At 52.0% G+C, this 109,859-nt stretch overlaps 4 protein-coding genes across 7 annotated transcripts; 2 read left to right on the forward strand and 2 right to left on the reverse strand.

Annotated features, from left to right (window-relative positions):
- The first annotated feature begins 428 nt into the window (after nt 1-428).
- MVD (mevalonate diphosphate decarboxylase) lies at nt 429-11,343 on the forward strand. Of its 2 annotated transcripts, none has more exons than XM_063111296.1 (10): nt 429-567; nt 4,625-4,695; nt 5,292-5,406; nt 5,702-5,848; nt 6,955-7,154; nt 7,518-7,592; nt 7,716-7,934; nt 8,254-8,402; nt 9,619-9,727; nt 10,606-11,343. In XM_063111296.1, the coding sequence occupies exons 1-10, from the start codon at nt 498-500 to the stop codon at nt 10,684-10,686; spliced, it is 1,236 nt and encodes a 411-aa protein (XP_062967366.1). In that variant the 5' UTR covers nt 429-497; the 3' UTR covers nt 10,687-11,343. The 2 variants fall into 2 exon arrangements, with proteins under 2 accessions (XP_062967366.1, XP_062967367.1); XM_063111297.1 differs by having other exon boundaries at nt 8,287-8,402.
- Nucleotides 11,344-12,475: 1,132 nt separating this feature from the next.
- On the forward strand, nt 12,476-20,737 carry LOC134388633 (cytochrome b-245 light chain). Its single transcript, XM_063111831.1, has 6 exons — nt 12,476-12,593; nt 18,456-18,525; nt 18,730-18,804; nt 19,088-19,171; nt 19,821-19,902; nt 20,427-20,737. The coding sequence occupies exons 1-6, from the start codon at nt 12,536-12,538 to the stop codon at nt 20,634-20,636; spliced, it is 579 nt and encodes a 192-aa protein (XP_062967901.1). The 5' UTR covers nt 12,476-12,535; the 3' UTR covers nt 20,637-20,737.
- Nucleotides 20,738-22,962: 2,225 nt separating this feature from the next.
- Nucleotides 22,963-27,234, reverse strand: IL17C (interleukin 17C). The gene is made up of 5 exons (XM_063110090.1): nt 27,222-27,234; nt 25,955-26,151; nt 24,244-24,324; nt 23,593-23,921; nt 22,963-23,200 (listed from the first exon to the last, which is right to left on the reverse strand). Exons 1-5 carry the CDS (start codon nt 27,232-27,234, stop codon nt 22,963-22,965), a joined length of 858 nt encoding a protein of 285 aa, XP_062966160.1.
- A 1,442-nt stretch (nt 27,235-28,676) lies between these two features.
- ZC3H18 (zinc finger CCCH-type containing 18) lies at nt 28,677-90,241 on the reverse strand. 3 transcript variants are annotated; one of them, XM_063111988.1, is made up of 19 exons: nt 90,081-90,241; nt 82,925-83,541; nt 74,337-74,421; nt 73,449-73,520; nt 64,370-64,518; nt 63,944-64,036; nt 62,806-62,963; nt 55,896-56,013; nt 54,233-54,495; nt 40,147-40,338; nt 39,181-39,306; nt 36,201-36,302; nt 34,438-34,581; nt 33,829-33,894; nt 32,523-32,683; nt 32,175-32,374; nt 31,441-31,537; nt 30,056-30,152; nt 28,677-29,401 (listed from the first exon to the last, which is right to left on the reverse strand). In XM_063111988.1, exons 2-19 carry the CDS (start codon nt 83,525-83,527, stop codon nt 29,200-29,202), a joined length of 2,928 nt encoding a protein of 975 aa, XP_062968058.1. In that variant the 5' UTR covers nt 83,528-83,541; nt 90,081-90,241; the 3' UTR covers nt 28,677-29,199. The 3 variants fall into 3 exon arrangements, with proteins under 3 accessions (XP_062968058.1, XP_062968056.1, XP_062968057.1); XM_063111986.1 differs by lacking the exon at nt 90,081-90,241 and adding an exon at nt 88,891-89,148; XM_063111987.1 differs by lacking the exons at nt 73,449-73,520; nt 90,081-90,241 and adding an exon at nt 88,891-89,146.
- Between the last annotated feature and the right edge of the window lie 19,618 nt (nt 90,242-109,859).

Below are 109,859 nucleotides of genomic sequence, written 5' to 3' on the forward strand. Positions count from 1 at the left end.
AGTTCACCACAGAAACCAAGGTCCATGGGGGCCTGCGAGCCGCTCCAACCCTGAGGACGGCGCCACCCTCGCTCCTCCCTCGGCATCCCCCGCTCTGCCGCCCCAGCAGCCCGGGATGGGCGTGGGGCGATGGGGTACTCCCCGGCCGCGAGGCCCTACGGCCCCTCGTCAGGCCGCCGCCCCGCGCCTGCGCAGACCCGCCCGCACACAACTGGCGCCTGCGCACACGCCGCCCCACGCCTGCGCAGACCAGCCCGCGTACATCCGGCGCTGGCCCGGCAGCGAGCGGGGGCGGGCTCAGTGTCTGCAGCCCATCGTCCGATCCCGCCCATTGGGTGAGAGCGGCAGCGCGGGCCTGGCCCGCCGCTGACTGGGCGACCCGCGAGCAGCCGGGGCCGCGCGGGCCAATCGCGTGGCAGCGCGTGAGGCGGCGGAGCTCGCTGAGACGGGTCAGGGTCGCTGGCGGCTGAGTGACTGGGGACGCCGACGGTTCGGCCATGGCCTCGGAGAAGCCGCTGGTGGCCGTCACCTGCACCGCCCCGGTCAACATCGCGGTCATCAAGTACTGTGAGTGCCGGGCCAGCGCCCGCTCCTCTGCGGGGGCCAGGGGCGGGGGTCGCGAGAGCAGTGGACGGGGACGGCGGGGCTCGGGGGAGCAGGGCCGGAGATGGGCCGGGGGTGGGGGAAGGGGCTTCCGGGACTGGAGGGCTGGGGGCGGGGTCGGGGGCAGGGCCCCCGGTGCTGGCGTTGCTGGGTCGGTGGTCTCGGGGCCGGGGGCGGGGTCGGGGTTGGGTCGCGGGGTTGACGTCAGGGGCTCGGGGCTGGCGTCGCGGGGCCGGGGTCGGAGGCAGGGCCCCTGGTGCTGGCGTCGCTGGGTCGGTGGTCGCGGGGCGGTGGCCCGGGCGGGCGTCCCGGTCGGGCGTCCCGGTCGTACGCCCCGGTCGTACGCGGAGCGCGGGGCCTGGCGCTGCGCCGTGGCGCTCCGTACCACAGGTGCACGCTGGCCCGCGCGCGCCCACCGCGGCGTCCGCCCGGCTGCCGGCTCGGCGTGCTTGGGGCGTGACCGCTGCGAACGAGCGCAGAGGTCCCGGGCAGACGCCCAGTAGCGCGGGGTCGGGCCCTGCGCGTACTTGTCTTCTCTTAAGGACCTGCCGAACTGTTTCCAGGGCGGCCGCCGCATTTTACGGGCCCCAGCAGTGTTGTTGATCCAGGTTTTCCATGTCCTCCCCAGCACGGGGTGTTGTCACTGTGTTTTATTTTAGCCATTCTGATAGGCTTGTGGTAGTAGCTCATTGTGATTTTAATTTTCATTTCCTTAATGGCCAGTGATGTGGCCTATCTTTCCATGTGCTTATTTGCTATCCCAGCACGGATATCCATTTGAGTAAATTGTCTTCTCATGTCCTTTGTCCACGTTCTGATTGAATTTGCTTTTTTTACTATTCAGTTTTGAGAGTTCGTTATATATTCTAGGTCTAGTCTTTGTTGGATATGTGGTTTGCAATTATTTTTTCCCATTCTGTAGTTTATCGTTTCATCATTGTAGCAAAGTCAGAGTCAATGTTTACAATCTTAATGAAGTCCAACTTGTGCTTTTGAGGTCAAGTCTAAGACCTCTGCTTAGCCTTGCATCCTGAAGATATATTCTCCTGTGTTCGTTTTCTGAGTTGTATAGTTTTACATTTGTGTGTGTGTGTGTTATTTTAACTTCTCATTGTACATTGTAGTTAATTTTCGTGACCCTTTACCCATTCCTCTTTACCCCCAACCTCTCTCCCCTCACCCCCCTACATCATATCTGTTCACTTGTCTTAACAAGTTCAAGGACTTGTTGTGATTGTTGTGTCTTCTTCCCCTCTCACCCTTTATTTGTTAGTTTTACATTTTACAATTAAGTCTGTGATCCATTTTGAGTTATTTTTTGCATAAAGCATGCAACTTGGGTTGAAGTTCTCTCTCTTTTTTTTTTTTTTTTGGCCTATAGATATTCTTTGCATTTCCATATAACTTTTACAGTAGTCATGTCCATGTCTACAAGTCTTAGGTAAAACCTCCATGTCAGTTTGGGAAGAATTGACAATCTTTATTATGTTGAGTCTTCCTATCTATGAACATGGTATGTCTCAGTTTACTTATTTTCTTTGACTTCTTTCATCAGCGTTCTGTGGTTTTCAGCATACAAATCTGTACATGTTTTGTTAGATTTATACTTAAGTTTTTTTGGTTTTTGTTTTCTTTTTTGTGTGTGTGTGTGATGGTAAATGGCACTGTATTTGTAACTGCAGTGTCCACACATTCACTGCTGGGATGTGGAAGAACAGTGGATCTTTTGTGTGTTAATCTGTGTCTTGTAACCTTGCTGAACTCACTTTTTAGTTCTAGGAGTTTTTTGTTGGTTCCTTGAGATTTTCTATTTAGACATGCTTTCTGCAAATAGGTGTGATTTTTTTTTTTTTTCTTTCCTTTCAATATATGCCTTATTTCCTTTCTCGCCTTACTGCCTGGCTAGGGTTCCAGGACTGTGTCCCGCAGGAGTGGTGAGAGAGGTATGCCTGCCCTGTTCCTGATGAGGGTGTTCAGTCTTTCACCCTAGGTAGGACATTTTTTTGTAGATATTCTTTAAACCATCCTAGGCAGGTTTTTTGTAGATATTCTTTACCAAGTTGAACAAGTTCCCCTAACGTATTTTTCTGAGCGGAAAAAATTTTTACATTGTGAATAGCTGTTAAATTTTGTAAAATGCTTTTTCTGTATATGTTGATATGATAGTGTGATTTTTCTTCTTCAGCCTGCTGCCGTGGTGGGTGACACTGACTGGGTTTGAAAATTGTATGTTTCAGTTCACTGATTTTTCCCTCTGTCCTTCCATTCTGCTGTTGAGCTCATCCACTGAGCTTATTTCAGTTGCATTTTTCAGTTCCAAAATTTCTGTTTGATTCTTTATATCTTTTCTGAGAGTTTCTGTTTCATTTGTTTCAAGCATGGTTGCAACAGCTCATTGAAGCATTTTTATCATAGCTGCTTTGAAATCTTTGCCAGATGATCCTAACATCTCTCACATCTCGGATTTGGCAGCTAATGTTTGTCTTTTTCATTCAATTGAGACCTTCCTTCTCTGTATGACCAGTGACTTTTGGCTGAAACCTGAATGTTTTCATGTTATATTCTGAGACTCTTGAGTCTTATTTAGACCTTCTGTTTGGGCTGTGTTTTGACACCACTCTGGTGAGGAGGGGGTGCTGCCTCATGACTTCTGGGCAGAGACAGAAGTCCAGGCTCCCCTCGACTGATACTGTGGTGGATGTGGCCTCGTCACTGCTGGGCCCTGGTAAGTTCCTGAATGTCCACTAGGCCTCCTCTGCCAACAGCAGCAGGGCCAGGAGGGGTACCTCGTCACCACCAAGTAGGATGGAGGTCCAGGCTCCCCACGGGGTCTCCACTGACTCTGTGGGGAGATGAAAGTCTCTACACTTTTGGGGAGGGAAAGAGGGCACCCCATCCCAGCCCGGCAAGGGTGGGAGGGAGTCTAGGCACAGGTTGGCCTTTGTTGATGGCATGGGGTGGGCTCTGTGGTGTTTGGAACGGAGCCGTGGTTGTGTAAATGCCTTCTGCCTTGCTGGGCTGCCCCTTCATTGGTCCTCTGGCTCAGGAGAGCAGGCTCTGGTTGGGCTTTGTCTTCTCCTATTGGCGATTCTGGCTTCCTCAGCCGGAGGTCTGGGACACGGGAGGCAGAAAACATTCCAGGGAGCTCACCACTGTGCCGTTCTTTGGGCTGTTGGCTGGTCTGCTTTCTCTCACCTTTGGGAGTCGTCTTGTGCTTGTTTTGCATGTGGCATCCAGGGTTTTTAGTTGTGCTTGGTGGGCAGGATAGGGAAAGTACATCTACTCCATCTTCCTGGAATCAGAAGTCTGCCCCTTAGAGCCACTTTGACTCAAAGGAGAACCGCTCAGTGGTGTATGAAGGTCCTTTGTGAATTGCGAAACCTGGTTCACCTGCCCGTTATTAGTGCTTGTTATCTCCCATGACCATCTGCCATCTCCAGAGATCTCACCTCACACAAAAGTGAGCAGGTTGTGTGTGCTTACTAAAGATGTTTTGAAACAAAAACTTTTCAGATAAAGAGCCATGTAGTGCTTCCCAGCGAAAATGCATCATTTTGGGCTTTGCAGAAGATTGGCTTCATTTGCTTGAATGCAGGAGGGAAGTACCAGGCAGAAGTGGCGATTCTGAGTGTCTCTGGAGAGTGTGAACACTGAGATTGGAGGAGTTTCAGGAACTGGGCTTCTTCTGTTGTTGAGGAGAAGACAAAGAGCTACACAGTCAGAGTGCTCGGCACCTAGCAGACGCAGGGGTGATACGTGGAGAGAATGAAAGATAAAACAGAAGCAGGGAGGCTGGCCTCCAGCTCTGCTCTGGGAACTGAGCTCAGTGAGGTGGGGCAATCTAGGAGGTCTTCCTGATGGTGGAGGCACAGCAGGAGGAGGACTTAGACTGTGCAATGAGAGAGCAGTATCGAGGCATATGAGGTGCTGTGGGAGGGGTGGGGCAACTATGGGGAGCATCAGTCGGAAGGGTGGGCCAGGAAACCCATTGGCCTGGCAAAGCTTTGTTTGTCCATTCCAGGGGGGAAGCGAGATGAGGAGCTGATCCTGCCCATCAACTCCTCGCTGAGTGTCACTTTGCACCAGGATCAGGTGAGTGTTCACCGAAGATAAACACCAAAGTGAATATTTACAAAGCTTTTGTTTAATGAGTAGTAGCTTTTACCTGAAGGATAGGATGAGTTGGCTTAGGAAGGCATCCCCAGCAAATGCACAGTGTCTATTCCAGTTCCCAGTGTTAGGAGTGCTCAGCACACACACACATGCGTCCCAGGTCTCTTTCACCCATGCACACATGCACCCCAGGTCTCATCACACCCATGTGAACTCACACATGTGCCCCGGGGTCTCATCATGTACCTGTGTGTACACATTCACAATGCTGGGGTCGCTTTTGGGAATCTGTGTCCCTTCATTGAGGACATGCTGATGCCCATGGTTCTGCTATGGGAGGTGGAAGTGTGGGCTGCTCTCTGTGTAGCAGAGACCAGGTCTGGATGCCCAGCCTGCTTCCCCACCGCCTGACCCAGGGTCTGCCTTGACCTCCCTGCCTTCCAGCAAGGCTGTCCCTCCTAAGTGGGCAGCCCCGAGGGTTGAGGGTGGGCAGGGCCTCCTCAGCAGAAAGGGATGCATGGCTGGCATCAGTCCCCAGCACTGGCCCTTGAGATGGCCTGTGTTTTCTTTCCAAGTTAAAAACCACCACGACAGTTGCCATTAGCAAGGACTTCGCTGAGGACCGGATCTGGGTGAATGGCCGAGAGGAGAATGTGGGGCAGCCGCGCCTTCAGGCTTGTCTGAGGGAGAGTGAGTGGGGGTCCACATGGGCCCTGTCCCTGCTGACACACACATGGGCTTGGGGCGTACCCTCCCGTCTGACTTCTGAGTTTTCAGGGTTATGGAAACACCTCTGAGTATTGGCTGGGTTGGGGTCTGGGGCTTTCCTGCGAAGAAGGTCTGCCTGAGCATTTTGGGGGGCAGAGGCCTGGTTTTCAGCTGTGGCCCACCGTTTCCTGACCCATGGGCAGGTGAGATGCCAGGAGCAGGTCAGGGCCTGTCTGCCCATGCTGGGGTCCAGATGCTGTCTGCCCTCTCCCCGCAGTCCGCCGCCTGGCCCGGAAGCGGAGGAATACACAAGATGGTGACTCGCTCCCCTTCAGCCTAAGCCACAAGGTGCACGTCGCCTCGGTGAACAACTTTCCCACGGCCGCCGGCCTGGCCTCCTCAGCAGCGGGCTATGCCTGTCTAGGTGGGTGCCCACAGAGAGGCCCCCTGGGGCCTGTGCTGTGGCAGTGGGAGACACTTGGTGCTCTGGCAGAGTTCAGGGAGCCCATCACTGGGTGTACCTGACTGAGCCCCCTCTGCCACATCAGGCCTCCACATCTCTTTTGAGTCATTCTGTCTCTTCCCAGAACACACATGTGAACATTAAAATCTTCTGGTTGCTGTAGTGCAGGGCCCTCTAGGTTTTAGGTGACAGAAACCTTTTCAAACTGGATGAAGCCTAAAATAGAGATGATTTCTTGGCTCACATAACTGAGAATTAGAGGGGGGGTGCAGCTGGCTTCGGGCATGGCTGGATCCAGGCTTCCAGGAGCATCATTAGAAATCCATCTCTCTGCATCTAAATCTCAGCTCCACTTTCCTCTGTGTTGAGTCACTCTCCAGCAGGCTGTTCCCACTTGGTGGCAAAGCTGGTCACCACTGTGGTGAGCTCATGCTTACTGGCCCAGCTGGGTTCATGTGCTAGTCCGTGCCCCCCACCCTGGTGACCAGAAGAGTGGGTGAGCCAGGCCTGGAGGTGGGGTTGCCTCTCTGCAATATGTGGACTGAGAGGGGAGGAGGCCCCAGTGCTAGGCAGGCAAAAGCCCTCAGGGACTCTGCTCTGTCTCCTGTCATCAGACCTTGGCCAGGCCCAGCCCGCTGCTCCCTCCCCAGTGCTGCCAGCCACCCAAGCCTCGGTCCTGTCCTAAATGACCTTCCAAGCTCCTTTTCACCTCTCAGAGCCCAACTAGGGTGTCACTCCTCAGAAAAACTTTCCCAGCCCCTTGGCTGCTGCGCCCAGCCTCCTGGCCTGACTGACTATTGGTTGTATGTATGTCTGGCAGCGGCTCCTTGGGCCCACGGCTGCTCCAGGGCCTGCCTTTGAGGTGCTGAGTGAATGCAGGAATGGTGGGAGAGAAGGATGGGGAGCCCGTAGTGCTGGTGGCCCACAAGTTTGGTCATCTCAGAATTCCCAATTTCCCGTGGGACGGGGACCTTCTGGGCAGAGCGCGCTGGTGTTGAACACAGCCTGGGCCATCCCCCAGCCTGTCTCTGAGTCCTACTCCTTCCCTTCTCTCCCTGTGCCTGCAGCCTACACTCTGGCCCAGGTCTATGGGGTTGAGAGTGACCTCTCAGAAGTGGCTCGCCGGGGCTCGGGAAGTGCCTGCCGGAGCCTGTATGGGGGCTTTGTGGAGTGGCAGATGGGGGAGCAGGCCGATGGGAAGGACAGTGTCGCCCGGCAGGTGGCCCACGAGTTGCACTGGCCTGAACTCCGAGTCCTCATCCTTGTGGTGAGTGGCCTGGAGGCAGGGAGCGTGTGGGAGTGGGTGGCTCGCTGTCCGGTGGTCAGGGCCTGCCAAGAGCAAGAGGGAGGGAGGCGTCTAGTCCAGGCTTCACTTGGCTCCTGGAGTCAGTGGTGAAGAGACAGACTCCAAGCTGAGTGTTCAGAGCGGCTCCCATGTGGGGGTTGAGGGGAGCAGGGTAGGGGCTCCCTTTCTGGGATCTGGAAGATGCCAGTGCCAGGCCCACATTGCATCTGCCATGGCCAGGAGGCCATGCACCTCTGGCTGCCAGCACTGGCTGAGGGGTGGGGCTAGGGGCTGCAGCGCACAGCACCCCTGGGGACATAGCCTAGGACTGTCTCCCTGGTGCAGGTGAGTGCCGAGAAGAAGCTGACGAGCAGCACGGTGGGCATGCAGACCAGTGTGGAGACCAGTCCCCTGCTCAGGGTAAGGCGCTGAGGGTGGGATGGGCTGCTCCCTCAAGGTGACCTGCGTGTCATGCCCTTGTTCTCTGTGCACGCCCCTCTGCCCTCGCACCTGGGCCTCAGACTTGGAGCGTGTGCTTTGCAGTTCCGGGCCACGTCGGTGGTGCCGGCACGCATGGCAGAGATGATGCGCTGCATTGAAGAGCGGGACTTCCAGGGCTTCGCCCAGCTGACCATGAAGGACAGCAACCAGTTCCATGCCACCTGCCTTGACACCTTCCCGCCCATCTCCTACCTGAACGACACCTCCAGGCGCATCATCCAGCTGGTGCACTGCTTTAACACCCACCATGGGCGCACCAAGGTGACTGGGGCCTGGGCTCTGCCAGTTCTGAAACCCGGGGGTGTTGTGCGGGCCACAAGCTACAGCTCCAGTCGGGCTTTGCCCTGCAGTGTACAAGGCTCGCTGGTGGTTCCAGTTCCTTCCACCTCATTTTGTCTCTTGGTTGACACGTTGATTGCGTGACACCCTTGGGTCACAGCCTCACCCACCTCTTCCTGAGTTCACGGGCAGAGGTGACGTTGTTCCACTCCAGCATAGCCCCGAGGGCGCTGACTCAGCTCTGGGAGACTGAGTCCCCCAGCAGATCAGGGGATCTGAGGGCCTCTATGTGAACAGCCAGGGTGACTGCTGCGGTGACCGCTGTGGGTTCCAGGTTGCATACACGTTTGATGCGGGCCCCAATGCTGTGATCTTCACCCTGGATGACACTGTGGCTGAGTTCGTGGCTGCCGTGAGGCACAGCTTCCCCCCCGAAGCAAATGGAGACAAGTGAGTGCAGCCCTCCTCTCCTTGTTGGGAGACAGTGCCGGGAGCACCCTCCCACGAACAGACAAACACGGTGGCATCTAAAGGCCATGGTGCTGAGCTGGGGAGTCTCAGCAGGAGGTGTTGATCTCGTATGCAGGGACCATGGGGAGTGTCACCACGGTGCTGTCCCATCTTCCCTCCGTGGTCACAGAGCAGCCTGATGTGCATGTGTGAATGGTGCCTGTGGCCCCAGCAGCTTGGACGCCCCGTGTGCCCTAACCCCCTCAAATGGTTGCTTGTTTTCTTTTTTATTGGGAAATATGGCCTGCATTCTGATGTTTTAAAGAAAAGGATTCAAATAAGGCCCTGATTTCCTTCTTATTGAAACCAGTTAGAGCATGTTAGGGTATCTGAGATTGTCACTGTTTCTGCCCTGGAGTGTGCTACGGGGTAGGGTCCAACTGCCCTGTCCTGACATCGCAGACCCCTGCTCACCCCCTTCTTGGCACACAGCACAGGCCAGCCCCGTGATGGTGATGGAGTGCTTGGTTTCTTCATTCCGGTGGTTGGAATGTGAAGGGACACCTCCCAGCTAGAGGCATCTGGGGAGGCAAGTGTGTGGGGACGTTTCATATGTCCATAAATGGGGGCAGGAATGACTTCAGAGGTCAGAAGCCGAGGATATGCACCTGCACCGTGTGGGACAGGTCCTCAGCCGCACACAGCAGGACTGCCCCGGGGCTGCGGTGCACATCAGCGGGAGTGTCGCCTCACAGCGCTTGTGGCTGGATGGCTAGTTGGCAGGTTTTTGCTGTTCTGAGGATCACAGAACTCATGGCCTTGAGTTGAGGCACTCCTTGAGCTGTGTTCCCCACTGGGCTTAGAATAGCTGTGGGCCAGGAGCAAACCCAAACCTCCTGAAGAAGGTCTTCTGAGACCCTCCCCTCAGAGTGACCCCAGCCCAGGTATGTGTAATGTACACGTTACAGAAATTGCTGTAGCCGTTCTACAGTGTGCAGTTAAGTGGCATTTATACACAGTGGTGTGCAGCCAGCACTTCTACTTCCACGCTTTTTCACACCCCTGCAAGAAACCCACCCCCATCAGCAGCCACCGGCTGTGCCCCTCACCCCGGCCCTTGGCAAGCACTGACCTACCTGCCATCTCTGGGTATGCCCATTCTGGACATTTCACATCCATGAAGCCATGCGAGGTACCCCACCCTGTTTTTCCACAGGTTTCTGAAGGGGCTGCAGGTGAGGCCTGCCCCCCTTTCAGATGAGCTTAAAGCTGTGCTGGCTGTGGAGCCGACCCCCGGCAGTGTCAGATACATCATTGCCACCCAGGTGAGGCTGGGGCCCAGCCCTGAGCCCCAGTGAGGCGGGGTGCACTGCAGGTGTCTCCTCTCCCACTAGAGGGGCCTGTGCAGCCCACAGGCCTTGCAGGCTCAGCCGGCTTCCTCACCGCCTCCCTCCCCATCGGGAAGCTGAGCGCTAGTGCTGCCAGCACCGCACGGAAGCAGTGGTGGTGCCGTCTTTCAGTTCTTAAAGCACTGGGCGTGCTCTAGCTTCCTTCACTTGCTCTTAGAGGGGATGTTCCAGGGCTACATGTGACACAGGGCAGAGGGTGGTGGGCAGGGCTGGGGGTGTGCAGGGGAGGCGGACATAGGCTCACAGGGAGATAGGTAGCTGAAGGGCACCCTCTCACTGGCCCTGGTGGCTCCTGGGGTGGGTGCTGTGGGTCCTTGGGGATTTGTTGGGTGCAGCCTCTGCCCTCAGGGCTCATGGCTACCATGAGCTGACCAGGATCTCCGCTTCCTGTCCTGACACTGCTCACAGTGCCAATCCCAAGTCCAAGTGGCCATGCCCACCAAGCCACAGCCTCCGCCTCCCGCTCCTAGGGCCACATGTGAGGGCTGCCTGTGCCCATCACTCTTGTGTCTTGCTGTCCACCCAAGTCTGGGCGATAGAGGCAGGGACTGGGGGCTGGCCTGGGAGCACGGGGCTCAAGGCTGGCAGAGGGTGCTGGCTGAAGGGCTGGGCTTCACCATCAGGTGATTTAGCTTCTGACCTGGACTTACCTGGAAGGGGAGCAGAGTATACCTGCCCCTCCCATGTCTAACCTACCCTACTGAAGATGCCCCAGCCCCCCAAAGACACTGCAGTGGCAGGGCAGGTGCACTGCTGTCACCCTGTGACCTAACACTGACTTCTCTGCTTCTCAGGTGGGGCCAGGACCTCAAATCCTGGACGACCCCAACGTTCACCTCCTGGGCCCTGACGGCCTGCCGAAGCCAGATGCTTGATGTTAGCAGGATCCCCACAACCACCTGGAGAAGGGGCCGCCTTTCTGGTACTAGGGATGCAGTGTGGCAGCTGGCCCTGCTCGTTGGGACTTGTGGGTGGCAGCATGGCTCTGGGCCTGGCTGGGCAGTATGTTGTGACTGCCTGCAGCTGCCTAGGTGGGCCGGAGTGGATCCCCCACCGAGTGCCTTACCTCTCCCCAGCCTGCACTTACCACCTTGTGGGGAGGGGAGTCGGGATTGGGGTATAAGAGCTGGGCGACCAAGCCCATTGGGTGTGGAGCTGCAGGCATGTTCCCAGGCTGGAGGGTTCCCTGACCCCGATCTCTGGCCCACTCCCAGTGCTCCAAAACAGGAGCTTGATGGGGAGTCAGTGACCCTTGAGTGTCTGGGAACGGCCGCTGTGCAGGGAGGGGCCTCTCTGCGGCCTCAGAGACCTCTACCAAGTTCTTGGAGGCGGGCAGCTGCCAACAGCGCCTGTGCTGAGACCTCGAACTCAGGCCACAGGTGTAGATGAAGTGGTTCTTTATAAAAAGACCTACGGCATCTCCCAGTGAGGGAAGGTGGTGGCTGAGTCCAGCCAGAGGTGGGGACCATGTGGTGTGGGCACACCACTCGAGAGCCGCAGCCCTGTTAATTAAATGGGAATAAACCCAGTGTCACCAACTCCCTGCCTCCTGTGTTTTGTTTCCTAAGCCAGCATCTTGGACCCTGCCCAGGAGTCAGTGCACTGGAAATACCTAGACAGACAGCAGCACTCACTGGGAAGGACTGGGCAGAGCCTTTCCCCAGAGCTCCCCCAAGTGACACGCTGCCTTCTAGACTCAGCCACCCAGGCCCTGATCTGGAGCCTGCAGGAGCAGATCCCATGTCCACATGAGTTTTCCTGGTGGGGCTCTATTCTCTGCACCCTCCCACCTAGCCTCCTTTCCTCAACTCTGAACTCCAGCACCTGTGCCCCAACATGGGTCAAGTGCCTGGGACATGGCCATTGCTGTGGGGCATGTTCTGGCCAGGGGCATGCTGGGTGTTCCCACTTTCGCACATCCTGCCCCCCTCCCTTGAGTTAGGCATGTGACTTCATGAGGGAGGGAGGGAGGCCCACAGTCCCTGACCCACGCCATACCCAGACAGCCCAGGATCAGGAGCGGGAAACTGTCCCCTGCCAGATGTTAGAGGAGCTGCTCCTGTCCTTAGGAACACCATGGATGTCCACAGGGCACACTGGGCCGCGCAGGGTGCTCCCAGCTCAGGCAGCTGTGTGGGATGGCCTTGTGGGGTGCAGTCAAGGCTCTGGAGGTCCGTCGGGCCCGTTTAGAAAGCCGACCTTCCAAACTTCTGTTTAGAGGCCTGTCGACACCGCTGGACCCTCGGTCAGAAGCTCGGGTGGTGACTGGTCCCCCGAGGACGAAGAGGCACTGGTCAGATAGTCTTGAGCAGCCCAGGAATGCGAGGTCCTGGTGGGCACACCCCCTCCCGCAGAGCCGGGGGTGCTGGAAGGAGGAAGTGAAAGCGGGGAGGGGCGCGGTCGCCACCGTCCATGGGGTCGGGGCCTGGGTGGGAGCGCCAGGCAGGGCCAGGCCCCGTCGGGTCTGATGGAGAGTGTGGGGGGCAGAAGGCTCCCGTGACCACCCACCTTACAGCTGGGGCGTGCGCCCGTCAGGCAAGTCACCTGGGGAGCCGGGGTCAAGGTCGGGGCGAGCTGGGTCGGGGAGAGCTGGACCGGGGCGGGGCGGGGCCGGGCTCTGGGCGGGGCCGGGCTCCGGGGGGGGGGGGGGGGGGGGACGGGGCCGGGCCAGCGCGGGCTGTGGCGCCAGAACGCAGGGGCCGCAGTGAGTGCCCGGCAGCCACCATGGGGCAGATCGAGTGGGCTATGTGGGCCAACGAGCAGGCGCTGGCGTCCGGCCTGAGTGAGTGCGCAGCCCGCGGGGCTGGTAGGGGCTGGCAGGGCCTGGGGCGGGGCGGGGCGAGACCCCGGACTGCGGCCCGGCAGTGGGGGCTGGAGCCTGGGTGGGAACCTCAAGACTTTAGCCGGGACCTCGGCTGCAGGGCGGCGAGTTGGGGGCCCAAGGCAGGCTGCGTCTGGGGGCCGGACAGAGACTGCGGGGCGCGGGGGTGGGGTTCAGAGACCCCCGCGGCCGTGCCGCCGTGTTCTGCCGCTGTAGACCCGTTTGGATCACCGGGCCTTCGCCTTCCCCTGCGCCCCCAGCCCCACCCCGAGCTGTGCCCCCTGAACTTCCCCACCCACCGTCCGGACGGACCTCCGCGGAGGAGGAAGTTGCAGCCCAGGGGCGGAGGCGTTTCGGCCTGGTGGTTTCCGGGGAGTCGCCGCCCTGCCCGGTTGGGAAAACCCGGCTGGATGACCCATCCCCGCAGCCCCCTCCTTCCCTGGAGTGGGGGGCTCCTCTCCCCCGGACCCAGTCGAGCTAGGCTCGCTTCCCCGACGTCCCGGGCTGGGGAGATGGGCTCCTCTCATGGGGGGACAGTCCTCTCCATCTGTGGGCCATCCCCCAGCCTGCACAGGAGGTCTAGAATTTCACAAGGTGGCTGGAAACCACCCAGAGCGACAGCCCTGCCCAGACGCTTTTCTTTGGGGGCAGGATGGCACGGCCCCCAAGTCACCCTGCCATGCAGCTGCTCAGGGGCCCTGGTGAGGGGCAGTGGGTCTTTGTCCCTGCACTGTTATTTGGGAGCAGAATCCTCTCAGAACCAGGGTGGGGGAAGTATGGGGCTCAGGAGGGGTGAGGCTGGGCCCCTCCACCCCAGGAAGGACTTGCAGCCAGTGGATTGGAGGGACTGGGGGTGACAAGGAGGGTCCCAGCCACTGCCACTCACCTGGGGCCCTGTAAGTGCCCTGCCCCACCCCCACCCTACCTCCAACACCCACCTGGGTCAGCTGTGGACAGTGAGCAGAAAGGGTGAGGGGTGGGAGTAGAGAAAGAGGAAATCTCTGACCCGCACTTTATTTGGGGTAGGAGGCTCTGCAGCTGGGGCCCTGCAGTTTGTGTCCTGGTGGGTCACCTCCCTTTCCGAGTCTGAGTGGCTGAGAGCTGGGCGGGTCAGTTTAGACAGTTCTCCCACCTCTCCCCAGAGGTGACCCATGGGACCGTCACCCTGTCTGCCACATGGGCTATGCCCTACCAGCCTGGCATCCTCTTTCCTCCCAAAACTCCCCAAGCTCCCTCCAGGAAGCAGAGGGTGACAGAGGGCACCCAGCTGGGACCTAGGAGACCTGGACTCTGGTCCTCATCGGTTGAGGCAGTGACTGTCTGGTGCCCTGTCTGTCGCATGCCCACTGTGTGCAGGTTTTACAGTCCTTGCCTCGGCTAAGTCCACAGCGCCGCAAGGCAGGTACTGTTCTCACGTCCAGTTTAAGTCAGTTCAGTGGAAGCGAAGAGAAGTTGCAGCTGTGGCTCAGTTTCCCACATTAAATGAGACGGCTTGTGGAAGGTCTCCCAGTGCCGTCTGCTGACTTTCCTTTGTGCCTTCATAAGCTACAGCCATCTGGGATTGCGTGGTCCTGTTTGGGACCTACTAGCATTGCATCCAGGAGTCTTCTTTATTATCACAGAAAATCCCAATGAATCAGACCCCCTCCCCGCTATGCTCAAAACCATCCCATGGCTTCCTGTTGCAAAGAATAAAAGCCAGATTCTGCTGCTCTGGCCCCTGCCCACCCTAGGCCCCTGTCGATACTCCCCACTCCACAGCACAGGCTTCCTTTCTGCTGCTGGAGCTCCTGCGCATGCCCCAGGGCCTTTGCAGAAGCCATTTCTTCAGCAAACCATCTATGGCTGGTTCCTCCATTCATTTCTCAACTAGGAGGTCACGTGCTGGGAGATGTGTTTCCGGAGCATCCACCCTAAAGTACCCCGGTGACTGTCACATTCCCCTGTTCTAGTCCCCACCATCTGTTCGTTTCTGCCTCCTCTCATGAGACCACAAACCCCAGGAGAGCAGAGCCTTGTCTGTCTTGTCCCCCGCTGAGTCCCTGGCACCTGCAAAGAGTTCCTGCACATAACATGTGCACTATAAATGTGTGTGGGATGCTGGCATGAGTCCTCAGGCCTCCCTGGTGGAGCCACTGGTGTCTTGGCCTCCTCCTGCTGACAGCAGGCAGCAGAACTGAGGTGCAAGACAGAGACATGACACCCCCAAAGACGAGCAGACAGCATGCTGGGTGAGTGCATGAGGAACCCGACCTTCCCTCCTCCAACACACACAAACCAAGTGCTGATGCGCACACTGAAAAGTTAATATACAGCTGAGCTCAAAACCCAAGATGAGAGATCTGCAGGGAACAAACAGTGAGGTTTCAAGGTAGTGAGCAAAGGCTGAAGTCTACAGACACTCAGGAGAATGAGACCCAGCTTTCACCCAGTGGGATTTCAGGGTCTCTCTGTGTTAAAGGAGCTGAAACTGAACTACATGCGTGAAGCTGGTGTTGGGAGGTGCTGCCTGTATAGAAGCCAGACTGGAAACCATTCCCTCCAGCCACCAAAGGAGCAAGGAAGCTGGTTACCTGCTACCGGAGCTCTGGATGAAAAAAGTCATGCACAAGAAAAACTCAGGAAACCCAGGCCTGTGATGTGCAGGGTGTGAGGACTGGCTTTACCTTACCTTTGTGGTAAAGGACCACTGATCAAGAAATTGAGATAAACTAGATTCAGGACTGAAGAAAACCATAGGCCCCCAGCAGACGTAAATGCGAAACTGTTGTGTAAGAGCATTTCCTCCATCAGCACACGTGGACGCCACAGGGAGACACGCTGCTGGGCACGAGCTCTCGAGCACACTTACGGATTGAGGAAGTGAGCCATTGAGGGACAATCAGCAGACACCACAGTCAGGAGGGTGCCCATCCTCAGAAGCAGATCTCCCAGCAACATTTGAAAGAGACTCAAGAATAAGCATGTTTAAAGTGTTCACAGAGATGAAGGAATGGAAACTTATGTAGCTAAAACAGGACAATGCAAAAAGTGAATTAATGTAGAATGTCAACAAATAAAAAATATAGAAAGTCATTAAAGGGTAACAGATGGGAGCGCTGGCTGGTTGGCTCAGATGGTTAGAGCGCAGCCTTGTAATACCAAGGCCAAGAGTTTGGATCCCTGTACCAGCCACGTGGAATGCAGCCCAAAGAGATAAAGAGGTGGGAATTATTAAACAGAAGTTGAGTTATGTACAATAGTTTGAGAAGACCTGGCATATGTATAATAGAAGTTCCAGAAAAGAGAATCGATAGAATGAAGGGAAGCAATATAGAAAGGATAATGGATGAGCATTTCCAAGAAATGAAGAAATCTCAGGTTGAAGGAGAAAACAAAGTCCTTTACATGACAAATGAAAGTGAGTCTCTTACTTGGACACATTGAAGTGAAATCACACATCATTAAAAAAATCTTAAAAGCTACCAGAGGAAAAATGGATTAGTACTAGACCACAGACTTATTATCAACAGTAATGGATGCCGGATGACAATGAAATCATATATCTTAGGTGCTGAGAGAAAAACATGTCTGTGTAGAATTCAGTATCCAGATGAACTGTCATTGAAGAATGAGGGCATTTTCAGATATAGGTAGAGTTGCTGCTAACAGACCCTCACTGAAATGATTACTAAAGGATGTACTTCAGCAAGAGGGAAACTGAATCCAGAAGAACTGGGATGCAAGAATGAAGATGCTGTAAATATTGTCTGTAAATAATCATAATGAGTAATTTGGGGGTGAGATTGGAGTTAAACATTTTAAAGTCCATATGTGACTCAGGAAGAGGGGATTTTAAAATAATTAACTTTAAATATTGTTGGGAACTTATTGTAAAATGTAAGAATAGCCTGATGTCTAGTTAGGAAAAAAAAATGTAAGGATAAATAGTGGGACAACTTGACATGATGTATCTCTTGATGTGATAAATATGAAATACCCAACACCAGCTTTGAGAATTCTTGCCTAAAATGTCTTTGAGTTCAGTCTAGCCTTCATGCTGCTTCCACTTCACAAAGAACCCAGAACTGAAGGACAAGGTGAACGGTGCCTTGATGAACAGCCAGACACATCCAGAGTGTGGGACACTCTGGAAGACATTAAAAAGTGCCATAAAAGGGCCGAGCCTGTGGCGCACTCGGGAGAGTGTGGCGCTGGGAGCGCAGCAACGCTCCCGCCGCGGGTTTGGATCCTATATAGGACTGGCCGGTGCACTCACTGGCTGAGTACTGGTCACGAAAAAGACAAAAAAAAAAAATAGTGCCATAAAAAGTAAAAAGGTAGGACATTGCCGTAGATTTAGAAAGATGAAAGACACATAACCAAATGCCAGAGACTTGATTAGGTCCTGGTTAAATGAAAAACATACATAGAAGATGTGTGTGGGGAAGTGTGCATGTGAACTAGGTGACATGAGTAAAGCACATGTGTGACGAAACATGCATGTGGAGGGGGATGGAGGAAGTGGCCGAAAGTTAAGTTTTGCATCTGAGCAGAGGATATGTGGACGCTCATTGTACTAAGCATCCAACTTCTGTTTGATGAAGATTTCACAGTGAGGGAGGGAGGGAACTGTTAAAATATAACCAGATATGTCACTTCCACACTTGTGTAGGAAAGGAAGGGTTAGACAAAGTTTGATCAAGTCTGCAGAAGGCAGGGGAAGCAACATAAACTCTCTTTAAAGAGAAAACACAAAATGAGAATAAGTTCAAATTATCTCCAATCACCATCAATAAAGTATGTTAATTCACAATCACATTGCTTTAAAAAAAAAAAAAAATCAGCTATATGAACTTATTCACGATAGCCCCAAACTGGAAGCCGCCAAAATGTCCCAAAGATAGAAGAATGGAAAGATAAACTGTGGTCAATTTATACAATAGAAAGCTACTCGAGGAAAGAAAGAAAGAAAAAGAAAGTTACTGATCCGTGCAGCACCACGGATGAGCATGAACCCTGGCTGCACAACGGAAGCCAGGCATGGGGCCAGGTCTGGACTGGACAGGGACAGAAGGGAACTTTGGGGACAGGGAAATCTTGATTCCCACGGGGTACACGTATGTAAAAAGCTTACACTCGCAGGTATGTAGTCATTATGCTGTAATAGTTACTAGGAATTCTGGAGGTGCACGGGGGTGATGGTCGCATGCTGTGGATTATGTAATGCCACTGAACTGCACGCTCGACATGGTCCATTTTACGTTATACATGTTTTACCACAATATGAAAAAGCAACTACTGGGGAGAAAAGATGCAGTTACACGTGCTTACACGAGGCCCCAGAAAGCAAGACCAATGGAGTTGGAGATGAACGATAGGACAGCGACAGAGACCAACCAGAAGGAAGGTGTGGTGGTGGCAGCGCCCGGCAAGGACTGACATGAAAGTGGGCCACGCAGACAGGGACAGAGAGGAGCCCATGGAATGCGACAGGGACGACCCACCGGGAAGATACAGAAATCCCCAACCAACAATTAGTGTTTCAATGTGCAAAGCAAAAACCCAAAATGACAAGGGGAGATCAGCAAGTGTCCAGCTGCTGAGTGGCCTCTGGGCCGGGCTGTCCCTCGGCAGCTCCCATGCACAGTGGTGCCCCAGGCATGGGGAAGGGTCCCTGACCTCTGCCCCTGCAGCTGCAGGGGACCGACGGCTGTGCGTGGAGGGCAGGTCTGCGGGGGGCCGGGCGACCCACCGTGGGCAGAGAGGGGGTGGCCGAGGCCCCAGGACCCCACCGGGGGGCGGGGGGCCCACACAGTGCTCCTAACTCCCTGTTGCCCACAGTCCTTGTCGCCGGGGGCATCGTGGCCACCGCCGGGCGCTTCACGCAGTGGTACTTTGGCGCCTACTCCATGTATCCTTCCTGTGCGGACCCGGGCCCACGGGGAGGGGGCGGGACAGCGGCTGAGTGGCCGAACCTGTTAACCTGCTGCAGCCCTGCGCGCTATGTCCCGGCTGTGTGTCCCTGGGCCGCGGCTGCACCTCTGTTTTCTCAACACAAGGGCCCAGGGTGGCCCTCCAGGCTGAGCTGGGCTGTTCCTTAACCGCAGCGCCTCAGCGCAGCAGGGGTGTTCGTCTGCCTGCTGGAGTACCCCCGGGGCAAGAGGAAGAAGGGCTCCACTATGGAGCGGTGGTAAGTCGCCTCCCCATCCTGCCCTGGGGTCCCTCCCGGCGCCGCGGGCCAGGACGGAGCTCACCGGGTAGGTGCTTGGCCGGTTGCCCTGCAGCAGCCTGGTTCCCTCGCTCCGAGGCTCGACCCATTCCTCCTCCCGGCAAGCCGAAGCTGGTGCCTGTCCAGCCGCTGCCAGCCCCTGGAGGAGAGAGGCCTGGGTGCCCTGGGATGGGGGTGGGGAAGGGGCAGTCCTGAGTACAGGCCCCGCCCCCACAGTCTGTCTTTCCCACCTCCCTACCTCTAGGGGACAGAAGTATATGACCGCTGTGGTGAAGCTGTTTGGGCCACTCACCAGGAATTACTACATCCGGGCCATCCTGCACCTCCTGTGAGTCCTCGCCCCCCTCTCCGCCCCAGGGATCAGGAGGGCCTTGGCATAGACCCCTTCCACTGGCCTGGCTGCCTGGACAGGAGAGCGCCGGCCAAGTCAAGCCCCTTCCTTGCCTGGATGTTTTTCCAAACAAAAACCCAGGTCCCAGGCTCTGGCAGAGGTACCCCAAACCTGTACCCATCATCTGTTGTGCAGAACAACTCACCCCAAACCTTTGCAGCTTAAGTGCACAGCAGTCATGTTTTGGGGTCGCCTGGGATCAGCTGGGTGGCTCTTGCTTGGGGCTCATAGGGAGGCTTGAGTGGAAGGTTCCCCGCACACGTGTCTGGTGGTCTTTGCTGGGAGGTGGTGGAAACACCTGTGCATGTAGCCACTCCGTGGCTGCCTGGCCTTCCTCTGCATGGTGGCTAAGGTCCAAGAGTTAGTGTCCCAAGAGTTGTCAAGGTACAGATTGAGGCAGAGGACAGCTCCAGGGGCCAAAACTTAAGCCCAACCTTTGGCAGAGCTGGCATCCCTGTGGCCTGGGGTCCGGGGGACAGCACATTTGCCGTCTGTCTTGTCCTGAGATCTTGTGGGGCTGGGGCTTCAGACCCCCTTTCTGACTATCCTCCTGTGTTTCCCATCCTCCTGCCCACCCCCTCCCCAGGCTGGCAGTGCCCGCGGGCTTCCTGCTTGCCACCATCCTGGGGACTGCCTGCTTGGCCATTGCGAGCGGCATCTACCTGCTGGTAAGTGGCGTCCTCTGTAGTCAGCCCACCCCCAATCCTTGACACCCTCAGCCAGGAGCTCTGCGTCTGAGCCCACGCGTTTGCATCTGTCCTGGGGGCGGCAGCAATCACTCGTCCCGTGTGTCCCGGGCCACTTCCCTTATTTTCTCATCGATCTGCGCTGCTGCCCTGCCAGGTGGGAAGTGGGGTCTCCACTTCACAGACAAAGAAGGGGAAGGTCAGAGAGGAGACCTGGCTTGTCCTGGTCACACAGCCAGGCCAGCTGAGATCCCAGCCTGTATTTTTGTTGTTTGGGGTTTTTTTGGCCGCTGGCTAGTAAAGGTACCAGCTGTGGACCTCTGTGTTATCATACACCACCCTCTGACCAGCTCAGTTCTCCGGCCAGGCCCCAGCCTGGATTTGGATCCATTTATCAGGCTCTTTTCTCCTCTTAATCGTCTTTGCTCCAATTTGGGGGTGGGCCCCCCAGGGAGGGCAGGGAAGGTGTGGCCCGCAGTGTGGCTCAGCCCTTCCATGCCCCCCAGGCGGCCATCCGTGGTGAGCAGTGGACCCCCATCGAACACAAGCGCCAGGAGCGGCCACAGGTCGGAGGCACGATCAAGCAGCCACCCAGCAATCCCCCGCCCAGGCCCCCGGCTGAGGCCCGCAAAAAACCCAACGAGGAAGTGGCGGCAGCGGGCTCCCTGGGTGGTCCCCAGTCCAACCCCATCCCAGTGACTGATGAGGTCGTATGACCATCGCTGGACCGGTCTGCCATGGCTCTGACCCACACTCCCCTGCACGGCCACCACTGGGCGGCCACACTTGCAACAATAAACACAGAGAATGCCCTGTGCGCATGTAGCTTTTCCTGGGGGCTGATGAGAGGGGCCGCCCCTGACATGCACCCCCTTTCCTGCCTGGTGGAACCACACACCATATTTTGGTTTCATTAGCAGCAGCGTTGCCTTCTTTCTCTGCAGCCCCTGAAATCACGGTGTCTCGTATATTCTATGAAATACGGTTGGCACCTGGAATTCCAGGTATGTGAGTTTCTGTTCTGAAATGTACTCCCTTGCCTGGGAGGAGGGAGAATGTGTCCTCCCTTCCCAGCTTTCCCAGACCCTGCCTGGACTCACCCTCTGGAGTGTCCCTAATACCACCCTAAGCGGCTTGGATACCAGAGGTGTCAGATGGGGCTGAGTGAAGAGGGAAAGCAGATTGAGCAAATGAGCAGGTCACCGCGACTCTCCCTCACACCCCACCACATCCAGCCTGGTATCTGTCCAGCTCAACCAAAATCTGGCCACTTCCAGACCCTCCTCCCGCCTCCCTGCTCCACCCTCACCCTCTGCGGGCTACTCCCAGCACTGCAGCCAGAGCCGGCCCTTCCAACCCAAAGCCCTGCCTGCTCAGAACCTGCAAGCAAGCTCGGCTCGCTCTGGTGAAGCCCAGGACAGACGCTCTGCACCCCGGCCCCACTGTTGCCCTCCCTGTCCCCTTGGCTCAGCCACACTGACTGGGCTCTGACCCTTGGACACACCAGGCACAGCGTCTTCTCGGGGCCCTTGCTCTGCTGTTCCCACTGCCTGGAACACCATTCCCAGATGGCTGCATGGCTGGGCTTCCTCCCCGACCTCTGCCTGGAACTGCGGCCCCTCTCCCCTCCTCACCTCCACCCTCACTGACCGAAGGCCTCCTGCTGGGTTTGTCCCGTGCCTGGGGGGAGGTGGGGTTCTGCCCGTTTTGTTCACTGCCCTGTTCCCAGTGCGGAGGACAGTGTTGAACACTTCGTAGAAACCTCAGTAAGTGAATTGAACACAATCCTCCCAGGCTCTAGATAAAGGCCACCTCCTCCAGGAAGCTTTCCCTGAGTCCTGCTCCCTTGGGCTCCTGGGCATGTGTCCTCGTTCCCCACAGCAGCCTCCCTTCTTCTGGGCACTTGCACACAGTAGGCATTAATCAGTGGGTGAAGACTGGTCAGGCAGGGGGGGGTCCTGAAAACTTTTCAGTGGTCCCACGGCCAATGTCAGCTTTTAGTGCTGGGGGACCTGTGGTCACAGGTGGGAGACTAAGGCCCTGAGACTGCCCCAGGGCCTGGGCCCCCTTCCCACAACTGAGGCCCCTTCATTAAATGCCCACAACAGAACAAGGGCATGGGCCGCTCGTCCTGACAGCCCCTGGTCTGGCAGAACAACAGTCCTGAGGGGCTCCTGGGCCTCAGGACTGACTCTGAAAGCGGTCTGGGCCCCTGCGATGGTGGGGAGGGTGACTAGTTCTCTCTCTAAGGAGGGCACATGCCGGTCAATCATGCTGCGAAGGCACGTGTCCCCAGCTGACACCCCCTGGGAATTTATCCTGAGACACCTGTCCTTGGGGCAGAGATGGTGCCCCAGATGCTCATGGCCATAACGAAGGGGAGAGGTCATAGCTTGGTTTTGGGGAGCGTGGCCCACTCCCGTGACCAGGTCGACAGCAAAACTACGGGGGACCTCCTGTGCTCCCCACGCTAAAGTCCATCCCCACCCTGGTGCACCTGCTCATTCGTGCATAGACCTTTCTGGAAGGACACACCAGAATCTGGGGCCAGCGGCTGCCCCTGGGGGACCAGCTGGGTGTCCAGGGCGGGATGAAGGACAATGTGTCATCGAATGCCATCCTCTGGGGATGTATTTGTCAGTTTAATAACACGCGTTTACACTTAAAATAAATAATTGCTTAAGAAAATAGAGGGGTACTTTTTCCTCCCAGACAGGCTGGGAAGAGGGAGCTTGGGGTCCTGGAGCAGCCGGCGACCCGTGAGGGTCCTGGGCCAGCGAGGTGGAGGCAGCCCTCAGACAGCCTTTCCGTGGTAGTTTTAAGACGTTCTCCAAGAGGAAACGCGTTCCTTCTAGCGCCATCGTCCGTCTTTGTAAAAGGGTAAACTTGAGACTGGAGATGGGGACGGAGCGGCGGAGGGTCACCCTCCAGGGCCGGGAATCCCAAGGACATGGGGGAGGGGCCCCGCCCTGTCGCGCCGCCAGGGTCGCCCAGGAGGTATAAATAACCATAAATACGCATAAATAGGGGGCGCCGCAGCGGTCACCGCGCCGAGCGCGGCAGGACGCAGGTGCAGCCGACGGGCACACGGATGAACTCGGCGTGGAAGGCGAAGGCGCCGGGCGCACAGGGCCGGCGGCGCAGCACCAGCAGGCTCTGCAGCAGCTGCACCGAGTTGAGCGCGGCCGTCTCGCGGCCCGTCCTGGCGTTGATGCAGCCGCGGCACAGGCACTCGGCGAAGGCCAGCTTCTGCGGGTAGCGGCTCTCGTCCGTGTCGACGCTGCGGGGATGGGCGGCCATGCAGCCGGGCTCAGCACGGGATCATCCGAGAGCGCAGGAGCAGGGCCCGGGGCTTCCAGGAGCCTCCCTCCCCTTTCCCTACCAGGAGCTCAACCCAACCAATCAAACCCATCCTGCAGGACCTCGAGCGGGAGATCGGGAATTTCCCCACCGGACCCTGGTAGCCAAGGTCTGGGGACAGCATGTAGGGAGGGGACAGCAGCGAGGACGAGCTCAGCTGACGGAGCCTCAGTTTTCTCTGCCAGTGGGGCTGCTGGATGGATGGAGAGGTGGGGGTGATTATGCCCATTTAACAGGTGAGAACACCGAGGCCAGTGTCTAGAGGCAGGAAGGAGTGCCCAATTCTGCCAGCGGGGACCCCGCAGTCCTCACCGGTATCTCCAGGGTGAGATGGAGCGCTGGTGAGTGTCCGCATCCAGTACTTCCTCGGGCCGCAGCACCGGGCACTGGGTCCCAGCTGGGGACTCCTCCTGCTGCCGCCTACGACCTGCTGCCTCCAGGCTGGACACCAGGGCTACAGGCAAGGCCTGCTCCCACTTGGCACCTCGAGCCAGCAGATGTGGTGGGGCCTGGCCAAGGGGCAGCTCCTCAGCCGAGTAGCAGCGTGGGGTCCCATGGCCGTGAAACGCCTCCCAGAGTGGGGGGCTGTGGTGGGCCAGGCTGGTGGTCAGCCAGGTCAGAAGCAAGAGGCCATGGAGTAACTGGTGGAACAGGTGGGCAGGTGGTCAGGGGGTGCTCAGGGAAGGGAGCACCTCACTTCCAGCCTAGCTTGCCTCCTTCCCAACAGAAAGATGGGGTACAGCCCTCCCTTTACAGATGGGGAAACTGAGGCCCAGAGAGGTTAGCCCAAGGGACCCAGCACACCAGGGCTTCTAGGACCTGGGGAGCTGGTTCTCTTTTCCCTCAGGTTAGGGGGCTTCCTAGACCCCATCCCAACATCCTCATTCTAGGCTCAGAGAACCAGTCCTTCTGGGCCAGGCTGCACTATCCGGGTGGGTGCATGGGGAGAGGTGCCGGGCTCACCATTGCTGGTGGTGGTGGCGGTAGCGGCTGTAGGCTAGGCTCAGAGTAACCTGTGCAGCTGTGACGGTTCCGGAGGTGCACCTGGTGGCAGCAGACCTGGCTGCAGCAGGCTCTTTATACGTTTTACACCTGCAGCCACACCTGGGGAAAATCCGGCACTTCCTCCTGGGGAAGTGCCCAGCCGCGAGTGCTTCCTCCTCCTGTCCCTGCGGGTCCCCGCCTCGCTATGCCCCATGCCCTGCCAAGCCCACCTCTCACAGACACAGAACACCACAGACAGGCTTGTGTGGAGCCCCTGTCAGACCCTGTTAACCTCCCTGCCACACCCACAGGGACCCTTCCCAGCCTGCCACCTGCACACGGAGCCACGATCAGGTCCTGCCCTCACATTCTCAAAACTGACCTGAGCACCTGGGGGATGGGGACAGGGGCTTGCTCATTTACATCCTACTGTAGTGCTCCCCCAGGGCCAGTGTCTCCAGTTCTCTGTTGGTGGACATTGTGGTTGATTCCATTTTTTATCTAAGATGATCAAGATCAGGTGAACATCACATGACCCCCCTCTTGCACAGGTGGGAGAGGTTCCAGAAGGGACCTGAGTTAGAAAAAGGTGTCTTCCTCGGGGTGCACAGTGTAGGGGTGGGAGGACAAGGTCTGAGGGCCCTTGGGCAGTACGCAACCTGCTCAACCATACCCAGTGTCCCTGGAAAGAGAGGAGGGAAGGGAGAAGAGGAAGGAAACGAGGAAAGAGGGGGGAGGGGGAGAGGGTCCCCACCTTGGGCAGATCCCATCTCTGCTCCACCGCCACGCCCCGGTGTAGCCAGCGAGGACTCCTCCTGGCGTCCCCACCCTCCCAGAACACTGGACACAGGTCTGTCCAACCATGGTCCACCCATGGCCCCAGGGCCGGGACCACGTCAGGGGCAGTTAGTGAATGATGAGCTGAATGCCCACGAAGGAGTTGGGGGACAGACAAGTGACGAGTGGGATGGAGGGCCCCCCCCCGCACCTTGGCTGGGCCCACCCCCATCTCCCGCCTCTGTCCCCACCCTTTGTGGACAGGAGTAGATAAGGCAGCAACCCTCGAGGAGGGCTCAGAGAGGGCAGGGACCTGCCCCAGTTCCAGCCCCTGATCTTCCCTGTGTCCCCACCCTCCTTCCCTGGAGCACTCAGAGGGGCTGCAGCCTGGATTCCAGAGCAGCTAGATTCTGATGACAGGGTCTCTGGGGACATGAGGGGCCCCTGGTGCCTGAACCCAGGCTGGGTGACTTCACAGTGGGAGCCCCCACATCCACAGTCAGTTGGAATCACAGGTTAGAATCTGCCATGGCGAGGGGGTGGGAGTTGGCTGGGCCTGCACCTATGAACATGGGCACCAGGGACGCAGATATTCCCTGGAGACCATTTCCAAAAATTTCCAATGAGAGTTCACTAGGATTCGAGGCAGGGCCTCCAGGGACCTCCCTGCATCTGGCTGGCCCTCCCCTGCCCCCTGCTGGGTCTCCCCCTTAGCTCTGTTGTTGGAACTGTTCTATGTCCAGGTGAATTCCCACCTGTGGCCGCCTCCCTCTGTCCTCCCCGTGGGCTCCTCCTCCCCCCAGGTCCTGACTCATTCTCCCAGGGGGAGGAGGCTGCTGGGGGCCGAGGCGGGGCCTGGCGGCGGCATCACTTAACTAAGATCTCAAGCTTGGTGCGGCCTGGGTCCCGCTACCTTCACCTCTGCCCGCCTCTTTCCATCCTGCGCCACCTGGAGGGTGTGTTCTGGCATTTTCTGTGTTTCTATTTTAAAAGCCAGCTGAATGAGAGCCATCTGTGCAGACCGCAGGTGAACCCGGGACAGGGCTTTGTGCCCACCCATGTGAGCTGCCCCAGGTGGTGCGCTGTCAGCGGGGTCCTGACAGCCAGTCCCTGGGACAAACGGGACCGGAAGGGCGCGGGGTGGGCTGGGTGGCACCTCGTTCCTGTGGGCAGCTGAGGCAAGTGCAGAAGTCCTGGCTTGGGCAAGACTGGAAGTGGCGGGAGGATGACAAAGGTTTGGAGGGCTGCCGGGAGGTGGCGGCCCATACAGGCCCGCCCCCAGACAGACCACGCCCCCTGTCCCGGCCGGTGGCTCAAAGGCTGGGGAGAGACAGATGGAGACCAAGGCAGGAAAGCAGAGACATGGAGACACCCACCCAGGGACAGAGGAACCACCCTGGCTGGGTGGGAGCCACCCTCGTGGGCCTGGCTCAGGAGGTGGCCTGCAGGAGGGGCCTGCACCAGCTCAGGTTCCCCCACATCCCACCTGCCTTGGGTTCAGTGTCTCCCCAAAACTTCATCTCCACTGGTTATAACTGTTGAGGGTGGGAGATCCTATTATGGTAATTGAAAGGTCAGGCCTTGAAGAGGTGATCAGATTGTAGAACCCTGCAGTAGTGAATGGATTAAAAATGGTGGTCAGGGGCGTGGTTCTGAGGGCTTCAAAGGAATGAGGAAGAAAGTCTTTATGCTCTGTCATTTTCGCAACGTGATGCCCTGACGTCACTGAAGTCACCACCAAAGAAAGCCTCACCAGATGTGTTCCCTGGACTTCAGACTTCCAGCCTCTGAAACTATAAGCAATAAATTTTGTTTTCTTACAAAATTACCCAGTTCTGTGTATTTTGCTATAAGCAACAGAAATGGACATAGCACCCTCCGTGCAAGGCAGCAGTGCCACCCACCCCAGATGTTTTGAGGTCCAGTGGGGAGGAGGCGGGGTAGGCAGGAGGTAGGGGGTGTCCTGTTAGGGGTTCAGGGTCACTGCTCCTCTGAGTTGTAAATGTGCAGTGCAGGGGGTTATGCCAGGACTCGCTGGCCCGCAAAGGTGTCTCTAGTCAGATGGGAAGCTGGACACACTAGGGGTAGAGGTGGGGACGTCTGCAGGAACTGCTGGTGGGAGCGCAACATTAGAGTGAGAGAGGGAACAGACGGCAGAGGTCCTGTCCTGGCGGCCTCACAAGCTCCTGTCATGGCGGGTTTGACTCCAGCACTTTTACCAGCAGGAGTGGTCTCCTGGTCTCTCTGCCTCAACCATGGCCCCCTCCAGTGCCGGTTCCCCAGGCCTGTTCACCTGGGGCCTGGATAGGGGGGCTGCAGCTCCTGGGGCTGAGGCCGAGAGCACGGAGGGGCTCATGGAGCCTCACAGCTGGCGGGAGGAGGGGCTGGTAGCATGGGCGCAATCGCAGCAGGGCAGGCCCAGGAGAGGACTGGTGGCCACCTGGTAGAGGGCAGGTGCTCTAAGTCATCAGGGGGCAGGACGTGACCCCTGGTCACCAGAATCCCACACAAACCATCCTCAGTGAACTGAGCAGTAGGTCATGTGAATGTGATGGAGTCCAAGCAGGAATGGAGTGTGAGGAACTTGTGACCACCTCCAGAACTGTGCACTGCCTGGAAGCGTCACATTCTCTGGAGGGCAGATGCCCAAGGGCCGTCCTCACTGCGTGACAGAGCCCTTCCTGTCCCCAGACACTAGCCGGAACACCCTCTCCACTGGACACCGGAGGGCAGAGTCCCCCGCACAGGCCACCCTGCTTGCTTGGGGGAGTTCCCTTTGTGCCTGTCTTCAACCCGATGGCAAATCAAAGCCACAAAAAATTGCCCGGACTCACCATCAAGACCAAGCTGCTGTGACCCAGCTGAATGGCATGGCTGTGCTGTGAGAGGGGTGCAGATGAAAGATAGGAACAGTCCACTGGAGAGAGCACAGGCCATCTGGCAGCACTTCACCTGGAGGTTCTAGGAAGGGCAGGGCAGGCCGTGGCGCCATGCTAGAGGACGGACCTGGAGTGTGTGCTTGGGAGGCCTTGGGGTCTTGGCCTCTCTGGGGCTCCTGTGTGCACTGAGTGTCACCTCAATACTCACAGGGGTGGGGGCGGTGAGCACCAGGGGGCGCTCTCCCATGGGAGGGCTGTGGACTAGCACACCTCGGCCCTCAATATTCCCATCTGGGTCAGGGCGAGGTGACGTGGTCAGAGCAGAGGCCCTCAGACTCCCTGCCAACTGCTATACTGTCCCTGCCCAGCCCAGCGCCCATTGCTGGGAAGGTGGCACCATAACCCCAAAGGGAACAGGGTGGGTGTTAGCCCACCTCCACGGTGGGGAAACTGAGGTGCAGCACCCCACAGAGGACTAGGTCCTTGCCCGCCTTCAGTGGTCTCCCAAATACCAGGCAGAGTACAACGGAGTCGAGGGGGCTGGGCCCAGGCAGACAGACAGCACAAGGGCAGGGACAACTGCTTATCAAAATATTTTATTTTAGGAGACCCTCAAAAAAGATCCTCCACATTAGACAGATGCCCCACAATACCCCTGGCTGTTTTTTTGGTCTTTTCTGTATTTTTTTTTTTTTCCTTTTTAAATCAACTAAAACAATTTGATGCTTAAAATAAAAGACAGGAACTATTTCCCAATCAGACTTTAGTCAAGAATATATATATATTTTTTGATCCTGGGGCGGGAGAGGAAAGGGAAGACGCTGCCAGTAGATCAGGAAGTGTTCGGTTCCTCATTACCAGGACGGAGGACGGCTCTGCTGAAGACAGGGACACACAGCAGGGGCTACCGTGGCCTGACTGGAAGAGGGGCGAAAAGGAAGGGGGGTGGGAGGGAAGAAGTGTTGTGAGCTGGGCAGGTGTCTGGACTTATAATTTACATAAAATTGGTGCTGCGGTCGCGGGGTGCCGACCTGTCTGTGCGGTGGGACTTTGCTAGGGGAGGGACCGACCCAGTCTGGTGAGCAGGCTGGGGTCCAGCGTCGTCTTCATTTCGTGTGTGGCTTCTTTTCCAGCTGAGAAACTTTTTTTTTCTCTTTAAATTTTTAAAAAGAATCACAGCCAAAATAAGACATTAACTGCAAAATCCAAATGGCTGTGCTTACCCTATTTATAAAAACACGTGAGAGTCTGCTCTGGTGAGCCAAGCCCGTGGGCTCTGCTATACTTTCCCGGGGATCTTGGCCCGCTTGCGTGCGATGGCATCCTCCACGGCTTTGAGCTGCTTCAGGAGCTCCTCCCGCCGCGACAGTGTGCTGGCCTTCCCTGATTTGGTGCTGGCGGCGGAGCCCGCGTCTGAGGCCTTGCCGGGCACACTCGTGACCTTGCTGGAGCTCCTCGACTGGGGTGATGACTGACGCTTCCTGGGGGGTTTGGAGGGACAGTAAGGCAGGACCTCAGAGCTGTGTCTGCTGGTGCGGGGAGCAATGTAGAAGTCCTCCCTGTGAGCCAGCATCCAGGCCTCCTCGGCAGAGTCCCCAAAACAGGACAGGGCTCTGGCTGGTGGCCTCCCACTGCCGTGCCTGTTCTGGCCACAGGCAGGCCTGGCCAGCCCCGCTCCCCTGGCCCTGCCCCTTCCTTCCCAGAGCAGAGACTGGGAGGGTTCTGGGCTGGCCCCTTGTTCTTCACCCACGACCTCTCTGTGTCCAGGGCCAGGGGGATATGAGAGAGGTGTGGGGCATCTGGGCCCAGGGCAGCCCAGCAGGTGCTGCAGAGATTTCCTTTGGAAGGATCTGCATCTTGCCCCTGAGCCCTTGACATGGAGAGTAAGAAAGGAACAAGCATCATATCAGCCCCCGGGCCCTCCTCAGGCCCCACAAGCCGAGCACCTCAGGTGTGTCCAGAGCCTGCTGGTGGGCAAAGTAGGAGGTGCAGCAAGTCCGGGCCACCCTGCTGCCTTCTGAGCTTAGGAGAGTCCTGGGGCCTGGCCCAGGGCTAGCCCTGATCACCTTGGCCTCCTCAGGGCAGAGGCTGGGTCCAGCTCCCTCAGTGTGCCCAAGGCATAGGTGGGGACTCACCTGTCTGCCGGGGCCACAGGGGCTTTCGAGCTCTGGCCTCTCTGCCGCTCTGGCTTTGGGGAGCCCAGTCTCCCACCTGACTTCCGGTCCCGAGAACCTGGGCAAAAGGGAGCAAAGTAAGGCTGGCTGGTGGTGAGGGGTTCAGTGAGGACAGCCTCACTGGATGCCTGGGATCTAGTTCCAAAGAGTGGAGGCACCTCCACGTACCTCCTCTGCTTTTATGAAGAAGATAAGAATGGAAGAGCCATGTGAAAAGGAGGGAGGTGTGAGCGCCAACGTGTCACAGGACCAGGCCTCAGTGACACTCCTGACGTCAAGGTTGCATCTGGGTTCTCGGCTTTACCGAGCACTCCCTGTCTAATAAAAAGAAAACAAAACTCTTCCTTAGCTTTGAAGAAAGCTATCACATGGGTCTTCAAATACGGAGCGATAAAAAACGTATGGCAGTTTAAAATAGAAAAGCAAAACCAAGAGGTCAGGAGTGTTTTATCCCACCACTGTTAAGGTGGGGCATGTGGCAGTACGAGGTTAGGGTCACCACCCGGCGCAGGTGCCCTGGTTCGAGACCAGTGAGGGAGGGTCACACAACCCAGGCAAGGATGGTGAGGTGTCTCCCAGGCCAGCCCACCAGCTTCCTCTTCCTGCACTCAACAGGCCCAGGAACCTGCCCTGGAGGGCGCCCTGAACCTCAGTCTCTGCCAGTGGTGGCCAGGCCCCTGTACCCCCATCTCAAGGAGGAAACTCAGGTTTTGCTCTGCCTGTCAAGCCAGCCAGGAAGATTCCCATCTTTCCATCTGAGCCAGGGGCTCTCAAGGTGTGATACAGAGATGGCTGAGGGTCCCCGAGCCCCAGCCATCTCTACACGGTGAGACAGTAACACAGGTCTACACGGTGAGACAGTAACACAGAAACACCGACTGCCTTTCCAGCTATGTCCCTGTGAGCCTGTGGAGTTCCGGGTGCCCCATGATGGTGCCATGCCGAGAGGGGCGGTCCCAGCTGCTTTCAGTCAGCCAACATTACAGAGATTTGCAAAAAAGGAAAATCAATGCCATTCCTGCTAATTTCTTTTGTTTTGGAAAATGTAATTATTTTCAATAAATGGTATTTGTGTTAAAATGTAGTGGTTTATTACTGTTATTTTAAAACAAATAATAAATTTTGAAATTTTAGTTACTAATATCATAAATATTGATAAATGTAACTCACAATTAGAAGTTCTTTGGGGTCCTCCTCAGTATTCTTTAACAGCAAACAGGGTGTTGCAACCCAACAGTTTGAGAGCTGTTGGCCAGCACTCTGGGGGCCCCACTGGTCCTTCTGCAAGCCCCCCAAGGCTGCCCCCGTCTCTGCCCTGGTCCCTAAGAGGCCTAGGGGAGGCTCACCTCGCTCGGGGGATAAGTTCGCCCGCTTGGCAGGAGGAGGGCTTTGTCTGTCCTTGTCTGATGGTTCATATCGCTTCCTGCTCCCCTTATCAGCTGCCTAGAATGACAGAGATGGCATGATGGCAGAGGGCCAGTGGCCGCATCCTCACACCGGGCTGTCATCACCAGCGACCTGCCCTCTGTTCCCACAAATCCCTCTCTGGGGCCTCCCGAGGGGCCTTCACTGTGCGCAGCACTTTTTGCCCTGCACAAGGCCTCCACGACCCATGTCCTCCACTGGGAAGGGCCCTGTGGCCCTTCTTGCCCCCACCGGGGTCATTAGCAGGAAATGGCCCCCGTGTGCTGGGCCTCTTGCCCTGCCAGCCACCTGTACAGAGACTTGGGCTCTCTGATGCCAAGGGAGGGGTGAGAACCATGGCGCTTTGGTGACGAGAACTTGGGCTGCATCTCCCTGCTCTCTGTGCTCAGGCTGCTCTGTTGGAATAAGCTGGGCTACAGGCACAAGAACGCGTCCTTGAGGCAGGAGGTGCCCAGGACCTGTTCCCCGACGTGCCAGGCTCTGCTGATGCATGCAGGAGGCCACACACTGGCTTCACTTGGTCTCAATCCCACAGGAGGAATCTGGCCCGAGGGAGCAGGACAGACCTGAGGTGGCTCCCTGGGCTCCCGCCAGCCGGGCCCAGGCACTGCTGCTTGGATGTTGGGCAGCCCACTGCCCGGGACCCTGGCCTCACCTTGTTCAATAGCGTCAACTTGATCTCCTTGTGGGCAATGAACGTGCTCTGCTGGGGCTGCCCAGCAGGTGCCTGCTGAGGTGTCGTGGGCTGCTGGGAGGACTTCCCGCCTGCAGGTGGTTTCACAGATTTGGGTGGTTGCGTGGACGAATCCCTTTTCCGCTTTTCCTCCTTAACACCATCTTCTTTCTTAGATTTTCCTGCCAATAAGAAGTCCTAGTTAGGGCATACAGTGACCGTTTTCCCGTGGGCCGCTCTGGCAGCCAGGCAGCATCTAGGTGACACCACCTTTCTCCTGGGAGGCCCAGCCCCTCTGGGCTGCACCCCCAGGACACAGGGCCCACATACCTTTCTCCTTCTTGGTCTGGGCTGGGGTGGGGGAACGTGAGCTGGCTGAGGACACAGGGCTGGCCAGGTCCGCGTACATGTCCTCCGAGTCCACACTGTGCGCTGAGCTGCTGCTGGATGTGGCACTGGACACTGAGGAGACACTGCTCACGCTCAGGGACCTGGACATACACAACACGTCTGTGCCATGAGGCTGACCGCAAGACAGACTGGCCCAGAGGCGGGTCTCTTCAGTGTGCTTTTGCCCAATTTAAAATTATCGTTAAGGAACGTGTACCCAATGAACGTGAGGTTTGAGGGGGACTCTGAGTAGTTCGAAGGTGCTACACAGTGAAGGGATGACTGTGCCACTAATGAATGGACACACTACTGGGGAGAGAATGGTGACTGAGCTTGAACCAGCACTGCTGATGGCAGAACATAAGCAGGAGAGTCCCTGGTTAAAGGTGACTGCTTTTGTCTTCAGTAAAATCAAAAAGGAGATGAGGGATTTCCCTGATGTCAGGGCACGCCTCACAAAAGTGAGGAAGATGATCTTCAGACCCCAGGTCCTGTGGCCAGCACTTTGGCGTCTGCCCCGCCCTGCCTGCCACACTCTGAGGGGGCACACACCAGCACTTCCTAAGGGGGGTGGGGGGTGGGGGCACTAGAACAGGGGAAGGAGGAAGGAAAGGAGAAGTTTTTTATTTTTAAAAGCAGGTTAGGTCTTTGAAGCATTCCAGACCTATTAAGAAAGATCTTGGGCAGATGTGTAAACCACTTGCTGCGTGGAGATGAAAGAGCAAGCTTGACATAAGGAATCAGGGCTGATTTGATGCTGTCTTCTTTTTAAACAACTAAACAACAGACATCTTTTCCACTTACTTGAAAAGGGGGGGCTCCCCCACCCCTTAAATGCCCGGGCCTGGCTCCCTCCACTAGGCTGTGCAGGCCTGCCCAGCCCGTCCATACAAAGGGCACGGACAGAGGACACAAAGGGTACAGGACTCTCCCAGTCTGCTGGAAGCTCCCGCTTCCTCTGCCACCTGCGGGTGCTCTGTGGAGTAGGGAGGGCATCTGTCGCCAGCAGCAGGGGAGGCCCCTCCTCTGGAGGCTGAGCCCTGGACTCCTGGACCTGGGCTGAGCCTCCCTGTGTGTGTATCAGTTAACCTCCTTCTCTGTGACACAGCCAGTGCAGCCAGCCTTTCACTGCCCCAAGGTGACTCAAACTTAGAGGAGCTGCGAGCACTGGCCACAGACTGCCTGAGGGAGAAACCGAGGCATGGCTGGTGGCAATGACTGGACCCAGAGAAAAGCCAGCAATGACCTGGAGCGGGAGCTGGAGCCGCTGAAGCTGCTGCCGCTGCCGCTGTGGCTGCCGCTGAGAGTCCGCCTGCAACACAAGCACAGAGCGCGCTCAGAAGGCCACGCTCGCCCCGGGACAGAGGCCCTGGCCCAGACACATGGCCACGAGAAGTTCACTGCTGCTCACTTGGAACAGTGCATGGTCTATTTTCTTTTAGGTGTAACTTTTTCTTAAAATAAAAAACTCTAAATATCACAGGAACGTTTATACAGGTCCCTCTCAGAGCTCAGACATGGGAGCTGCTGTCTCCTGCACCAGCCGCTTTTCTCCAGGGAAGATCCTGGAGTCAGGGGCCTTCCACACCATCCTCTCCCCAGGGTCCTGGGACGTGTGGAGGAGAGAAGGGGTTCATTCCTCCCATCATGCTCCAGGGAAACAGGCTCAGCGAGGGTATGTGACTGGCCAAAGTCACACAGGTTAGGGGAGGGAGGCTTCCTGGTGGGGGCTTGGCACGCTGGGCTGTCACTTTGCCTTGGGCACCCTCCCACCCCCGACTCTAGACTTGCGCCTGTTTTGTTGTGGCACTAAAGACATGAGAAACCCCATGAGGATTGAAGCTGGAGCGCTCACCTCCGGGGGGGGGTCCTGGCTTGGCGCTCCTTCCTCCTGGCTTCCCGAGGGTCCCCTGGTTTGGCGGGCTCAGGGACAGGAGCAGTGGTTTTGGCAGCCTGAGGGGGGGCTGGAGGCGGGGCCAGCTTCTTCACGGACTTCTCTCTGCGATATGGAGGAAGGTTCAGTTGGGGCTGGACTACTTGCACCCATGCCTCACGCTGCTCCCTGCTGCTCCGTGGAATGTCTCCAATGCCACCCAGCATGGTTTCCCTGCTTCCCTTTCTAAGGCAGGAATGGAAGGTGCATCCCGGCAGTGAAGAAATAAACCTATCAGAAGACTCTGACAACACCCACAGCAGGTGGTGTCCCCTTAGGGCTGCGTCTTTGTGTGCTCCTGGGTGAGCAGCAGCTCCCTGGAGACACCCCCCCCCCCCGCCGCCTCCTGTACCCACTTGCCCAGCCCTTGCTGCCAGTGGCCCTCCTATGTTGCCGTTGCACACTCCCGCGTGGGAAGCACACGCCAACAAGGTGAATATTACTGGCAGGAAACATAAAGTAAGTCTCGGGACTGGCCATTTGTCTCAGTTGGTTAGAGAGCAGCCTTGTAACACCAAGGTCAAGGGCCTGGTTCCCTGTACTGGCCAGTGGCCAAAGACAAACGAGTCAACAGTCAGTCAGTCAGTCTTGAGCTAAAGGAAGCTGCTGAGCACAACGTCGAGGGCAAATCTCAAGTCAGTGCTGGGAACAGAGCACGGCCAATATGCCTTCTGCAGGGCTCTTGTCGCATAGTGCTCAGGAGCAGTGACAACAGGCAAAGCAGCCGCTGCTGGGCTGGTGGGGAGCAGAGTGGGCACATGATGTTAAAACTCATCAAATGGTACATTTAAATGGAGCAGGGCACTAAATGTAATTGTTCCTCAATACACCAGTTGATTTTCTCACTTTTCTGAGGCCTGTTATTTAAGGACAAAACCCCTGTAGCATGGAGCTACTTGATGCCCCTATGCAGTGGGTGCTGGACTATTTCCTGCTGAATAACAAACATAACAAATCAAAAAGCGGAGCCAGCACTGGCTTCACACTTGCCCAGGCAGGGTCCAGTGTCTGCTCAGGTGCGAGGCTGCCTACCCGCAGGTATCAGCAAGAGCCACACTGGGTCATTTAAATGCTGACACCTGTGCGTTCAGCAAAGCTGCAGGAGAAGCGGATCACACTGCGAGTCCAGAGGCTGCACGTCACGCGTCTCAATGCTACATAACAAGCAACCCTAAGCATCCAGCTCCTCCGGGTGCTGCTTCAGTCACAGCCATTAGGAAGGACTGACGTGACCAATTCTGGGAAGCAGCAAAGGTGAACAGCAGATGGAACCTCACAGGGTTTTGCTCTTTTCTACAAGGTAGACACAGCCACGTGGCTGCCTGCCCCAGAGCATGGGGGAAACCACCATGCCAGCTGCAGCCCCAAACCCAACAGCCTGTGCGATGGCTGTGGGGACAACGGCAGCAGTGCCCAACACTGATGGAGCGTCACTGCTGTGGCGCTTTCCTAACGGAACCTCCAAGGATCTGCCATCTGGCAATCTACAGGCAGGGTGCCACACAGAGGCACAGGCCACCAAGTCCACACCCTCGAGAGGTGAGACAAGGGTCTCAGCCCAGCACCTTCCCCCACTTTCCAGGGGCCACGTCCACAGCCACTGAGGCCTCTCCACCTCTGTGGTCACCAATATGACACACGAGACAGATGAGGGAAGCTGGTGCCCCCCCACCCTTGCAACTTACCCTGCTTTCCCAGGAGGCGGGGCCAGCTCCCCCTTGGTTCTCACAGGTCTGTGGGGCGAGGGTGTTGGAGAGGGGGATGGGGATGAGGAGAAGGACCGGGACCTATGGAGCAAACACAGGTGTTAGGAGGAGTCTGGTGTGATCCAGCCCAAGCCCACCTCCCCAGACCCCCAGAAAGTACCACCTCGAGCTTCTACACATTTGCCTCAGATTTAAACTCGGTTCAGACCACTGTGGCATGTGCCAAGAACACATGTCCAGAACAGAAAGGAGGGTGCTGAAGGGGCAGTCAGCTCCACACGGGGGCCCCGGTGTACATGTGAGCGTGTGGGACTGGAGATCACAGGCTTGACTTGACATCCACGGGCCAAGGTGGCCTTGGGCGGAGCAGGGGACTTGAGAGACCCAGAAGGCTGGAAAGTGGTGGGGGAAAGTGAGGTGTGGCCCCAAGCACCACAGGACAGGTCAAGCCCAGGTTGGCAAGAGCAGGAGACAGAGGCCATGCACAGAGGTGATGGTGGCAGGACTCAGGGCTGGCTTGACCCAGGGAGGGAGAGCAGGGTGATGAAAGTGCCTAGAGGCGGAGCTCTGGTGGCATGGTCAGAGCCTGCCACCCCTGGGAGCTCCCCGGTTCAGTGACTCTGACCCTGTCCCAGGACAGGGTCTTGGAGCAACCCAGGGTGGCACCCGTGAAGCAGGAGGGTGGAAGGTGCAAGGGCCAGCCTGTTTCCCCCCCTTGAGCACCGCTGTGGGGGATTTTCAGTATTTCCAGCCTGGCAGCACCAGCAACTGAAACAAGGAGGTCAGGCCCTCGCAGTCACACACGCTGCAATCTTTAAAGACGAATCTCGCAGGAGAACTGCGTCTGTCCTCGCCACCGCACGCACGCCTCACTTTGCTGGGCCACCCACCATGGGAGGAGCAGGAAGGGAGCCCAGCCTGAGGGAACCTCCAACTGTGCATGGCAGCATCGCCAGCCCAGGAGACCCTCCTCCCTGTCTGCTCCTCGGAAAGGGCCTCTGCAGCTCAGCTCCAGTGAAAACAGCTGCAGAGCCTGGGCCTGGACCCCAGCGCAGAGGACCCCGCACCCGTGGTCCAGCTCAGCAGCCAGCAGGGGTCTCGAACACAACTGGGGGGGCCACGTAGCTAAGCAAGGTGCGCCTACCTCTGCAGAAACGCCTAAGCTGCTGCTGTGAGGACGTGATGGTGCCACGACGGAGCTCACAAGAGAAGCCAAGCGGCTTATTCAGAAGTGGCTGATGGGAAGGCCAGTGCCCCTAGGTGTCCCCTGTATGTGAGAGAGCCACACCTCCCTCTCCTCCTGCACGTCACTGAGCTGAAGGGCCAGTGAGCACCCGAGGAGTGAACCTGCCAGTCCTTGTTCCTTTGCCCCTTGGCTGGGGTGTCCCCCATCTCAGGTGACAAGGTTGCCATGGGGCTTTCCTCCCAGTCTCTCCTCCCAGGATCATCAACTGAACACACAGAGCAAAAATCACTTATAGTTGCCACCCGAACCCATCAATGTGACTTCACATTTCTAAAATTTCCAAACTTCTCAGCTTGATCTGAAGGCTTTTTCCCACACCTTGCCAGCCATGTTTCCTAAATGAAGCTCCATGCAGAGTTCCTCCCGTCTCCGCGCAACAACCCTGACAGGAGGCACCCCCGAGTGCCTGTGTCAACCTGTCTGCGCTCTGGTCCTACCAACATCGCAGCAGGACATTGAGGCCCACGCACCCACAGCTGGCACTCGGGTACACTTAGAAGGCCCATGTCTTGTTCACAGCTGCCTGCTGCTCTAAGATCCAACATCTGTGGAAAACAGGTCCCTACACAGGAGTGTAATGCACTCCCGTTTGTTCTGCACCCACAAAATATGTCAACTTGACATCAGATTCAACAGCTTCTAGGATCCCTTATTGCTGCTTTCTAATTTTCTCTATAACTGTGTCTGTCCTCAAGTAAGATGTCTGTTGGGAAGGGGTGCTAGTGGGTGGGACAACAGACCACCCTAAAATGGACTGGTCAGCTTTACTCCAAGACATCTGGCGATAAGCAACGGGGGGGTATGGGGGACTGCGTGTGATTCTCTGGTCAACCCCTGGGACTAAATGCCCCCCACCCAACCCACCCTGCTAGCTCTCTTGGGGTGTCATGCTGTATTTTTCTATGACTTACCCGGACTAGGCCTGAAGTGACACTGGACTGGGAGAGGGCCCAGGCGGAGCAGAAGCTACATGGGGGACTGTCATGGAGGGAGCGGCCCATGTGCTAGCCCACTGCACACCCTGCCCTAGCCTTCCTCTGGTCCTGGATTTTTCTTCTCCCAACTGAGGAAAAGGAAAGGGAGTGGGTGGGGCTTCCCACACTGGCAGAGTGTGGCAGAAAGGGACTACATTGGCGGGTGTTCCTGTGGGCAGGACAGGGGACATGGAAGGCCACATTTTTGCTGGCAGAACTCAGCTTAACCAATGACTATTTTTTGTATCCAAATGACAACCAAGGACTGTCTAAACAAAGTTGTTTGAAGCTTCTAGATGGTGTAAATGTTTCTGTATCTGTGCCGTGCTATGTCACCAGCCACATGCGGCCAACAAGCGCTTGAAATGTGGCTCGCGCCATCTCAGCAAGCAGCCCCTGCAATGGATGGGGCAGTTCCAGAGGCCGTGCCTGGAGGTGCCCCCTCCCCAACTGCAACCCACTCGACAGGCCAGCGGCAGCTCTGCCTCTGGATCGCTTCTTCAGCGGGCACTCCAGCACTCGTGGTTTATGCTATCTGGAGTCTCACTGCGTGTCATTCTTCAGAATTCACTGTTAGACATGTAACTTACTGACACTGTTTTGAAACAAGTACTTAGAACAACCATCAAGACGAAGTCTGTCACTAGTGGCCGGCAAACGTGCTATGATGCGAGGCACGTCAAGAGGAGCTGTGCGCGTGCACTTGCTGTTGGGCCCCAGCCGGGCCTCGGGCACATACCTGGACCGGCTGCCTGAGAACGAGCTGTGTCTGGAAGACCGGCTAGAGTAGGAGCTGTATGATGAAGACCGGGACCGGGACCGGGATGAGCCGGAGCCAGAGTAGGACGATGACCGTGAAGATGACCTGGAGAAGCGGAGAAGGGAGCGGAAGACAGGTGAGAAGACTTTCACGCCCCTGCAGGTCCCATGCTGAATGTGGTGTCCTTTAGTGCAGACCTGGATGGCACAGCTACACACTTGTTCACAGACACACATGCATGGACACGCACACACACCACCTTTGGACATGAGGACATGCTGTAGTCCAACCCCTCTGGTGCAGAATTGTGTTTAGAAACTGAGCCCCAAGTAATGGGTGTGCCCACTATCATGGTGACCCAGCACCTGGCCTAGTGGACAGAGCTGGGTGTGTGCACACAACCCTTGCATGCATGTCTGTGTATTTCTCTGTCCATATGTGTGCACTCTGAACACAATGGGGTCCATCTGGCCCCCCTGCCATCTCTAACTCTGTCCTTGGGCAGTGAGACCAGCTCTCATTGCCCACGACCCACCTCCTGGTGTGTTCAGACACAGAACACACACAGAGTTTCAGCGCTACTAACCCAAGCTCCCCAGAGAAGGAGGCTAACTAATTACAGGATTTGAGCACTGTTCTCCCAGTCTGCAGCCCACAGCATCCCACAGGGACCTGGATGAGCTCCTCCAGGTGGCCGCATTGGGTTGCCACATCCTGGCTGATCTTCACTGTCTATTCTGGAGGCTCTAACATCAGTCCTATCTGGTGCTGATGTTCTTTGCTGAATAACAAATGCCTGTTTAGTTCTACTGACATTTCCTCAGGTAATGACTCCACAGGAGAAACGGTCTGGCCAGGGTGTCCCCAACCTGACCTGGTGAGAGGACGTGGCCATGGGGTCAGTGGGGTGTTTAACCAGCCATGTACACAAGCTGGCTTCTCTACCTGGAGGAATTGGACGCAGAGGCAGAAGAAGCTGATGTTTTTCGACGCCTGCGTGCCCGGCTGGGAGAGACCGACAGCCCAAGCTTCTTCTTGGGAGACTTGGATCGGCGCCAGGGGTCCTTCCACTCATCAGCACGCTTCACCTGCGGCCCTGCAGAGGCGGCCTCCTTCTTTGGTGGCTCAGCTTGACGGCTAGAATCACATAGGGGTTAGCAACTCTTGGCACCTTCTGTTTCCCAGCAATGCTGTTTGGGTGAAAGGAATTGGGAGGCGAGATTATTATTCAACTGGCTTATTTAAGGAATTCCCGAAAAATAAAAGGTCATATACAAGAGGTAATAGATGTTTCACTTACAAAATTTATCATTAATGAGACAAGCAGAGACCTCTCTATAAAAGGTCTCAACTTAAATGTCTCTTTTTCAGGGAAACGTCTCTATTTCTCCTTAACCATTATGGTAATTACTTTCTTGGGTGTCATTACTTAATTTCTATCTTCCCGACGATACTATCAGCTCTGGGAGGGACAGAGACAGAGTCTGCCTTGTCCAACATTGTGTCTCTAGCACTGTCACATAGCAGGTACCTAACATTTATGAAATTAAAAAAACAAAAATTACTTTTTGTTTTGAAATACAATAAAAGACTTGTGAATTTACAAACCCAAGCCTTTAATATTTTCTTTGTTCTTTAACTTATGTTTAAAGAGACTGGTTTAATTGCATCTAGTGAGCCAGAGAGGATCCTGATTACACCCCTGAAAAAAGCTGAGAGCAATGAGAGAGCCACAGGCCCTCCTACGGGACGGCCGCCAACCTCAAGTGTCAGGAAGAGGCTGGCAGGTGAGAAGGAGGCAGTGAAGAGCAATTTCTTGAAGACCCCAAAGGGGCTTGTGGAAGTGGTAATCACAGGTGGGCACACGAGATCAACTGGAAACGAGTCACAGACCTAAAGTGAGAGCCAAAAACAAACTCTGTGGTGCTGAGCAGGCCACATGGTGGGCAGGAACACACCAATGCCACTGAGGCTGGTCTCAAGAAGCCAGGAGACGACCTTGGCCACTCAGAGGGCAGGGGAGCAACAGGGCTGGGAGGAGACAGGTCAGCCAGTCCTGCATTTATAACTCCTGCCCATCCTCGCCCCAAGAGCTCATGGTGGGGAGCACAGGAGCACAGAGAGCTCAGAAGAGTGGCCCAGGGCCCAGTGGCATGTCTGCTTGGAGGAGGGAGGATCAGCACCAAGTCAGGGACACCCTACACACCGGAAATGTTCCGTAAACCCAACCACACCCACTGAAAAACGACCCAAAACTCAGGGCCACAGAACTAATACCAAAGTAGTCTTAAGTTCAATCACAATTTGAGAAAAATGGAAAATATAAATGAGAAGATATCTGCTGATCCTGTGAAGTCTACACTGTTAGTAAAATATAGACTATATATTTTTTAAAAATCATAAAAGTTCATTTAAAATTTCTGGAAAATACATGAAGTAAAAGTAAGAAGATAGAAGTCACCTGTCCCCTCACTGTCCAGGTATGGCCACTGCTTGGCATCTCTGTGCACCTCACTTTTCAGGATGAACGCACACACGCTTCAAATTAAGCACAACTGTGACCTGCTTGGTGGGCTGCCCGGCCGACACTGGGGTATGTTTCCCATCACTCATTTGCTAAGTTGTGGTCTTTCTCGACTACATAATAATTCACTGTCTGATGCTACATAATCTAAATATTTCTATACTGTTGTTTCTTTTTAAAAACACAAATAATATTGAAATGGCCCTTTTTAATGTAAAAGTTTGTGGACATCTCATTGTTTTTAGGGCCAACTCCTAAGAGATGGAATTAGAGTGTGAAAGGAGATGAACATTTTACAGGATCTCGGTAATTGGTTAAATATTTTCCCTGGAAGTGGACCCAAGCAGCGTGAGGGCACCCATTCTGCCTCACTCTCAACAATCAGTTAAAGACACCACCCAGACCGAAACAAACAAGCCAAAAATTCTGGCAACTGCATAAATAAAACATGGCTTCTCATTTGTTTAAAATGCATCTTTGGTGACTGGTGAGGCTCTGTCCTGCTTCTTAGCCGCCTGCATCTTTTAAAGTTGTCCAGTCTTCTTTACCAGTTTTCTAATGAGCCATGTCTACATGGTGGAGTAAGTGGAACTCTTACTGTGCTGTATCTTCCCAGGCCATCTGCCTTTCTGTTGTGTGGTGGACTGACAAGACCTTAATGTTTTCATACAGTCAAACTGATTGAGTCCTCATCCTCTGGGGCGGCTTTCCCTTACGCTCAGGAAGTTCTTCTGGATCCTCAGTCACACTCACTTGAACTTTTCTTCTAGTTGTCTATAGTATCTGTCTGTCTTTTTATTTTTACCACTGACCTATACAGAGAACTGAACTGAACTTGACCTTGGTGTTACAAGGCCGAGCTCTAACCTGCTGAGCTAACTGGCCAGCCCTCTCTCTCTTTACACCCTACTCTGTATCTATCTGGAATTCATCTGTTTTGGTATATGGTGTGTATGGTATGGTATGACGGGAGGTCCACATTCGTTCCCAACCAGTTACTTCTGAGGCACGGCAGGCCAGCCTCCCCTGCCTCATGATCTGTGATATCAGCTTTGATGACAATAAATTCTTAACTCTGAGGGGACTGCTCATGGGCTATGCTCTCCCATTAGTCTATCTTAGACTCTCATACTAGAATCATACCTGCACACAGGTCTACCATATATTTAAAACCCCCAATACACTTGATTTTCAGAGATTCCTTGGTGTGTCCTGCCTGTGTTCACCCACAGAGCAACTTCAGCAGCATTGTGCCACGGGCTGCTCTCCAACCCCACTGGGCTTCAGATTAGATTATTAAACTTACTAACAGTATCTCACCATTAATTCTAGTCTTCTTTTATGGTTGTCAATAAAGAATAATAGTTTTCTTCATAAAAGGTCCTGCCTTTAAAAATTTTTTCTTTTCAAGATTTTTTAGTTTCTGTGTTACTGAGAATGGGAGTCTCCATGACCAGTATCTTGTTTACACCTGGCTTTGCTGTGATCAGCACCTACTGATATTACATGCTGACATGAAAACCACTTCCTGTTTGTATTTCCAGGACTTGTATTTAATCAGCCAGCCAGTCGGGAAGGACCGTGACTACCATCTACTAAGAATCGGCCGAGAGCAACGTCCAACACTTAAAGCTGCCCAAGGCACACTATATCGAGGCTAAGTGCCTGTGTTCTCAGCCCAAAACCTCGAGGGTTATTGCCACATCCAGGTGTCCTCTGGAAAAGTAACCCAGGAAGGAAGTGAACACCCGTCTGATGGTTTCACCTGTCACAGGCCACTAGGTAGTGGCTTTCATCTTTATTCTTCCTGTATATTCTTGTTCTAAAAACTCAACAGGAAAGGGGACATCTTGGTCGCTGGGCTTTTCATTAGTCACCAGGGGGTGCAGTGGTGCAGCCCCCTAACATGGGAGAGAGAGACGAACAGAAGTCAAGGCAGCGATTAGTGGCCACCCTCTTCTCTGGATGCAGATGTGACAGCACCCAAGCCCCTGTTGTAGTAAGTGAGGCAGAAAAGAGCATGCCCGCTTGTTCTGCTCACAGCTTGGAAAGCACACCACGCTGCAGGGCAGGCCAGGGTGGCTCATCTGCCCTCTTTTGGAGAGCTAGCATGTTCTCCTCAAGAAGAATCCTTCACTCACTGTGGAGACAGTGATACTGGATTTCAAAGTGAACTAGCACGTTGAACGGGGCCAGAATGAGGCTGAGAGGTGTCCCGAAGTCCCTTCTTCTCCAGGTGGGTGCCATGCCTGGGCTGAACATTCTTATCACGGCAGAGCGAGCCCTCTGCAGGCTCAGCCACCAGCGGCACCATCTTCATACTGAAGGAACTGGAACCAGCCCCCATGACCCCATTCAGCAAGTCCATGCTCCCCACAGCATGGCAACGTGGTGACAGTGATTTTAATTTTAAAACTGGAGACAGCCATTTTTATTTCTGACTCACTGTGACAAATGATCTGGCATCTGCTTTACAGTAACAATGTAAAATTTCCTTTAAAAATGTATTTAAGTTTAAAAAGTGAAAATATTTAAAATATGCAAATAAACATCAGGTGTTATCCAGAAAAAAATAGTCATGCAGGTGGCACATGAACTCAGTCAGCCTGGGCTCACTCTGTTGTAAGTCACTTCCGCAGACACCAGAGTCAGAAAGGAACAAGCAGAGCCCCAACTGGTTTCTCTTCCCAGACTGGGGGGCCCAAACCATGGGGAAAAAAAAGGTTTCAGACTTGAACGCACAAAATAAAACATCACAATTTTAATGCTAGATGTTTTGGGAGGAATGAATGAGTGAGCGATCAATAAACAGCTCATTGAGCAACATCACTTGGAAACAATGTCCACGTGATATTGGGGGGAGAAGCATGGCTGAGTATGACCCCATCTCCGCCAAACAGGCGGTCACAGCGGGAGTGCGCCCGGGGAAGCACCAGTGACATGGCACCTGCCTCCAGCCGTAATTCTTCCTTATTTTCTCACTGTTCTTTAGAAAGTTTTCCAAACTTTCCAAAACCACTACATTTTACATTTATTACAGAAAACACCTCAAATATGATTCAAAAATTTTTCTATTTCTGCAAAGAAAATCTTTTAATACTGCTGGCTAGTATAACTGTTTTCAATGACATGTTCTCTTACTCAGGCCCTCAAAGAAGAGGGGAGACCCTCTCTGGCCCAAGGCTGCGGGGGTGAGGGTGGCAGCCAGCAGCTTGCTGCGCAGAGCAACAGCGCTGCGCACACGAGGGAGCCACATGCGGTGGCAGCGGGGCCATGGGAAGCCATGGCTGGAGAACAGGGTGCAGGCGACCTGCCCAGGACCACCACGCTGTCGCCACAGCTGTGCTGTCTGCGTGCCTCAGGCCTCCAGCTGTGGCTGAGAGGCAAGGTGCACTTGTGCCTGAGGCCGCCCACGAAGTCCCAGGCCACAGACCTTCTCTCAGCAGAGGTCAGCCCCTAGAGGACATCCTAATTAGATCTGGAAAACCAGGAAGATAAAAAAAACTAAACCAAACCATAAAACTGCAGGTTTGCCACACTATCCCACAAGTGCCACCATGAAAGCCCACTGTGTGTGGCTTAACTACTTAACAACTAGGGGACACGGATGGGAGGAAACCACTATGAATGAAGAAAGCTGGTTGGGGATGACTTCAGTCAGGAATACCTACTGCACAACTGGGCAAGAACAGATTTGGAATTTACATAAACACTTTTACCCAGGGAAAAACCCTCCAGGTAATCTCTGACCAAGGAAGTGGCTTTCCCTACAGCACAGGAGCACACACTCTTATCCTCCAGGCACCAGCCTTTGTTCAAGGCCACTGGAGACTCTCCAAGGGGCAAAGGCCTGCTGTACTATCAAGGTAAACACTCTGGAAGCAAACAAAAGGCCCCAGGTCAGTAGCAGTGCGTGACATGCCCGGCGTCTCCTGTGAGGAAGTGCAAGGCCTGATGATGCAAGGTGATTAAAGCCGCAAGTGTTTGGAAACCCCGACCTGAGCAGCTGCCAAGTCTACAGACAACGAATTCTATTCTAAAATCAAAAGGGCTATCCATCTAATAAACACAGAAGAACAGGGAATTTGAAGCGTAAGAACTTCCCCCGACTGAACTTGCTCATACTCATTTCTGGAAAACTCATGCTGTGAACATCAATGGCTCAGTAAGCAAAAGATCACATTCTCTGCTTGCCTCCCTTAAAACTGAAAATGGCCCAAAGGGGTCCCAAGCCCCAGCCGTTGGCTTGTGGCTGCTGTGCTGCTCCTGGACTCCTCATGGGTCCCAGCCACTGCCATGCACGTCAATGTCGCTGCCTCTGGGATGATTCACGTCATCCCTGAGGACCATAAGCAGAAGGTCTGTCCACACATCTGATGAGACACACATTCTGCGACTCCTGCCAGCTGAAAAAAACTCTAGAGCCTGAGAATTCCTCCCACCATTTCCCTGGAATGCCTCCAGGCATGAAAATCGGGTGTCCTCCACCCAGGACTGTCATTACCTTTTATGGTCCACCCCAGCTGGATATGGTCCTCCCCCAGTCTCCACCCACTGTTATGTGGCCCTGTCTCAGGGATCTCCATTATGACACAAGACAGAATGTAATATAACTGCCATCTCCTAGGACCATTTCTGTTTTATTTTTTTGGTGGCTGGTTGGTACAGGGTTCTGAACCTTTGACTTTGGTGCTTGGTGTTGTCAGCACCGCACCCTATCTAAGTGAGCTAACCGGCCAGCCCTTCTAGGACCATTTCTCAACTTGTTGTCCCTTACAGAACACAGCAGAAGGTCTGCAACACATGCCAAGTGCACACTCAATCAACAAAATGGAGCAAAATCCCATCCATGTGCTCTGCTTAGGCAGAACTCCCGATGATTCTAGGGCCCAGACTCCAGGTCCTGTAATGGATCAGGGATTTCCTAAGGGCTTGAAAACTTAAAATCTCTGTACAGTAAGAGCTGCCACAGGCGGCAGGTGAGGTTGAAGGTGGGGATGACCATCAGGCTTTCCTTAGTGAGGAGGCACTGCAGACTACAGACCCACCACTTCTATCCACAGATTTTGAAAATGTATTTGAACTTGATCATGAACAAGTACACTGGAGAAAAACATAACTGCTCACAGTGGTGACATGTATTTCCACCCACTTGCATTTTAATTTCTGGAGGAACAGAAAGAAAGAAAAACCATTTGTACTATTTCAAGTGGTGGGCAAGTGTCACTCAGATTTTCTGTTGTTTCAATGGTGAGGGCTTATCACTGAAACACATTTTCTGACACTCCCAAGTCTATCAGCACAGCCTTTGGTTCTCTGCACTTGTACCCTAGAATGGATAGTAGGTGTAACTTTAAACAGAATAACTCAAGTAGGCTCAGTGATAGTTTTTCCAATTCATGATTGCATTTATATATATCTCTATTTATCTATAATTAGACTTTACACAAGATACCACCATTTATCTATTTATCCATCTTTATCAAATGGTGAGCAACTTCTGGAACAGTTCACTGGGTATAGTCAAGAATTTAAAAAAGAGAATATAATTTTCCTCAAAAATGCCCTGGGCACAATAACTTTCTCAGAGCCAAGTAATGCCTACGGTAGATTAAAATGAGAGATTAGAAAGGTAAAATAAGGTTTATTAAATTCTCAATGGAGTTTGTTTTGTGTAACAGAAAGAACATTGACAGTAATGAAAGCTGATCCTACAAATACTGGGGAAATCTAACTTTGAGCAAGCTCCCGCCCTTGGCTCATCAGGAAGCATTCAGGGTGACGACAGGGCAGGAGAGCAGTGGGCGGCCCGGCCCCAGTGCTGCACACACATCCTGCTCCCTGCTGATGGCCGTAGGGGTGTGGTCACTTGACACACTCGGGGCCAGCAGAGGTGCTGTAGGTATAACGTCACAACTTACAACATTCAAATTCATAAAACCATTGAATGCTACCCTGTGGGCGTGCTTACCAAAGGGATGAGGAAAAGGTGGACAGAAGTCCCTGCTGCACAGCTGGGCACTGTGCTGAGCAGGGCCGAAGGAGGGACAGTTACGTTCAAGAAATCAGGGAGGGAAAAAGTTCCAGAGCAAAACCCAACAATTATTTTTGCGAAAAACACAGTGGAGTCTAAAAAACCAGCCAAAGCAGACCTGAGTGGCCCGTCACCCTCTGTGTAACTCAGCCTTGACTTGCCATGCGTGCCAGGATGAGTCCTCCAGCAGGACACACAGACAGCAGTGGGAGGTTAAACTGAACATCAACCCCCAGCCCTGACCTGTCCCTAACCAGAGGTTAGTCCAGAACTGTGTTTATCCTTTTCTGGGAGTCACAAACCCTGTGAAGAAAGAAAGCCGGGCACGTCAGCCTACCCCCAACCAGAGATCCTCAAACTGGCGGAGGAGCAGGCTCATCCCAGTGACAGCATGGGGCCGGCACTCGCTGGATGGGCGCGAACAGGGCACTGGCACACTGAAATGACCGTGACCGTGCCCCCCCAGGCCGCCAGAAAAAAGGCAACTTCAGTGAGAGTGAAACACAGGAGCAGGATGGGCAAGTGCCACCTCCCAGGAGACAAGAGACTTGCAGGTCCAGCCCTCAGGGGCACCAAAAGTTGCAAAGGCAAACCTGAAAGTTTAAGTAAACAGCTTTAAAGATAACACACAACCCAGGCAATTCCTACAGGAAGGTCCCAATTATCATTTATATCTACAATTACATTAATTTGCCTATGCCAAAGAACATCATAATTACCTGTCTCAGCCGTGAGCACACCCAACAGCTTGGCCATAAAGATCAGCAATAGGTTTCACAGAAGGGATTTCCCCTATTTACATGGCTGTATTTTGTAGAATTGGTTGAAAAGTTCTGCTCTAGTCTAAAAACAGCCCCAAGGCTGGCTGGTTAGCTCACTTGGTTACAGTGTAGTGCTGCTTACACCAAGGCCATGGGTTCGGACCCCCATGCTGGCCAGCTGCCAAAACATAAAATAAGATAAAAACAAAAATAGACTAGACACAGGAGTGGGCAAAAGGTCTCAAAAGGCATGATGAGGAAAGGTGAGCCAGGAGGATGGGGACACGAGACTTAACGTAGCAGCTCTGCATCCAGGCCATGAGACATGGACAAGCGGCCAGAAACTCCTGAAGGAGGCTCCCATGGGGCTGAGCTCAAAGTGAAGCAGCTTGGCGGGTGCAGAAGAACCACAGAAAAGACGTGTGCTGGGCTGGGGATAAGAAAAAGAAGGAGCTCCCCAAAGAGCAGGCGAGTGTTGCACGCTGGCCACCAGATAGTGTAGGGCAGCACCGCCCGCCTGGGAGCCCTGGCACCCTCCCTCCCACGGCAGCACCCAGATGGCACCCAGCTCTCAACTCCATGCGGAGCACCCGCACCTCCCTCCCTGGAGGGAAGAGTCATGGAGCATCTGGGGGTAGATAGCCCTTGCTGGCTGCAGACCGAATGCAAGAGTAACTGCACTTTCTGAAAGTCTGTTATTGCTGCCTCTGATGTACGTGCATCACAGCTCCCTGCAAGTCATATTCCCAGTGGACATTCTCCATCATACTGCAGAGGTCCTCATTTATGTTCTGCTCAGGAGCTGAAGACAAATTCTTCCCAAATAGCTCTCTCTGAAAAGAACTGTCATTCTCCTATTTTAGGTGAGAAAAGTTCTTTCTATGCACGTGATAATTAAAAATTCCCCACCTGTCAAAGGCCAACCCACTCTTAAAAGGGAGATCACATATATGTATTGCTGCAAGAGAAATTCAGCTACTCCTGAAAGAGTGGCCACGCCAGTTCTGTCTGATAGAGGAAACAGGAGCACTGTGCTGGAAATTCTGCTCTGGTGAAACCCCATCTCTTTAGGCAGGGAGCAGGGCTGGCGGGGTTCCAGGAGGGTGATCAGAGACAAGACTGGAGACTCCCAGCACCCAGGAGCCATGCTGGATAGGGATCAGGTGACAGAGAAGTCCCAGCCCTGCTGAAGGCAGCTAGGTGACGGCAGTGGGTCACAAGCACAAGCGAGTGCTGTGGGAAGAAAAGACAAGGGATGTGAGCCAGACAGAAGGGGGATGAGCCAGGCCAGAAATGGGTGCAGAAGTGGCTCTGCCTAGGGCGGTGAGAAGACGCGCATCTGACTTTATGAAGAGCTCACCTAGTCCCAACTGCCTCGACTCCAACTGAGTTCAGACCAGACCAGAGAGCATCTGAGTTCCTGCTGACTCCTCCCCACCAATGCTGAAATCCACTGCAGTGTAAAACTGCGGATTCAGAGGCTATTGATCTGTGATCTGCTACTTGGTGGCCAAGCCAACAACTGCTACCACCTTCAGAAGACTCCTTTGCATCCATGATGTACTTTCCTCTGGAGAGGTCAAAGCAGCACTAGAAACAAAAATAGGCACTCAAGTCCTATATGTGCTCTCCTGTCCCTCAACTCAATAACTTGTGGGACACAGCAGAAAACACAGCTGACCCCAGGCACGGCTGCCCTCCACTCTGCACTTTGACTGCATACTCCTGTATATAAAAAATGTCCTGAGTTGGGAAAATCTACTTGATTCAGAAGAGTTCCCCAGCTTCCTGGAAACAAGCAGGATATGTTAGCAGGAGCTGGGGAAGGGGTTGTATGGCCAGAGTAATTATGCTCATAAACCACAAAAATGGACTTGCTGATGTGACTCATGAACCCACAGAGTTCCATGGCAGAGTGAGCTTCGACTTGGACCTCACATGGTCACCAGCCTTTCTGTGTGTCTCTGCCTCTAAGACCACGGATCTGGACAGGCATAAAAACAGAGCCACTTCATGAATCTGGAAAACAGATTGAGCTAATTCTGTTTGCAGAAGTCAATCTGCAATCTTATCAGATCTCCAACACTCAACTGCGTCCCATAAGGTAAAAATGCAGGCTGCTACCACATCCAAAACCACTGACGCAGTCATCAAATGCTGGTGCGCACCAGCTCTGTGCTGGGCTCTGGGACAGGCACCAGACTGAGGTGTCAACAAAACAGATGACTGCCCTCCAGAGGTGACACACTGGAAGGGAAACAGACAATGACTGGTAAGTCAGGGTAATGAGAGCTGTGCAGAGTGGGAAAGCAGGATGGGAGGACAGGGGTGAGTGGGAGACCCCCTCAGTAGGGGACAGAAACAAAGCCCTGGAGGTGGCAAGGGACAGCCTTGCAGGCAGAGGGAAAGCTGAGGGCCTCGTCATCCCAGCGGTGGTCCCAGTGGAGAATGCAGGCCCAGGACTGAATCCACCTGGAAATGCTGTGCATTTTAGTGGAAAGGGCTTCTTTCAAAAAAGGGCTTAAAATAGCCCAGGAAGAAGTGCACATTGTCAAGGCTGGTTCAGCTGTTTGAAGGACTATATAGACTTCGAAATGACGTTAAGAGTGATGCTGTGACGTGAAAAGATTTGTCAATGCAGTCTTGTAAAGAATGAACTCTCTCAATACATTTAAACATGTGATTCATTCTAAATGTTCTTTAAGAACATTGTTTTGTCCAGTGTTAGGAAAGCAAGAAAGAATACAGCATGTTTAGGGAGGTCAATCCATTTGATGTGGAGGATGAAAACAGACTAAACTGGCACTATTGCAACTAAGCATACTGCTAACCCCTAAGTAACCTTAAAACGAAAGACAGAAATCCTGAGAGTTTGCTTTCAGAAACACAACTGATATGAGAAATGGCATCGTCCAGTCCTGTGGACAAGCCATGGGGACAAGAGGCCTGTTTCCATTCTCTGGTGGATGGCAAGCCCTTTCAGAGCTGGAACCACACATTCTGAAGGCTCCAGCCCAAGACTCTGGGGTGGTGGGGCCACTCCACAGCCCAAGACTGTGGGTCCAGTGGAGGCCAGCTTTACTGGCAGGTGTAGGCCAAAACTTGGATTGTTATGAGATCTGAATGAAAAGAAAACACACCTGCAGCCCATGGACCTATGAAGAGTCTTGGGCCATTTCCTAACAGGGAGCTCTCGAACCCCTCCCTGCGTTTTGCCCCAGTGGGTCGGGCTGACACAGGGAGTCCTGGGATGAAGCCACAGCTGTCACTTCACAGTCTATCTTGGTCCTTATTAAGCTTTTTACAGAAGATCTTAAAACTTCATCCAGTCAAACATGGAAAGACATCACGCTCATGGATGGAAAGACTTAATATTGTTACAATGGGCAATACTCCCAAATTGATCTAGATTTAATAAATCCCATTTAAAATCCCAGCTGCCTCTTTTTGGGCAGAAATTTACAAGTTGATCCTAAAATCATATGGAAATGCAAGAGACTCAGCATGGCCAAAACAATCTTAAAAAATAAAAAAGTTGGAGACTCAGATGTCCTGATTTCAAACTTCAAGCAAAGCCACAGTAATTAAGAGGGTGTGGTGTTGGTGTAAGGGCGAACGCATAGACCAATGGAAGAGAACTAAGTCCAGAAATAAACCCATATATTGTCACTTGATTTTTGACAAAGGTGCCAAGACCATTCAATAGTGAAAAAAGTATCTTCAGTGATTGGTGCCGGGAAACTGGCTATCTACACGCAGAAGAACAAAGTTGAACCCTACCTTATGTCACATATAAAAAATTAACTCAAAATGCATCAGAGATCTGAGTGTAAGAGCTAAAACTATAGAACTCTTAGAAGACAACACAGGAATAAATCTGTGACCTTGGATTTGGCAATGGTTATCTTAGATGTGACACCAAAAGCACAAGCAATGAAACAAAAAATAAATTGAAATTTTGTGCTTTTAAGGACATCGTCAGAAAGTAAAACAACACCTGTATAATGGGAGAACGTATTTGCAAATTAGACATCTGATAAGGGACTTGTATCTGGAATATATAAAGAACTCCTATAAATGAATAATAAAAAGATAACCAAGTTAAAATATCGGCAAAGGATCTGAATACATATTTTTCCAGAGAAGATATACAAATGGCCAAGAAGCATATGAAAAGATGCTCAATATCATCAGCCACTGGAAAAATGCAAATCAAAATAAGGAGATCCACCTTGCACCTGCTGAGATGGCCACAATAAAAGACAGATGATAGCATGTGCTGATGAGGATGCAGAGATCAGAACCTTCACACACTGCTGGTGGGAATGTAAATTGGTGTGGCTATTTTGGAAAACAGTCTGGCAGCTCCTCGAATAGTTGAACACAGAATTACCATATGACCCAGCAATTCCACTCCTAGGTGTACACCCAAGAAAAACAAGAACTTACGTCTACACAAATGTTCACATTCACAACAGCCAATAGGTGAAAACAACCAATGTTCATCAGCAGATGAATGGACAGACAAAATGTGGTCCATCCACAGAAGTTTTTACTCAGCCATAAGAAGGAATGAAGTGCTCCTATATGCTACAACATGGACGAACCTTGAAAACTTTACCCTAAATGAAAGAGCATGTATTGTATGATCCCATGTACATGAAATGTCCCGAGTAGGCAGATCCAGACACAGAAAGACAGAAAGGAGACGGGGGGGGGGGGGGGCAGAAACTGGGGAGGTTTGGGGAAAGCGGGAAGTGACTGCTGATAGGCACGAGATTTCTTTTTGGGAGATGAAAGTATTCTACAGCTGATTGTGCTGATGGCTGTTCAACTGTGCGAATGTACTAGAAACCCCTGAATTGCACATTTTTTTTTTGGTCTTTTTGTGACCGGTAAGGGGATCGCAACCCTTGGTGTGGTGTCGCCCACACCGTGCTCAGCCAGTGAGCGCACCGGCCATTCCTATATAGGATCCGAACCCGCGGCGGGAGCGCCACTGCGCTCCCAAGCGCTGCACTCTCCCGAGTGCGCCACGGGGCCGGCCCTGAATTGTACATTTTAAATGCGTACACTGGTACACACATGAATTACATCTCAATAGAGCTGTAAACACACACACATACCCACACTTCACCCAGTTCTGGTTCTCTAATGAGGACCATCCATTCTGCTCTAGTATTCAAGTACGTTCAGGGAGGCGCAGGAGGGGCCTATCTCTCTGGCCTTTGCTGGGGTCTCTGCTCTGCCTCCCACAGAGCCCACACCAGTAGCACTCACGCCAGCCCTGCTCGCCATTCTGCCACCAGAGCGCCTTGCTGCAGCCAGCAAGGCTGACGCCCTGCAGGAAACAACTTCCTGGCCCTGGCTAGATGTGCTCTGGGATTCAGAACTCTCCTGATTTAGGTCAGTAACATGGTGCACACTGCGTGCAGTACACGACCTGCAGGTTACACCTGGGGCAGCTCCTACACCTTGAGGCAACTGTGTGTGTTTTCATGCTGTTTCTGGTGGGATCAAGAAGAATGAGAACAGCCTCCAACAGCTCAGGCAGATGCTGAAGCCCCAGGAGATTCACAGCAAGACCCTGAGTTAGGAGAGGTCTGGGGACTGAGGGCGTGGGCTGTATGTAGCAGAAGAGGGCCACGCGGGCCACAGGGACCAGCATCAGAGCTGCAGGCGGGAGCCCCTCCTCCCAGAGCCCTGGCCTACCTGGGCGGCTGAGGGGAGCGGGGCTTCGGCTTCTCCTTCTCCTTCTCCCGCTCCTTCTCCCGGTCGCGCTCTCGGTGCTGTCTGTCCTTCTCGTCACGCTTGGCTCGCTCGCGCTCCCACTCCTCCTTCCTCCGCTGCCGCTCCTTGTCGCGCTCCCGCTCACGCTCCCGCTCCCGCTGCCGGCGCTCCCGCTCCCGGTCTCGCTCCCGCTCCCGCTCCCGCTCGCGCTGTCTGTTCTCTCTCTCTCTTTCTCTCTCCCTTTCCTTTATTAAAAAGCCAAACACACACACACAAGCTATGATGTTAATACTACAATGTAAACACTATTGTATCTCCTTAGAACACAATGTTAAAAAATGGATTACATCTAAATTAATGTGGCACACAACCTAACAGTGCCGTCATTCCAACCACTGACTCAAGACTGACTCAGGTTGAGAACTCTGCACCCATGGGCCGATGTGAACTGAGGACTGAGCTCTCCTGCTGAGTGACCTGGGCAAGATCCTCAGCCACTGCAGGGTGGAGGTGGCTGGGGCGCCTCGCAGGGCCAGGGCGCGCCTGCATGGCAAGGTGTACACGAAGCTCTCCACCCAACAGTGTCCGGAGCAGTGGGCGCCCGTGAAGCAGGCTCCTGTTTTTCTAGGACAACCTTCAAACACATCCTTGAGCTGACACTGCTTATCTATTCATTTGAGTATTAAAGCAAATACTCAAAGCTAAGACTGAATGAAGTCCAGTCACAGTATATCTGATGGGTGCTGGGCTTTAGACCGTCTCTGGGGACGTGCACTGTGCTCCCTGGCCTTCCTGCTGGCCCGCCCCTTGGACCCAGCAGGGAAGGAACGTGGAGGAGGGTGGCTCCCTGGGCTGCTCCTACTGGGACCCTGCAGCCCCACAACAACAAGGAAGCTGCTCTATAGGGGAGATGAGGCATGGGTGGTCCAAAGAAGGGGGTGTTTTCTGGAACTATAGGGGGTGCTCCACTCTCCACAAGCTCACCATCTGATGGGCTACTGGGGCAACCACCTCCCTTTGGTCCTAAAAAATCATGACTATGTCATTAAGTCACAGAACAAAAACTGCTCAGCTGCTTCTAACTGATCCAGGGGCAGCTTTTAATCTTAATTAGGGACTCAAAGTCTCAAGCACATATATTCATAAATACACTAACCTCTCAGAGGCTCCGACTGACTCAGGAGGAAATACCAATCAATACAGAACAGTGTTCTATTAGATCAATAAGGTGAGGCAGGCCCACAGGAACGTCCTTAAAAAGTCGACAAAATGCAGGAGAATGTGCCCTACAGTTGTAAATGTTACCACTGAAGAGCCTAAGAAGAGCAGTATGCTCAAGAGGGCGAAACACACTCCCTTGAAAACTTGAGTAATAACCTCATTAACAAATCTAATTTTTTTAAAAAACGAGTAAAACAAAGTTTAAAGAAAAAACGAGAAAAATAAGGTTTTCAGGAAAGTCCCTGTTCAAAGTACTACAAATTTAATTAGTGGATTTGAATCAGTCTTCCATAAAGAATAAATTTGGGCTTAAAATTAGTACATGTGCCAACAAAATAAGCTCACATAAAGTTCTACCAATAAAAAAGGGTAATTTTGATAATGAGACCAACGAAGTCCATATTTTCAGGTCTGTTATACTTACTCGGTAGTTATGATATGGTTCTGCATCTGTATATTGCACCCTGAAGTTCTCATACTGTCCACCACGCCAAAACCGCTCTATTTCGTAGTCATAATAAGGATCTGCATAAGGCTCAAGTCTGGAAAAAAAACACCAAAATTGTAAAGCTTATCACTTAGGAATATTAGTGCAAAAAAAAAAAAATTACATGTTAGTGCACACAATGCAACACCATATTGAGAAAACAATACACCATGACTAATTGGGGTTTATTCCAGGAATGCAAGATTGAATCAGGATTGGGAAACCTACTAATATACCACACATAAGGACAGACCTGAAGAGAAGTCAGAGGCTATACCCACAGATGACCATAATTCAATACCCACTCTTCACGAAAATACTTGAGAAGACAGGGATTGATACTTTCTTAATGTGATAAAAATGCAGAAGTAAAGCCAGCATCCTGCTTAATGGGGAAGTGGGAGAGCAATTTCCACGAGGACCAGGAGGCGACAAGATCCATGGCCTCCCCGATTGCCTGGTGGTGTGTGCAGGCAGCACCGATGCGGCTGGACAAGAGGATCCCAAACATGGCGAAGACCATGAAGAAAAGGAGTGAAGCATCTGCACTTAGAAATTGTCTGACAATGTGCGTAGAAACCCAGGGACCCAATTATAGAGCCATCTCAAAAGGACAGACAGAAAGGAGCTCAGTGAGGCTGGAAGAGGAGAAGCTGACACATAGAAATCAACGTCTTCATACATGCAGATGATGACCAGTGAGGAGACAGTAAATACAGAAAATAGCCAGAAATGTGCAGTGCCTATTCCTGAAAGACCCTGTGCTTGGGCAGAGTGGCCTGACTTCACCAACACATCAATTCTTCCTACACTGATTTATAAATTTAAAGCAATCCCAGGAAAAACACCAATGAGCTTCTTTATGGAGCTAGACAAGCTGACACCCAAGTTCATACCAAATAGAAAGACAGACACACAAGCCCAGCTAAGAAAACCCTGGAAAAGACATGCCTTCTGAGGCCTCACAGCATCCTAAAAAGACTCTGTAATTAAACTGGTGTCATCGCGGCCTGTGAAGAAACACATGGCCAGTGGGAGAAAGCGGCAAGTCCAGAGACAGACACAAGGGCACAAAAGGAAGGTGGAATCTCACAGGGCAGAGGGGCACTTTCCACTGAACAGGGATGAGGTAACCCACTTACCCCAGGAAGGAGGTCAGACTGGAGCCCACTTCACGCACACACAAGAACAAACCCCACCTCCCACCGCAGGATGGCACGAGTCCACTCCGGACTTCCAGTGAGGGCCCTGGCTCAGTTCCTCCTCTCCCTGGGGCGGGGCAGAGGAGAGGGAAGTGTACACCGGCAACAGACTGGTCCCCAGAGGCTCCTCCAGGGTACTTCTCAGCTCCTGAACAATTCTCCCCTTTGGGTAGAAGGGCAAGAATGTGAGGCACACCTCCACGAGGCCGCAGCCCTGGGCAGCTGCTGACACCCTCGCGGCCACACCTCTTCACCGTCTGCACAGTCTGAAACTGCTGCTTTCTAGGAAAACTCTCCTCCAGTACTTCAAGTGCCACCAGCAAAAACTAACCTAAAGCTAGCTCTGCCAAATGACACAGCTTTTTTTCATTCCAAACAGCCAGACGTTGTTCAAACAATCCAGCTCACACAGTGCTCAAGCACTATCTGATTGTAACAATCAGTAAATAACTCGCAGGGGCTGTGGTGGTATGACACCATGCTACACAGAGATGAAAGGGAGAAAATGAGCTTCCTGAAACAGTCTCTGACAGCGAAAACACAAAAACCACCACAACACAAAATCCATCGAGACTCCAGACACCTTTTTCCAGAATGGGCATGACAGCGCGCATCCCTAACGGGCTGTGCAGCAAGTTCACTTGTGGGAAACAGTGCTGAAGCAGGATGAAAAAGGCCTCTTTCTGCAGGGCCTCTGGGCATTGCAGGACAGCTGAGTCACAGACACAGGGAGCCCACTGGATGAGCAGGCAGCATATGCCCAGCCCGGCTCCCTTGGAACCTGCCAGGCGACAGGGCTCCATTCTGTGGGAACATGTCAACATGCTACCGGGAGACGTAACCACACTAACAATGGAATCCTCAGGCACTGCCTAGGAAAATCCTGAAAAACAACAGAAAAGAACTTGGAGGGATATATGTTTAATTCATTTAATCTGAAAACAAATCCTACTGAACAGTATTGTAGTCTGCACAAACACTTCCCAAACCGTTTTAGGGAATCCAAACTGTGAACGGGCCTTCTGAGAAAAGGGTTCCACGGTCAGGGTTCCACTGGGCAAGCTGTCTTGCGGTCAGCAGGCCTCATGGACTCCCCACTCCAAGAGTCTTTGATTAAACAGCCAGCACACACATGGCCTCCTGCCTCCGCATAGCGGGTGGATATGCACACGTGTAATTTGCATCTCAGACCAGACCCACCACACCCTAGGGCTCTGGGCAGCAGCTGCAGACTCAGCACCTCTCACTGGAGAGGAGGCCCAGAGTTCTGGGCAGACACGCCCACCAAGTGTAGCAGAGGTGGTTTCTGTCCACAGCCCCGCCCAGGAAGAGGAGAGGTAAGTGAAAAGTGTAGCCATCATAGAACGTGCAAGAATTAGAAATTTGGAGCTGGAAGCTTAGAGATCATTTAGTTTAATGGCTTCATTGCAAAGACGAGGAAACTGAGACCTAGAAAATAATCAATACTAGAAAAAATTCTAAAATACCTACTACAACCTACTTTTTTACCTAAGCGTTATGTAATATTACCCAATGAAACACACCTTGCATCAGCTTGATAAAGGTTGAAACTGCACCAGCTGAAGTCCAGAGCCAGGTGGAGGGTGGCTGCACTCCCCAGGAAGGTGGGAGGCAGAGAGCTGATGTGCCCTCTGTCTGCTGTGGAGACCCCAGGTAAAGAGGAAGATCACGGGCAGCTCACAAAGGGAGTAAAGGTCCTCTCCAATCGGCCTGGATGGTCTCCACCTGCCTGTTCTGATGCTAGCCACTGGGAGGGAACACAGGTGATAAGGTCCCCAAAGGCAGGCAGAGGCACCAGGCACCTACACACCATCCTGCGCTTGCTGGATGTGGGACGCGGGATCACCCACCTGCAGGGCAAGCCCTGCCTTACTCTTCAGGAAATCCAACCCTCCCACCCACTAACACGTGGGGCTTCACTAAAGGGCACCAGCAAATCCCAGGTACAAACCACTTGTAATAAACCACACAAGAGTCAGCATGTGTGAGTTCCTGATGGGCTCAGAGACCTGGTGCATCTAACACCTGGAAATAACATCTAATTCCTTTTCCTCCAACAGGGAAGGCAGAACTCATGTCAACAAGTTTTTCACTGAGCCAGGCAATGTGCTAGTCCACAGGGGATACAAAAGACAGACAGGCCAGGCTGCACACTGTCTTTCTGGGGAGGAAGGGGACAGCACTCTCTCAGTTAAGTGCCTGGGACACAGGAGGCACTCAGCCAGCATTCGACAAATCCATTGTCTGAGGAAAGGCATATGCTTTCTGAAAACTATTTCTGCTGGTCTCTCTGAATCCCACTTTGATGTACTGTCCAAAAGAGCAAAAAAGCCTGGCGCCCTAACTTTAGAATAGCTGTGCTGAGTCACTTTCTGGGCTGCAAGACATGATGTGGGAGCCAGCGAGGGGGCACGGTCCCAGATGCTGGGTGTGTGGCCTGACAGCATGACCCTGATCTAATAAGATGCTCTGTTCACGATGGTACTACACTGCCCATAACCTTATTCCTCATGGGTGACACACTGGGCACACTGGGGTCCCTTATGTCTTCCGGATCACATTGCACTGCTAGAGTTGTGGTCTCGGTACAGTGTCCCTAGCAGCCTTATGCAGGGATGACATTTCTTGACGTCTTCCATGCATGAGGTTTCACAAGTCAGATGGCATCTGAATAAAGTGCTGCAGGTGGTGAAAAGGAACTTTTAAAGCCATGAATTGGGGTGTGTCTGTCTAGAAAGGCATTATTTCTACTAAGTGATCCTGCTAGGTGAATTCTAGTTCCAAAAAAGGTATAAAGAAAAAACAATCTTCTTGTCGTTTGCACAATATCAGCATATTTCCTTAAGAGTTCTTGAACGGTCCCATGTTCCACTGGTTGTACAATTAGATACTTAATTCTCGATAGCAACAAAACTCTGATGGCACTAAGGAAGCTCTACGTGACAATTACTCAGGCTCTGCCTATTCTCAAAACTGAACATCAGGGGAAAAAGTAGTGGTACATTCAGAGTCTATGTCCTTGGGATGACCTGAAATCACAGTGGTTCTGAAATTCAATATGCATCAGAATTACCTGGAGGGCTTGTTGAAAACAGACTGTTGGCTCCACTCTCCCTAGAATTCCTACTGTCAGTCAGAGGTGAGACCTGAAAGTCTGCAATTTCCACAAGTTTCTAGGTGACACTGCTCCTGCTGGTCCAGGGAACCATGCATGGATAGCCACAGCTCTGAATCAGTTCTACTCTCTTTCCTCACCTGTGCAGCAGGGATACAACCCTGAGGAGGCATGACGCAGCGCTGAAATGGGTAAGGAGCACCTGGTGCAGGACCCCGGTAAAGCAGAGCTGTAAAGACCCAATCCTTCTGAGCCTCACTACCAGTGTGGCTCCTGAGCACTCCCCCCCCCCCCCCCACACACACTCAGCAGAGCACCTCCTTGCTTTGCTGGCAGTTCCAAGGGATGGTGGCCCACAGCGGGTCTGGAGGGACTGGCAAGGCTGGGGTGAGTCAGACACACCCCATCCTATCCTCCTGCCTGTTCCCACAAGCAGCACACATGCTGGACTTCTGCACCAGCAGTGGCATTCCCCTCCCTCTCCCAGGACCAGCCTCATTGCCCTCTGGGCAAGCTGGCACCCCTTCCTCAGTGGTCTGAGTCCTAGCCCTACCAGGCCCTCCTCCCTGCTTTGAAGCTGTAACAGCTCCAAGTTACACTGGTTCCTCCACAGTGCAAAGAAGAGCTCTTTCTGCCTCTGCCATCACTTGGTCAACATGTCTTCCCATTCAACAAGCTCTGTTAATACAACCAGGTAGTCTCCATCTCCTGTTGGGACCCTCACTGACATGGTTTTCCTAGAGGTGGCCATCAGGAACAGCCCGGAGGCTGTTCCCAGAGGTCCCCACTCATTGGGTCTTGGGTGAAGCCTGCCACAAAAGCCCCCAGGTTAACTGATGCACAAAGCGATATTAAAAAAATAAACAAAACACAAACAGAAGCAAAAACCTGGCTCTAAGAAAACCTCAGACCTGTATGGAGGCTTTAGAATTTGAGAGCCCTGCAGCATAGACACTTGCTCCTGGCAGCGAAGGCACAGAGCAAGAGGCCAGTTTTTGTCACCTGGCACCAAGACACAGGGGAAGGACTAGCTGTTTCTGCAACCAAGGCTGATGCACAAAATGTACCCATGGAAGTTCCTCCATAGACCTGAGAGCCACTGGACACTAACATGCGCACAGAGGGCACTCCCAAAGACTTCAGCAACCTCTGAGCTGCTCAGTATCAGGTACATCTCAGTCCCTGTTCTAGGAACTGGAAATAGTGTCAAGGATCAATCCTAAGGTTCTAAAACCCCTTCTTTCCCTGCTGAAAATAACCATACACATTTACAGCGTACTCTGTACTTTTCAAATTGCTCCACACACACTAGTTCCTGGGACTCTCACAAACACCCTCCAAGGGAGGAACGACAAAACCATCACCTGCATTGTTCATGGTACACAAGAAAATACTGAGGCCTCCAGACCTTCTGCAGTATGCCCACAGTGCTCCTGCAGACAGCAGAGCCCAGACTAAGTTCTGACTCAAACACTCCTTTCTGTGATCTGACATTATCCACATGCAGAATTTAATCAGAAAATGTATAAGTTTTAACATCCTTAAATCTCTACCCCTTCAACCTCTGAGCTGTCACCTGCCACGATAGGTGTGAACCACAGGAGCTCCCTTCCCCACTTTCCTGCAGGTGGCAAGCTCGGGGGAGCACAGACGGAACATGAAGGACTTGAGAACAGCTGGTAAGGCGTAGTCAACGTGATGGAATCCTGAAATGCAAGCACCAAACGCGCACCTATTTTCTGCATCTTTCACCATCACTTCGGCCAGAAATCATAGCGATTACAATTTTATAACAGCAAACATAAATGCCAAAAGTGATGCTACAAGAGTAAGGTGATACCAGAGACAATTCAGACCACTGACTGGATTCAAATTTAGTTCCCGTGACCTGGTCCCACATTGCACTGGCTCCGCAGGCAGACACTTGCACGTGCCCACTCCTCAAGGGTGAGTTGTACAAAGCTGTGTTTACCCAACAGCAGGAGCGGGAGAAGAGAGTGGCACGTTCTGTACCACACAATTCCCAAAGACCTGCTTATGCTCCTCAGCCCACGTATGACTTCTATAATTATTTTTTAGAGACCAGCAGTACACGTCTGGGAGAGGAAACGATGAGGAGGGCCCAGCCTCCACGCTCTTGGATTGTAATGACAAACTCTGCATGCTTCCTGGCTCCTGGGTCATGTGGGGAGGATTGGGGCCACAGGAAAATGGGGCTCCTGGGGCTTTAAGGACAGCTGTGAAAACTCTTAGAGCCTGTAGAAACCACAAACCACGACACAGAGGTAAAACATTTCCTTCACAGAAGCAAAAAACTGAGAAAAGTTGATAGCAAGAAGGAAGTCTGAATTATTTCGGGGACGTCACTCGATTCCAGCAGAGTGGATGGGCAGCAGCCCTGAGTGCACCCTGGGGACCTGTGTGGCCGCTCTCTCCAGGGCACAGGCCTTGCACAGGGGACAACCAATTCTCTTTCAAAAGGGAAGGAAGAGGCAGAGCTATTCCTTACGCTGTATCTCTGACATCTCTTGGGACCCGAGAATTCCAATCTCGGAAAACTTCGTTTTCTTTGTCAAACTCCCGTTCGTCTTCACCAATGGTCACTGTAAACCTTTTCTCCTCAAAATCAGGCTCCTGTTCTTTTCGAATGGTTGCTTTTTTTAAAACCTACCATTGTAAGAAGAAAGAAGTCAGCATGTAGTCAGAGCACTCAGAGTCACTGTTAGGGAACACAAAGGGCGGGTCTGAGGGATGGCAGCGGCCCGCAGGAGTGGCAGGACTGCCAGTGCAGCAGGGGCAGGCACAGGGCTCGGTCATCTTGCTGGGGAGCAGCGCATGTTTGCGCCCACCTCTGCACATGAAACTGCCTGCTGAGCCATGCCATGAGATCACTGATGCTCAAGTGAGGTACGGTGCAGTTTTGACACTTCCTATAAATAGTCTTGGAACTGAGCCCCATCCAGAGCTGAGGATGGGGTACACTGAGCAGGAGCATGTGAAGTAGCTGAAGACTCCGAGGGAAGGAGGAGTGAGGAGGAGACACTGGGCCCACCCGTCACCTCCCCAGAGCAACCAACGTCAGGGGCTGAGAAGGCAGGGTGGGGACCAGCAGACTCTGGTCTGCTGATTGCAAGCCCGGACATCGAGGGTCAGGGTGGGCCTGGAGTGAGGAAGTGGGTAGCAAGGGGAGGCCCGAAAGAGCCCTGGGGTCTCTCCAGGAACAGCAGACGCTAGCCTCAGGAAGGCAGGTAGTGGGCCCTGGGAGAGCAGCATGGGTTCCATAGCAGGCTCTTAGGGGTGTGTGGGGGGGTGTGCTCTGAGCAGCTGGAGTCTGCACCCCATGCTTCTGGGCAGCACCAGCTGGGATGGGATCTGACACTGTCCAAGCCACACAAAGACAGTGGGTCTGTCCTGGATTGTGCCTTCCTGGCCTACTGGGTTTTGCCTGTGACCTAGACTACCTCTGAGAGATAGTGAGACATCATCTTCCATTCTTTACCTCTTAAAAGAAACCACAGAAATATATCCCTAACTTCAGAGGCTTCGGTGAGTTTTCCACTACTGTCTTTGGAGCAAAAAAATGCCAGTTTTGTACAAAGACCACCACTAGTACTTTTCTTCCCAGGTTTTCTGCGGAATTCTGTTACCTCCTTCGCATGCCGGAGTCCTCGTTCCCAGGCACTCTCTGTTGGGGGTTCTGGAGGGGGTGGAGGCAAAATTTCATCAACTACTGGCCCACCCTATTAAAAAACGAAAAGGGAAAAGTTGAGAAAGCAAGTAAAACTTTAAAATCTACACAGAAACAGGGAAGCAAAAACATCAACTAAAGCAGGAGTCAGCCATACAACAGCCTGCTCTCTCTTCTCACCAAGCCTGACCACGCCCCCGGGAGGTCTAGGGCTACTGCCACACGGGGACAACAGAAGCATCTGAAAAGGCGGCACTGTGATGCTCCTATGGCACAAAATGCCTTTTCCATGAGGCGTTATTAACTTGTCCTAAGCTTGAGATTCAACAACAGAGCTCAGATGTCCGATGTGCTAGCAATTAAAGAAGAAGAGGCGTTCACGCACCCAAGGGTTGGCAGGCATCAGTGGGTGAGGTCCGAGAGGCGGGGCACCGTTAGGCGGGAAAGGGTCGGCTTTGGTGATTAGGGAGTAGTTCCCCTTGTCGTTCACTCCAGGGTGTATAAACCTACAATTCATTCCCCAGGTACAGTTCCCTATGGAAACAAAAGTCAGGTCAGAAAGGTCGAGGACAGCCTAGCTGCACATGGGCAGCAGCAGGGGTGACGGCCACAGTGTTTACTGAGGATGTAGGCTGTGCCCGGCAGTGAGCTTCGTGCCCTCACAGTGACTGAGCTGGAAGGCGGGGGCACGCCTGGAGAGGCCCAAGGCCAGGTGGCTGCGGTTGTCCTGGCCTCCAACTCCCTCCATGTGGCTGGGTGGTGCTCACATGCACGGGAGGCCCACGGCAGGCCCAAGCCGCTGGTTCAGCCTGGGGCACTCCCATGGGACAGAACTTCGTAAAGGGCTCCTGATGGGGCACCGGGGACTGCGGGTCAGGGGAAACATGGCCCCAGTTTCAGAGTCACTTGATACAGTCCACACATATCAAGTGTCTGAATAATTTCCCCCTTAAAACGGAAAAGTACAAGCCTGGTCCCAGCCAGGCCAGGGCTCTCAGCTGGCTGCTTCTTGCAGGCCCACACTGGGCGAGATTTTTATTCTGACTCAGAAAACACTCACACTGAAACAAATCAATGAGGAGCGTAACAGTGATCAGAATTCTACAAGTTTGTCCCAGGGTAATCTCTACCACCTCTGTAATCTGCATTTCTCTTACCAAAAATCTCACAAACCATTTCAAGACATTTCTGGTACTTAAAAAATGTGTTAAGTGGAAAATACTTTGACAATTATAATAAATTGGACTTTGACAACTTGATTATAAATAACAATCAAAAACTGTCATCTTCAGCAACAGAAAACCAGGATTATTAAATAAAGGAAACCGTTTTTCAATGCAGAATGTAAAATATCTAAATTTTTAGTTCAATTAGTAAGACACCTTTCTAAAATTTAATTTTTTGAATAGGTAATATATATACATGGTTCAAAAACAAATATGGCATATAGTGTACAAGTAGTTTTTCAAAACATCCTCAATGGGTTAACATATAGATTTTAAATCATTTAAAAATATACTCAATCCTAAACATGACATTCCATTTGAATGTTTCTGTTGACAAGTTGTGTTTTTCCTTATACAATCGGCCCTCCATATCTGTGAGGCCTGCAACCAAGGACTCGACCAACCACAGATTAAAAATAAGGGGAAAAAACTGTGTCTGTGCTGAACACGCACAGCCTTCTTTTCCTGTCATCGTTCCCTATATGATCCAGCATGACAGCCACTCCACAGCACCACACTGCGTTAGGTCTCGCGAGCCATCTAGAGATGGTTCAAAGTGCACAGGAAGATGTGTGTGAGTTATGTGCAAATACTGTGCCACTTCATCAGAGAAAGGTCCTGGAACCAATCCCCTGCGCACACCAAGGGACAATGGTAAAATATAAATTAAGCAGAAATGATCTTTTGGTAGTTAGGAAAATGCCAAATTTTACCTTTACACATTATGAATACTTAAGCTTGCATTAAAACCAATTCAATAAACACAATAATAGCGTATTGATCTAAATTAAATACGAAATTAAAATTAAAATTGCTTCAGGGCCGGCCTGTGGCTCACTTGGGAGAGTGTGGTGCTGAAAATTAAAATTGCTTCTCCAGGAATGCAAAAATGACAAAATAATCTTTAAAATTCCTAAAAGTGTTTAAGACATCACATATAAGTCAAAGGAGGCTGGGAAATGTCACTCTGCAGGAGCTCAGGATCCCTGAGTCTCAGAGAGGTTCAAAGAAAAAGACTGTAGCCACACACCAGCAGATGTCTTCAAGTTTGACTGACAATATTCATATTGTATCCAGCATCACTCAGATAGTTTAACAAGTAACAAAAGCTCACTGTAAAAAAAGTGAAAGTGCAGAAAAGAGCGAACAAAATAAACCGCAGCTTTTCTGTAATTTTTCCAAACACAAAAGTATGTCTGGGTGGTGGGTAAGTGGGCATCTGACATTTTCTGCTCTTTTCTGTATTTACAAAATTTTCAAAACAAAACAAAACATCATCCACAAGTCCACTGTCAAGAAAAGATCTTTCATCACTCACACTGGCACTGGCAGGGGATGAAAGAGGGACAGGGGATGAAAAGAAACCAGCGAGCAACAGGGAACGCAGGTGTGTCCCAAGGAGGCAGACACCATGCTCACCCTGGGGGTGCTGAGCCAGGCCCCTGCTGAGCCCGGTCTTGAGCCCCCGTCACCAAAGTGAAGGGAAGATGGCTCCAGGAAGGAATGTGGTTGGTCTACATGTATGACTAGGACAGATGTCCAGCAAATGTTAGGCAAATGAACAAAAGGAATGTTGTAATCCCACTAACCTTTTTAAAAGTGAGTTTTTATCTATGCAGTAAAAAGTGTGGAACCTTTTTCTACAAAAATTGTTGGGACTGTGTTAGGAGAAAGACTTGTATCTTTTGTTTCCTTGACACTGTTGGCACATATTACTTTCATAATTAAAAAAAGTATTTTGTGTTTAAAAAAAAAAAAGGGAAAAAAATACTCCAGGAAAGGAAGCAAAGATAAAGATCTTTTGGTTTTAAAATTGTACGATCTCATTGGATTCCCGCACTAGCCAGCTGCCAAAACCAAAAAAATTTTAAAAACCCAATTGTGTGACCTTCTGGTTCTAAACAGAACTTCACAAACACAAAATGTATGTGGATGGTGATTCTAACTGTATAAACAATAGACAGTTAAAAAGGCTTACAATTAATCATGCAAGGACTCTATCTGGATATGGATGCCAGCCAGAAGGGGACAGGAGAAAAGGAAACTGTCCAGGGTGGGTGAGACGACAGTATCTTCACTTCTGAAATTTCTAAGTCCTGTTTTTAGCACATGGGGCCTCGATGGCATGATAGCATCCTTTTTCCTAACCGGACAGTGGCACATCAGCAATTGTTTTATTCTTGTATTAACTTTACCTGTGTAAGCACTGTACTGTTTTATAGGAAAATACTATAATATTTTAAGAGGGAGAAAGAGAGGGGATATTCATAAAATTCTGATTACAGTATACTGTTATAACTGTTCTATTTTATTATTGGCTTTTGCTGCTAATCTCTTACTATGCCTAACTGATAAGTTTAAGCTTTAACAGAGGTACACATATATAGAAAAAACACAGCATATATAGGGTTTGGTACTGGCTGTGGTTTTAGACATCCACTGGGTGTCTTGGAATGTATTCTCCGCAAATTAAGGCGGACTACTATACATTGAAAAACCTAGAGCTGGTCCCTCCCAGAAATCAAGGAAATTAAACACAGAGATGACAGAGAAAGCTATCTGCATTCATGCTGCAGCAGCTGCTGGTCACCACCTACACATCCAACCAACCCGAGGGGAGCCACCTCTTCCAGTGGGCAGGGACATCGGGAGAGCAAGCACCCAGTGTCTGTGAGTGTGTGCGAGCTCACAGTGTGCTAGGTCCAGGAACGCCATCAGATTTTTAAATCTTTGGTTTGTTGTTGGGCTGGTTACCAGCGCAGTGCGGTGCTAACGTCCCACAGCCGCGCGGCACTGCGTGTGCGATGCATCCCTCTGGAAAAGCTGAAGTCATTTTCTTTCTTTTTTTTTTTCGTGACCGGCACTCAGCCAGTGAGTGCACCAGTCATTCCTATATAGGATCCGAACCCGCGGCGGGAGCGTCGGCCGCGCTCCTAGCGCAGCACGCTACCGAGTGCGCCACGGGCTCGGCCCTGAAGTCATTTTCTAATAGCTCTCCATTTTCCATGCAAACTAATCAGTTCACACTAGAATTTTAAACCAGAATTTCTGTCAAAATGGTCTTATTTAAGTATTCCCTTGTCCCCTTTCTTGTTTGTCTGAATAACTCAGAATAGGCAATAAATATAGAGATTATCAATACAAAATAAAGTTTAAAGTGCCTCATGATTTTCAAAAAATACTTTATGAAAGGAAGGCAAAATATATAAAACTCTAGTAATCAAATCTTATGGACAAACCTAAGAAGATTGACAAATCCATGTTCTAACAGGCCTGAGACCCAGTGAACCACCACACATTATAGGCACTAACAACATAGCCCAAAGGACTAGAGGAACTCCCTTCCACATCTCACAGAGAACCATAACAGTGACTAGCAGGAAACCACAGTCCCATCTACAGCAGTGAGACTCCGAGATGTTCTAACTCTTAAGGAATACGCGCATCACAACGGGTGAAAGAACTGAAGTAACTGCTGGGCTGCTTCTCTGCAAGTAATGGAGCCTTGGAATTGGAAGTTCTCTACTGCATTATAAATTAAAAGACAAATTTAAAGATAATTCATTAATATATTTAAAAATAACAAGAAATCCAAAATACGGTTATTTTAAAAATATTTGGTGGAAAGAGCAGCATTATTCTTTTTGTAAATCTCTATAATGCTGACATATGCACAGAGGATGACTGTGTTCTCACATCTGCTTCTGCATTCAATTTGCTGTGATGGGTGCTTTTGGTGGAAGAAAGTGAAGGAAATCCAGCCTCACACAGACAGGTAGCTGGAAAGAGGAGGAGTGTTTTAACAGCGTTTTCAGATACTCTCAGACACTACACCAAACTGCAGAAGTGAAGGTTTCTTAACAGTAAGCAGCCATGAGGAGTCTATCACTGAACTTTCAAAATCTGATCAAACCCACTGGTCCATCCTTCATTTTCAACAGCCCTCTCAACAGGCAGGATTCTGTAACACCAGACAATGGTCACTTGGAGAAGTCATTACATACTAGGAAGTTGTTGAGTTTACGGTTGCAGACATAAATTTTACAAAAGTCTCATTTTCACGTAAGAGTGAGTCTCATTTTCATGTCAACATTGCTAACGGACACCATCCATTGTTCTTCCAGGGCAGGCTCACTTCGTTCCTGCTGAGGACCTGGGTCCCATCAAATGGCGTGGCTGTCCCTTGCTCTTTTGCCTACACGCGGTGCTTAGTCCCTCCAGACCATTGGGCTTCAGTGTGGGGCATGGGGTCCATTCCATGCCTGCCACAGATGTATACTGAGGGGTCTTACTGGGGTGAAATGCTCTAAAATTGGATTGTGGTTATGGCTGTGCAACTTGGCAAATTTACTAAAAACCACTGAACTGTACACTTAAAATGGGTGAATTTTATGGCATGTAAGTTATACCTCAATAAAGTTAAAAAAAAAAAAAAAAAAAGACCTGAGCTGATCGGTTAGGTCAGTTGGTTAGAGTGCAGTGTTATAACACCAAGGCCGACGGTTTGGATCCCCTTACTGGCCAGACACCAAAAAAAGGAAAAAATTGACCTGTACTCAAGTTTACAATTTAATTAATTCTTACCGCTATATCACAGACATTAAGTGAAACTGGCATTTTAAAATGGAAGCACAAGGTGGTGAGGACTTGACTATCACCATGAAAACAGTTTTGACCTCGGGGTTTCCTGAAAGGATCTCAAGGACCCGGAAGGGCCCACAGACCAGACTGAGACTTGCTGCTGTAAACACAAAATGAGCAAAAGACGCTGCTCCAAGGAAGATCTACAAATGGACAAGCACACAGGAATGCTCAACATCACTAACGTTAGGGAAACGCAAATCCAAACCACATGAGAGAGTCACACTGCCTCGCACCCATCAGACTGGCTGCTATCAGGAAAACAGACAGAACACAGCAGTGCTGGAGGATGTGAAGAAACTGGAGCCCTGTGCCCAGTTGGCAGGGATGTAAAACGGTGCAGCTGCTCCGGGAACAGTGTGGGGGCTCCTCAAAAAATTAAAAATAGAGCTACCATGTGATCAGCACGTCCACTTCTGATTATTTACCCAAAAGAACTGAAAGGACACAGGGTCTCAAAGAGATATTTGTATACCATGCTCACACAGCGTCATTTACAGCAGCCCAGAGATGGGAGAAGCCCAGTGTCCATCGATGGATGAAGGGCTAAACACGTGGTCTACCCACACAGTGGAACACTATTCAGCCTTAAAAGAGAAGGAAATCCTAACACATGCTACAACATGGATGCACCTTGACGACATTTTGCTAAGTGAAATAAGCCAGGCATGTAAAGATACATACTGTACGATTCCACTTACATGAGGTCCCTAGAGTCATCAAATCCACAGAGACAGGAAGTAGCATGGTGATTTCCAGCGGCTGGGGGCCAGAGGAAATGGGGCATCATTGTTTAGTGTGTACAGAGTTCCAGTGTTGCAAGTTGAAAAACTCCTGGAGATAAATGGTGGTGGTGGTGGTGGTGGTTACACAACATGAGTATATTTAATAACACTGAACTGTATACTTAAAAATGGTTAAGATGGTAAATTTTACTCCAATTAAAAAAAAAAAAATGCAGGAGCAGATACAAGAAGTCTGGCCTGCAGAATGGCTGGATGCTTGCTCAGAGAGGGATAAATCAGGAACCCAAAGAAGGACACAGTTTAAAGAAAATACTATTTATTCCTTCGCGGATAGAATTTTATGTCCTGATGACTCAGCATACATACATGAAAGGTAAAAACATACCACATACAAAATGTTTACAAGTCATGTTCCTGGTGCATTTTATTGTCAATGGTCATCAGCATTCTGTCCACTGGCAATTAAATGATAATCATAACTTGTCAAAGAAACATAGCTAACAGGCTTTTTTTTAAAAAAAAAAAAAAAAAAGAATTTTCAAATCAAAACAGAATTCACATACTATAAAATATCCCAGTTTAAAGTGTACAATTCAGTGGGTTTTTTTTAGCATATTCACAGAGTTGTGCAACCATCAGAACTATCTAGCTCCAGAAAATTCTAACACCCACAAAAGGAAACCCTGTACTCATTAGCTATCTCTCCCCATGCCCAGCCTAGGCAATGACTAGTGTACTTCGTGTCTCTTTGGATTTGCCTGTTCTGGACACCTCATGTAAATGGGATCATTCACTATGTGGCCTCTCATGTCTGGCTTCTTCCACGTGTGATATTCTCAAGGTTTGCCCATGTTGTAGCACGTGTCAATGTTTCATTCTTTTCATGGCCAAACATCGTTCCATTGTACAGATGGACCACACTTTGCTTACCCATTCATCAGTTTTTGGACATGTGGAGTATTTCCTCTTTTTGGCTATTGTGAACCACGCTGCTAGAAATACTTGTGTATGAGTTTTTCTGCGGATGCGTGTTTTCATTGATCTTGGACAGATGTCTGGAGTGGAATTGCTGGGTCACATAGTAACTCCACCTTTTTTTTTTTTTTTTTAAAGATGACCGGTAAGGGGATCTTAACCCTTGGCTTGGTGTTGTCACCACCACGCTCAGCCAGTGAGCATACCGGCCATCTCTATATAGGATCCGAACCCGTGGCCTTGGTGTTATCAGCACCGCACTCTCCCAAGTGAGGTACAGGCTGGCCCTTCCACCCTTTACTTTTTGAGGGACAGCTGGACTACCTTCCTAAGCAGCTATACCATTTTACGTTCCCACCAGCAGTGCATGAGGAGTCTGATAACTACATGTTCTTGCCAACATGACAAACTTCATTTTACTTTTAAAGTAACTTCTTTTATTATTGGAGGATCTTAAACCGATTCATCTCAATTTAACACAAAGCTTATAAACTGCAGGTAAGCAAAAACATATATCCAAATAAATTTCTCATAACTAAGAGGAAGTAGGGGACATGCTCTAGAATACTGAAATCAACCATCTCCTTTTGTACTGTCTCACATTACTCCATAGAAGAAACAAATAGTATAAGGAAAGGTAATTCTGTTTAAAAATACTCCTGATACAGGCCTCTAATTATGCCCAATTAGCTGCAAAAAACTGCCATTTGGCCCAGCTCCCAATTTCTCCACTGCAGAAACCTTCCACAGGGTCCCGCTAGCTGAAAACCAAGTTCAGCACTCAGTCTAACCTGGAGGCCCCACCTTCCCATCTGACCAACCGTGTGCTGTCCCTGGATCTGGTGCTGCTGAATGTCCTGTCCATCCAGATGTCCCCAGTGATGCGAATCTGCAGTTCCACCAATGATCTCACTTAGTTTGTTTGTGCTTCTGTTGTCAAACTCTGGGAGCTAGTTCAGTGGTGTGAGCCACAAGCTCCTGGCCCAGAGCCTCCACACACAAATGGTGGATGATGCTGCCTCCCCCTGCAGGAGCCCTCAGGCCAGTCCTGCCTGGCTGGCCATGCTCCTGAGCCACACTGCCACCCAGAGACAATCACCACACAGGGCAGTTTCTGAGTTGTGCTCATTCAAAACAACTACATGATATGTGTACATATGTGTACAGACTTTCTCCATTGCTTTAATCCAGAATCTGAGCAGACTGCCGTCACTTGCTCCCATATCATTATGGAACAGGTCTTCTGCTTAAGTTTAAATTTTCTGAAATACTGACACTTCAAATACCAAAGCTTTTAAAGAATTATAACAATTTGCTTTCTAAGAGGTACCACACGCTTCTCTTCTCCTAGGGGAGGGGTGGTTTCTCTACTGCACATGGTCATAGCCCACGGAGGTTCTCCCCAGCTGCCCCTCCGGCAGGCTTGGCACGGGTGGCACACAGTGGGGCCATCACGCACACATCTGACTCAAGGGAGTCAATGTCCTCACTCAGCAAAAACAAAAGCAACAAGTGTGCAGACAGCGCAGGCCAGGAGCACGCACCACAGAAGCGAGCCCAATCCAGGCACCCGTGAGCCCTCACGTCACCTTTTGGCATGAGGGACACTGTGAGTGCAGAGCCCGCCCTCTGTGCAGGATGGGACTCTACCATCCTCCTGTGTTTCTGTCCTCTCGTGAGTGCATCCTCCAGCCTCAGGCTGCACCTACTCAACCAGCTCCTGTGCCTCTGAGGAGGAAGGTTCACAACAGCCTCTGGGCCTCAAAACCCCCACTTCTTTCTGGTTTCACAGCTGGGCTCTGGATCCAGGAGAAAGAAGTCTGGCCGGCGGGGGACTTTAAGGTACTAAAGAGAGTGAATATAGTATATTTTGTACCTTTCACCTGGCCTCTGAATGGTATGGAATTTGATATTGGTGGAAGAAGGGTGGATAATGGTGTCACAACATCTGGAAAAGAAGTACAGGAAGCACTTGTGAACTTGAGACTGCACGTGCAGACAGGTTGGTGAGCAAAGTCATCTAAGAGCTTAAAGCAAAATTAAGAGAAAGAGAGAAACATCTTCCCACCTGACTACGGCAAATGCTGAATTATGAGAAATATGCCAAAAATGCTGCTGCAGATCAAAGAAACCCCTATGGATTAGAAATTCTCATTTCCATCTCCCAAGACTTTAAAAAATAAAACAAAAAGCCATACTCTTGTCACACTACATCTTAAAATGTGGTTAGTTCAGATTTTTACACAAGGTGCCATCAAACTGTCACCTGCTGCAGCTATTTAGCACAGACCATGCACTGCACAGGAGAGCGAGCCCTGCTGCTCTCAGAGCCTTCCCTGGCCACTTAGAAATCCACACCAAATGAAGGGTGTGCTCTGACACATCTTGCAAAAAAGGGGCCATTTCCTTACAGAGGGGAAACATTAACACTGGCACCTGGAACATGTGGCCTCATAAAAAGGACCACTTAGAAATCTGACTAATACTGTCTACACCACAATCTTGGGTCTGTTGTAAGCGGGTGGGCCTGGAACCACAAGTATGAAAATGACCAGGCTGGCTCCCCTCCAAGGAGGTCACTGAAGCGATGAAAGGACCAGCAGGAGGGGCTGTGGTCTGATGTCAGCATCAGCACCACCACCACCACCACCACCACCACCACACACGGCGCGGGGCCTTGACAAGGCCAAACCACTATCACGGCCCCAGGAAAAGCTGAGGCCACAGAGATGGCTGAGAGAAGGGCCCCCCCATGGACAATTACCTTTCATGAAGAATCGGCAGGTGGGACGGGGCCTCACCTTCCTGTCACTGGGGTCCTTCACTTCACCTTCTTCCAGGTCATCGTCCTGAAACAGAAGACAATCTTCTGAACAATGCTGAGTGGGATCTGCCAATGGGCACTGCTCTCACCAAACCGGAAAGGACAAAAAGCTGGTACTGGGAACTTAGATATTTTCACAAGCCTGTGTCTTCGCCCCTCACCAATTCACACCAATCTTCCAAATCCTAGATTCCTCATCTACACAATAGAGATGATCTCAAAGCTTACCTACAAGCTCCAGGCATTACACGAGAGCACATTACATAAAAATGCTCTGTGAACTACACAAAACACTTCACAAAGCAGGACTTTATTACATTTCTTTTAATTAACAACTTTGGGTAGAAAATGGTTACACTTCAGGTTTTTAATACTGTGTAAATTTAGAGAGAATTTATAAAGAAAATATTATGCCCCTTAAATTAAACATTAACTTCCTCTAATTTACAAGTCCTGATTGGGGATGGGGTAAGCGGCAGGTAACTCAGATCAATGATACCTCCTGGCCAGCAGTGTGGGCGCCCCATGAGACTCATTTGCAGTCTAGAGTTCTGAACCGTGGCTGCTAAAGTTTAGAATAACCCAGAGCTTTCCAAAGACCAAAGCCTGGGCCTCACCCCAGGATTCCACCAAGCAGTGAGGACCTGACCACCACTCTCTGCTGTGCTCTCCCAAGCCACCACTGGTGCAGGGCCTGTTCCCAACCTACAGCCCAGACTCCCACCTGTGCCTCTCAGCTGAGATCTCTCCTCAGACCCATCCCCAGTCCACATGGACATCCAGCTGCCCTCCTGACACCCCTGGCCCAAGGCTGTGTCAACTGTCACACATCTAGGATAGAAGTAGTCATTGTCCCCTGTCCCAGCCTCTTCTGGCATGCCCTAGCACAACCAAACCCAACCGTCTTGCAGAGCTGAGATCTAGGAGCCACCGGACCTCTCTCCCCATCTCCTGAAGCACCACCCTCGTCCAAACCACTGCCCTATCTCACCTGGTCTGATGAAACCACTTCCTAACCAGTATTCTCATGTTCTCTTCTGAACTCTTGAAACCTGCATTCCAAATGCAAAGAGCCCTTTGGAAATTCCAAGCCTGGCCACGATCTTCCCTCTCATGTCTTTACTATTCAACTAATCTCATTTGCAGAACAAGGTGCACATCCCCTTCCTCTGGCGGCCTCCACGGAGCACCCTGCACTGCAGGTCCTTACAGCCCCCGCCCCTGCAGCATGTACTGCAGCCGCACTTGAGTGTCCTGGTGTTGAACACACCAGCACCACCTGCACTGCTGAAACCTATGCCCCACCAAGACAGGGCTGTGTCTGTCAGCTTACCACCAAGTCGCTGGGTCCAGGCAGCATTGGGCTCATAGTTAACAGTCAATAATTACTTGCTGAATGAAGAAATGCTGAAATCAAACCCTGAAATTATGATGACTTAAACTTTTAAAGCTTAAATATTTTTATGATTTCTGCCTTGAAAATACTTAGTAATCAAAAAGTATTTTATAATGAGAAGAACAGATTCCTGATGGTTACATCCCTTGAGAGAGCCAACAGAATCATCTCTTCAAGAAATGATTAGAGAAAACGTGCTTATGCTAAGTTTGGTCTTTTAGTCTGTATTTGCTCTTTGCTTCTATTCTCATGGTAACAATTACTACACTAAAACCTTACTGTGGTGTTTCATATGAGCTCAAATCTAAGTTGAGAACATACTGTCTTTCTTTGTTCTCATTAGAAAAACAAAACTCATATGAAAAGTTCAAATCCAATCAAATCTTCCTGCTTCACTTGGAAATTGATCCACAGGAGTTGAAATGATGACTATAGAATAGTCGTTTTTCAGAAATCAGCATTCATATTAAGTGCACCAGACCAGATTTAAAGACGTGTGTGTTTCTGCAAAGATGTTACTATCAATAGTCACAGGAGCAAAAAAGGAAAACCACCTAACCATCTTCAGGTTGGTAAGCAGTCACGTAAACAATGCAAAGGAATACAACATAGCTACAAAAAATTATGAGCAAACAGACAAGAGATGCGTGGTAAAGCATACAAGACATAATTTCAACCTCAAGAACACAAAGTAGCATCTGCATGCCGACCACAGACATCTGGCCCGACACCTGTGGGGGCCAAGGGCAGTACACGCCAGCATGTCAGGTTTGTGGCCTCTCCTTTAGTTAAAGAACAAGCAAAAAGAACCAGTAAGCCACTCAGCAATATAATGTCCTGAATTTTCAACTAACCATTCATTTAGCTCAATGGACTTCTAAGTGACAGATGATCAAGACAAGTTTTTAAATCTTAAGAGTTTCATGCAAAGACAACGCCAGAAAGGAATCTACAGCCAGACTCACAGTGCTCAGTTACCTGAGGCTGTTCCATCCAATGTGTGATGTATGGGAATTCTTTTAGGTCTCCTGGTGTGTCTCACACCAATGGCTTTCTGCTCATGTGACCTAGACCAGAGGTAGCAGAGAGCAGAGGACAAGGAGAGGCCCTAGTGGGCCAGTTAGCAGCAAACTGGTGGATCTATAAGAAGGACGGCACTCAGGAAGCTCTCAGCAAACGCCACCCAGGACAGGCCAAAACTGCACTAGCACCAAACACTGGCGGGTATGTAGGAGGCATGCGAGGCCACCAGTTTATATCTACAAGTGAAATCATGGCCTGCCGGCACACTACTCTGGGCACTTCCTCACGTCAGGGTAAACATGCCCATGAAGAAAGGAAACCAGGTGGGGCATCATCTACTCCGATTTAAGAGCCTTTATAAAATACATGTGCACTCGGGGAGAAAGGCCCAAATTCGATTACTGGGTCTGGGCCATCGTGGCAGTGTGACCGTGGACGCATCACCAAAGAGGCCTGTTTTCCTCTGCAGAAGACAGCAAGCACCTGCCACACTGAACTGCTGCAGGCTGAACTAAAATGCTCTGTACACGGCACCCACACACCGTGCCCTGCACAGCATATGAGCAGCTAGTGCTCAGTAAGTGATCACTATTACCGTACTTATTTCAATGGAAAGAGCCTCCAAGCTAATGCCCCAAATATGACTACTTCTGAGCATTGATACAGGTGATTTTTACTTTCTCCTTTGTGCAGGTTTTTATTTTCCTTTAAGAAAAAAATGAACAGTATTACTTATATAACAAGAAAGAAGAATTATTTCCACATGGAAGCTTCTGCAGCAAAGGCAGACAAGGAAACAGAATTGCCATGTGGAGCTGCTGTGCCAGAGGAAACAGACGAGCAGGTGGAAGTGTGAACCAGGGCAAGGCCTAGGCATGACCTGGCGTGGCCACCTGGGCCCACACAACTTCCTCAAATCCCAGACTCTTCATCTATAAGATGGGGGTGAAAACACAGGCTTATAATCCCCTACTTAAATGCCCTGGGGCCAGAGGTGTTTTGGGAATTCAGTTCTGATCTGAGAAAGGCAGCATGGCAGGTTTTGAACAGCAGCCTGTAATGGAAGCAGTGATCTTCCTGTGAGGAGCCATGTGACCCCTCCCACAAGAGAGGTAAACACAAGACCCAAGCAGCTGCCAGTCGGTTGGGCCAGGTTTGCCACTGGGTGAGAAAGGAAAACCCTTCAGTTCCCGGCACTACTGGGGTCTCACAGCTGTGAGTACAGCTGTGCACTGCTCTTTCTCATGTGATTGTGCTGAAGACCAACAGAGCTAGGTGACACAGAGGCCTCTACGTCCTATGACTGCTGCTACATGGGCTCTCTTCCCCAGTGCGGCTCAGGCAGCTGTTTCCTGGGCTCCCCCAACGGGATGGCTGCATCTGGCACCTTATTAGTGATATGAAAGAGGGTGTGCATAAAGAATGCTCCACCAGCGAAGATGAAAACCCAAAGCCACAAGGGCAAGCTGGAGAAGCTCTTCTGTAGAAGATCCTATGCATTCAAACATAAAAGGAACAGAAGAAAATATAAAATACCAAATGCACAGAAAATGCTTCAAAGTATTTTTGTATTTTGCATGCAGGTGGCCAAGGAGTCCCATGGACTGTCCATTCGGGACACAGGCCCACTGTGCTGCTGTCTCTGAGAGGCCACCCTACAAATATGAGAATCTCCGACAGGAGGAGGAATGGGACAAAACATGGGCCCTACCCTTTCTCAAGGGATGGTATGCTCCAGGTGACTGAAGGTCCATTCACCAAATGACAAGGAAGACATAAAAGCAGAACAAGATGGGCAAAGGAGATGACAGACAGACCTTAGACAGGAGGACTCCAGTATGTGATGGCACATCAAAGACTTGCAAAGATGAACGGAGCTACCCACCAGATCCCAGAGGGAGGGTGGATCTGGTGAGAGGCCAGCCAGTAGTGCAGGAAAAAGGAAGGGAGGGTCTTCTCATAGCAGGGGCGTGTGAGGGCATGCTCTGCTCCCTCTTCTGAGATGGCAGAGGTCGAAACAAGCCCACAGCTGCATCTGGTTCTCTTCTGGGTGGCTTCCTGAACAGGCCAGAGACTACTGAGAAAAGGTTTAGTGGGCAGGAACACCCTTGCCTTCACACCACACACAAGCCAGGTGCTGTAAACAGCTGGCCCACAGTCCCGTGTGCAAAACCTCTTCCCAACCACACAGGCGAGTGGCACTTCCAGAAAGGCATGTGTACCTGCAGGGTGTGCTGGCAGTACACCAGAAACACAGGAAGATCGTCTGGCCTCAGGCAGACATTGTGTGGCTAAGGCACATATGACTATCACAGAGCAATGATGCAGGTGATTTGAAGGGTCTATTGTACAAACTGATGCTCCAATCAAGGAAACTGTGCCCTGAAATCAGTTCACTTGGGTCCCCATGACAAAAAGTCTAAAAGGGAAAAAGGCAGGACAATGCACCTGAGAGATGAGAAAGCACTACTGAGTTAAAAGGATGACAAATCCAATGGCCTTCTAGACTTTTCCACCCAGCTGTTCCTGGCAGTTCAGAGGGCTAGGACGCCCAGGGAAGGATGGGGCAGTGGGTGTGCAGGGGGGCTTCTTCCACTCAGCCAGGCCATTGAGACCCTGCTCAAAGTGGAGACTCTCTATAGGGCCTGATGGACACCCTTCTGCAAGAATATAAGCCAAATCACACATTTCTTCATCATAAAAACATCCAAGGGGCTGGCCGGTGAGCTCAGCTGGTTGCAGCGCAGCTTTGTAACACCAAGGTCACAGGTTCAGATCTGAGCATTGGCCAGCTGCCAAAACAAAAACAAAACAAAACAAAAAACCTCCAAAACATCCAGGTAGTGTGTCTCAGATACGACAGCTCTGCTTAAAAGCAATGGGGAAACACCTTCTGGAATATATTACAGAGATTTAAAGTTAAGGGAACCAGCCCAAAGGCCTGCTGGGAAGCAGACTGTTCATGGACCGAGCACACCCCTCGGGTTCCCTCTCCATCAAATAAATGTTGCCAGAAACAGGGAACAGGACACGGTGCAGGAATGCCAGGAGGGGCCTCTGAGAGTGGGTGAGAGAGAGAGAGAGAGAAAGAGAGAGAGAGAAAGAGAGACAGATAGACAGACAGACAGACAGATAGACAGACAGACACAAGATGTGCCTGGTGGAGATGCCACAGAGATCTAGCTGGGATGACAGGTTTGCAACCAGGCCTGAGAATAGGAACCAGCAAGAAGAGTAAGACCTCTTTATGTACGCACCGACAAGCATCTGCACTAGGCTCCTGAAGGGCTGTGCTGGTCACCTGAACTGCCCTCCACTGTGAAAGGCTCTCCAGTACAGACCTTCCATCCACTGCCACTTCACATCTGAAAGGCTCCCAACTTTACTGTGCCCCAAAGCAAGTGGGACCTATCTATTCACTCAGCAAGCAGTCACTGACCGGCAGCCTACAGTGTACCAGGCCCTGGAGATGCAGAGGTGAAGCAGCCAGGTGGGTCCTGGTCTTAGGAAATGTGTGTTCCTGGGGTGCTAGGGGGCGCACAACACAACACACACACACCCCCACATGAATGAACCAGACAATTTGGACTGTGGCAAGTACGACAAAGGAGGTAAGCTGGCATCACAACACAGGCAGGGGTAGGAGGCACAGCCCACACAAGGGAAGTGATATTTAAGCCCACCTGTAAAGGATGGGGAGGGACCTGGGTCATGGAGCAGGCCAGGAAACAGCAAGAGGAAACCAGAGGAGCTCCTGGGGAAAGAGTGGCCAACCGGCCTGGGAAGTCAGGTGTGCTGGCATAGGAGTGGAAACCCCCATTTACAGTGCCTGCTGGCATACCCTGGTTAAGGTCTGCTGTCCCTACAGCAGGGAGGAGCTCTGCTTTGTCCTGTAGCATCCCTAGCACGCTGCAATGAGCCTGGCACACACCAGGGGCCACCGCGGGTCAGAGGCACAGGATACTGTGGGAACGAAACGGCCTCCCCGTTGCTGAAGGCAGCTGTGCTGGGATCTCTTCAGCAGCAAGCTGTTTCCAACGGGGCTGCAGGTCCCCTCACAAGAGGGTGCCACACAGGGCAGGCAAAATGAAACACACCGTAGGATCTAAGTGGGCAAGAAAGTCAAATTGAATTTTACTCCACACGCGCTGTTTCAGGAGCTCGGGTGTTCTCTCTCTAGGGCAAGCTCTGTTCAGTCCACCTCCCCACCACCCACCCCATAGAGAGGCTGGAAAGCTCACTGGTGTACCACAGCCAAGGCCTTCCAGGATCCCTAGGGAGAACTTTGACTCCATTTGATGAAATACCCCCTGGGATTTATCCAAAAGTTGGAGCAAGTAGGGTCTGCAATTGTTCCTCCTACCTGGAAAGGAAGCGCCCAGAGCCCCAGGCCACAGCGACCCACTACATACCTGGTGGCTTTTCTCTCCAGAACACGAAAAACCAAACTCATGGGCAACCTCAACCTGACAACTTCATGTTCTGCCCAAAATTTCACCCAAATCCATACCTTGGGTGTCTCACGGCATCTCTTTTCCTTTGCCAACCGTGGGGTAGAGATGAATTTTCTAAAAGTGTTAGGGAAGTGTAGATGGCAAAATGTATAGATACTTGCATAATAAAGTCCTGTGATAATGCCCTTTTAAGTAAGATAATATCAAGCAAAAGCCATTAAACTAGGAGAACACTTCCCACACTTAGTTGTGAGAAGATAAAAGATCTAAATTCTAAGCTTGCTACTGCACACATGCCCCTCAAAGTTCTGCTCTTATGAACAAAGTCAAATAGGTAATACTTGAAACCCTACATCACTGTGCACAGCCATAGCCGCGTGGGTCATGACGTGGTAAAGGAGAGCACACTTTAAAATGGACTGAGGGCGTTGGAACCCACACACTACCAGAAAAGCATGGTACTTATAGTAAACCTGCAGTTAGACGTTTACTTAGCAATCTTTTCCCTCCCCAACCAGAAACATTTCTGAGATATTCCGTATGTCTTTACTCCAACAGTTCTCAGATAAGCAGGATCTCCTGCCCAGGGGTTGTTAAAGAAACCCAGATCATTTTAATCTGCTCTGTCTCTCTCTCGATTCCTTGAGTTCAATAGTTCTGAAAAGTACTGTCACCAGGACTGCAGACTGTTTCCTCCAAAACTCATGGTTACAGGGCTATCTGGCATAAAAGCCCCACCTGCCCATGTCTAGGGTCATACATTACTAGTATTATCTTCCCCTCCACCTGAAGGCCAGATTAAAAATTTAAATAAGTTACAAAAAAGTGTGATGGTATTATTAGAAATTGGGGCACACTGACATATCCCTGCCTTATCTGGTCCTTCCCAGGGACGCAACCGGAGAGGCACGGCCAGGCTGGTGCCCTCTCCAGAGGACAGGCCACAGGGCAGAGATAAGAATGCCCAAAGGAACAGACAATGCAAGGCAGCCTTTCTAGTTCTTTTCAGTCTGAAGAACCTAAAGAGAGCTGAAAATCCGTGAGTGTTCTGGTTAAATGCTAAGTTAAGTATTATTTCAAGCAAAGAAAAAGAAATTACCTCTTCACTTGTTTAAAAAAAAAAAGGAAGGGCTGGCCTGCGGCTCACTTGGGAGAGTGCGGTGCTGATAACACCAAGGCCACGGGTTCGGATCCTATATAGGGATGGCTGGTTGGCTCATTGGCTGAGCGTGGTGCTGACAACACCAAGCCAAGGGTTAAGATCCCCTTACCGGTCATCTTTTTAAAAAAAAAAAAAAAGGAAAAGAAAAATCCAGAACCTAAAAAACGGGGGCTAGGCATTTTAATACAGTCCAACCAATAGCACCAAACAGACAGGCAAGGGCTGGAGGAAGCCCTGCAGCTGCTGAGGGCGGGGAGAGGCATCCTGAAGCTGGACTGTTTCTTGTTCTCGATTTTCAGCACCTCCTCTCTAATTACTATGGTGACTGGCCCCAGAACAGCTCTCACCCTCCTGTACTCCTGTCCTGCCACCTCGTTTCTAGGAATGAATGACTGACTAAGCCAATCCCGTGAAGAGTCCCTCCCTCCCAGGCACCAGCCAGTGCTCGGTGGCAGCAGAGCTCTGCCCAGCTGTGGCTTGCCCACATACTCACATCTATCTCCCCATCATCGATCTCTCCATCGTCGTCCTCTTTTTTTTTCTCCTTGGCAGCTTCCTGGGGCTCTTTCTCTCCTGCACTTTGAATTCCAGCCTTCCCCTCCTCCCCAGGAGGGCCTTCCCCCTTTTCCTCATCCTCCTCCGGCCCGGCCTTCTCAGCTTCCTCTTCCTGGACCGTGGGCACCGGCTCCTCGGGGACCTCCTCGTCGTAATCCAGCTCATGTTCATCCAGCTCCCTGGTGACTGAGGAGGCCTCGTCCCTGAGGTCACTCGTCTGGTCTTCCTCCCCTTCATCCCCCTCTTCCTCGCATGGGGAGCCCGTCTGGCCCCGGCTCAGTTCGTTGGCCTCAGAGTCCTGATCCTGGGATTTGGGCTCACTCACTCGGTCCTCCTCGTCAGAGTGGTTCTCCTCCTCCTCCTGGCTCAGTACCTGGGCTGGATTCTCCTCATCCTCTATGTCAGAAGCCCTCCCTCCAGCTCCGTCCAAATCTTGATCAGACCCACTTTCCCTCAGAATGTCATCGTCCGAGAGCTCCTGCTGCTCCTCTGCGTCTTCTGGAGAGCAAGGGTCCCGTTCAGGGCTCTCAGCCACATCCATCGGTACCCACAGTTCTGCAAAAGAAAGAGAACACTGATTCGTAGCATTTAGCAAAATGGAAAGTAAACTCTGTCCTAATTTTCCTAGCCCATGCTCCTTCCTGACCTGAAGGAGGGAAGCAAGACCTCCACTTTGCTTGGCCCCACAGAGTTCCTCCTAAAATCCCACACACACTCTGCAGAGAAAGACAAGCCAAACATGAATGAACTCTGCTCAGTTAAGCTGTGTGTTAAGGCCTCCTATCTTCAGCAGTCTGCAGAACGAGATACGGCCCAGTACAGCCCTCCAACTCTCAGGAGCAGTCCCCACAAGTTACTAGAAAGTGAGCAATAAGATAGGGGTTACAAGAGACACTATTTGGTTTCTTAGAGTAAATTGCATTTGAAATTCAATAAAATTTACATTATGGAATGAGCTAGCAAACTTGAAAGCACACATTTGACCATCTTCCTGGAGTCACCCAAGAAGACTGAAGCAGAAACCTGGGCAAGCCGTTAGTAGTTTGCAATTTTGGAGCCTTCTCCTGTTAATGGGTGCACTTCTCAAAGTGTGGCCTCTGACTGCCTCAGAGTCCCTCAGCGCCCCTCTAAAAACGCAGGCTCCAGGACCTCACCGCACACCCATGCATGGTGCTTAGAGAGCGGCGTTCACACATCCAGTGACCTACACTCCAGAGTGGAGAATATTGTTCCCATGCAGTATTCGTCATGGAAAAGAACTGTGGCAGAAAATGTGGCACATTTAAGTAGTGTGTCTACGTGGAAGAATGGCGGTGTCCTTTTAGGAGACTCCATTTCTATTTTTACACATCCAGATTTAATTATAAAGTGAATATTTTCTGGTTTTCCCACCTCAATAACTCATAGAAAGTACATTGGACCATCTGCTTTAAAGGTAGATCGCATGAGGCGGGTTAAGAGCACAGGCAGGTGTAAATACCAACATCCAATGGTCTATAAGCACACGTCTGCCTCTACCAATGCAGGGGGCGGCAAGTCACTGCCGAGTTCATGGAACAACAGAAGTAGTGAAGAGTGCAATGCTGACTTGACCCTTCATTCTGTGAGGCGGTTGAAAATTTTTTGTTTAAAATAATGTATGTCACAGTCATGTTGCTTGTTATCTCAGCAAGACCTAAAACAGTTTATCCATCCCAAGATTACCATGGGTTTAGATGAAGCAAGTCGTACTAAATTATTTACACAATTTTATATGTTTTATATATTTGTATATTAAAGATAAATATATATCTTTTAAATTTATACTTTTAAAAAGAAAACATGTTTAAAGATGCATAGTATCAAGAGTCGGTATCTGAACCTACAGTTAGACCTTTTTTTTTGGCTATTGTTGGAAATAACTGAGCACATATGAGGACAAATCACTTAAAATTCCTCACTTTAAAAAACTAAATGATTAGCAATATAAATTTACAAACCAACCAATCTATTCTAACTCACTTAAAAGTAGACAGTTTTGAAAATGATTCATTTTTTCAGTTTTCCAACTACACTATCCAGTTACTATCTAGAGGTAAGACTACTGGAAGGAATTAAATAGTCTTAAAATGGTGTACTCTACTGAAAACTAGAAAGTCAAGGAGGTTATCCTGACAGCTTCCTGGTCTCCATGCAGTGCCCTCCCTGCAGAGTTTTCCTGCAGTCTCAGGCAGTGAGCAAGGATGAAAAGCTTCCACTGTTCAAGACTGGAAAGGGTGGGGGGAGGGTGTTACAGCAATAAGTTAGGGGCTAGTGGCAAATTAGTAATCATCTCCCATCCATAGTTAATGATACGAATAATACCATACACCTATCTTGGTACAGTTTTTATTACATTGTATATTTAAAAATCTTGTCCACAGAAGGGCTCAGCTTTTCCTCTCCCAGCAGCCTAAGCATAGCAACTGATATCCAGGAGGAAGACAGTCATGCTGAACTGGTCACTGAGTCTTGCATACTCTGACTCAAACAAGACAAATTCTAATTCTCCCATTTTATAGCTAATGGCAACCTTGGAAACAAAGTTATCTCGAGTCAACCAACTGTTAATGCAAAACTAAAAAGTACATGATTAATACTGTGCTGAAAACATCCACTCAAGCCTGCCACTGGCCTTGGAACATACTATCCTGTTCAAAACCATGCTTTGCACAAACTCTCAAATCCTGGTAACAGCTCTTTTCTGGGTCCCCTTTGGTTTTATTGTCATGAGGCCCAACCAAACTGTTTTCTATATTTTGGCAAACTTGACATGAAATCCTAGGGTAAGAAAGAGAAGAAAAAGAGTACCTAACTTTTCAAATATCTGAACTAACACAAGAAGTGGACTAGCGAATAGCAGGCAGGTTGCCTTTTAGTATGCTATTTACTTCATGGAATACATGGGATAGTGCAAACAAGTTTGGGCTTCTGAGCTAAAACTCTAATTCTAGCTCTACTGCTTCCTATGTTTTGGATCTTGGGCAAGTTACATAAACTTGCCAGTCCTCAGTTTCTTCACCTGAAATATGGGGACAGCAGATACTTCATGAGGTTGCTGCAACGATTTGATGAGATGCCTCTGATAATGTGACTGGCACATGCTTGACACACTTTAATTTAAAAGGAATTGGCTCAAGATGAGTGGATGTGACCCTCAACCTACAGAAACCACACTCCTGTGACCCCTGTTGGGGCCGGCTCAAGTCTCCTGTGGCACTCAGGAATGACTTGTTCACTGTTTCGTTCCCTGAACACCTGAGGTTCTACTCACTGTGAGAATGCATTATGAAAACAATTTCTGCAGCAAAGCCACCAGCCACGACTGTTTGTCGAAAGACTCCTGTCAGATACTTGACTATTTCCTCACATCATTTTTGATCCACACCTTCAGATAAGGGTTGCTTCCCCTGCATAAATAAACCAAGGCCACATGGCTACTGAGTGGATAGCCAGGGACTGTGGCTCAAACCTGCTTCCAGCATGTGCTGGAGAACAGTACCCTGGACTAAGGAAGATACGAGCTGCTGCTCTTGCCTGGGAGCGAAGCCCTGCTTTTAACCATTGTTTCTATAGGAAAGTAGGACCCATGCTCCAAACTGCCTTTGTAGATTCTTTTTTGGAACACAGGCCAAGCATACGTTCAGTATCGTTCACTGAACCAGTAGATTTTGCCTGTTTTTCTTTTCTCCCTTTTAAAGTTTCATGCTGATCCATCTATACTAATATCTCAACCCTTATAGAACCAAAACACACCCTCATACAGATGGAAAAGCAGAGATTACTAGTTAAAAAATAATGATGACCATACGGAGACCCAACTTTTAACATTGGTCATTTATTCTATGATTTTAAACTTTATTCTATGAGTTTAAACACTGGGCACTTAAACTAAACATGAATCTAATAAAAGAAACCCTCAAAAGGTGCACCACCTTTACACTGAGATTACAGGAAATGCCAACTAGAATTAAAACCCCGAGACGCAGGTGAAATAATTTCAAGAAGCACTTATTGAGCCCTCATACCCTCCAGAGTTTGTCTGTAGGAATTACTTCAGCATTCCAAAGATGCAAAATAAACTTCTCCCAACTCTTTTCAGCAGTCACCAGAAAGTGTCCAAGTGAATGACATTGAGAGCATCTGTTTCTACCCAAGGTACCCCAGTTCTTCAAGTCGGTGGTGTCTTTCAGGGATCACAGACAGCTAGGAGAATCTGAAGAATGGTATGGCTCCCTCTCCCTAGAAAAGCCTGGATACACACAACTTATCTTCTACTGCAGGAGTGCAAAACCTCCTGAGGCCCACCCATGGTTCTCAGATTAAGAATACTTGCCTCGGTATATTGTACATTAATCTATTACATGTCCATACTTACAACACTGTATAGCAACTATTTGTTTGCAAGGAATGTTGGGAGACCCCAGCCCCACCGAGGGCTTGAGTGGGAAAGCACAGACCCATGTCTGTGTTCCCTGAGCTCAGCAAAGGGCTGGCACTTAGTAGCACAGCTACCATATAATTTCTTGTCTAAACTGGGACATTTTTGAGACAAAGGGGGCACTATTAACAATTACAGCATGCATGAACAGGGGTTACCCTAGGCAGACTGGGACATACACTCACCCTCAGGAGGCCTTGACAAGTTTCCTGAGGAAAAGAGTCATATCGCCTTTTTCCTATGGAACCTCCTAGGATTTTTACTATAAGAGGATACACACAGGTGAACACATTTTACAGAAAAACATGCCAGTGAATCTACCTGTTTATTAGAAGTAACCTGGGACACACCCTGTGGGAGAGGAGGATGGCCACTAGGAATCAGGAGTTGGCTTGAGTTTCAGGCCCCGCTCTGGGAGGTTTAACTGTCTCTGAGCATCAGTGTCCTGTTTTAAGATTAGTTGAATTTGGCGGATATCTGAGGACTATATGCTGGGTTCTAGAAAAGGAAACACCGTAGCCTCCTAAGTGCAAACAATGAAACGGAAGGTCCTCCGGTCAAGTCTCAACTGACTCCCACGTTTATAATTTTTGCTCAGTTTGATCTTCTTACACAATCATCCTATAACCACGGACTCTCAGTATATTTAGAGCTAAATCTTTACTCCTCTGATCCACAAGATGGTGAACCTGCCCAGGGAATGGAATAACAAGTGCCCATCATCGTGTCCCTGCGTCGCCTACTGCACTAAGCAAACAATGCTTAATGAATGCCTATTGAATACATAAAAGAAAATCTTGTTACTTAAGGAACTACCCGTTGCATACCAGAAAGAAGTTTAAAATAAGCGTCTAATTTGTAATGACTGTAGTGGAATTCAGACACAACGATGCTGCCTACCATTCCCAGAAGCACCCTGGGAGGCCGCGCTGATTCCACTGGCACTGCTGAAGCACCCAACATTTTGGGAACTTCTCTTTTTCAGCGACCCTCAAAACCTGCAGAACACTCTCTTGGTGCTATGAATGGTGGCAAATTTTCCTCTTCTTAAGGTGGGTGACTTTGAGAAACTGCTGCAGGTCATTCAGATCCAGGTCTGGTAAGTGAGGTGAGCTATCAAGCCAGGTAAGATAACTTTTGGTCAAACACAGGGTGTGACTATTGAGTAAGACTAATTTTCTTATATGGCTTACATACTTACTACCAAAACAGGAGCTCTGAAGAGGTTTTGGGAAAGGAGCACCAATGAAATACAAGCACAATCTTTTGGGACAGTTACTTTCAACAGAGCAGTCCCCATTTGAATGCCTAAGTTCTGGTACACCTAGTTAAAATTCTGATTCATAACTTCATGGACTTACAAAATCTAAAGGAAGATGTCAGATACCACTCCCAAACTCACTAAATTTGACCACCAGAACCACTCCTCGATAAGAAGTACCCACCTTGAAGTGATCTGTAGCTGTAATAAAGTAAAGAACCTCTTTCAACACGAGCAAGGCCACAGCTTGCATGTCTGCTTTCTGGAGTCATTCCACAAAGTTTCCTTACAATGTCTGACTTTTTCCCACCTACAATGGGAGAAGAGTTCCAGGCTTTGGGACACATTTGACTGGTTCCAGAGCTGGCTGGGCTCCACACATGTGCTCAGATGGTACAATCATCAGGCAGACTCTCCTCCCAGGTCTGGGAAGTGGAAATCGGCCTAGGTCCAGGCTCGCCCTGAGAATACCAACCACTGCCCTAGGAAAGGGACCACTCCACAGGCAATATGATGGAGCTGAGTCTCAAAGGAGAAATGATGAGGGCTTTGCTACATCCCAAACAGTACTTCAGAAGCCAAACACCCTCTTCTTCCAGTTCCCTTGAACGGGCCTGAAGAACGACCTAGTGCTGTGAATGAGTTTGCTAAACAAAGCTCATTTAAAACGATCAACCACTCTGCCGGAAAACTCAGCTGTCATAAAGCATCCCGAAAACAAGCTTTAGCAGGAGCAAGACTGTAAGTCTTGAAGTCTTTTTCCAGCATCATGGCTGCACTTCCTTTACACCAAGGGCCCGGCATCCTCTGGGCCCCTAACCGAAGGGACAAGGAAGTCGCATACTCCTAGGGAACGGGCGCACGTGTATACTGCGTCCAAACTGCGCGCGCTGAGGCTGCGGAAGCAGTTCCAAGAGGCTCCCGAAGGCTCCAAGCCCCCGGAGGGCGCAGCAGCGGCTCGGGCTGGCCTGCGCCGGAGGCGGACTTGCGCTCCTCCCACCCGTGTGGCGGCGGACGTGTGCCACGCGAGTGGCCCGGAAGAGAAATGACAGCTTCAGGAAAATAAACGCCGCCGCGGGCGCGGGGGCAGCGTGCAGGGAGCTTGGGACGCGAGGGAGCCCCGGGGTAGGCTGGGCCCGGCCCGCGCGGGCGGAACGCGGGCCCGCGCCGTCTCCGCGCCGCCCTCCCGGCCCGCGAGACGCGCCCGGGCCCGCAGCCACGCACGGCGGGAGGCGCTCCGCGGCGGCCGCTTCGGGCTCCGGGCCCAGGGCCTAGCTCCCGCCGCCGCCGCCCGCCGGCCTCCTCCTCCCGCCGCCCGCCGGCCTCCTCCTCCCGCCGCCCGTCCGCCTTTCGCCGGCCGCCGGCCTCGCTTACCTCAGCGCGAGGACGGGGCGGGGGCCACGGCTCCGCTGGAGTCGGGGCGGCGCGGAGAAGATGTCCTTCGGCCCTTCCGCTCCTCACGGGCTCCGGCTGCAGGCGAGACGCGGGCGGAACAAACGGGCTCCACTACCCGCGGGGGCCGGCCATTGTGCGACGTCATCAGACCGCGACGGTCGTCCTGCGGCCGGCGGGCTTCCCTCGTTCGCCCCGCCCCCTCCCGCTTGCTTCCGGCCTCCGCGCAGTCCCGCCCACGTCGCGCGCGTGCGCCGAGCGTGCCCCGCCCCTCCGGGGGCCGGGCCTCCGGAACCGTTGACGGCGCCTGCGCATGGGGCTCCCGCGCCGCGGGTCACGTGGCCTCGAGCCCGCTCTTCGTCCCGGGCGGGGAAAGAGGGTTGTGGGTGTACCCCTGAGTTTAACTATTAAAGATTAAAATTCAAGGCTTATTTTTGTGCAGCCAAATGTCCCCTGCTTTACCAAGCATGACAGCTTAACACAAGGGTTGGCTGTTTTTTAGAGATCGACTTGAAATATCAAAGCTTAAAATTTCTTGCCTGTGTTGGTCGGACTCAGTAGTTCCCGCCTTATTAGATACGATCAGCCCGACACGCTGCGACCTTCCCCCGGTCAGCAGACCCCGTGCGGTGTTGGAGCATTTCCACAGCTCGCAGGCTGCTCCTGAGACCCTCGGACGGGTCCTAGAGCCACCGTGCGTGTCACCTCCAAGTGCCTGGTTTGATGCCCAGCTGTCGCTGGCTTGAAATTCTTAATCGTTTATCAAGAAGGAGCCCGCGTCTTCACTTTGTATGGCCGCTGCAAATTATGTAGCGGGTTCTGGTGGATGCCCCTCAGAAAAGGCTTTTCCTCACCCGTCTTCCTCATTAACCCACAAGTGGAAACAACCCAGATGTCCATACACTAAAGAACCGATGCACAAAATGGGCCATCCACACAGTGGAACATTATTCAGCCATAAAAAAGGAATGAAGTTCTGACACACGCTGCAACATGGATGCATCTCGAAATCATGGTGCTGAGTGAAAGAAGCCAGACACAGTACAGATGTGTGATTCCATGCTGCGGCCCCAGAATTCATACATGAAGCCCAAACCTCCAGTGCAACTACGTTTGGAGATGGGCCTTTAAGGAAGTAATTAAGGTTAATGAGGTCATCTGGGTGGGCTCCTAATCTGATGGGATTAGCGTCCCCATAAGAAAATACACCAGTGAGCTCTCTCTTGCCCTGGACTCTTCTCCTCTCCCCACCACATGAGGACGCGGCGAGGAGGTGCTGTCTGCAAGCCAGGGAGAAAGCCCTCATGCTGGCTCCCAGATCTCCAGACTTCCAGCCTCCAGAACTGTGAGAAAATAAGTGTCTGCTAAGGCTCAACATCTATGGTATTTTGTCACAGCACCCAAGTTGACCAATACATTCCATTTATGTGAAATATCCAGAATAGGCAAGTTCACAGAATCAAAAAGTAGATTAGTGGTTGCCAGGGGCTGGAGGTAGGAGGAATGGAGAGTGACTGCTTCATGGGTGCAGGGTTTCTTTTACGCATGATGAGAATGTTCTGGAATTAGGTGATGATCGCACAACTTTGTGAATATACTAAAAACCACTGAACCATATGCTAAAAGGGTGAAACTTATGGTATGTGAGTTATGTCTTAATAAAGCTATTATTAAAAAAATAAATGAAGGAAGGGAGGCAGGAGAGGAGTGTAGGTGCAGGGTAGGAGCTGAGAGGAGGTGGGGGGAGGAGAAAGAGAAAGGGCTAGGAGAGGTCGGGGGAAGGGTGAGGGAGACAAGTCTGCCTCCTAAATGAATCTTGAGTTCTCCCCCTTTTCCCCATGGCCCCTGCTCCTGGTTCCAGCCACCATCACCACCTGCATTAAGAATTAATGCCACAACTCCCCACCCAGGCGCCAGAGAGCCCCCTTTCTAAATCTCAGGTTGGTTTCAGCCTCCCTACTCCAGTTTGAGACCCCTCCAGTGGCTCCCTCTGACTCCTGGATGCAAGCAGACTTCCGAGCGCAATGCACCATGCTCCTCATAAGCGGGCCCTGCCAGCCTGTTCCTACCTTGCCCTCCACTTGCTCCACATTTTTCTCTGCCCCCAGGTCTTTGCACAAGCTCCTACCTTTCTCTTTTGCCTGGTGTGCATTAAATCATTCTTCAGGTCTCACCATGGATGCACCTCCTCCCAGAAGCCATCCTGACATCCAGTGACCGAGGTTAGGTTTGGTGCCACCTGTGTGTGTCCACAGTACCTGTACATGCCCAGTCAGGGCATGTCTTGCCACCTGGCTGTGAGGTCCTGAAGGATCAGGCCCTGAGCTGCTAATCACATGTTGGCAACATCCAGAGTATGTATGGGCATTGGGGTGAGGACATTTAGACAAACAGAGTGGGATTAGGACCCAGGTCTCTCTGAATCTGAATACCATGGGCTTAACCCACTGAGCTTTGGGCCAGAGGCCCTGGGTGTGAGGATGCCACAAGCCTCCCCCAAACCTCCTGCTTAAAACTCCAGAGCAGTTTTCCTGCTCTGCAAAATGGGCTATTCACACCTGCTGCCTCCTTCCAGAAGGGAATGAAGGGACACCAAGGTGACAGAAAAGTCCATTCAATATTTACGGAACTCTTCACAACTTCTTTAGAAAACAATGTGGCGTTACTGAGAAGTGCCCTGTGACCAGCGATTCCACCCTAGACAGGCATTCTCAAAGTGGACAGGCATTCTCAAAGTGGATTTCTGGGACCTCCAGGCCTGAGGTGGGGGCTTTTCTGTTGTTTCTGTGGCCCCAGGGCCTGGCCCATGCCAGCATCAGCAGCCTCAACAGACTGGTTTGGGTGAATCAACAAGTGAGTCTGCTCAGCTCCTAGCCTAGGTCTGGCATCTCTTTCCACGGTCCCAATCTGAGAAATGTACCCTTTTTTGCACCCTGAATCTCTGCTCTGCTTTGGCCACCAACAGAACCCACATGAAATGAGGGCATCACACTGTGATCCAGCCAGTGGCTTCCCCCTCTGACCATCAGCGAGTTCTTCCTGTAAGACAAGGAGACTGATGCCCAGTTTCCAAGATGGCCCCAGTGAACCCTCCTGCAGGGAATCAAGTCCCTTCCGTGTGGCCAGCCCTAGGAAGGAGCTTCCTCATTTGTGCTCCTGGGAGCCCTGCACTGTGGGGCAGCTGGTCACACAACAGAGAACCAGAGCAGCAGGCACACTGCCACATCTTTGACTGGGGCTTCCCACCCACACCTGACCCAACCTCTATTAACAAGGTCACTGTTTGAATATAGGATTTCTTTTAAGCAAACTAGCCTGCCTCCGTATCTTTACACTGACAACTTCATATCTCTGCCTCCGCTTTTTTGCAACCATCTCCTGAGTTTACACAAGCACCTCCCCAACCCCCATCCTTTCCCTGTGTAACCTGGACCTGCCCACGCCTCTCTGACCAGATTTGGCACAATCTACCTCCAAATATCCAGGGTGCTGTCCAAAATATTCAATTAATAGCCAAACATCATGGCCACTGACCAACCAGAATGGTCATAGCTGTGGGACCAGACATTATCCCTTGGTTCCCGGGCCATGGGAGAGGTCTAGAAGGTTCCAAGGAGGGTTGGGGCAGCTGAGGTGGAAGGACCTGGGGTTACGACAAACTTGTAGTTCGACACTTTCAAGGCTGGTGTAGCCACGTGATGTGCACAGCTGAGTGCTGTAGTGTCTTTGGGTTCTCACCCAGACACACCCCCTGCCCCCACCCCTCCCGGGGCCTATGGAGCACACCTGAGGGACATGTCATCTGCAACAGGCATTGGAAAACTTCCTTCCCTGAGCCTCATGATCCTCAGCTAGATATTTATTCTACTTGCCAAGCCCTGGAGGGTTGACATTTTAAGAAGTCTCACTGTTCCTTCATCCCCATCTCTGAAGAGCAGGGCAGAGTAACCCCCAACCTATGCCCCCCTGTGGTCCTTGGGATGAAGTGTGGGAAGGAGGCCATGATGCAGGAAAGCCCTTGAATGCAGACTTTTCATAACTTTTTCTAGTTATTAACCCATATTCATAAATGCAGATAAAGACAATGAGGTGACCCAGTCTCTGGGTGTGTGTACTTCCTCCAGGCTTTTCTGGAGCTTGGGGAGTGGGAGGGGCCCCCAGCCCTGTGGCTGAGGATGCAGACTTTGTAGAAGGAGAGATTCTCGGTCCCAGCTCCACCATTTACCAGCTGCATGGCCCTGAGTGAGTCATGCCCTGTGCTCCGGGACTCTGTTGTCTCTTCTAGAAAGTGGCAGTAGTGGCAGCTCTTACTACGTGGCGTGGGTGTTATGGCCACAGCAGATGCCAGGGCCTTGCCTAGTGCCAGCACACCAGAAGCTCTTGACCCACGGCTGCTGCCAAGTATGTTTCACAAGCCAGAGACAATATCCACCTGTTGTTCACAGTCTGCCCTTTCAATTGATCTGTTGCAAACACCTTTACCTGCCAATAAATACTTCTCTACAACATCAGCTTTAACAGCCAGGCATTCCACCATGGGATATAGCATCAAGTTCTTACCACTTCGAGTGGATACTTAAGTTGCCAGCGAGTCAGAAAATGTTCAATAAATCCTAGTTGCCATCGTGGGTTTTGTTCATTATTGCTGTGAGTTGTATGCCTTTGGGCAAACTCCCTCCCCTCTCTGGACCTCTGTCTTCACTTCCATGTGGTGAGGGGCTTGGGACAGACACCTCGTAACTCCATCTCACACCACTGGACTCCTTTCTTTTCTAAGTCACTCTGCTTCCACTTGTCTGCGTGACAAATGTGGTTGGGTTATTTCAGCACTAGCAGGGGAGGACAGCAGCCCGGGAGCCGTCCATGGAGTTGAATTCACGGGAGGGCCACCTGGTGGAGCAGGCAGGGGGTAGCAGCAGGGGATGGCCAGAGGTGGGGGAAACCTATGACCACTGGGCACAGCTGAGTCTTCTGTGCCCTAATAGTTTATGGAGCCAGCATTTCCTGTCGTCCCAAGCAGTCCCCGTTGGGAGCTGGGATGCACTGATTGGGGGTGCTGGGATCCACAGCCTGCCAGCTGTGGCTGTCCGCTCTGCCACGCTTTCCCCTTCTGACCAGTGCTCCCCCTCTCTGCTCATCTCTGTGGTCTCAACTTCAGCTAGGTCCTAAGTCACATCTTTTGGCCAAGGTGATGAAAAAGCCAATCAGCCAGAACTCAGGTCCAAGAGCATTCATGGCAGTGTTGTTCGTGTTCCAAACTGGAAACAACCCAGATGCCCATCAACATGGTCGTGGATGATGTATCATAGTCTTGTCTCACGATGGCATATTATACTGCAGCGGACATGGTGAACTTCAGTTATGCACAACATGGGTGCATCTCACACATGATCATGTTGAGAAGAATGAGCAAGACAGGAGTGCGTGTTGTTCTGGTTGTACACAGTGCACAGGCAGGAAGAACAAGGCATGGTGTCTGGGGTTCGTGCCGAGGAAGGTCACCAGTTTCATCACGGTGGTGGCTGGCCTCCGGGGAGGGAGGGACTGTGGCTGGGAGGGCCGGGGCTTCTGGGATGCTGGGAAATGTTATTTCTGGACCTGGGTGATGGCTGTTCAAGTGTTCACTTTATGCATCCAACTACTAATTTGTGTTTTGTGTGCCTTTAAGTATATTACATTTCACAATAAAAATGTGAAAAATGATGAAGATACTAGAGTCATTGGACTTCCCAGGTAACCTGGTTACTAAAATGCACATTCAAGGGTGCTACTAGAGACTCGGCTTCAGTGGGTCTAGGGTGTGGCCCAAGAATCTGCTTCTTAGCTGCTCCCCACCTGGTTCTCAGGCATGTGCCTGTGGTTGACAGCTGGAGAAGCCCTGGCCCAGGGGGTTGAAATCGCATTTTAAAATCCCACAGAAAAGCCTCCATTCTGGGGGCCCCAGGAAGCTGTTTCATGGGTCCACTGGTGGCTGTCCCTCTGAGCTGGCTGGATGCATGCCCCTTCTCCTTCCTGCTGACCCACCTCCCTTTGACACTCACGAAAGAGCCTTGACCCTATCAGACTGCCCTTGGCCAGCAGCTAGAAATTAGGTGCAGGTCTTGCAAAGCCTCAGCCTATTTTCTGCATGGGGGAGGGACTTCGTATCAGATGGAGACAGCCTGAGTTTAACCACCGCTGGGTCCGTCTTAGGCTGACTAGAGCAGACACCAGCCTCACTGATGGGTCAGGGCAGGGGAGGCAGTGGGAGTCACCCTCGGGGGCAGGACACAAGATATGTGACAGCCAGCCCTGCATGCACAGTGCACCGGCGGCAGCGTCACTGCAGAACCCACCATTAATGTGACGGGGAACTGTGTGCTGTAGAGATGGTCCTCACCCCAAGTGACTAAAATGGGAAAGCTCTGGTATGTAAAGGTGTAGACCAGCCATTCTGAGCTGGGCTGCAAATCTGCAGGACCTGCATCCATGTCCTGGTTTCTGCACGAAGCTCATTTTGCCACAGCCAGGAGCCCACGCTGTCCTGGTAATGACTATCTCAGGCAGTTGGGGATAACTGGCCAAAGAAAGGAAGAGCGAGTGTTTCCTGGGAATAGGCTCAGAATGTTGTGCCCAGGAAGAGACAATTCTCTGGAGCCTCCAAGGCCAGAGTGTGGCGCCTGCGGAGCATGCAGGCATCTAATGGCATTTGCAGTCAGTGCTGACTTATCAAGCATCATTTGGAGCTCACCGCCAAAAGTTTTGCTTTGTGAGCATGTGCAGCCTTGACATGGAGGCTGAGACCTCCCAGGTAAACGCCTCTAAAGGTGTGGTAGACAAGGTGACAGGGCCAGTGTGGGCACCAGGCAGACCCACCTCAATCCCGGTGCCTCTTCTCAGTGCTGTGCGAGGTGGGCCCCTTACCCCACCGCACAGAGGCTCCATTTCCTCCAGCACGTGACTGATGTCCCTACCAGCAAGACTGCGATGAGAACGGTGTCACAGATGATGACCCATGTGGGCTGGCACATAGCTGGGGCCCAGGAAATGGAGGTCCCTTCTTTAGGAAATGGTTAGACAGGCCAGGGGCTGTTGTGTGTGGTCCCCTCTGAGTTGTCTCATGACAACTTTACCTGAGCCCTGTGCTCCCAGAAAACAGGAGTAGTTAAGGATCACCCCCTGCACTCTTGTTTTCTGAAACACCGCAGGAAATGATTTACTACAGAGAAACCCCATTCCCATGTGACTTACAGGAGACCCTGCCCCCTCTTCCTCATGACACCTATGGATTGCAGGTGCCCCCTGGCTTGCCGGTAATGAAGACAGACCCTGACGCTCCAGCTCCCGTCCTTGTCTCACTAGTGGTTGGCCAAGGCCAGACTGTTGGTCCCCCTGAAACCAGCTGGATACAGAGATGACCATTGCCTGTTCTGCTGACTCCCTAGTGGCAAAGCCATCTCACCCGTAGCCTGTCCACTCCTCCCCGCCCAAGTCTAAGGCACACCCGCCCCACCAAGACTCTGATCTTGCAGCCCCAGGAGTTCTCCCGATTGCAGTGGCCCCAAGAAAATCAACATCTGTCCTCACGGTTTTTGTCTCTGGCATCAGCCACACTGAAGGCTTTCCCCATCTGTTCTGTCCTTCCTGGCTGACTTCTCCCTAGGAGCACGGGTGTCTGTATGTCCATGTGTCTGGGTGTCTAGCTCTTGCTGGGGATGTGTGGCATTTGTGGTGGTCATCATGGGCCAGTGTGTCCGCCAGCTGGGGCTTGCAGGTGTGCCGAACCAGTGCTGACTCCTGCAGCCCCCTCCTCACCCACACGTCCTGGCAGCCTCTGCCTCTGCTTTCTCTCTGGCGACTTCTCTCTCCATTCACTACTGGCCTCATGCACACCTCATTTGCCCTATGGCGGGGTGCAGAGTCTTGCACGTTTAGTGGCAGTGATTTGGTTGTCACAGGATTGGGGGGAGTCTTGGGAGTTGGGTCTGTAGACGCCCTGTGTCTTGCCATGCCTGCATGGGGAGCATGTGCCTGCATGGCTGGACAGTCATGGAGGAAAGGTCTGTTTGCAATTCCCTGAGCTTTGCATGTGAACACCACGCACTCTGCATGCTGTATGGCCCCCTGAACTGCCGGGAGAGCGCCCTGTTGCAGCCCTGGGGAGGTGTGCTCAGTTGCTGTACGTGGAACACCCAGAGCTGTTAGCATCATTCTAACCAGCCGCTCAGGGGATGTGCCCTCAGGACAACGCACCTTGTAGCTGTCATCTTCCTGAGGAACCTCCAACCTCCGTCCTTCAGGGCCCAGCTGGGGGCAGCGGCCTCCACAAAGCCTGTGGGGGCAGCTCTGCATGGAGTCCTCTCCCCTGCCCCTCCACTCCTCTTAAGACCCTGAACACTTTTAGTTTTTTGTTCAGAGCCACTGGTGTTTGGGCTTCTCTCTTTTCTGAGACTGTGGACACCCCGAGGGTAGCGACAACTTTTCTCTCATTTTCTTACTTTCTTCTCTAGCGCTGTGGTATGTGTCCTAAAGCAACGGGGTGGGTGTGCCCTGTTCGCAGGCCAGGTCTCCCTGGAGCAGGGCCTCATCCAGCCTCCCCCCTCCAGGAGCCCCCTGGTGCTGGGTCGCACCCCAGAACCCATATCAGGAGCTCTGGCTGGGCGGCTGGGATGCAGAGCTCCCTCCAGCGTGAGAACATTCGAGAGACAAGCTGGGTCCCCGGCCCTGACCTTTGAACCTTTGAGTCTGCCTTGTACTCGGCAAGAGCTGGTTCTTGGAAGACCAAGAGGGGACTGAGAATCCATGAATTAAAGGAACCGCAGAGAGAAAACCTCAAGGGAAGACATCCTTTGTCAGACACTGTGAAGTGATATGCAAAGATATGCGAATGGCACGTCATTTTATTTTACATAACCACAGGTTGCCCTTGGGACAGCCTGAGAAGCCTGCTTCATGTGATGCCTCCCCAGAAGCCAGACAACTGTGGGTGCCTTCTCCCCAGCTCAGGTTCTGGAACTTTCTTAGGTCATGAGCACCTGGCGTCATCCTGCCCTTCGCCCACTGCAGACATCACAGATGTCTTGTCTGTCTCCCACCGAGTCCCAGCAGCTTCAGAATCCTCCACTGTCCTGTGCGCCTGCCCTGTCACTGGTCACTCAGGGTCAGCCCATTTTCTAGGGCTGCTGGTCACCTCAGATCTGTGGTCTGCTTCTATGGGCAGAGTAGTCACTCCCTCATCCTACCTGAGCTTGGGGACCCTGGCCCAACCACAGGATGCCCCTGCTGGCCTCTGAGGAAACTGCACTGTGCTGGCCACGAGAATACAGAAGGGACGGCGGGGGATGCATGGGCCCCGCCTGGTGGCCTGAATTCTTACTCCCCGCCCACCTGAGCACAGAGCTTATCCGGCAGAAGGTGGTGTACACATCAGAATGCGACTCAAGCTGGTTCAATGAGGCAAGAGAATTTGGTGACTGTGTAGGAACTGCCAGTAGCCATACGGCTCCAGCCGCACCTGTGCCAGGCAGTGTAGCGGCTCACCAAAAGTGAGTGCTGCCCAGAGAGGTGGGGATGCCAGCAGGGTGGGCACAGGCGCTCATGACCGCCAAGTCCTCCGAGCTTCACTTCCACTCAGAATAATCCTCACTGTGGGCCTGCGGATTAAAGGGGACAAACTGTGCTTTGTGAACTGTGACATGTTCCAGGCAGGCACGGGGCCCACAAACTCAGCTGAACCAGCAGTGATGTCTGTGGAGTGCCGCATTCACGTGGAAGAGCAACAGACACGCCATGCCATGGCGATGTGGCCCAGCGTCCTTGGCAGGGATGAGGCGAGCCCGCCACTTCTAGGAGAACAGCACACAGTATCTGCTGGTAATGCTAAAATTTGTGCTTTCAAGTGAAAACGAGACTTGGTTTGCAAACCTGTCTGTCCCTCTGAGGTCCACAACTTCTCAGTGTGTGATGACTTTTCTGATGAAGTTGGTGGTGGTGTTGAGCGTTGTGTTTGATCTGCACACAGAGGGCATCACCTCTCAGAAGATCTGAAAGACTCGAGGAACTTAGATTTTCCAAGTGACCCAGTGCTGGATGTTCCAATCATGCCTGGGTGAAAGAACCATTCAAAGTGCAAATAGGCTGCTGGATTTTTTTTTTTTTTTTTAAGATGACCGGTAATGGGATCTTGTAAGATCCGTGCACCATGCACAAACCCCACATGCTGGGATAGCTCACCTCACAAAGACCACGAGACAGAGTCCGATGCAATCAAGCAAGAGGAGTTTATTTCCAGCATGCTGGGGTCACTCAGCATTCAAGACATAAGCGACCCCGAATTTACAATACAAGCAGCTTTTATACAGTTTTTCTGAACAGATCTTGTGACAGGATGAGTTGTTGGTTATCTGTGGCGCCTTTAGGTTTACAGGTGGGCTTTTCAGGCTGGCACCCCGATAGTGCATTTCTCAATCATTTATCTTCCCCAGGGCCTGGCCAGTTGGCCTTTAGATAAGGAACCAGTCATTTCCTGGAACTGGGTGGGGGCTATTAATGTTTAGTGTGCTCGGGCCTGACCCTTGTATGGCCCCTTCGAAGCTGCTTTGCTTAAGCATTTGTTACAAGACTGCGTACATTAAGGTTATATTTTTCTACAATTCTACTACAATTTTCTATGCCCCGCTACAATCTCAACCCTTGGCTTGGTGTTGTCAGCACCACGCTCAGCCAGTGAACAAACCGGCCATCTCTATATAGGATCCGAACACATGGCCTTGGTGTTATCAGCCTCACACTCTCCCGAGTGAGCCACGGGCTGGCCCTAGGCTGCTGGATTTTAATGTAACAGTGGAGAGAAGTTCAGTGATGTGATCACAGATTCCACATCAGAACTGATCTTTAGGAGTCTCCACTCATCACTTTGGTGTTGTCTCAAAGAACAGCCACAATTATCTGCAAAGGCTATAATGATGCTCTCCCCTTTCCAACTACACTATTTTGAGGCCAGGTTTTCTTTGTATACTCAACTAAAAAAATATATTGCAACAGATTAAGTGCAGACACAGATGAAAATCCTGCCTTCTCCAATTAAGCCCAACATTAAAGAGATTTGAAAATAATATCACACAACGCTGTTATTCTCACTAGATCTTCTTTTTCTTTTGGAAACTATTGTTATTTTTTTGTAGAAACATATATTGCGTGTTAACATGTGATGGGTTCATTCCTGTTATTTTAAAATAAGATAAATATTTTAAAATTCTCAGTTTTAATCTCTAATATGGTAAATATCTATAGATGTAACCAACATAAATCAAAGCTCTTTGGGGTTCTTAGTCATTTTTAAGAGTGTAAATGGGGTCCTGAAACTAAAAGGTTTGCAAAATGCTTACTCAGACAATAGGTGTGAATTAATTTGCACTGTGTCTGGCAAGTAGTTAGTTCTGGATAAATAATCATTTTTCTTGCTCCTGTTTTAACTTTGGGAAACAGGTTCAGAGAGGACAGACAGACTTACCTACGGACACAGGCAGGACCAGGTCCCGTGGCCTGCCCCCTGCAGCGATGCTCAGCTCTACCACTGGGCTCTCCTCCTCGGTGGGGACCCCCGCACCTCTTTCTCCGCCTCCCTCCCACTGTGACTGCTGAGCGTGGGGCAGCTCAGAGCCCCAGGAGGCTCCTTCAGAATCTACCTTCAGAATCCACCCCAGGGCATAGCAGGCCTCTTCCTTCTACGCCAGGGGCCGCCAGCATCTGTCAACACCCAGAGAAGGCAAATCGCTCCTGGGATGTTTCAGAGACAGAAATACTCAGCGCCTGCCTTTGAGGAGACTGCACTCCTGTCCCTAATTACAACAAAATCACTGCCATTTTAAAACAGTGAACAATACATGCTCGTTATGGAAAAAAAGGAAAATAGGAAAAAATGAAAAGAGCACCTTTATAGTTTTACTCAAAATGTTACAGCACGAAGTACCTGCAAATCCTTCCTCTCATTTGAGTTCCCATGAGGCACGGAGGCGGCCACAGCTACTCTGCTGGGAGAACTGAGCCAGCGTCAGAACCCAGGGCTCCTTATTCACTGTTGTCCGCTGGCAGGGACTGAAGTTTAAAAACAAAACATCCTGCCAGCCCAGAAAAGCTCTCCACATAGGCAGAAGGGAAAGAGAATGACTTCACTGTTGAATAAACACCACATCGGAATGTGACGTGCACCACACCGGCGACGACCGTGGACCGGCGACGACCGTGGACGGAAGCTCACCTTTCCCCTGGCCCCGGGGGATGCAGCCCATTACAAGGTTCCCAGGACGCACAGTAATTAGCCCTTGAGTGAAAGACTTGATGGCACCATGTGTCACTCGTAGTTCATCCTGAATCCACCTGGAAATTGGAGGGCCATGTGTGTTAGCTAATTCCTTTTATCTAAAGGAATAAGACAACTTCTCATATCTCTGTGGCAGGAGCGAGGGTTGCGAGTTGGAGCCCGGTGCCTGTGGCATTAGTCTTCCACGGACACTGGGAGGCAGGTTGCTGGTTTCTTATCATCACGGTTCACAGGGATGGCTCCCAGGTCCTCGAGAAAGACAGTCCTGAGTTGTAAGACCATCAAGAAGCTTTTTATTTTTAAAATTTTTTTTTAGCTTTTTGAGAAGATTCACAGACATTTTAAAAAAGGCAAAGAAAGAATTTACAATGACAATTTTTCTTAAGTAAATCCTCTAAGAAAAGAGAAGGGAAAGTCCCAGTCACACGGAATGTCCCGAGAAGGATTGGATGGTGTTATGCGTGCCAGCTTGCATCAAACCATCAAACCGCGAATGGGAGCAGGTGGGGCCACATAGCAAGGGGCAGAGAAATGGGTTGGTAAAATCTGCATGAAGTTCAGGAACACCCTGAAGATGCAGGAGCGTGGCCAGATTACCACCCATATCCTGAGGGACCTGTGGCTCATCTTGATCAGGGAATTGGGAGCCAGAGCTACTTATGGAGCATGACTAGGACTGTGCAGCCACAGACGAGAGGCCAGGAGAAACAGAGGATAGACAGTGAGTTACGAAGCACGCAGCACAGGGTGGAAAGGAAAGACAAGGTGCGCAGAAGAGCGTGCGTAGAGGCAGAGCACATGGTGTTGTCTGGGTTTGGGACCCTGAAGGCAGAGCCTGAAGTGCAGACTTGGAGGTGATTTGACTTGGGGGTGAGGAAGTGCAGCGGGGAGGGAAGAAAAGCCAGTAAAAGTAACTTATTCAACCCTGCACACCTGGACTCAGTGTGAAACCATTTCAAACTAGTGAAACTGGTTTTATTTCCTCACCTCAAGTTGGTTTATAATTTATCTTGCAGGTAGTGAGCTGAGCATGTGCAGAGAGAAGCATCCTGCTCTTCAGATGACCTTGGGCGCCACTGAACTTGAAAATCCTCCACCAAAGGACTGGATTCAGGCCCAGCCAATCAGCTCTTGACTTGTCAGCCAATCAGCTCTTACCTGAGTCATATGGCCTGACTCAGGCCCAGCCAATCACCCTTTGCCTAGTCATGCGATCTGAACAGGAGTCAGCCAATCCCCAGTCCCAGATCCTTGTCCATCCTTTAAAAGCCCTTCCAGCCCCTGGCTCCAGGAGACAGATCTGAGCCTCGCCTCTTGTCTCCTTCCTGGCCGACCTTGCAATAAAGCCTTTTATTTTCTCAAAAAATGGGGCCGTGGTGTTGGCTTCTGTGCATACCAGGCAGTGAGCCCTTGCCTGGTAACAATTCTTGGCAACCCAGATGGGACCGTCCTTGTGGCCATCTGCCCAAGGCGCTGCAGCACCTGGCAGGGTACAGGTCGTCTTGGTGCTGCTTCTTTTTGGGAAAAGAAACTGCTCAGATTTGGATATGGTTTGGAAGGCACCTTTTGGTTTGGTGAGTTCCTTGGGTATGACAATGCATGATGGTTTTCCCCAACTTTCCCTGTGTTTTGACTGTCATTTGAGAGCCTCAGTTCAACTTCCATAAGGAAGCCTCAGTCTGGCTTTCACTCCAAAACTTTTGGGTTGGTGTTCGGAAAAAATAGATCAGAAACAGAAATCCTGTTCATAGAGGTTCTCTTGGCCTGGTCTGGGTTTCTTGATTTGGTTACTGATATTGGTCTGGGTTTATGTGTATGTGCTGATGTCTGTCCGTCTGTGTCTGCTACTTTCTCATCACACCCTGAAGGTGTTGCTGGCAGTGGGCAGGCCTAACTTAGGGCAGCTTCTGCTGGACTGAGCATCCACTTGTCTGATTACTGACCAGAGGTCACTCCTCCCCACCTTGGATAAAAGCAGATAAAAGTTGTCTGGTGCAGGTGAGGACAAGTTTGAGCCTTGTTGGGTCATCCCCATTGAGGGGACCACACTCCGGGTCTGGAAGGTGCTAGCAGACACGCATACCAGGTTTGTGTGTTAGTCTTGTCCTGTGTGTTTATTTGGTTAACCAAGACTAAATTCTTTGGAGACTGCAGCAAAACCACTGTGATGCAGGACTCTGAAGATAAGGGATGTTGGTCCTTCCGGTCCTTTGGAGTACTTTCAGGTGACTGAAAGTCTAGCAGAGGTGTTGGGACTTATTACCTGTGATGTGCAGTGATCTCACAGGGACTCCCACCAGAAGAACATACCCCACTTAGATGGATCTCAAAGCCAGAACTGCTGGCTTCTGGCCCAGGGCAGTGCAGACCCCCTTGCCACCTCTGTGTTTGATTTTGGAAGGAGTGAGGGGCCAGCTCTCTGATCCTTCCCACCAGATGTCAGGAGAAAGCCTCGACTGGTGGCACCATGCCCTTTAGAGCCCTCAATTGGTGGGGCGCCACAGCAGTAATTAGCTTGCTGAGGACCTCAGGATGCAGGGTGAGGGCAAACCACAGTGACAGTCACCAACCAGCCAAGATGCCCAGACAATCCGGCAGCTGGGGAAACACAGCACAGCAGGTGTGAAGGCCCCTCGGCCCCTGGGGAGGCCCATGCCTGCCTGCTTTTCATAGCCGAAGAGGTACTGCTGGGACCAAGAGCAGGTCACCATGCACGGCCTTTGAGCTGTTCTGGAAGTGTGGCTGCAGGCCACCAGCTACCAGTGTGACCAGGCACACAGCCTGCTTGGCCCTGCCCCAGGCTGGCGGCATCTGCCCGTGAAAGATGTGCCTTTACTTGAGCCCTCAGCGGCCCTGGGGGTGGGGAGAGCTGGGCTGTGAATGAATGTTGGGCCCAGAGTTCCAGATCAGAGTGGGGGTGCCAGGCCTGCTCTGGCTTCTCCAGGCTGCTTGGGGTTTAGGGTTCCACACAGAGCAATAGGAATGTCCAGGACACTTGCTGGATACTGGGGATCCTCTTCCTCCCTCCCATCTCAGGTCAAGAGCTACTTTCCCCGTCCCTGTCTCCCTGTCTCCCTGACCCCCATGCCATATTCTCCTAGAACATGCTTTTGTCCTTCAAGTTGCCATCCTCAGCCTATGCTCCCACATTTACCCACGGGACTGTTGCCCCAGCTGCTCCATTCACCAGGTGTCCCTGGGGCCTAGTGGGTGTTGGCCTGCTCATCCACGCAATGACAGAGTGGGGTCAGGATAGAGCTCCCCAGGATGGAGTGTCACATGCGCACTCTGAGCAGGGGAGCGGGTGGCCCCTGCGTGGAGATCTGGGTCCAGCCTCCTCCCTTCCCTGCCCCTCCCCTGCTGTCTCTGCACCTGCTGGTGAGGAATGTGAGGAAGGCCTTAACAGAGTCTGGCACCTGCTATGTGGGGGGCTTTTTTTTTTTTTTTTTTTTTTCGTGACCGGCACTCAGCCAGTGAGTGCACTGGTCAGTCCTATATAGGATCCGAACCCGCGGCGGGAGGGTCGCCGCGCTCCCAGCGCAGCACTCTACCAGGTGCGCCACGGGCTCGGCCCAAGGGGGGGGGGGGGCTTTTGAAATGCAGATTCCCAGTCCCAGGCCTCGGAATCCGTCCATCTGGGAGGCCCTGGGATGTGTATTTTCCCCTGGTCCAGGTGCCGCTAATGCTGGTGGTCCCTGGAAGATGTGTGCTGTGGGGAACTTGGAACTGTCTGTCTTCCCCAGCTGGGTGGAGGGGAGAGTGGTCAGGGAAGGGAGAGGGGCTGGTTTTGCCCAGGCAGGAAGGGGATGTGCGGGGTCCACTGGCCAAGGTCTAACCTGCTGCTGTGGGAGCCCCGGGTGAGGGCAGGTCTGTGAGCAGGGCTGGTGAGGCCCTGGCTGCAGAGGAGGTGGTAGGTGTGCGGGCAGCCTGTGCAAAGGCAAGGCTGAGGGCATTTCCCTTGTGTCCCCGCAGTTGCTCACTGGCATGTGTGACCCCAGCAAGTCACACCATCTCTGAGCCCCCTGCTCCCTGCCCTAAGAACAGCCATCAGTGGATGCACCGGCTGGGATTATGCCTGGGACCACCCTTCTCTCTCCCACACCCCATGTCCCTCACCCCGCAGCCCGGGGACCGAGCTCCTCCTGTGGCTGGTCACCTTCCCTTGCTGCAGACATGAGGCATTTCCTGCATTGGCTTGCCGTGCATGCTTCCCACTTGTGGCTTCCTGCCTGCAGCCCCACTGCCTCCGGTCCCTCCCTGCTCTGGGCCTGCTGCCCTCCCCAGCCCGAGGTGCCTAGGGCAGTGTTTGTCCTTGAGCAGAGGAGTTTGCGCATCCCTCTGAGTCTCCCAGGGCTCATCCGAGGAGCCTGGAAGGGAAGTGATGGAGAGCAGGGCAGGGGTGGGGGCTGCCTCCTTCCAGCCTTTCCTTCCTCCTCCTCAGGGGGACCTGTGCAGAGGAGGGGGCAGGGGTGGCAGGCCAGAGTGCAGTGGCTAGCGGCTGCATGCCGTGCACAAGCTGCGGCTGCCCCCTGCTGTCCCGAGTCTGCACTGCAGTGGTTCCGGGAGCCAGGCTCTCCAGAGGGGGCTGCAGGGCAGTGGGGGTGGTGTGGGGTGCAGATCAGGGTCCACCCATCTGGTGGTTGCTGGTTCACATAGCCACCCCCCCACCCCGAGCCACAGATGATGTCCTGCCGTGCATGTTGCGGGGTGCTGGGACTGGAGGACACACTGCCCAGGGGCTGCATGGGGCCCCTATCTCCACTGCCACCCTTCCCCAGGCAAACTGGGACGGGCTCCTGAGCTTTCTGCAAGTCAGGGCCAGCGCTGGGAGCCAGTGCCCTAGAGTATGGCTAGTGGCTGAGAACCTGTGCGCTGGACACCTGTGGAAGCCTGGGGAGAGCGAGGTTGCCCTGCATCCATTCCAGTGGATGAGGGGTGGGGGACCTGGGGCTACCGGCCAGGCCAACACAGACACAGGCAGGATGGAGGGCCAGGGAGGAGGTGGAGGCTGATCCTGCCCACGGGGCTCTGGGAAGGGAGCAGGCAGACGAGGAGGGGTCCTTTATAGGCCAGTCTTTAGGGAGAGAGTTTGACAGGCAGTGCTGGGGGAGGCTTGGGGGGATGGAACATCCCAGCAGACGCAAGGTCTGAGGGGGTCAGGGGTGCGGGCAGAAGTGGCCAAGGCTTTGGCTGCACACAGGACTTAGTGGACCGCGCGGTGAGAGCCCATGGGCTGAGCCAGTGGCTGTGACACGGTGTCTCCTGGTCAGGGCTGGCTCCAAGGAGACGGCAGTGGTACAACTGCAGGCAGACCAGCCAGGACACTGGGATGAGGAAAGAGGCCCGGGGGTTCCTCAGGTGGGGGCTGACCTTGGGCCAGCGTTGGCATGGGGGAAGGGCTAGCCAATATGTCTGTGGGCATTCGCTCCCTGACTTGAATGGATGCAAGCCCCTCCTCGTGCCTAGGAGGCACTGCTCTCATAGGGCTGATGGGCGGAGATCCAGAGTGATCATCATTATGGGAGAAATAAGACAGGATCCTTGAAGAGGTCCGCTGAGAGCTGCAGGCAAGAAGCAAGCAGCCGGTGTCACGAGGCACTGTGTGGAGCACTGACATCAGGGGCTGGGTGGTGTGGTGTGGTGGGTGGGGCCTGGGGCCACATGGGGACTTTCCTCCCCTCTGTGCAGTGGGAACCCCTGGAGGGCCAGGGCAGGGGATGGCGCCATCTGACTAGGACGTGGTGATGGAGAAGGAATCTCATGTGGGAAGGGCAGGGGGCCAGGGCGCGGCGGGAAGGTGGAGAAGTGGCAGCTGTACCTAAGAGGGAGAGCCAGTCAGACTCAGGGGGACGTGGAAGTGGCCATTGGAAGGGAGAAGGCACAAGGGTCGAGTTCTAGGCCTGGGAGCCGATGGTGGCCTGTGTTTGAGGAGTTGTGGGTTTTGGCTGATTTGAGTTTCTTTGACAGTAAAGTGCGAGTAGGTGGGCTGGTGGTCTTGCCACTGGCTCAAGGGGCAGAGAGTTGGTGAGGACGTCTGCACAGGGGTGTGTGAGGAGGCGAGATTTCTCTTGGATGCATCAAAGCCTTGGAGGGACATCTGGGGTGATGTCCTGGGCAGGAGGCTACAGATCCGAGGCCCAGAAGAGGCGTAGCACAGGAGTCTGTGTGCCCACCCAGGAAACATGGGAGAACTTCAAGAGTGGCTCTAGTCAGGCTCAGAGCCTTGGCCTTCGCACATGCAAAGAGAAGAAGCCGGCTGGGTGGGGGTGTCTTGGCGGTCGCTGGGACGGTGGCTGCAGGGCAGGTGTGGAGTGGAAGCCACACTGCAGGTTCTGGGGAAACACAGGCAGGACGTGGAGAGGGGGAGAATGGGGTGGTGGTTTTCGCGGGAGCGGGGACAACCGATGACGTCTGTCGGGTGTGGAAAGCCCAGGGTCTGAGGAGGAGGGGCGCATGCCAGCGTTGAGTCCTGGGGTGGGTGTGAGCCCAGGACTGGTTGAGGGCCGCAGGGCCAGGCCCTGCGCTGTTGGGGACAAGGCTCAGCCTGGCCTCCCAAGCCCCTTCCTCTGCTCTTCCACTCACAGGCACCTCACCGGTTACGGGGTGCTTTGGCAGGGTGGGTGTGGGGCTGCAGCGGGCGAGGGCGCAGGATGCTGGCCTGCCCCACCTCCCGGAGTCTGCGTTGGGTTTCTTCGCCCTTCGAGCATCCGCTGCCCATCAGCGACCATGTCCCTGACGTTCCCAGTGCCTTTTAAAAAAATTTATTAAAAATGTACATACAGTAAAGCTCGCTCTGGGCTGGGCTTAAACATCTAAAGAACATCGTGCGCTGGTACCAGTGAGTCACCTGGCCTGTGGGCGGAGCCTGCTGGACACCCCAGCAAACCCACGCGGCGCATGCAAATGAGGGGCGGGGTTGAGGCCTATGCCCCCCCCCCCCCCCCCCGCCGCCTGGGGCCTTTGTGAAAGGGGCCACCTGGTGGTAGGGGCGGCTCAGCTGCACCGGGGCCCAGGCGTCCTGGGGGTGTGTGGGAGCCCTGAGTGGGCAGTGGCCACCCACCCGTCTGGTCGGGCCCTGGCAAGGGGGACGGGTGTGGGTCAGACGCGCGGGGTTGTGGAGGCCATTGTCCAAACCGAGGCCCGTTAGTTAGTCTGTCACTCCACGAGGGCTGGGAGATGGGCGGTCGGGAAGTACCTCGGGGTTATCTCAGGCGGACAAAGGCCTCGGCGGAGAATTCGCTGTCATCCACCACGGGTTGCTGGGTGATAGGACTGTGTTTACACAGACATTCGCGACTTCAAGTAAAGGTGGAAAAGGACTGACGCATCTATTTTCTAGGGACAACCCAGGCTGGAGAACGCCCACGGCCACCCGCTGCGCAGCAGCAAGGCCTGGCTGCGGCGCGACTGCAGTCGGTTGGGTTTGGCCAAGCGACCCCCTCCGTCCCTCGTAACCCGTG

Source organism: Cynocephalus volans, chromosome 10, assembly GCF_027409185.1.
Source record: "Cynocephalus volans isolate mCynVol1 chromosome 10, mCynVol1.pri, whole genome shotgun sequence".
Lineage (NCBI taxonomy): Eukaryota > Metazoa > Chordata > Mammalia > Dermoptera > Cynocephalidae > Cynocephalus > Cynocephalus volans.

What these genes read in the sequence shown, in the direction of transcription:
- ZC3H18 (XM_063111986.1), bottom strand. Translation starts at nt 89,053, where the DNA reads ATGTGTCCCAAAGCCTGGAACTCTTCTCCCATTGTAGGTGGGAAAAAG. An exon ending in CTGCCGATTCTTCATGAAAG is followed by an intron (nt 73,521 to 74,336) that starts GTAATTGTCCAT and finishes CTTCTTTTCCAG; the next exon opens with ATGTTGTGACACCATTATCC. An exon ending in CCTGTGGCCCCGGCAGACAG is followed by an intron (nt 29,402 to 30,055) that starts GTGAGTCCCCAC and finishes CAAACCCCCCAG; the next exon opens with GAAGCGTCAGTCATCACCCC.
- IL17C (XM_063110090.1), bottom strand. An exon ending in AGAGGCGGGCAGAGGTGAAG is followed by an intron (nt 24,325 to 25,954) that starts GTAGCGGGACCC and finishes TGCTGCCACCAG; the next exon opens with GTGCACCTCCGGAACCGTCA. An exon ending in CGCCACCACCACCAGCAATG is followed by an intron (nt 23,922 to 24,243) that starts GTGAGCCCGGCA and finishes CTGTTCCACCAG; the next exon opens with TTACTCCATGGCCTCTTGCT.
- LOC134388633 (XM_063111831.1), top strand. Translation starts at nt 12,536, where the DNA reads ATGGGGCAGATCGAGTGGGCTATGTGGGCCAACGAGCAGGCGCTGGCG. An exon ending in TACTTTGGCGCCTACTCCAT is followed by an intron (nt 18,526 to 18,729) that starts GTATCCTTCCTG and finishes GCAGCGCCTCAG; the next exon opens with CGCAGCAGGGGTGTTCGTCT. An exon ending in CGAGCGGCATCTACCTGCTG is followed by an intron (nt 19,903 to 20,426) that starts GTAAGTGGCGTC and finishes CATGCCCCCCAG; the next exon opens with GCGGCCATCCGTGGTGAGCA.
- MVD (XM_063111296.1), top strand. Translation starts at nt 498, where the DNA reads ATGGCCTCGGAGAAGCCGCTGGTGGCCGTCACCTGCACCGCCCCGGTC. An exon ending in TCAGGCTTGTCTGAGGGAGA is followed by an intron (nt 5,407 to 5,701) that starts GTGAGTGGGGGT and finishes CTCTCCCCGCAG; the next exon opens with TCCGCCGCCTGGCCCGGAAG. An exon ending in AGCGGGCTATGCCTGTCTAG is followed by an intron (nt 5,849 to 6,954) that starts GTGGGTGCCCAC and finishes CTGTGCCTGCAG; the next exon opens with CCTACACTCTGGCCCAGGTC.